The following is a 144179-nucleotide window of genomic DNA, read 5'->3' as shown; positions in this document are numbered from 1 at the left end:
TCCGTCGCCGCCATCTTGCTACACCCCACACTCAGCCACAGTAAACATACAGCGAGAAGGCGGGAAGCGGACATCTTGTTACACCTAACGGAGTTATACATTTCACTGTTATTTTTTGACAGTAAACTCAGCATATATAGTAAAATACAGTATTTACAATTCTGTCTGACTGTTTAGATGTTGATTTTTGAAAGCACCGGCAAGCCTGCTGGTCTCACAGGTTTTATAATTTGACAGAACACTGCTGCTTTCAAAAATCAACATCTACACAGTCTGACAGAATTGTAAATACTGTATTTCACGATATAAGTTGAGTTTACTGTTAAAAATAACAGTGAAATGTATAACTCCATTGGGTGTAACAAGATGTTCGCTTCCTGCTTTTTCACTGTATGTGTACTGTGGCCGAGTGTGGGGTGTAGCAAGATGGCGGCGATGGAACATCACTTCCGTTACACATTCTGATGAAACACCAGTCTATCACCTATACTTCTCATATAAAGTAATCAGAAGTCAGTTTCTGGGGTCAGCAGTGTGTGTAATACAGAGACCCCACCAGGGAGACTACAAGGAGAGCTGGCATGCTGGGACTTGTTGCTCACACACTGAGAATCCTCCATAGAGGTCTATGGGGACATGTTGGGACTTGTAGTTCATACAGAGAGACCTCCGTAGAGAACTATGGGGGCATGCTGGGACTTGAAGTTCATACACAGAGAATCCTCCATAGAGGTCTATTGGGACATGCTGGGACTTGTAGTTCATACACAGAGAATCCTCCATAGAGGTCTATTGGGACATGCTGGGACTTGTAGTTCATACACAGAGAATCCTCCATAGAGGTCTATGGGGACATGCTGGGACTTGTAGTTCATACATAGAGAATCCTCCATATAGGTCTATGGGGACATGCTGGGACTTGTAGTTCATACACAGAGAATCCTCCATAGAGGTCTATGGGGACATGCTGGGACTTGTTGTTCATACACTGAGAATCCTCCATAGAGGTCTATGGGGTCATGCTAGGACTTACTATACTGTACTGTACATGGACAGACTTTTAACTAAGCCAGCATTTCTGTATTAAAAAATCCTTTTTTTTATTGGTCTTATATTTTTATTGTTTTATATGTAATATTATAATTTTCTGAGCTGTAAACCATATATATCACTCTGTGTGTAACACATCTGTATAAAATATATCACTTTTTGAATGCAATTAGGCCGCTTTCACGCTATTTTTTGCGACGCTTTACCGTCGTTTTTGCGGAGGTATTCGGACGCTAGCGGGGTGGTTTTAACCCTTTTTTTGGCCGCTAGCAGCGGTTTGGCCGCGCTGCCCATTCATTTCAATGGGCAGGAGCAGTGGAGGAGCGGTGTACACACCGCTCCAAAGATGCTGCTTGCAGGAGTTTTTTTAACCACTTGACAACTGGGCACTTAAACCCCCTTCCTAACCAGACCAATTTTCAGCTTTTGGTGCTCTCACATTTTGAATGACAATTACTCAGTCATACAACACTATCTATATGAAATTTTTGTCCTTTTTTTCACACAAATAGAGCTTTCTTTTGGTGGTATTTAATCACCGCTGGGTTCTTTATTTTTTGCGGTATAAAAGAAAAAAGACCGAAAAATCTGTAAAAAAATACATTTTTCTTAATTTCTGTTATAATATTTTGCAAATTAATAATTTTTCTTCATATATTTTGGCCAAAATTTATACCGCTACATATCTTTGGCAAAAATAACCCAAATCGGTGGATATTATTTGGTCTTTGTGAAAGTTATAGAGTCCAAAATCTATGGTGCGAATATCTGAAAATTGATCACGCCTGAAGTACTGACGGCCTATCTAATTTCTTGAGACCCTAACATGCCAGAGAAGTACAAATACCCCCCAAATGACCCCTTTTTGGAAAGAAGACATTCCAAGGTATTTAGAAAGATGCATGGTGAGATTTTTGAAGTTGTCATTTTTTCCCACAATTCTTTGCAAAATCAAGTTTTTTTTTACTTTTTTTTTTTTTTCCACAAAATTGTCATATTAGCAGGTTATTTCTCACACACCGCATATGCATACCACAAATTACACCCCAAAACACATTCTGCTATTACTCCTGAGTACGGCGATATCACATGTGTGAGACTTTTACACAGCGTGGCCACATACAGAGGCCCAACATGCAGGGGAGCACCTTCAGGCGTTCTGGAGTGCCCAGGCCAATTCTGACATTTCTCTCCTACATGTAAAAATCATCATTTATTAGCTAGAAAATTGCATAGAACCCCAAAACATTATATATGTTTTTTTAGCAAAGACCCTAGAGAATACAATGGCGGTCGTTTCAACTTTTTATCTCGCACGGTATTTGCGCAGCAATTTTTTTAACGCGTTTTTTTTTTGGGAAAAAAACAGTTTTGTGCTTTACAAAAACCAAAAAACAGTAAAGTTAGCCCAATGTTTTTACATAATGTGAAAGATGAAGTTACGCCAAGTAAATAGATACCCAACATGTCACCTTTCAAAATTGCATGCGCTTGTGGAATGGCGCCAAACTTTGCTACTCAAAAATCCCCATAGGCGACGCTTTAAAAATTTTTACTGGTTACATGTTTTGAGTTATAGAGAAGGTCTAGGGCCAAAATTATTGCTCTCACTCTACCGATCGCAGCGATACATCACATGTGTGGTTTGAACACCGTTTTCATATGTGGGCGGGACTTACGTATGCGTTCGCTTCTGCATGCGAGCACACAGGGACAGGGGCGCTTTAAAAAAATTTTATTTTTTTTTATTGTTCATTTTACTTTATTTATTTTAGTTTGATGCTTTTTTCCAAAAAAAAAAAATTTTGACCACTTTTATTCCTATTACAAGGGATGTAAACATCCCTTGTAATAGGAATATGGCATGACAGGTCCTCTTTACAGTGAGATATGGGGTCAATAAGACCCCACATCTCACCTCTAGGCTGGGAAGCCTGAAATAAAAAAAAAAAAAAACGATCCTGGCTTCGATCGTAGCGGTGAGTCGGTAGAAGCGCAGGAGGGGGGGACATCCCCTCTCGCCTCCCGTAAGAAAGATCAAGCAATGGAACAGCCGCTATGATCATTCTTATGGTGTAGGGAATCGCCGGCTGAAAAAGCTGATACCTGAATGATGCCTGTAGCTGCACCCATCATTCAGATATCCCCGCACAAAGTCAAGGACGTTGTATGACGGCCGGCGGGCGGGCGGGCGGGCGGGAAGTGGTTAAAACGCATTTTTTTTTTAACACAAAGTTGTCCATATATACAATATTTCTACCACATAACATGTACATACCAAAAATGACACCCCAAAATAGATTCTCCTACTCCTCCTGAGTACGGCGATACCACATGTGTGAGACTTCCACAGCCTGGCCACATACAGAGGCCGAGTACAGCTGAGTATGGCTCAGCATGGCAGGGTATGACTGGGTATGGCGGGGTATTGCGGAGTATGGCGGGGTATTGCGGAGTATGGCGGGGTATTGCGGAGTATGGCGGGGTATTGCGGAGTATGGCGGGGTATTGCGGAGTATGGCGGGGTATTGCGGAGTATGGCGGGGTATGGCGGGGTATTGCGGGGTATGGCTGGGTATTGCGGGGTATTCCAGGGTAATGTGGGGCATTGCAGAGTATTGCACAGCATTGCATAGTAGTGGGGATGGCTGAGCATGGATGGATGGATGGCTGGATGTCACTGTGCAGCGCTGTGGGCACTACACATCCAGCCCACAGCGCTGCAGCCATCCATCCATCCCCCTCTCCACTCACAGTGTACCGATCGGTACACAGGAGGGGAGGAGAGGGGGAGGAGAGGAACCGGCGTCATCAGATGACGCCGGTCTGTTTACATGTGATCGCGCTGTCATTTGACGGCGCGATCACATGGTAAACGGCCACGATCAGCGCCCATTTACCGGGATCCGTGATGCGCCGGGCCTGGTCACGCATATGTTCGGGTGCGCGCCCCAGGGGGCGCGCGAGAGGGGAATTCTGGGAGGACGTCATAGTACGCCCTCCTGGGGTTAAGCAACCGCCCTGCAGCCGTCATTCGGCTATGGGCCGGTTGTTAAGTGGTTAATGTCCTGCCAGTGCATCGCCTCAGTGGGAAAGCCCTCAGGCTTTCCCACTGAGACTGCAGGGGAGCCGTTTTTTAGGCACTTTACAGGTGCTATTTTTAGCCCAAAAGCGCCTGAAAAACGCCCCAGAGTGAAAGGGGTCTTACTGAAATAAATTAACTTTTTGATTATATTCTAATTTTATGAGATACACTTTATTGATTACAGGTTCATCTCTGGTCAAACCTTTTTTTTTCTTTTTGTTAGGCCCCTTTCACACTGAGGCGCTTGTAAACTGCCAGTAAAACACTGTGCACTTTTGAAGAGCTTTTCAAGCGCTTTTGAAGAGCTTTCCATTCATTTCAATGGAGAGAAGCGTTTTTTCACTACACCTGCCAGCGCACTACCCCAGTGTGAAAGCATTCATTGATTTTAATGAAAATAGGTTTTCGTGAGCCTTTCAGGCGCTTTTTTTTAGCGTGAAAGCGCCTTAAAAGCACCTCAGTGTGAAAGGGGTCTTAAAGTTCATGTTAACCACTACCAACCACCTGCCAACCATATACTGCGGCAAGCGGCTCTAGTGCGTAAATTCACGTACTTGTACGTGATTTTGACAATAGCCACTAGGGGGCGCGCGTGCGTCACCGGAACTGCGATCGTGCGCTGTTTGGCCACAGGGGGAGCCAATCAGCAGGCCCGGCGGATGTGATGTCCACCGGGCCCCCTGATTCTGTCCAGATGTAAACAAGCAGACAGGCATGGACACTCTGACCTAGTGTTCCTGCTAATCAGGAACACGGATCAGAGTGTCCATGCAGTGAGCCCTCCCCAGTTAGAAACACACTGAGGGAACACGGTTAACCCTTTGATTGCCCCTGATGTTAACCCCTTCCCTGCCAGTGTCATTTGTACGGTGACAGCTCATATTTTTAGCAAAAAAAGTGTCAGTTAGGTGTCCGATCTGTCCACCGCAATGTCGCAGTCCAGCTAAAAATCACTTACCCTTGCTATTACAAATACAAAAATATATATATATATATATATATATATATATATATATATATATATATATATATATAAAAAAGCCATATAGCTATCCCCTATTTTGTAGATGCTATAACTTTTGCTCAAACCAATCACTATACGCTTTCTGGAATTTTTTTTTTTTTACCAAAAATATGTAGCAGAATACATATTGGCCTAAACTGATGAAGAAATTAGATTATTTAACCACTTGCCGACCAGCTGCCATCATTTTTCTTCAGTTTGTGTAATAGACACAATGGGCACGCGCGTGCCCGCGGCGCCAGAGCCGATGCGCGTGACCAGCGGCCGAGATGTCCGCCGGCCACTCGCGATCGCTCCACAGAGAGCCAGAATGGGGATCTGTCAATGTAAACAAACAGATCCCCATTCTGACAGGGGCGTAGAGAGAGATCATCTGTTCCTAGTGATCAGGAACAACTATCTCTCTCCTCTCCCAGTCAGTACACTCCCCCACAGTTAGAAACACCTCCCAGGGAACATATTTAACCCCTTGATCACCACTAGTGTTAACTCCTTCCCTGCCAGTGTCATTTATACAGTAATCAGTGAATTTTTATAGCACTGATTGCTGTATAAATGTCACTGGTCCCAAAAAAGTGCCAAAAGTGTCCGATCTGTCCACCGCAATGTCACAGTCCTGTCTAAAAATCGCAGATCACCACCATTACTAGTAAAAAAAAATAATAATAATAAAAATGTCATAAATCTATCTCCTATTTTGTAGATGCTATAACTTTTGCGCAAACCAATCAATATAGCTTTTTGGTAATTTTTTTTACCAAAAATATGTAGAAGAATACATATCGGCCTAAACTGAGGAAGAAATTTGTCTTTTTTTATATCTTTTTTTGGGGATACTTATTACAGCAAAAAGTAAAAAATATTGCTTTTTATTTTTCAAAATTGCCACTCTTTTTTTGTTTATAACGCAAAAAATAAATACCGCAGAGGTGATCAAATACCACCAAAAGAAAGCTCCATATGTGGGAAAAAAAGGATGTCAATTTTGTTTGGGTACAACATCGCATGACCGCGCAAGTGTCAGTTAAAGCAATGCAGTGCCGAATCGCAAAACAATGGCCTGGTCATTAAGGGGGTAAATCCTTCCGGGGCTGAAGTGGTTAAAGTGTACTTTTTTTTAAAAATGGCAGCTAAAAAAAAACGCTGCGCAAATACTGTGTGACATAAAAAATTGCATTGAATGCCATTTTATTCTCTAGGGTCTTTGCTAACAAAAAATATATAATGTTGGGAGGTTCTAAGTAATTTTCTAGCAAAATTTGCTGATTTTTGCTGAATTTACTGAATTTAACTTGTAAACAAAAAGTGTCAGAAGTGGGGGGTGGGCTATCTCCAGGCACACCTGTCCTTAAAGGGGTTGTAAACCCTGGAGAATTTTCACCTTAATGCGTTCTATGCATTAAGGTGAAAAACCTTCTGCAGTGCTGCAGCCCCCCAGTGCCTCCCTTTTACTTACCTGAACCCGGTTTTCTTCTCCCCGGGGACAAGCACACCAGCTCTAGCTGGTGTCTCATGTCCTGATTGGATAGATTGATAGCAGCGCAGCCATTGGCTTCCGCTGCTGTCAATCTAATTCAATGGCGCCGGGGGGGGTAGAGTCCTGCTTTCTGTGTCAATAGAGGCAGAAGCAGGACTCGGGAGCACGCCCACACGGGTGTTCTATAGGAGAGCGATTCACTGAGCGCTATACCGGCGGTATAGCCGCGCTGCCCCATTGATTTCAATAGGCAGGAGCTCCTTCACCGCTTCAAAGATACTGCTAGCAGGACTTTTTTTAGCGTCCTGCCAGCGCAACTCTCCAATGTGAAAGCCCTCGGGGCCTTCACATTGGAGAGACAGCAGCGGCTGTTTCAGGGCGCTTTGCAGGCGCTTTTTTTAAAGCTGCAGCGCCTGCAAAGTGCCCCAGTGTAAAAGGGGTCTTATAATTGTTATTGTATTAAAGCACACCCAGCCAGCACCAGATATATTTTTTCATGTTAGTTGAATTAATGCTAATTAATTTGTACATCTAACCTTTTCAGGTATTTACGTTGTATTGTACAAAAAAGTGGCAACCACACCAACCTATAACTAGGCTTTGCACAAACAAAATATTTCCAAGCACACGTACCAGCCTGCCTGAAAAACAACCAAATTGACCCTGAAATAAATTAACTTTTTGATTATATTCTAATTTTATGAGATACACTTTATTGATTACGGGTTCATCTCTGGTCAAAACTTTTTTTTTCTTTTTGTTATATATCAATAAAGTTGAATAAAAAATTATTATTTTTTTAAAGTGTAAAAAAATATATTTAAATGAAATAAAATAAAAATAAATTGTTTCTCAGACGTGCACAATTATTCAATCTTGACTTATTGGGTATCTAATTACTCATCGTAACCTAATTTTTTATATTAAAAAAAAAAAAATAGGTATTATATGGTGCTTGTGTGCACTAAAATGCATTCAAGTGTATTTTTCCCTGAAAATTTGCATTTAATAAACAGCTGCGCAAATATCGTGTGATATAAAATATGGCAACAACCACCATTTAAATCTCCAAATCTCTATTTTCAGAAAATATATCATGTTTGGGTATTATAAGCCATTTTATTGCTAAAAAACATGATTATTTTAACAAGTGTGTGAGAAATGTCAAAATTGTCCCTGGCAGTGAAGGGTTAACATGTTTACAAATTTGAATTTTTTTTGTCAGTTAGAAAAAAAAAAAAGTCATGTGATATGACCATATTCATATTTGAATTTTTTGTCAGTTAGAAAAAAAAGTCAAAACGTATTAAATCTTGACTTTTTGGGCATTTATAAATCTTAGTGCCGGTTCACACAGGAGCGGCACGACTTGCAGGTCGCCTCAGCGAGGCGACCTGCAAACGACTTCCGAGGCGACTTGCAAAACGACTTCTGCATAGAAGTCTATGCAAGTCGCCCCCAAAGTAGTACAGGAACCTTTTTCTAAGTCGGAGCGACTTGCGTCGCTCCTATTAGAACGGTTCCGTAGCACAGAACGGGAGGCGACTTGTCAGGCGACTAGGTCGCCTGACAAGTCGCCCCTATGTGAACCGAGCCTTAACCTCATGTTGTATATTTTCTAAAAATAAAATAAGTATTACACGGTGTTTGTGTGTACTAAAATGCATTCAAGTGTATTTTTCCCTGAAAATTTGCATTTAATAAATAGCTGCGTGAATATCGTGTGACATAAAATATGGCAACAACCACCATTTAATTCTCCAGGGTCCCTGCTTTCAGAAAATATATCATGTTTGGCTATTATAAGCCATTTTCTAGCTAAAAAACATGTTCATTTTAACAAGTGTGTGAGAAATGTCAAAATTTCCTGGGCAGCAAAGGGTTAACATGTTTACAAATTTGAATTCTTTGTCAGTTAGAAAAAGGTCATGTGACATGCCCATATATGGGCATGTCACATGTGACATGCCCATATATGGGCATGTCACATGTGACATGCCCATATATGGGCATGTCACATGTGACTTGATGATGTCACAGTGGGAAAGTCCTGATATAAGGAGCTCTGGCAGGAGCTGGGCTCACTCTCAGAATTTCTCTTGTGTGGAAAGGACGTGAGTTCTGTTGCTCTGAGACACGTTGCTTATTATTTTATAATAGCGCGTTTTCATAGCGAGAGAAGTGCGATAAAGTCAGCGGATCTTCTGTTTATCATCAAAGGAGACCCAATTATGCAATCGAAAATGGTTGCAACCTTAACAGCGGAAAACCAGCCCCCCGCACAGCCCAAAGCCCCTCGTAGGGGGGTGTGTAAGGCTATCAGGCGGGGGTTCAGGGCAGTTCTAAACACTGTCTGCATTCACCTAAAACCCAGACAGGGACACGCAGAAGGTATGTAGGATTTCATTCAATTATAATGTAATAAAATGGAGAGAATTCTATACTGGATACATTTTTATTATTCAAATATAATCTCAGCTCACTCCTTCAACTGGCAGTTGGGCAGCAGGAGACATGAATCAGGTGTGTGGGAGGAATGCCTAGATCTCATTGGCTGCCTGATGTAACTGACAAACACTTGTGTCCCATCACCAGTTTTAATTATAAATGTCAAAACAAAGTAATTCTTCCCATCATCATTCTGCTAATTAATAATTATCCCAGTATTTCTATATTTGGTTTTATTACATTAGCTATACAGAAGAGTTCTGTCACATAACCTGGGATTGCTTCTAACTGACAAATTTCAAATTAAAAAAAAAAAAAACGACTGTCTTCATGTACACTGCTGCTGGTAAACGGACGTTTAGGATCAGTTGGGCGTTTTTTTCAGCTGCCCCTGAACTCTGCTGTTATCTTATCAGTACATGTACATGAGGGGGGGCATTTATAGTCCTTTCTAAGCAGTTGAGTTTTGAAAATAAATTAACTTTTTGATTATATTCTAATTTTATGAGATACACTTTATTGATTACAGGTTCATCTCTGGTCAAAACTTTTTTTTTCTTTTTGTTATATATTAATAAAGTTGAATAAAAAATTATTATATTTTTAACGTGTAAAAAAAATATATTTAAATGAAATAAAATAAAAATAAATTGTTTCTCAGATGTGCACAATTATTAAATCTTGACTTATTGGGTATCTATTTACTCATCGTAACCTAATTTTTTATATTTTATAAAAAAAAAAAATAGGTATTATATGGTGTTTGTGTGCACTAAAATGCATTTAAGTGTATTTTTCCCTGAAAATTTGCATTTAATAAACAGCTGCACGAATATCGTGTGATATAAAATATGGCAACAACCACCATTTAAATCTCCAAATCTCTATTTTCAGAAAATATATCATGTTTGGGTATTATAAGCCATTTTATTGCTAAAAAACATGATTATTTTAACAAGTGTGTGAGAAATGTCAAAATTGCCCCTGGCAGTGAAGGGTTAACATGTTTACAAATTTGAATTTTTTTGTCAGTTAGAAAAAAAAAAAAGTCATGTGATATGACCATATTCATATTTGAATTTTTTGTCAGTTAGAAAAAAATAGAAAATATTATTAAATCTTGACTTTTTGGGCATTTATTCATCTTAACCTCATGTTTTTTATTTTATAAAAATAAAATAGGTATTACACGGTGTTTGTGTGCACTAAAATGCATTCAAGTGTATTTTTTTCCCTGAAAATTTGCATTTAATAAACAGCTGCGTGAAAATCGTGTGACATAAAATATGGCAACAACCACCATTTAATTCTCCAGGGCCACTGCTTTCAGAAAATATATTATGTTTGGCTATTATAAGCCATTTTTCTAGCTAAAAAACATGTTCATTTTAACAAGTGTGTGAGAAATGTCAAAATTGTCCTGGGCAGCAAAGGGTTAACATGTTTACAAATTTTAATTCTTTGTCAGTTAGAAAAAGGTCATGTGACATGCCCATATATGGGCATGTCACATGTGACATGCCCATATATGGGCATGTCACATGTGACTTGATGTCACAGTGGGAGAGTCCTGATATAAGGAGCTCTGGCAGGAGCTGGGCTCACTCTCAGAATTTCTCTTGTGTGGAAAGGACGTGAGTTCTGTTGCTCTGAGACACGTTGCTTATTATTTTATAATAGCGCGTTTTCATAGCGAGAGAAGTGCGATAAAGTCAGCGGATCTTCTGTTTATCATCAAAGGAGACCCAATTATGCAATCGAAAATGGTTGCAACCTTAATAGCGGAAAACCAGCCCCCCGCACAGCCCAAAGCCCCTCGTAGGGGGATGTGTAAGGCTATCAGGCGGGGGTTCAGGGCAGTTCTAAACACTGTCTGCATTCACCTAAAACCCAGACAGAGACACGCAGAAGGTATATAGGATTTCATTCAATTATAATGTAATAAAATGGAGAGAATTCTATACTGGATACATTTTTATTATTCAAATATAATCTCAGCTCACTCCTTCAACTGGCAGTTGGGCAGCAGGAGACATGAATCAGGTGTGTGGGAGGAATGCCTAGATCTCATTGGCTGCCTGATGTAACTGACAAACACTTGTGTCCCATCACCAGTTTTAATTATAAATGCCAAAGCAAAGTAATTCTTCCCATCATCATTCTGCTAATTAATAATTATCCCAGTATTTCTATATTTGGTTTTATTACATTAGCTATACAGAAGAGTTCTGTCACATAACCTGGGATTGCTTCTAACTGACAAATTTCAAATAAAAAAAAAAACGACTGTCTTCATGTACACTGCTGCTGGCAAACGGACGTTTAGGATCAGTTGGGCGTTTTTTTCAGCTGCCCCTGAACTCTGCTCTGTTATCTTATGAGTACATGTACACGAGGGGGGCATTTATAGTCCTTTCTAAGCAGTTGAGTTTTGAAGCATTTTTTGGAAAGCAAAAAAAAATGCGATGTTCAGAGCTATTAGAAACGCCAAATGCCTGTAACAGCTTGTAATTGCGGTAACTTGTGTTTAGCTGCGATTCGTTTACAGGTGTTTGTGCGGCAAAGGGGACATTTTTTAAATGTCGGTTACTATCTGTCAAGGTTTTCAAACATCCCGTGTACATTAGGGGCCGGTTCACACCAGAGAAACGCAGTCCGGATGAGTTCCAGGTGCTTTTCTGCATGCATGTTTTTGATGTGTTTTTGATGCAGTCCAGTGCATTTTTTTCTCCCTTTTTATACTTAACCTTAACCCTTTCATGACTAAGATTATTTTTGACATTTGGTGTTTACAAGATAAAATCCGTATTTTTTGCTAGAAAATTACTTAGAGCCCCCAAACATTATATTTTTTAGCAGAGAATCTAGAGAATAAAATGGCGATTGTTGCAATATTTTATATCACACGGTATTTGTGCAGCGGTGTTTTAAACGCTATTTTTTGGGAAAAGGGACACTTTCATGAATTTAAAAAAAAAACAAACAGTAAAGTTAGCCCAATTTTTTTGTATAATGTGAAAGATGATGTTGGTAAATAGATACCAAACATGTCACGCTTTATAATTGCACGCACTTGTGGAATGGTGACAAACTACGGTACCTAAAAATCTCCATAGGTGACACTTTAAATTTGGGATGAGTGGCAGGCAACAAGCATTTTTATACGAAGGCCAACAAGAGTCATCCTTGTGTCCCTATCATGTCGAGTTTATTCATTGTCTCTGGCACAAGCGTTTTGAACTTTTCTCTCTATAATTTGATGTATAAAGAAAAATATATGAAATGTAGTTGAAAGTGCTAAATCTAAATTCCTCTCTTTTTTTTTTTTTTTTAAGATGTTTGCAGTATTTACTGCAGACAAGGCTCACACGGCAGGCCTGTCGATCATCACATTGGGACGCCGCCAAAAAGTGACATTCAAATTGAGACTGCACCAGAGTGCGACCGTGACATGGCCACTCCACCAGAGTGCGACCTCGACATGGCCACTCCACCAGAGTGCGACCGTGACATGGCCACTCCACCAGAGTGCGACCGTGACATGGCCACTCCACCAGAGTGCGACCGTGACATGGCCACTCCACCAGAGTGCGACCGTGACATGGCCACTCCACCAGAGTGCGACCGTGACATGGCCACTCCACCAGAGAGCGACCGTGACATGGCCACTCCACCAGAGTGTGACCGTGACATGGCCACTCCACTAGAGTGTGACCGTGACATGGCCACTCCACCAGAGTGTGACCGTGACATGGCCACTCCACCAGAGTGTGACCTAGACATGGCCACGCCACCAGAGTGCGACCGTGACATGGCCACTCCACCAGAGTGCGACCGTGACATGGCCACTCCACCAGAGTGCGACCGTGACATGGCCACTCCACCAGAGTGCGACCGTGACATGGCCACTCCACCAGAGTGTGACCGTGACATGGCCACTCCACCAGAGTGTGACCTAGACATGGCCACGCCACCAGAGTTCTACCTAGACATGGCCACTCCACCAGAGTGCGACCGTGACATGACCACTCCACCAGAGTGTGACCATGACATGGCCACTCCACCAGAGTGTGACCTAGACATGGCCACGCCACCAGAGTTCTACCTAGACATGGCCACTCCACCAGAGTGCTACCGTGACATGATCACTCCACCAGAGTGCGACCGTGACATGGCCACTCCACCAGAGTGCGACCGTGACATGGCCACTCCACCAGAGTGCGACCGTGACATGGCCACTCCACCAGAGTGCAACCGTGACATGGCCACTCCACCAGAGTGCGACTTCCACATGGAGAATCCACCAGCATGCAACGTTCACGTTGAGACTCCACCAAAATTCCAGGGGAATGTCTCCAGTGAAGATAGGGGCAAGGTTACAAGAAAAGATAGGCGGATATTAGTGGTAGGGGATTCAGTTATTGGAAGGATACAGAGGGCGATCTGTCACAAAGATCGGAATCGCCGAACTGTATGTTGTTTACCGGGCGCTCGGGTTCGGAACATTGTAGATTGCATGGACAGACTGTTGGATGGGGCTGGAGTGGACCCAGCTGTCATGGTATATATCGGTACCAATGACAAAGTTCGAGAAAGATGGAGCGCCCTACAAAATGATTTCAGGGACTTAGGGGCTATATTGAAGAAAAGGTCCCCCAAGGCAATATTTTCAGAAATACTGCCTGTACCTCGAGCCACACCAGAGAGGCAGCAGGAGCTTATGGTACTTAACAAATGGCTGAGGAACTGGTGCAGCGAGGAGGGGTTTGGTTTCATGGAGAACTGGACTGACTTTTCGGGAAATTACCGGCTCTATAGCAGGGACGGACTGCACTTAAATGAGCAGGGTGCCGCTCTATTGGGAGAGAAGGTGACCAAAAAGCTAGAAGAAATTCAGGTTGATGCTCCACCAGAATGTGAAGCTCATATTGAGAACCCACCAGAATGTGAGACTCCACCAAAATGCCAGAGGAACATTGGGAACATCTCTTCCAGTGAAGATGAGCGCAAAGTTACAGCAAAGAACAGGAAGATACTGGTGGTAGGGGACTCAATAATTAGATGGACAGAGAGGGACATCTGTCACAAAGACTCTTGTTACCGAACAGTATGCTGTTTACCGGGTGCTTGTGTTCGGGTCATTGCACATCGAATGGACAAATTGTTGGATGGGGCTGGGGAAAACCCAGCTGTCATGATACATATTGGAACCAACGACAATGTTAGAGGAAGATGGGACTCCCTAAAAAATGATTTCAGGGACTTAGGGACTATATTGAAGAAAAGGACCTCCAAGGCAGTATTTTCAGAAATACTGCCTGTACCTCGAGCCACACCAGAGAGGCAGCAGGAGCTTAGGGAGCTTAACATGTGGCTGAGGAACTATTGCAGAGAGGAGGGGTTTGGCTTCATGGCGAACTGGGCTGACTTTTCAGTCGGTTACCGTCTTTATAGCATTGATGGATTGCACCTAAATAGGAGGGGTGCAGCTTTTTTGGGAGTGAAGATGGCCAAAACGTTGGAAGAAATTTTAAACTAGGAGATGAGGAGGAGGGATCAGAAGATGATTTGCTAGTGAACATGGAGGGAGAAGATCTTCAAGTCAAGCCATCATCACCGGAGTCCACTACGTCATCACTGTCTTGAAAGATTCTCATCAGCTCCTTTCTTCAAGAGAGCAATACCACCAGCTATCTTTACCAACAAGAGTGCCACATTATCTCTTCTGCATAGTTCAAGTTTTGTGTGTGGGGATAGTGTTAGAAGACTCAGTGGAAAGTCTGAGGAACCCTCCCAGGGACCAGGTACGGCTTTACCAACACAGGTTCCTACACTGGTTGCGGCTGCAACTCCAGTAACCAGAGGGGATTCCCATCAGCCCTCTATTTCCCTTTCTGCAGCTTCTGAATCAAGAAGACTCAACAAAAAGTCTATGGAACCCTCCCAGGGACCAGGCACGGCTGCACCAATACAGGTTCCTACACTGGTGGCGGCTGCCACTCCAGCAACCGAAGAGTCTTCCCATCAGCCCTCCCAGGAACCCAGTACCTCTGTACCGACACAGGTCCCCACACCGGTGGCAGCTGCCACTTCAGTAAACAGAGGATCTTCCCATCAGCCCTCCCAGGGACCAGGTGTGGCTCGAAGAAACATCCATGACCTTTTGGCATCTGCCATCTCAGCTATCTTGAGGAAATGGTAATTGGCCCTCCCAGGGACCAGGTACGACTGTACCAAGACAGATCTCTGCACCAACGCTTCTACTGAGATCACCTAAAAGGTTATTCCAATTTTTCAGCCACATATTTTACACCTACTTTATATTTTTTACTTGTTCCCATTCACATAGCATAATTTTAAGAACATTGAAAAAATTGCTGATCACAATTAAAGCCGGAACCCCATGGAAAAAAAAAAAGCATGGCCTCCCAAAATCTAGACCCCCTCCTAAGCACACATCCTGACAGGCCAGGAAAGGGGGGGAGGGGGGTGGGCATACGCCACGCCCTCCTCTCCTCGCCCATACCAGACCACATGACCTCAAAATGAAGAGGTGCCTTGTCAGGGGGGAGGGGGGTCCCCCTTTTCAAGGTCCACTACCCATGTTGAGGGCACGTGGCCTGGTATGGCTCAGGAGTGGAGGGGGTGCACGCTCATCCCCCCCTTTCCTGACCTGCCAGGCTGCATGTTCGGCTGGGGTTCTGGTATCAGATTTGTAGGAGCCATGTTTTGTTTGTCATTTTTCACACGTGATTCCCTCTTTAAAGGTGAGCAGCAAACTTTACAATTTTTATTAAGTTTTATTCTGTGAATGAGAACATGTAACAGATATAAAAGTAGGCATTATCCCAATATGGCTGCAAAAGTGGAAATACCTTTTAGGTGAGCGTCAAAGAAGTAGCGCTGGTGCCCCATTCAAGTGGTCACCATTCAGACGCCAATAAAAACAGCAGAGGCCGGCCAGCAGACCTGAGCACAGTAGGTGGAGCTACTAGTGGTAGCAGCTCCACAGACAGGCAATCATAGACAATGATGATGGACTATCAGGGCATCCTTGTTGCCCAATCCACCATACTGGGAATGGACTCTCTACCATCTATGAAGAGCCAGGCTTACACATTCAAGTGAGTTGTCCTGTCCCTGCCTGTCTACATTTCAGGTTACACTCATGGCTAGCTCATGTCCTCTTATATAAGACGGAGCTTATCCATGGAGTAGAGACACTATACAGACCAGAGGACATGTATTTGTCCCATTCCACACGAAGGACATCACCAATATTGGAGAAGTGACCACTACAACAGCTGAAGGACTCTGTAGCTCTAATTCACTCTACAAAAAGGATCTGCAGCTCTAGGTCACTTAAAGCGGAGTTCCGCCAAAATATTTTTTTAAAAGTCAGCAGCTACAAATACTGCAGCTGCTAACTTTTAAAAAATGCACACTTACCTCATTCAAAGGCCCTCCCTACAGGACAGAATATGAAAGATTCATAACACTACAATATGGACCTGTATCTCCAGTTCCTTTAGAAAATTTAAAGCCGAATGAGGAAGAGGATGAAAAGCAGAACTTCCCTTTATAGGTGAAGTTCTGCTTTAAGATTGGGCAGCACAGAGGCTTAGTAGTTAGTACTTCTGCCTTGCAGCACTGGGGTGTTTGGTTCATATCCTGACCAGGACACTGTCTGCATGGAGTCTGCATGTTCTCCCTGTGTTTGCGTGGGTTTCCTCCGGGTACTCCGGTTTCCTCCCACACTCCAAAGACATGCTACCTCGCGTTGGTGATGCAGTGGTAAGCATAGCTGCTTTCTAAGCAGCTGACCCGGGTTTGATTCCCGGCCAACAAATGAGGAAGAGGATGAAAAGCGGAACCTCCCTTTATAGGTGAAGTTCTGCTTTAAGATTGGGCAGCACAGAGGCTTAGTAGTTAGTACTTCTGCCTTGCAGCACTGGGGTGTTTGGTTCATATCCTGACCAGGACATTGTCTGTATGGAGTCTGCATGTTCTCCCTGTGTTTGCGTGGGTTTCCTCCGGGTACTCCGGTTTCCTCCCACACCCTAAAGACATGCTACCTCGCGTTGGTGGTGCAGTGGTAAGCATAGCTGATTTCCAAGCAGCTGACTCGGGTTCGATTCCCGGCCAACACAATCTCACAAGATGACTACCTCACCTGGTAAGTGTTACCCCCCCTCATAATAGCTGTATATACAATGTTCCCTCTACAGTACTGTGCAAAAGTTTTAGCCAGGTGTGAACAAATGCTGTAACCAAAGGGGCCATGTGATTCCTTCCTGGCTATGTCCTGGTTGGAGATCACTATGAACCTACCATAGGGGCCATGTGATCCTTTCCTGTCTATGAGAGCAAGTGTATGCGCAATAACTCAGAAAATCCACGGGATCAGTTCTACACAAATAATGTATCAAAAGTCATTCAATGAATAAAAAGAAAGAAATGACAATCCATATGACAAGCACAGACCAATGGTCTATGTATTACTAAAAATGGCGTGGAAGGGTAAAAACGTCCAGAAGGAGCAAGCAGGGCTGCCATCATGATGAGAAAGAAACCATATTCTCGAGTAATACTAGTAAAATACGACAGGTTCTATGTGGGAAATTTCAACAATTAGAAAGAGTCATTGAGACCACCAATCAACAATGGTGGGACAAATTCTTTCTAACCAAATATATTGATACCAAGATCTCCCCGAGGGGCCTTAGGGTCATGAAAGAATGTTCTTTTCTTGAAAATGACCACAAAATGGAATGGGCCGACATTTCTGCCTTTTGTACATCCAAGTGGATGAGCATTCTCATCCTACATAGAACATCCAGATTTGACAAACTCAAACAGGATGTACTTACACTTATTCAAGACATTATCGGCTACAATACGACCATCCCTCTCTCATGGCTAAATACCCTTAAGAAAAATACAAAAGCAGATGAAGATTCCTTATTGCGCATGAAGTTAGGTAAATTCAGACGCGATTTGGATGATTATAACTATGACAGGTGGAGAATGCATCCCAACTCTGAACGGCCAGTCTCCTTAGAACATAATTACATCTCCCAATCTTCTCCAGTCCCCACCCTTCCCCCTCCCTGTCCACCCATTCAGACTGGCTCCCCACGACCTTTAATGAGTCTTTCTGTGGCTCCTCCCACCTGGTCTCATAAAAGGAAGCCCACCAGAGGTTCGTGTCATCTTGATCCCCTTGTTCAGGCTAGAAAACAGCCCAACAACAAGAACAAAAGAGACACTCACTCGAATAACACATCCATCAATTCCAGTCTCATTTCTGCTTTGAATCAATTTTATAATAGACCACTCTCGACAGCACCCATTCATGTTTCAACCAATCACCCCCCCCCCCCCCCCCCCCATTTTGGCAGCAATGGAAATTTCTTCCGTAGGTACAGAGGCTACAGTTTCCTCTGTTCCGAATCTTCCTTGTTCCAGCAAACATATGGATTGCTCTCTTCCCCCGGTTACTTCATCCCCTCCTTTTTTGGTGCTCAGTCCTCTTCTGGCAGCCTCCAGGAAAAGAAAGCTCATCGGAGAGGCTGCAGAGGGGGACGCAGCAAGAGGAAGTCCCAACGCACTGAAAATAAGGAAACTGTGAAGATTTTTAACTTATCTTCTTATGCTTTATCCAAAGCTGATACTTTATTGTTAAGTAGAGGCTTGAATTTTGCACCCCTCAACAAACCTAACCCTTTTTTATTATTTAAAGACCTCAATAGATACGTTCAGAATCTTACTTTAACCACTTGCTGACCGCCTCACGCCGATATACGTCGGCAGAATGGCACGGGCAGGCAGAATCACGTACCCATACGTGATCTGCCTCCCGCGGGCGGGGGGTCCGATCGGACCCCCCCGGTGCCCGAGGCGGTCGGCTTGTGACTGGGAGCGATGAGAGGTGAGGGGGAGACCATCCGTTCGTAGCCCCCCCCTCGCGATCGCTCCCAGCGAATGAGAATCTTCCTTTGCTGCTGTATGCTAAACAGCAGCAAAGGAAATTATGTAATCTCTCCTCGGCTCGGTATTTTCCGTTCCGGCGCCAAGGAGAGAAAACATCACTGTGAGTGTAAAACACAAACACACTCAGTAGAACATGCCAGGCACACATTACACCCCCGATCGCCCCCCAATCACCCCTCCCCCCCCCTGTCACACTACTGCATGGTGTCAATTTGTGACAGTTACTGTGGTAGGACAGTTAGGGTTAGCCCCCTTTAGGTCTAGGATACCCCCCTAAGCCCCCTAATAAAGTTTTAACCCCTTGATCACCCCCTGTCGCCAGTGTCACTAAGCGATCATTTTTCTGATCGCTGTATTAGTGTCGCTGGTGACGCTAGTTAGGGAGCTAAATATTTAGGTTCGCCGTCAGCGTTTTATAGCGACAGGGACCCCCATATACTATCTAATAAATGTTTTAACCCCATTGATTGCCCCCTAGTTAACCCTTTCACCACTGATCACCGTATAAGTGTTACGGGTGACGCTGGTTAGTTCGTTTATTTTTTATAGTGTCAGGGCACCCGCCGTTTATTACCGAATAAAGGTTTAGCCCCCTGATCGCCCGGCGGTGATATGCATCGCCTCAAGCAGCGTCAGATTAGCGCCAGTACCGCAACACCCACGCACGCAGCATACGCCTCCCTTAGTGGTATAGTATCTGTACGGATCAATATCTGATCCAATCAGATCTATAATAGCGTCCCCAGCAGTTTAGGGTTCCCAAAATCGCAGTGTTAGCTGGATCAGCCCAGATACCTGCTAGCACCTGCGTTTTGCCCCTCCGCCCGGCCCACCCCAGCCCACCCAAGTGCAGTATTGATCAATCACTGTCACTTACAAAACACTAAACACATAACTGCAGCGTTCGCAGAGTCAGGCCTGATCTCAGCGATCGCTAACAGTTTTTTTTGTAGCGTTTTGGTGAACTGGCAAACACTAGCCCCAAGCAGCGTCAGGTTAGCGCCAGTACCGCTAACACCCACGCACGCACCGTACACCTCCCTTAGTGGTATAGTATCTGAACGGATCAATATCTGATCCGATCAGATCTATACTAGCGTTCCCAGCAGTTTAGGGTTCCCAAAAACGCAGTGTTAGCGTGATCAGCCCAGATGCCTGCTAGCACCTGCATTTTGCCCCTCCGCCCGGCCCAGCCCAGCCCACCTAAGTGCAGTATCGATCGATCACTGTCACTTACAAAACACTAAACGCATAACTGCAGCGTTCGCAGAGTCAGGCCTGATCCCTGCGATCGCTAACAGTTTTTTTGGTAGCGTTTTGGTGAACTGGCAAGCACCAGCCCCAGGCAGCGTCAGGTTAGCGCCAGTACCGCTAACACCCACGCACGCAGCATACGCCTCCCTTAGTGGTATAGTATCTGAACGGATCAATATCTGATCCGATCAGATCTATACTAGCATCCCCAGCAGTTTAGGGTTCCCAAAAACGCAGCGTTAGCGGGATCAGCCCAAATACCTGCTAGCACCTACGTTTTGCCCCTCCGCCCGGCCCAGCCCACCCAAGTGCAGTATCGATCGATCACTGTCACTTACAAAACACTAACCACATAACTGCAGCGTTTGCAGAGTCAGGCCTGATCCCTGCAATCGCTAACAGTTTTTTTTGGTAGCGTTTTGGTGAACTGGCAAGCACCAGCGGCCTAGTACACCCCGGTCGTAGTCAAACCAGCACTGCAGTAACACTTGGTGACGTGGCGAGTCCCATAAGTGCAGTTCAAGCTGGCGAGGTGGCAAGCACAAGTAGTGTCCCGCTGCCACCAAGAAGAAGACAAACAGGCCGTCGTGCCCATAATGCCCTTCCTGCTGCATTCGCCAATCCTAATTGGGAACCCACCGCTTCTGCAGCGCCCGTACTTCCCCCATTCACATCCCGAACCAAATGCAGTCGGCTGCATGAGAGGCATTTTTATGTCCTCCCGAGTACCCCTACCCAACGAACCCCCCCCAAAAAAGATGTCGTGTCTGCAGCAAGCGCGGATATAGGTGTGACACCCGCTATTATTGTCCCTCCTGTCCTGACAATCCTGGTTTTTGCATTGGTGAATGTTTTGAACGCTACCATACACTAGTTGAGTATTAGCGTAGGGTACAGCATTGCACAGACTAGGCACACTTTCACAGGGTCTCCCAAGATGCCATCGCATTTTGAGAGACCCGAACCTGGAACCGGTTACAGTTATAAAAGTTAGTTACAAAAAAGAGTGTAAAAAAAAAAAAAAAAAAAAACACAAACAAAAATATAAAATAAAAAAAAATAGTTGTCGTTTTATTGTTCTCTCTCTCTCTGTTCTCTCTCTATTGTTCTGCTCCTTTTTACTGTATTCTATTCTGCAATGTTTTATTGTTATTATGTTTTATCATGTTTGCTTTTCAGGTATGCAATTTTTTATACTTTACCATTTACTCTGCTTTATTGTTAACCATTTTTTTGTCTTCAGGTACGCCATTCACGACTTTGAGTAGTTATACCAGAATGATGCCTGCAGGTTTAGGTATCATCTTGGTATCATTCTTTTCAGCCAGCGGTCGGCTTTCATGTAAAAGCAATCCTGTCAGCTAATTAGCCTCTAGACTGCTTTTACAAGCAGTGGGAGGGAATGTCCCCCCTCCCCTACCGTCTTCCGTGTTTTTCTCTGGCTCTCCTGTCTCAACAGGGAACCTGAGAATGCAGCCGGTGATTCAGCCAGCTGACCATAGAGCTGATCAGAGACCAGAGTGGCTCCAAACATCTCTATGGCCTAAGAAACTGGAAGCTACGAGCATTTTATGACTTAGATTTCGCCGGATGTAAACAGCGCCATTGGGAAATTGGGGAAGCATTTTATCACACCGATCTTGGTGTGGTCAGATGCTTTGAGGGCAGAGGAGAAATCTAGGGTCTAATAGACCCCAATTTTTTCAAAAAAGAGTACCTGTCATTACCTATTGCTATCATAGGGGATATTTACATTCCCTGAGATAACAATAAAAATGATTTAAAAAAAATGAAAGGAAAAGTTTAAAAATAAGATAAAAAAGAAAAAAAATAATAAAGAAAAAAAAAACAAAAAAAAAGCACCCCTGCCCCCCCCTGTTCTCGCGCTAAGGCGAACGCAAGCGTCGGTCTGGCGTCAAATGTAAACAGCAATTGCACCATGCATGTGAGGTATCACCGCGAAGGTCAGATCGAGGGCAGTAATTTTAGCAGTAGACCTCCTCTGTAAATCTAAAGTGGTAACCTGTAAAGGCTTTTAAAAATGTATTTATTTTGTTGCCACTGCGCGTTTGTGCGCAATTTTAAAGCATGTCATGTTTGGTATCCATGTACTCGGCCTAAGATCATCTTTTTTATTTCATCAAACATTTGGGCAATATAGTGTGTTTTAGTGCATTCAAATTTTAAAAAGTGTGTTTTTTCCCCAAAAAATGCGTTTGAAAAATCGCTGCGCAAATACTGTGTGAAAAAAAAATGAAAGACCCACCATTTGAATCTGTAGAGCATTTGCTTTAAAACAATATAATAATGTTTGGGGGTTCAAAGTAATTTTCTTTAAAAAAAAAATAATTTTTTCATGTAAACAAAAAGTGTCAGAAAAGGCTTTGTTTTCAAGTGGTTAGAAGAGTGGGTGATGTGTGACATAAGCTTCTAAATGTTGTGCATAAAATGCCAGGACAGTTCCAAACCCCCCAAATGACCCCATTTTGGAAAGTAGACACCCCAAGCTATTTGCTGAGAGGCATGTCGAGTCCATGGAATATTTTATATTGTGACACAAGTTGCGGGAAAGAGACAAATTTTTTTTTTTTTTTTTTTTGGACAAAGTTGTCACTAAATGATATATTGCTCAAACATGCCATGGCAATATGTGAAATGACACCCCAAAATACATTTTGTTGCTTCTCCTGAGTATGGGGATACCACATGTGTGAGACTTTTTTTCAGCCTAGCCTCGTACGGGAACCCGAAAACCAAGCACCGCCTTCAGGCTTTCTAAGGGCGTAAATTTTTCATTTCACTCTTCACTGCCTATCACAGTTTCGGAGGCCATGGAATGCCCAGGTGGCACAAAACCCCCCCAAATGACCCCATTTTGGAAAGTAGACACTCCAAGCTATTTGCTGGGAGGTATAGTGAGTATTTTGCAGACCTCACATTTGTCACAAAGTTTTGAAAATTGAAAAAAGAAAAAAAACATTTTTTTTCTTGTCTTTCTTCATTTTCAAAAACAAATGAGAGCTGCAAAATACTCACCATGCCTCTCAGCAAATAGCTTGGGGTGTCTACTTTCCAAAATGGGGTCATTTGGGGGGGGGGTTGTGCCACCTGGGCATTCCATGGCCTCCGAAACTGTGATAGGCAGTGAAGAGTGAAATTAAAAATTTACACCCTTAGAAATCCTGAAGGCGGTGATTGGTTTCCGGGGCCCCGTACGCGGCTAGGCTCCTAAAAAGTCCCACACATGTGGTATCCCCAAACTCAGGAGAAGAAGCTAAATGTATTTTGGGGTGCAATTCCACATATGCCCATGGCCTGTGTGAGCAATATATCATTTAGTGACAACTTTGTGCAAAAAAAAAATTTTTTAAAAATTGTCACTTTCCCGCATTTTGTGTCAAAATATAAAATATTCCATGGACTCAACTACTGATTACCAACAACACAGACCTGATCACAGATGTGGAAATGCGGGGCAATTTAGGTAACAGCGATCACAGGTCAATTCGTTTCAGTATAAATCACACAAATAGGAAACATAAAGGGAATACAAAGACACTGAATTTCAAAAGAGCCAACTTCCCTAAACTACAAACCTTGCTAAAAGGCATAAACTGGGATAAAATATTAGGAACAAAGAATACGGAGGAGAGATGGGTTTGCTTTAAGAGCATATTAAATAAGGGCATTAGCCAATGTATCCCATTGGGTAATAAATTTAAAAGAGCGAACAAAAGTCCTGGATGGCTTAACTCCAATGTAAAAATGCATATAAAAGCAAAGGAGAAGGCCTTCAAAAAATACAAGGTTGAGGGATCATCCTCAGCATTCAGACTTTATAAAGAATGCAACAGGAAATGTAAAGGTGCAATTAGGACAGCTAAGATAGAACATGAAAGACACATAGCGGAGGAGAGCAAAAAAAATCCCAAGAAATTCTTTAAATATGTAAACAGTAAAAAAGGGAGGACAGACCATATTGGCCCCATAAAGAATGAGGAAGGACATCTGGTTACAAAGGATGGGGAGATGGCGAAGGTATTGAATTTATTCTTCTCCTCAGTCTTCACTAGTGAATCGGGGGGCTTCAGTAACCAAAACTGCAGTGTTTATCCTCATGACACAACACAGGAAGCACTTCCATGGTTAACAGAGGACGGAATTAAAATTAGACTTGAGAAACTTAACATTAATAAATCACCGAGACCAGATGGCTTGCATCCGAGGGTACTTAGGGAACTCAGTCAAGTGATTGCCAGACCGTTGTTCCTAATTTTTACAGATAGTCTACTGACTGGAATGGTACCAGCTGATTGGAGAAAAGCCAATGTAGCACCTATATTTAAAAAGGGCCCAAAATACATCCCTGGGAATTACAGACCAGTTAGCCTAACATCGATAGCATGTAAACTCTTGGAGGGGATGATAAGGGACTATATACAGGATTTTAGTAATACGAACGATATCATTAGCAGTAATCAGCATGGATTCATGAAGAATCGTTCTTGCCAAACCAATCTATTAACCTTCTATGAGGAGGTGAGTTGCCATCTACATAAAGGAAGGCCTGTAGACGTGGTGTATCTGGATTTTGCAAATGCATTTGACACAGTTCCTCATAAACGTTTACTGTACAAAATAAGGTTCGTTGGCATGGACCATAGGGTGAGTACATGGATTGAAAACTGGCTACAAGGGCGAGTTCAGAGGGTGGTGATAAATGGGGAGTACTCAGAATGGTCAGGGGTGGGTAGTGGGGTTCCCCAGGGTTCTGTGCTGGGACCAATCCTATTTAATTTGTTCATAAACGATCTGGAGGATGGGATAAACAGTTCAATCTCTGTATTTGCAGACGATACTAAGCTAAGCAGGGCAATAACTTCTCCGCAGGACGTGGAAACCTTGCAAAAAGACCTGAACAAATTAATGGGGTGGGCGACTACATGGCAAATGAGGTTCAATGAAGAAAAATGTAAAATAATGCATTTGGGTGGCAAAAATATGAATGCAATCTATACACTGGGGGGAGAACCTCTGGGGGAATCTAGGATGGAAAAGGACCTGGGGGTCCTAGTAGATGATAGGCTCAGCAATGGCAGGCAATGCCAAGCTGCTGCTAACAAAGCAAACAGAATATTGGCATGCATTAAAAGGGGGATCAACTCCAGAGATAAAACGATAATTCTCCCGCTCTACAAGACTCTGGTCCGGCCGCACCTAGAGTATGCTGTCCAGTTCTGGGCACCAGTCCTCAGGAAGGATGTACTGGAAATGGAGCGAGTACAAAGAAGGGCAACAAAGCTAATAAAGGGTCTGGAGGATCTTAGTTATGAGGAAAGGTTGCGAGCACTGAACTTATTCTCTCTGGAGAAGAGATGCTTGAGAGGGGATATGATTTCAATTTACAAATACCGGACTGGTGACCCCACAATAGGGATAAAACTTTTTCGCAGAAGAGAGTTTACCAAGACTCGTGGCCACTCATTAAAATTAGAAGAAAAGAGGTTTAACCTTATACTACGTAGAGGGTTCTTTACTGTAAGAGCGGCAAGGATGTGGAATTCCCTTCCACAGGCGGTGGTCTCAGCGGGGAGCATTGATAGCTTCAAGAAACTATTAGATAAGCACCTGAATGACCACAACATACAGGGATATACAATGCAATACTGACACATAACCACACACATAGGTTGGACTTGATGGACTTGTGTCTTTTTTCAACCTCACCTACTATGTAACTATGTAACTATGTAACATGCCTCAAAGCAAATAGCTTGGGGTGTCTACTTTCCAAAATGGGGTCATTTGGGGGGGGGGTTTATGCCATCTGGGCATTTTATGGCCTTCAAAACTGTGATAGGTAGTGAGGAGTAAAATCAAAAATTTATGCCCTTAGAAATCCTAAAGGCAGTGATTGGTTTTCGGGGCCCCGTACGTGGCTAGGCTCCCAAAAAGTCCCACACATGTTGTGTCCCTGTACTCAGGAGAAGCAGCTGAATATATTTTGGGGTGCAATTCCACATATGCCCATGGCCTGTGTGAGCAATATATCATTTAGTGACAACTTTTTGTAATTTTTTTTTTTGTCATTATTCAATCACTTGGGACAAAAAAAATTAATATTCAATGGGCTCAACATGCCTCTCAGCAATTTCCTTGGGGTGTCTACTTTCCAAAATGGGGTCATTTGTGGGAGTTTTGTACTGCCCTGCCATTTTAGCACCTCAAGAAATGACATAGGCAGTCATAAATTAAAGGCTGTGTAAATTCCAGAAAATGTACCCTAGTTTGTAGGCGCTATAACTTTTGCGCTATAATTTTTGCGCAAACCAATAAATATACACTTATTGACATTTTTTTTACCAAAGACATGTGGCCCGAATACATTTTGGCCTAAATGTATGACTAAAATTTAGTTGGATTTTTTTTATAACAAAAAGTAGAAAATATCATTTTTTTTCAAAATTTTCGGTCTTTTTCCGTTTATAGCGCAAAAAATAAAAACGGCAGAGGTGATCAAATACCATCAAAAGAAAGCTCTATTTGTGGGAAGAAAAGGACGCAAATTTTGTTTGGGTACAGCATTGCATAACCGCGCAATTAGCAGTTAAAGCGACGCAGTGCCAAATTGTAAAAAGTGCTCTGGTCAGGAAGGGGGTAAATCCTTCCGGGGCTGAAGTGGTTAAAACGCTACTACCACTCAAAAGAGAATAAGAATATACAGGCTAATTCTATTCTACCCACATCATCCCCCTCCCCCTCATTGGACACTTTTTCATTTGATGTCGGTCCAGTGGATGACATGGAGAATACCTCACCTGTTGATGAAATGGTTGATGACCAGTTGCTTTATCTTCTCACCCAACACCCTGCCACCTCCCCTCCCATCATCCATACCACTCTCAAGCCAAAATCTATCTTTTATCCTCCACAAGCCAAGGGCCCATACATTGAGAGTTTTTATAGGGTTGTATTTTCAGAATTTCAGAAGCTTTGCCAATCCTCCAAAGCCACCAACACTCACAAATTGTCACCTGTAGAGATTAATGCACTAAAATCGCTAATGGAAGCAAAGGATTTGGTTATTAAATCAGCGGACAAGGATGGTGGAATTGTTCTGCAAGACCAGATAGATTATGTCACAGAGGCCAGAAGGCTGCTCTCCGACACTTCCACTTATCATAAAATTAATAAAGACCCAACCTCTGAGTATGCCAAGAGGTCAATAGTTTGGTCTCCGAGGCCTTTCAGAATGATATCCTCAACAAAGTTGACAAGTCCTTTCTTTTCAAAGATTTTTACCAAATCCCCTATTTTTATCACCTCCCCAAAGTCCACAAAAGCTTAGACAACCCTCCCGGCAGACCCATAGTGGCAGCTATGGACAGCGTCACTACGGGTCTTAGCTTATACATTGACCATTTCCTCCAGCCTATTGTTCGAACACTACAATCCTATATCCGAGATGGGACTCACTTGATGGAACTTCTTTCGGCATACAAATGGGAGCCATCTTACTCTTGGCTCTCACTTGATGTGAACTCACTGTACACATCGATCCCCCATGCCTTTGGCCTAATGGCACTTCAGCACTTCTTAGCAGAAGACCCCCTCATTAATCCCCGCCAGGCAGCATTCATTTTGGAAGCTACTTCGTATTGTCTAACACACAATTACTTCCAATATGATGAAGAATTTTATGTCCAGATACAGGGAACAGCCATGGGGGCTAATTTTGCGCCCTCCTATGCCAACTTGGCTATGGGCTATTGGGAGAATCTACACATTCTCCACAATAACCCATATGCACGTCATATAGTGTTTTTTGGTCGCTATATCGACGACATCGTCATCATTTGGGATGATGATGTCGACGTGATTGACGATTTTGTAAAATACTGCAACGACAATCAATATGGCCTTTCTTTCACCTCCGTTGCCAGTCCTGACATGCTGCCATTCCTTGATTTGGAGCTTAGTGCTGATGTGACCACATCCACTATTGTTTCCAAAAATTATGTCAAACCAACCGCGGGAAACTCTTTTCTACACTATAAAAGTTGTCACCTCCCACAGTGGATCAACAACATTCCAAAGGGACAGTTCTGCCGGAATGTGACTATGTTGACCAGAGTATTCTGCTAAAAAACAAGTTCAAAGACAAAGACTACCCTCCAGCCCTTACCGATCAGGCTTTCAAGCACTATTTAAAAGGCAAACCTCCGAAACCATCCCGGGACCCCGATCATCACACAGTGCGGTTCACCTCCACTTTCCATTATCAATTTAGAAAAATGGAAAAAATCCTAGCGGATCATTGGAATATCTTATTACAAGATCCACTGTTAAAACCATACCTTTCTGAAAAACCCAAGGTCACATATCGTAGAGCTCCCAACCTCAAGATGAAAATAGCCCCCAGTAAAACTCGGTCTAGACACTGCTCTCCCAACAAACCTGTACTTATCCCATTAGTTGGGATGTTTCAGTGTCGTAAACCTTTGTGGAAAACCTGTAGGTTTGTTCACCATGGTCAGAAATCATTCACCACTAAAGGGGTCACCTACACGTTGAAAGATTTTTACAACTGCTCCTCCGACTTTGTGATCTATGGATTATCTTGCCCCTGTGGCCTACTGTATGTAGGCTGCACAATAAGAGCACTTAGGACTAGGTTTGGTGAACATCGGAGATCTATTGAGGGCGGGATTGATCCCCTGAAGGTTGCACATAGCGTGCCCAAACATTTCTTCCATGCCCACCAAAAATCCACCATAGGGCTCAAAGTGTGGGTTATTGAACAAATTCCTAACTCTCTACCAGCTGCAGAACGTTTCAAGAAACTATGTGCCCGCGAAACATTCTGGATTTATCAGTTAGATGTTCTTTCACCTGGGGGTATAAACAAAGGAATGGAAATTTCCACCGTACTGTAACACTTGGTACTCTTTCCTCTCCCAGTCTCATCACTGTTGAGAATATAGTATATGGACTTCCAACTACACAGGTATCCATTATCCACGGGTTCCGTAATTCATGGTCCTTCCCTTTTTTTCCAATATTGTTTCAATGCCTATTCAGCCACTCATATCATCTGATATCCACTTATTAATAATACACTGTTATTTCCATATTAATGTTATTTCTATTTTTATGTATACATGTAAATTTTTCCATTTTTCTATTACCATGGACTTCCTATAATATTGACATCCACTATCCATGGGTTCCGTGAATGACGGTCCTTTCTTTTACTTTCATTACTAGTCATACATTATAATCTTCATATTGTCCACATTAGTGCAATTTTTTGTATACATGAATTTTTAGTATACATGTATTCTTTTTATTTGATCATTATGTTCAGCTTTCATATGTCTTGTAAGGTATTTCTAACTATTTGTTTCATCTATATATTATAGTGTTTTTTATATGCATGTCACATATGTACACATTTAGTGTGTACATATATTTTTTAGGATCCTTTAGGATATATTTCACTTTTTAGATTTTTATATAGGTACTGATCTCCAGACATGTGAGATAGACGTTTCACAGTCTTCACCCATTTTCCCCTCCTCCGTCCCCTCTCCTCCCCCTCTCTCTTCCCCCTCCTCACCCTTCCTCCTGCTGTTTCATTTTTTTCCCTTTTCTAGGGACTTTTCACTTTTTTTCCCCTTTCTTCTTTCTCTTTCACCCTCCCCCACATCGTTCTTTTACCTCCAGGTCACATAGTTCCCCTGGTGACACCTCCAGTCCCCCTTCGTTTCTTCCGTTACTGCACCGCCCACTTAAGTCACTATCATCCCCCACTGCATTGGGCTGTTCACACATCCCTGGTTCTCCATCCCCCAGCTCTTGTCCCCGCCCAGTCTCCTCCCACTCTCCCTCTCACACATCCCTGGTTCTCCGTCCCTCAGTTCTTGTCCCCGCCCAGTCTCCTCCCCCTCTCCCTATGTAAACCTCTCAGCATGGCCAGTAAACTTGTCTGTTGAAAAAGGGGCGCGGCTTGCTAACCATCCAAGCGTGCATGCCCAGGAAGCGCGTCCACTGCTGATGACGTCACCCCCCTGCAGCCAGAGGTCTCGTGTGCTCCAAGCCTCGTTCTGAGGCCGCTCCTCTGTGTATGAAGCTGGCTTATTATACCCGGAAGAGCTGTCTACACCACGGCAGAGACTGTCTACAGGCACAGGACCGGCGCCATCCTTGACATATACTATTATGCTTGTTTTAACTACTTAAATGTGAGTTTACCTTTGTTTTATTAAAAGTAATTTTATTCATAAAAACGACTGCACCCAGAGGCGCCTCTCCACTTGTTGTCTTTCCTGTCTATGCCCTGGTCGGAGATCACTATGAACTTATCATAGGGGCCATGTGATCCCTTTCTGGCTATGTCCTGGTTGTAGATTACCATGAACCTACTATAGGGGCCATGTGGTCCCTGCATGGTTATGTCCTGGTCAAAGATCACTATGAACCTATCATAGGAACCATGTGATTCCCTTCCTGGCTATGTGGGGGGATCCATAGTAGAGAAGGATTTGGAGGTTGTGGTAGATCATAAGCTTGATACATTGCATTGAAAAGTATTCATACCCCATTACATTTTCCACATTTTGTCATGTTACAACCAAAAACATAAATGCATTTTATTGGGATTTTATGTGATAGACTTCTCATCTGCCCCAGCACTGTACCTCCTGCACATCTGCCCCACCTCTGTTCCCCCTGCTCTTCTGCCCCACTACTGCAACCCCCTGTTCATCTGTCCCACCAATTTACCTCCTTTCTCCTTTGCCCTTTCACTGTTCCCCCTGTACATCTGCCCCACCTCTGTACCCCCTGATCATCTGCCCCACCACTGTAACCCCCTTTCTCATCTGCCCCAACACTGTACCTCCTGCACATCTGTCCCACCTCTGTTCCCCCTGCTCTTCTGCCCCACTACTGTAACCCCCTGCTCATCTGTCCCACCAATGCACCTCCTTTCACATTTTCCCCACCGCTGTACCCCCCTGCTCTTCTGTCCCATCCCTGAACCCCCTTCTCATCTGTCTCAACACTGAACCCCCTGCTCATCATTCCCACCACTGTAACCCTCTTAACATCTGGCCCAACACTGAACCCCCCCCCACTCATCTCCCACTGGTCCCGGAAGAAGAGATCGCTCCTCCTTGCTGAGCCATGATTGGATGTCTGCTCACAGCCCCGCCTCCATTCCTCTCCCTTCACTTCCTTGTTTACAACTTAGAGCAGTGTTTCTCAACTTCAGTCCTCAAAGCACCCCAACAGGTCATGTTTTCAAGATCTCCCTCAGATGAAACGGCTGTGGTAATTACTATAGCAGTGAAACTGATCAAATCATCTGTGGAAAATAATGGGAAGCCTGAAAAACATGACCTGTTGGGGCACCTTGAGGACTAGAGTTGAGAAACACTGACTTCACAGTGGTGTAGTGGTTAGCACTCTTGCCTAGCAGTAAAAAGGGTAGCTGGTTCGTATCCCTACCATGACACTACCTGCCTGGAGTTTGCATGTTCTCCCTGTGTTTGCGTGGGTTTCCTCCGGGTACTCCGGTTTCCTCCCACACTCCAAAGACATGCTGGTAGGTTAATTGGCTTCTGTTCAAAATTGGCCCTAGTATATGAATGTGAGTTGGGGACCTTGGATTGTAGGCTCCTTGAGGGTAGGGACCGATGTGGGTGTACGCAGTACGAGTGCTGCGTGAATTGGCGGCGCTATATGGGTACCTTAAATAAAAATAGGAATGATTGTAGACACACTCACTCAGGTTGAACTGGATGGACTGGTGTCTTTATTCAACCTTACTAACTATGATTCCTGGAAAGGAAGTGATGTCATCGTTCTTCCGGCGCCATCTTTGTTGAAGGCAATAGCCGGTGTTTCGTGAGAATCGGTGACCCGTCAGAATGTGTAACGGAAGTGATGTTCCGTCGCCGCCATCTTGCTACACCCCACACTCAGCCACAGTTAAACATACAGCGAGAAGGCGGGAAGCGGACATCTTGTTACACCTAACGGAGTTATACATTTCACTGTTATTTTTTGACAGTAAACTCAGCATATATAGTAAAATACAGTATTTACAATTCTGTCTGACTGTTTAGATGTTGATTTTTGAAAGCACCGGCAAGGCTGCTGGTCTCACAGGTTTTATAATTTGACAGAACACTGCTGCTTTCAAAAATCAACATCTACACAGTCTGACAGAATTGTAAATACTGTATTTCACGATATAAGTTGAGTTTACTGTTAAAAATAACAGTGAAATGTATAACTCCATTGGGTGTAACAAGATGTTCGCTTCCTGCTTTTTCACTGTATGTGTACTGTGGCCGAGTGTGGGGTGTAGCAAGATGGCGGCGATGGAACATCACTTCCGTTACACATTCTGATGAAACACCAGTCTATCACCTATACTTCTCATATAAAGTAATCAGAAGTCAGTTTCTGGGGTCAGCAGTGTGTGTAATACAGAGACCCCACCAGGGAGACTACAAGGAGAGCTGGCATGCTGGGACTTGTTGCTCACACACTGAGAATCCTCCATAGAGGTCTATGGGGACATGTTGGGACTTGTAGTTCATACAGAGAGACCTCCGTAGAGAACTATGGGGGCATGCTGGGACTTGAAGTTCATACACAGAGAATCCTCCATAGAGGTCTATTGGGACATGCTGGGACTTGTAGTTCATACACAGAGAATCCTCCATAGAGGTCTATTGGGACATGCTGGGACTTGTAGTTCATACACAGAGAATCCTCCATAGAGGTCTATGGGGACATGCTGGGACTTGTAGTTCATACATAGAGAATCCTCCATATAGGTCTATGGGGACATGCTGGGACTTGTAGTTCATACACAGAGAATCCTCCATAGAGGTCTATGGGGACATGCTGGGACTTGTTGTTCATACACTGAGAATCCTCCATAGAGGTCTATGGGGTCATGCTAGGACTTACTATACTGTACTGTACATGGACAGACTTTTAACTAAGCCAACATTTCTGTATTAAAAAATCCTTTTTTTTATTGGTCTTATATTTTTATTGTTTTATATGTAATATTATAATTTTCTGAGCTGTAAACCATATATATCACTCTGTGTGTAACACATCTGTATAAAATATATCACTTTTTGAATGCAATTAGGCCGCTTTCACGCTATTTTTTGCGACACTTTACCGTCGTTTTTGCGGAGGTATTCGGACGCTAGCGGGGTGGTTTTAACCCTTTTTTTGGCCGCTAGCAGCGGTTTGGCCGCGCTGCCCATTCATTTCAATGGGCAGGAGCAGTGGAGGAGCGGTGTACACACCGCTCCAAAGATGCTGCTTGCAGGAGTTTTTTTAACCACTTGACAACTGGGCACTTAAACCCCCTTCCTAACCAGACCAATTTTCAGCTTTTGGTGCTCTCACATTTTGAATGACAATTACTCAGTCATGCAACACTATCTATATGAAATTTTTGTCCTTTTTTTCACACAAATAGAGCTTTCTTTTGGTGGTATTTAATCACCGCTGGGTTCTTTATTTTTTGCGGTATAAAAGAAAAAAGACCGAAAAATCTGTAAAAAAATACATTTTTCTTAATTTCTGTTATAATATTTTGCAAATTAATAATTTTTCTTCATATATTTTGGCCAAAATTTATACCGCTACATATCTTTGGCAAAAATAACCCAAATCGGTGGATATTATTTGGTCTTTGTGAAAGTTATAGAGTCCAAAATCTATGGTGCGAATATCTGAAAATTGATCACACCTGAAGTACTGACGGCCTATCTAATTTCTTGAGACCCTAACATGCCAGAAAAGTACAAATACCCCCCAAATGACCCCTTTTTGGAAAGAAGACATTCCAAGGTATTTAGAAAGATGCATGGTGAGATTTTTGAAGTTGTCATTTTTTCCCACAATTCTTTGCAAAATCAAGTTTTTTTTTACTTTTTTTTTTTTTCCACAAAATTGTCATATTAGCAGGTTATTTCTCACACACCGCATATGCATACCACAATTTACACCCCAAAACACATTTTGCTATTACTCCTGAGTACGGTGATATCACATGTGTGAGACTTTTACACAGCGTGGCCACATACAGAGGCCCAACATGCAGGGGAGCACCTTCAGGCGTTCTGGAGTGCCCAGGCCAATTCTGACATTTCTCTCCTACATGTAAAAATCATCATTTATTAGCTAGAAAATTGCATAGAACCCCAAAACATTATATATGTTTTTTAGCAAAGACCCTAGAGAATACAATGGCGGTCGTTTCAACTTTTTATCTCGCACGGTATTTGCGCAGCAATTTTTTTAACGCATTTTTTTTTTGGAAAAAAACAGTTTTGTGCTTTACAAAAACCAAAACAGTAAAGTTAGCCCAATGTTTTTACATAATGTGAAAGATGAAGTTACGCCAAGTAAATAGATACCCAACATGTCACCTTTCAAAATTGCATGCGCTTGTGGAATGGCGCCAAACTTTGCTACTCAAAAATCCCCATAGGCGAAGCTTTAAAATTTTTTACTGGTTACATGTTTTGAGTTATAGAGAAGGTCTAGGGCCAAAATTATTGCTCTCACTCTACCGATCGCAGCGATACATCACATGTGTGGTTTGAACACCGTTTTCATATGTGGGCGGGACTTACGTATGCGTTCGCTTCTGCATGCGAGCACACAGAGACAGGGGCGCTTTAAAAAATTTTTATTTTTTTTTATTGTTCATTTTACTTTATTTATTTTAGTTTGATGCTTTTTTCCAAAAAAAAAAAAATTTTGACCACTTTTATTCCTATTACAAGAAATGTAAACATCCCTTGTAATAGGAATATGGCATGACAGGTCCTCTTTACAGTGAGATATGGGGTCAATAAGACCCCACATCTCACCTCTAGGCTGGGAAGCCTGAAATAAAAAAAAAAAAAAAAAAACGATCCTGGCTTCGATCGTAGCGGTGAGTCGGTAGAAGCGCAGGAGGGGGGGACATCCCCTCTCGCCTCCCGTAAGAAAGATCAAGCAATGGAACAGCCGCTATGATCATTCTTATGGTGTAGGGAATCGCCGGCTGAAAAAGCTGATACCTGAATGATGCCTGTAGCTGCACCCATCATTCAGATATCCCCGCACAAAGTCAAGGACGTTGTATGACGGCCGGCGGGCGGGCGGGAAGTGGTTAAAACGCATTTTTTTTTTAACACAAAGTTGTCCATATATACAATATTTCTACCACATAACATGTACATTACAAAAATGACACCCCAAAATTGATTCTCCTACTCCTCCTGAGTACGGCGATACCACATGTGTGAGACTTCCACAGCCTGGCCACATACAGAGGCCGAGTACAGCTGAGTATGGCTCAGCATGGCAGGGTATGGCGGGGTATTGCGGAGTATGGTGGGGTATTGCGGAGTATGGCGGGGTATTGCGGAGTATGGCGGGGTATTGCGGAGTATGGCGGGGTATTGCGGAGTATGGCGGGGTATTGCGGAGTATGGCGGGGTATGGCGGGGTATTGCGGGGTATGGCTGGGTATTGCGGGGTATTCCAGGGTAATGTTGGGCATTGCAGAGTATTGCACAGCATTGCATAGTAGTGGGGATGGCTGAGCATGGATGGATGGATGGCTGGATGTCACTGTGCAGCGCTGTGGGCACTACACATCCAGCCCACAGCGCTGCAGCCATCCATCCATCCCCCTCTCCACTCACAGTGTACCGATCGGTACACAGGAGGGGAGGAGAGGGGGAGTAGAGGAACCGGCGTCATCAGATGACGCCGGTCTGTTTACATGTGATCGCGCTGTCATTTGACGGCGCAATCACATGGTAAACGGCCGCGATCAGCGCCCATTTACCGGGATCCGTGATGCGCCGGGCCTGGTCACGCATATGTTCGGGTGCGCGCCCCAGGGGGCGCGCGAGAGGGGAATTCTGGGAGGACGTCATAGTACGCCCTCCTGGGGTTAAGCAACCGCCCTGCAGCCGTCATTCGGCTATGGGCCGGTTGTTAAGTGGTTAATGTCCTGCCAGTGCATCGCCTCAGTGGGAAAGCCCTCAGGCTTTCCCACTGAGACTGCAGGGGAGCCGTTTTTCAGGCACTTTACAGATGCTATTTTTAGCCCAAAAGCGCCTGAAAAACGCCCCAGAGTGAAAGGGGTCTTACTGAAATAAATTAACTTTTTGATTATATTCTAATTTTATGAGATACACTTTATTGATTACAGGTTCATCTCTGGTCAAAACTTTTTTTTTCTTTTTGTTAGGCCCCTTTCACACTGAGGCGCTTGTAAACTGCCAGTAAAACACTGTGCACTTTTGAAGAGCTTTTCAAGCGCTTTTGAAGAGCTTTCCATTCATTTCAATGGAGAGGAGCGTTTTTTCACTACACCTGCCAGCGCACTACCCCAGTGTGAAAGCATTCATTGATTTTAATGAAAATAGGTTTTCGTGAGCCTTTCAGGCGCTTTTTTTTAGCGTGAAAGCGCCTTAAAAGCACCTCAGTGTGAAAGGGGTCTTAAAGTTCATGTTAACCACTACCAACCACCTGCCAACCATATACTGCGGCAAGCGGCTCTAGTGCGTAAATTCACGTACTTGTACGTGATTTTGACAATAGCCACTAGGGGGCGCGCGTGCGTCACCGGAACTGCGATCGTGCGCTGTTTGGCCACAGGGGGAGCCAATCAGCAGGCCCGGCGGATGTGATGTCCACCGGGCCCCCTGATTCTGTCCAGATGTAAACAAGCAGACAGGCATGGACACTCTGACCTAGTGTTCCTGCTAATCAGGAACACGGATCAGAGTGTCCATGCAGTGAGCCCTCCCCAGTTAGAAACACACTGAGGGAACACAGTTAACCCTTTGATTGCCCCTGATGTTAACCCCTTCCCTGCCAGTGTCATTTGTACGGTGACAGCTCATATTTTTAGCAAAAAAAAGTGTCAGTTAGGTGTCCGATCTGTCCACCGCAATGTCGCAGTCCAGCTAAAAATCACTTACCCTTGCTATTACAAATACAAATATATATATATATATATATCTATATATATATCTATATATATATATATATAGATATATATATATATATAAAAAAAAGCCATATAGCTATCCCCTATTTTGTAGATGCTATAACTTTTGCTCAAACCAATCACTATACGCTTTCTGGGATTTTTTTTTTTTTTTACCAAAAATATGTAGCAGAATACATATTGGCCTAAATTGATGAAGAAATTAGATTATTTAACCACTTGCCGACCAGCTGCCATCATTTTTCTTCAGTTTGTGTAATAGACACAATGGGCACGCGCGTGCCCGCGGCGCCAGAGCCGATGCGCGTGACCAGCGGCCGAGATGTCCGCCGGCCACTCGCGATCGCTCCACAGAGAGCCAGAATGGGGATCTGTAAATGTAAACAAACAGATCCCCATTCTGACAGGGGCGTAGAGAGAGATCATCTGTTCCTAGTGATCAGGAACAACTATCTCTCTCCTCTCCCAGTCAGTACACTCCCCCACAGTTAGAAACACCTCCCAGGGAACATATTTAACCCCTTGATCACCACTAGTGTTAACTCCTTCCCTGCCAGTGTCATTTATACAGTAATCAGTGAATTTTTATAGCACTGATTGCTGTATAAATGTCACTGGTCCCAAAAAAGTGCCAAAAGTGTCCGATCTGTCCACCGCAATGTCACAGTCCTGTCTAAAAATCGCAGATCACCACCATTACTAGTAAAAAAAAAATAATAATAATAAAAATGTCATAAATCTATCTCCTATTTTGTAGATGCTATAACTTTTGCGCAAACCAATCAATATAGCTTTTTGGTAATTTTTTTTACCAAAAATATGTAGAAGAATACATATCGGCCTAAACTGAGGAAGAAATTTGTCTTTTTTTATATCTTTTTTTGGGGATATTTATTACAGCAAAAAGTAAAAAATATTGCTTTTTATTTTTCAAAATTGCCACTCTTTTTTTGTTTATAATGCAAAAAATAAATACCGCAGAGGTGATCAAATACCACCAAAAGAAAGCTCCATATGTGGGAAAAAAAGGATGTCAATTTTGTTTGGGTACAACATCGCATGACCGCGCAAGTGTCAGTTAAAGCAATGCAGTGCCGAATCGCAAAACAATGGCCTGGTCATTAAGGGGGTAAATCCTTCCGGGGCTGAAGTGGTTAAAGTGTACTTTTTTTTAAAAATGGCACCTAAAAAAAAACGCTGCGCAAATACTGTGTGACATAAAAAATTGCATTGAATGCCATTTTATTCTCTAGGGTCTTTGCTAACAAAAAATATATAATGTTGGGAGGTTCTAAGTAATTTTCTAGCAAAATTTGCTGATTTTTGCTGAATTTACTGAATTTAACTTGTAAACAAAAAGTGTCAGAAGTGGGGGGTGGGCTATCTCCAGGCACACCTGTCCTTAAAGGGGTTGTAAACCCTGGTGAATTTTCACCTTTATGCGTTCTATGCATTAAGGTGAAAAACCTTCTGCAGTGCTGCAGCCCCCCAGTGCCTCCCTTTTACTTACCTGAACCCGGTTTTCTTCTCCCCGGGGACAAGCACACCAGCTCTAGCTGGTGTCTCATGTCCTGATTGGATAGATTGATAGCAGCGCAGCCATTGGCTTCCGCTGCTGTCAATCTAATTCAATGGCGCCGGGGGGGGGTAGAGTCCTGCTTTCTGTGTCAATAGAGGCAGAAGCAGGACTCGGGAGCACGCCCACACGGGTGTTCTATAGGAGAGCGATTCACTGAGCGCTATGCCGGCGGTATAGCCGCGCTGCCCCATTGATTTCAATAGGCAGGAGCTCCTTCACCGCTCCAAAGATACTGCTAGCAGGACTTTTTTTAGCGTCCTGCCAGCGCAACTCTCCAATGTGAAAGCCCTCGGGGCTTTCACATTGGAGAGACAGCAGCGGCTGTTTCAGGGCGCTTTGCAGGCGCTTTTTTTAAAGCTGCAGCGCCTGCAAAGTGCCCCAGTGTAAAAGGGGTCTTATAATTGTTATTGTATTAAAGCACACCCAGCCAGCACAAGATATATTTTTTCATGTTAGTTGCATTAATGCTAATTAATTTGTACATCTAACCTTTTCAGGTATTTACGTTGTATTGTACAAAAAAGTGGCAACCACACCAACCTATAACTAGGCTTTGCACAAACAAAATATTTCCAAGCACACGTACCAGCCTGCCTGAAAAACAACCAAATTGACCCTGAAATAAATTAACTTTTTGATTATATTCTAATTTTATGAGATACACTTTATTGATTACGGGTTCATCTCTGGTCAAAACTTTTTTTTTCTTTTTGTTATATATCAATAAAGTTGAATAAAAAATTATTATTTTTTTAAAGTGTAAAAAAATATATTTAAATGAAATAAAATAAAAATAAATTGTTTCTCAGACGTGCACAATTATTCAATCTTGACTTATTGGGTATCTAATTACTCATCGTAACCTAATTTTTTATATTAAAAAAAAAAAAATAGGTATTATATGGTGCTTGTGTGCACTAAAATGCATTCAAGTGTATTTTTCCCTGAAAATTTGCATTTAATAAACAGCTGCGCAAATATCGTGTGATATAAAATATGGCAACAACCACCATTTAAATCTCCAAATCTCTATTTTCAGAAAATATATCATGTTTGGTTATTATAAGCCATTTTATTGCTAAAAAACATGATTATTTTAACAAGTGTGTGAGAAATGTCAAAATTGTCCCTGGCAGTGAAGGGTTAACATGTTTACAAATTTGAATTTTTTTTGTCAGTTAGAAAAAAAAAAAAAGTCATGTGATATGACCATATTCATATTTGAATTTTTTGTCAGTTAGAAAAAAATGTCAAAACGTATTAAATCTTGACTTTTTGGGCATTTATAAATCTTAACCTCATGTTTTATATTTTATAAAAATAAAATAAGTATTACACGGTGTTTGTGTGCACTAAAATGCATTCAAGTGTATTTTTCCCTGAAAATTTGCATTTAATAAATAGCTGCGTGAATATCGTGTGACATAAAATATGGCAACAACCACCATTTAATTCTCCAGGGTCCCTGCTTTCAGAAAATATATCATGTTTGGCTATTATAAGCCATTTTCTAGCTAAAAAACATGTTCATTTTAACAAGTGTGTGAGAAATGTCAAAATTGTCCTGGGCAGCAAAGGGTTAACATGTTTACAAATTTGAATTCTTTGTCAGTTAGAAAAAGGTCATGTGACATGCCCATATATGGGCATGTCACATGTGACATGCCCATATATGGGCATGTCACATGTGACTTGATGATGTCACAGTGGGAAAGTCCTGATATAAGGAGCTCTGGCAGGAGCTGGGCTCACTCTCAGAATTTCTCTTGTGTGGAAAGGACGTGAGTTCTGTTGCTCTGAGACACGTTGCTTATTATTTTATAATAGCGCGTTTTCATAGCGAGAGAAGTGCGATAAAGTCAGCGGATCTTCTTTTTATCATCAAAGGAGACCCAATTATGCAATCGAAAATGGTTGCAACCTTAATAGCGGAAAACCAGCCCCCCGCACAGCCCAAAGCCCCTCGTAGGGGGGTGTGTAAGGCTATCAGGCGGGGGTTCAGGGCAGTTCTAAACACTGTCTGCATTCACCTAAAACCCAGACAGAGACACGCAGAAGGTATGTAGGATTTCATTCAATTATAATGTAATAAAATGGAGAGAATTCTATACTGGATACATTTTTATTATTCAAATATAATCTCAGCTCACTCCTTCAACTGGCAGTTGGGCAGCAGGAGACATGAATCAGGTGTGTGGGAGGAATGCCTAGATCTCATTGGCTGCCTGATGTAACTGACAAACACTTGTGTCCCATCACCAGTTTTAATTATAAATGCCAAAACAAAGTAATTATTTCCATCATCATTCTGCTAATTAATAATTATCCCAGTATTTCTATATTTGGTTTTATTACATTAGCTATACAGAAGAGTTCTGTCACATAACCTGGGATTGCTTCTAACTGACAAATTTCAAATTAAAAAAAAAAAAAACGACTGTCTTCATGTACACTGCTGCTGGTAAACGGACGTTTAGGATCAGTTGGGCGTTTTTTTCAGCTGCCCCTGAACTCTGCTCTGTTATCTTATCAGTACATGTACACGAGGGGGGCATTTATAGTCCTTTCTAAGCAGTTGAGTTTTGAAAATAAATTAACTTTTTGATTATATTCCATTTTTTTTTAGATACACTTTATTGATTACAGGTTCATCTCTGGTCAAAACTTTTTTTTTCTTTTTGTTATATATCAATAAAGTTGAATAAAAAATTATTATATTTTTAACGTGTAAAAAAAATATATTTAAATGAAATAAAATAAAAATAAATTGTTTCTCAGATGTGCACAATTATTAAATCTTGACTTATTGGGTATCTATTTACTCATCATAACCTAATTTTTTATATTTTATAAAAAAAAAATAGGTATTATATGGTGTTTGTGTGCACTAAAATGCATTTAAGTGTATTTTTCCCTGAAAATTTGCATTTAATAAACAGCTGCACGAATATCGTGTGATATAAAATATGGCAACAACCACCATTTAAATCTCCAAATCTTTATTTTCAGAAAATATATCATGTTTGGGTATTATAAGCCATTTTATTGCTAAAAAACATGATTATTTTAACAAGCGTGTGAGAAATGTCAAAATTGCCCCTGGCAGTGAAGGGTTAACATGTTTACAAATTTGAATTTTTTTGTCAGTTAGAAAAAAAAAAAAGTCATGTGATATGACCATATTCATATTTGAATTTTTTGTCAGTTAGAAAAAAATAGAAAAAATTATTAAATCTTGACTTTTTGGGCATTTATTCATCTTAACCTCATGTTTTTTATTTTATAAAAATAAAATAGGTATTACACGGTGTTTGTGTGCACTAAAATGCATTCAAGTGTATTTTTTTCCCTGAAAATTTGCATTTAATAAACAGCTGCGTGAAAATCGTGTGACATAAAATATGGCAACAACCACCATTTAATTCTCCAGGGCCACTGCTTTCAGAAAATATATTATGTTTGGCTATTATAAGCCATTTTTCTAGCTAAAAAACATGTTCATTTTAACAAGTGTGTGAGAAATGTCAAAATTGTCCTGGGCAGCAAAGGGTTAACATGTTTACAAATTTTAATTCTTTGTCAGTTAGAAAAAGGTCATGTGACATGCCCATATATGGGCATGTCACATGTGACATGCCCATATATGGGCATGTCACATGTGACTTGATGATGTCACAGTGGGAGAGTCCTGATTTAAGGAGCTCTGGCAGGAGCTGGGCTCACTCTCAGAATTTCTCTTGTGTGGAAAGGACGTGAGTTCTGTTGCTCTGAGACACGTTGCTTATTATTTTATAATAGCGCGTTTTCATAGCGAGAGAAGTGCGATAAAGTCAGCGGATCTTCTGTTTATCATCAAAGGAGACCCAATTATGCAATCGAAAATGGTTGCAACCTTAATAGCGGAAAACCAGCCCCCCGCACAGCCCAAAGCCCCTCGTAGGGGGGTGTGTAAGGCTATCAGGCGGGGGTTCAGGGCAGTTCTAAACACTGTCTGCATTCACCTAAAACCCAGACAGAGACACGCAGAAGGTATATAGGATTTCATTCAATTATAATGTAATAAAATGGAGAGAATTCTATACTGGATACATTTTTATTATTCAAATATAATCTCAGCTCACTCCTTCAACTGGCAGTTGGGCAGCAGGAGACATGAATCAGGTGTGTGGGAGGAATGCCTAGATCTCATTGGCTGCCTGATGTAACTGACAAACACTTGTGTCCCATCACCAGTTTTAATTATAAATGCCAAAGCAAAGTAATTCTTCCCATCATCATTCTGCTAATTAATAATTATCCCAGTATTTCTATATTTGGTTTTATTACATTAGCTATACAGAAGAGTTCTGTCACATAACCTGGGATTGCTTCTAACTGACAAATTTCAAATAAAAAAAAAAAACAAAAAAACGACTGTCTTCATGTACACTGCTGCTGGCAAACGGACGTTTAGGATCAGTTGGGCGTTTTTTTCAGCTGCCCCTGAACTCTGCTCTGTTATCTTATGAGTACATGTACACGAGGGGGGCATTTATAGTCCTTTCTAAGCAGTTGAGTTTTGAAGCATTTTTTGGAAAGCAAAAAAAAATGCGATGTTCAGAGCTATTAGAAACGCCAAATGCCTGTAACAGCTTGTAATTGCGGTAACTTGTGTTTAGCTGCGATTCGTTTACAGGTGTTTGTGCGGCAAAGGGGACATTTTTTAAATGTCGGTTACTATCTGTCAAGGTTTTCAAACATCCCGTGTACATTAGGGGCCGGTTCACACCAGAGAAACGCAGTCCGGATGAGTTCCAGGTGCTTTTCTGCATGCATGTTTTTGATGTGTTTTTGATGCAGTCCAGTGCATTTTTTTCTCCCTTTTTATACTTAACCTTAACCCTTTCATGACTAAGATTATTTTTGACATTTGGTGTTTACAAGATAAAATCCGTATTTTTTGCTAGAAAATTACTTAGAGCCCCCAAACATTATATTTTTTAGCAGAGAATCTAGAGAATAAAATGGCGATTGTTGCAATATTTTATATCACACGGTATTTGTGCAGCGGTGTTTTAAACGCTATTTTTTGGGAAAAGGGACACTTTCATGAATTTAAAAAAAAAACAAACAGTAAAGTTAGCCCAATTTTTTTGTATAATGTGAAAGATGATGTTGGTAAATAGATACCAAACATGTCACGCTTTATAATTGCACGCACTTGTGGAATGGCGACAAACTACGGTACCTAAAAATCTCCATAGGTGACACTTTAAATTTGGGATGAGTGGCAGGCAACAAGCATTTTTATACGAAGGCCAACAAGAGTCATCCTTGTGTCCCTATCATGTCGAGTTTATTCATTGTCTCTGGCACAAGCGTTTTGAACTTTTCTCTCTATAATTTGATGTATAAAGAAAAATATATGAAATGTAGTTGAAAGTGCTAAATCTAAATTCCTCTCTTTTTTTTTTTTTTTTAAGATGTTTGCAGTATTTACTGCAGACAAGGCTCACACGGCAGGCCTGTCGATCATCACATTGGGACGCCGCCAAAAAGTGACATTCAAATTGAGACTGCACCAGAGTGCGACCGTGACATGGCCACTCCACCAGAGTGCGACCTCGACATGGCCACTCCACCAGAGTGCGACCGTGACATGGCCACTCCACCAGAGTACGACCGGGACATGGCCACTCCACCAGAGTGCGACCGTGACATGGCCACTCCACCAGAGTGCGACCGTGACATGGCCACTCCACCAGAGTGCGACCGTGACATGGCCACTCCACCAGAGAGCGACCGTGACATGGCCACTCCACCAGAGAGCGACCGTGACATGGCCACTCCACCAGAGTGTGACCGTGACATGGCCACTCCACTAGAGTGTGACCGTGACATGGCCACTCCACCAGAGTGTGACCGTGACATGGCCACTCCACCAGAGTGTGACCTAGACATGGCCACGCCACCAGAGTGCGACCGTGACATGGCCACTCCACCAGAGTGCGACCGTGACATGGCCACTCCACCAGAGTGCGACCGTGACATGGCCACTCCACCAGAGTGTGACCGTGACATGGCCACTCCACCAGAGTGTGACCGTGACATGGCCACTCCACCAGAGTGTGACCTAGACATGGCCACGCCACCAGAGTTCTACCTAGACATGGCCACTCCACCAGAGTGCGACCGTGACATGACCACTCCACCAGAGTGTGACCATGACATGGCCACTCCACCAGAGTGTGACCTAGACATGGCCACGCCACCAGAGTTCTACCTAGACATGGCCACTCCACCAGAGTGCTACCGTGACATGATCACTCCACCAGAGTGCGACCGTGACATGGCCACTCCACCAGAGTGCGACCGTGACATGGCCACTCCACCAGAGTGCGACCGTGACATGGCCACTCCACCAGAGTGCGACCGTGACATGGCCACTCCACCAGAGTGCGACTTCCACATGGAGAATCCACCAGCATGCAACGTTCACGTTGAGACTCCACCAAAATTCCAGGGGAATGTCTCCAGTGAAGATAGGGGCAAGGTTACAAGAAAAGATAGGCGGATATTAGTGGTAGGGGATTCAGTTATTGGAAGGATACAGAGGGCGATCTGTCACAAAGATCGGAATCGCCGAACTGTATGTTGTTTACCGGGCGCTCGGGTTCGGAACATTGTAGATTGCATGGACAGACTGTTGGATGGGGCTGGAGTGGACCCAGCTGTCATGGTATATATCGGTACCAATGACAAAGTTCGAGAAAGATGGAGCGCCCTACAAAATGATTTCAGGGACTTAGGGGCTATATTGAAGAAAAGGTCCCCCAAGGCAATATTTTCAGAAATACTGCCTGTACCTCGAGCCACACCAGAGAGGCAGCAGGAGCTTATGGTACTTAACAAATGGCTGAGGAACTGGTGCAGCGAGGAGGGGTTTGGTTTCATGGAGAACTGGACTGACTTTTCGGGAAATTACCGGCTCTATAGCAGGGACGGACTGCACTTAAATGAGCAGGGTGCCGCTCTATTGGGAGAGAAGGTGACCAAAAAGCTAGAAGAAATTCAGGTTGATGCTCCACCAGAATGTGAAGCTCATATTGAGAACCCACCAGAATGTGAGACTCCACCAAAATGCCAGAGGAACATTGGGAACATCTCTTCCAGTGAAGATGAGCGCAAAGTTACAGCAAAGAACAGGAAGATACTGGTGGTAGGGGACTCAATAATTAGATGGACAGAGAGGGACATCTGTCACAAAGACTCTTGTTACCGAACAGTATGCTGTTTACCGGGTGCTTGTGTTCGGGACATTGCACATCGAATGGACAAATTGTTGGATGGGGCTGGGGAAAACCCAGCTGTCATGATACATATTGGAACCAACGACAATGTTAGAGGAAGATGGGACTCCCTAAAAAATGATTTCAGGGACTTAGGGACTATATTGAAGAAAAGGACCTCCAAGGCAGTATTTTCAGAAATACTGCCTGTACCTCGAGCCACACCAGAGAGGCAGCAGGAGCTTAGGGAGCTTAACATGTGGCTGAGGAACTATTGCAGAGAGGAGGGGTTTGGCTTCATGGCGAACTGGGCTGACTTTTCAGTCGGTTACCGTCTTTATAGCATTGATGGATTGCACCTAAATAGGAGGGGTGCAGCTTTTTTGGGAGTGAAGATGGCCAAAACGTTGGAAGAAATTTTAAACTAGGAGATGAGGAGGAGGGATCAGAAGATGATTTGCTAGTGAACATGGAGGGAGAAGATCTTCAAGTCAAGCCATCATCACCGGAGTCCACTACGTCATCACTGTCTTGAAAGATTCTCATCAGCTCCTTTCTTCAAGAGAGCAATACCACCAGCTATCTTTACCAACAAGAGTGCCACATTATCTCTTCTGCATAGTTCAAGTTTTGTGTGTGGGGATAGTGTTAGAAGACTCAGTGGAAAGTCTGAGGAACCCTCCCAGGGACCAGGTACGGCTTTACCAACACAGGTTCCTACACTGGTTGCGGCTGCCACTCCAGCAACCGAAGAGTCTTCCCATCAGCCCTCCCAGGAACCCAGTACCTCTGTACCGACACAGGTCCCCACACCGGTGGCAGCTGCCACTTCAGTAAACAGAGGATCTTCCCATCAGCCCTCCCAGGGACCAGGTGTGGCTCGAAGAAACATCCATGACCTTTTGGCATCTGCCATCTCAGCTATCTTGAGGAAATGGTAATTGGCCCTCCCAGGGACCAGGTACGACTGTACCAAGACAGATCTCTGCACCAACGCTTCTACTGAGATCACCTAAAAGGTTATTCCAATTTTTCAGCCACATATTTTACACCTACTTTATATTTTTTACTTGTTCCCATTCACATAGCATAATTTTAAGAACATTGAAAAAATTGCTGATCACAATTAAAGCCGGAACCCCATGGAAAAAAAAAAAGCATGGCCTCCCAAAATCTAGACCCCCTCCTAAGCACACATCCTGACAGGCCAGGAAAGGGGGGGAGGGGGGTGGGCATACGCCACGCCCTCCTCTCCTCGCCCATACCAGACCACATGACCTCAAAATAAAGAGGTGCCTTGTCAGGGGGGAGGGGGGTCCCCCTTTTCAAGGTCCACTACCCATGTTGAGGGCACGTGGCCTGGTATGGCTCAGGAGTGGAGGGGGTGCACGCTCATCCCCCCCTTTCCTGACCTGCCAGGCTGCATGTTCGGCTGGGGTTCTGGTATCAGATTTGTAGGAGCCATGTTTTGTTTGTCATTTTTCACACGTGATTCCCTCTTTAAAGGTGAGCAGCAAACTTTACAATTTTTATTAAGTTTTATTCTGTGAATGAGAACATGTAACAGATATAAAAGTAGGCATTATCCCAATATGGCTGCAAAAGTGGAAATACCTTTTAGGTGAGCGTCAAAGAAGTAGCGCTGGTGCCCCATTCAAGTGGTCACCATTCAGACGCCAATAAAAACAGCAGAGGCCGGCCAGCAGACCTGAGCACAGTAGGTGGAGCTACTAGTGGTAGCAGCTCCACAGACAGGCAATCATAGACAATGATGATGGACTATCAGGGCATCCTTGTTGCCCAATCCACCATACTGGGAATGGACTCTCTACCATCTATGAAGAGCCAGTCTTACACATTCAAGTGAGTTGTCCTGTCCCTGCCTGTCTACATTTCAGGTTACACTCATGGCTAGCTCATGTCCTCTTATATAAGACGGAGCTTATCCATGGAGTAGAGACACTATACAGACCAGAGGACATGTATTTGTCCCATTCCACACGAAGGACATCACCAATATTGGAGAAGTGACCACTACAACAGCTGAAGGACTCTGTAGCTCTAATTCACTCTACAAAAAGGATCTGCAGCTCTAGGTCACTTAAAGCGGAGTTCCGCCAAAATATTTTTTTAAAAGTCAGCAGCTACAAATACTGCAGCTGCTAACTTTTAAAAAATGCACACTTACCTCATTCAAAGGCCCTCCCTACAGGACAGAATATGAAAGATTCATAACACTACAATATGGACCTGTATCTCCAGTTCCTTTAGAAAATTTAAAGCCGAATGAGGAAGAGGATGAAAAGCAGAACTTCCCTTTATAGGTGAAGTTCTGCTTTAAGATTGGGCAGCACAGAGGCTTAGTAGTTAGTACTTCTGCCTTGCAGCACTGGGGTGTTTGGTTCATATCCTGACCAGGACACTGTCTGCATGGAGTCTGCATGTTCTCCCTGTGTTTGCGTGGGTTTCCTCCGGGTACTCCGGTTTCCTCCCACACTCCAAAGACATGCTACCTCGCGTTGGTGATGCAGTGGTAAGCATAGCTGCTTTCTAAGCAGCTGACCCGGGTTTGATTCCCGGCCAACGAATGAGGAAGAGGATGAAAAGCGGAACCTCCCTTTATAGGTGAAGTTCTGCTTTAAGATTGGGCAGCACAGAGGCTTAGTAGTTAGTACTTCTGCCTTGCAGCACTGGGGTGTTTGGTTCATATCCTGACCAGGACATTGTCTGTATGGAGTCTGCATGTTCTCCCTGTGTTTGCGTGGGTTTCCTCCGGGTACTCCGGTTTCCTCCCACACCCTAAAGACATGCTACCTCGCGTTGGTGGTGCAGTGGTAAGCATAGCTGATTTCCAAGCAGCTGACTCGGGTTCGATTCCCGGCCAACGCAATCTCACAAGATGACTGCCTCACCTGGTAAGTGTTACCCCCCCTCATAATAGCTGTATATACAATGTTCCCTCTACAGTACTGTGCAAAAGTTTTAGCTAGGTGTGAACAAATGCTGTAACCAAAGGGGCCATGTGATTCCTTCCTGGCTATGTCCTGGTTGGAGATCACTATGAACCTACCATAGGGGCCATGTGATCCTTTCCTGTCTATGAGAGCAAGTGTATGCGCAATAACTCAGAAAATCCACGGGATCAGTTCTACACAAATAATGTATCAAAAGTCATTCAATGAATAAAAAGAAAGAAATGACAATCCATATGGCAAGCACAGACCAATGGTCTATGTATTACTAAAAATGGCGTGGAAGGGTAAAAACGTCCAGAAGGAGCAAGCAGGGCTGCCATCATGATGAGAAAGAAACCATATTCTCGAGTAATACTAGTAAAATACGACAGGTTCTATGTGGGAAATTTCAACAATTAGAAAGAGTCATTGAGACCACCAATCAACAATGGTGGGACAAATTCTTTCTAACCAAATATATTGATACCAAGATCTCCCCGAGGGGCCTTAGGGTCATGAAAGAATGTTCTTTTCTTGAAAATGACCACAAAATGGAATGGGCCGACATTTCTGCCTTTTGTACATCCAAGTGGATGAGCATTCTCATCCTACATAGAACATCCAGATTTGACAAACTCAAACAGGATGTACTTACACTTATTCAAGACATTATCGGCTACAATACGACCATCCCTCTCTCATGGCTAAATACCCTTAAGAAAAATACAAAAGCAGATGAAGATTCCTTATTGCGCATGAAGTTAGGTAAATTCAGACGCGATTTGGATGATTATAACTATGACAGGTGGAGAATGCATCCCAACTCTGAACGGCCAGTCTCCTTAGAACATAATTACATCTCCCAATCTTCTCCAGTCCCCACCCTTCCCCCTCCCTGTCCACCCATTCAGACTGGCTCCCCACGACCTTTAATGAGTCTTTCTGTGGCTCCTCCCACCTGGTCTCATAAAAGGAAGCCCACCAGAGGTTCGTGTCATCTTGATCCCCTTGTTCAGGCTAGAAAACAGCCCAACAACAAAAACAAAAGAGACACTCACTCGAATAACACATCCATCAATTCCAGTCTCATTTCTGCTTTGAATCAATTTTATAATAGACCACTCTCGACAGCACCCATTCATGTTTCAACCAATCACCCCCCCCCATTTTGGCAGCAATGGAAATTTCTTCCGTAGGTACAGAGGCTACAGTTTCCTCTGTTCCGAATCTTCCTTGTTCCAGCAAACATATGGATTGCTCTCTTCCCCCGGTTACTTCATCCCCTCCTTTTTTGGTGCTCAGTCCTCTTCTGGCAGCCTCCAGGAAAAGAAAGCTCATCGGAGAGGCTGCAGAGGGGGACGCAGCAAGAGGAAGTCCCAACGCACTGAAAATAAGGAAACTGTGAAGATTTTTAACTTATCTTCTTATGCTTTATCCAAAGCTGATACTTTATTGTTAAGTAGAGGCTTGAATTTTGCACCCCTCAACAAACCTAACCCTTTTTTATTATTTAAAGACCTCAATAGATACGTTCAGAATCTTACTTTAACCACTTGCTGACCGCCTCACGCCGATATACGTCAGCAGAATGGCACGGGCAGGCAGAATCACGTACCTATACGTGATCTGCCTCCCGCGGGCGGGGGGTCCGATCGGACCCCCCCGGTGCCCGAGGCGGTCGGCTTGTGACTGGGAGCGATGAGAGGTGAGGGGGAGACCATCCGTTCGTAGCCCCCCCCTCGCGATCGCTCCCAGCGAATGAGAATCTTCCTTTGCTGCTGTATGCTAAACAGCAGCAAAGGAAATGATGTAATCTCTCCTCGGCTCGGTATTTTCCGTTCCGGCGCCAAGGAGAGAAAACATCACTGTGAGTGTAAAACACAAACACACTCAGCAGAACATGCCAGGCACACATTACACCCCCGATCGCCCCCCAATCACCCCTCCCCCCCCCTGTCACACTACTGCATGGTGTCAATTTGTGACAGTTACTGTGGTAGGACAGTTAGGGTTAGCCCCCTTTAGGTCTAGGATACCCCCCTAAGCCCCCTAATAAAGTTTTAACCCCTTGATCACCCCCTGTCGCCAGTGTCACTAAGCGATCATTTTTCTGATCGCTGTATTAGTGTCGCTGGTGACGCTAGTTAGGGAGCTAAATATTTAGGTTCGCCGTCAGCGTTTTATAGCGACAGGGACCCCCATATACTATCTAATAAATGTTTTAACCCCATTGATTGCCCCCTAGTTAACCCTTTCACCACTGATCACCGTATAAGTGTTACGGGTGACGCTGGTTAGTTCGTTTATTTTTTATAGTGTCAGGGCACCCGCCGTTTATTACCGAATAAAGGTTTAGCCCCCTGATCGCCCAGCGGTGATATGCATCGCCTCAAGCAGCGTCAGATTAGCGCCAGTACCGCAACACCCACGCACGCAGCATACGCCTCCCTTAGTGGTATAGTATCTGTACGGATCAATATCTGATCCAATCAGATCTATAATAGCGTCCCCAGCAGTTTAGGGTTCCCAAAAACGCAGTGTTAGCTGGATCAGCCCAGATACCTGCTAGCACCTGCGTTTTGCCCCTCCGCCCGGCCCACCCCAGCCCACCCAAGTGCAGTATCGATCGATCACTGTCACTTACAAAACACTAAACACATAACTGCAGCGTTCGCAGAGTCAGGCCTGATCTCAGCGATCGCTAACAGTTTTTTTTGTAGCGTTTTGGTGAACTGGCAAACACTAGCCCCAAGCAGCGTCAGGTTAGCGCCAGTACTGCTAACACCCACGCACGCACCGTACACCTCCCTTAGTGGTATAGTATCTGAACGGATCAATATCTGATCCGATCAGATCTATACTAGCGTTCCCAGCAGTTTAGGGTTCCCAAAAACGCAGTGTTAGCGTGATCAGCCCAGATGCCTGCTAGCACCTGCATTTTGCCCCTCCGCCCGGCCCAGCCCAGCCCACCTAAGTGCAGTATCGATCGATCACTGTCACTTACAAAACACTAAACGCATAACTGCAGCGTTCGCAGAGTCAGGCCTGATCCCTGCGATCGCTAACAGTTTTTTTGGTAGCGTTTTGGTGAACTGGCAAGCACCAGCCCCAGGCAGCGTCAGGTTAGCGCCAGTACCGCTAACACCCACGCACGCAGCGTACGCCTCCCTTAGTGGTATAGTATCTGAACGGATCAATATCTGATCCGATCAGATCTATACTAGCATCCCCAGCAGTTTAGGGTTCCCAAAAACGCAGCGTTAGCGGGATCAGCCCAAATACCTGCTAGCACCTACGTTTTGCCCCTCCGCCCGGCCCAGCCCAGCCCAGCCCACCCAAGTGCAGTATCGATCGATCACTGACACTTACAAAACACTAACCACATAACTGCAGCGTTTGCAGAGTCAGGCCTGATCCCTGCAATCGCTAACAGTTTTTTTTGGTAGCGTTTTGGTGAACTGGCAAGCACCAGCGGCCTAGTACACCCCGGTCGTAGTCAAACCAGCACTGCAGTGACTTGGTGACGTGGCGAGTCCCATAAGTGCAGTTCAAGCTGGCGAGGTGGCAAGCACAAGTAGTGTCCCGCTGCCACCAAGAAGAAGACAAACAGGCCGTCGTGCCCATAATGCCCTTCCTGCTGCATTCGCCAATCCTAATTGGGAACCCACCGCTTCTGCAGCGCCCGTACTTCCCCCATTCACATCCCGAACCAAATGCAGTCGGCTGCATGAGAGGCATTTTTATGTCCTCCCGAGTACCCCTACCCAACGAACCCCCCCCCCAAAAAAGATGTCGTGTCTGCAGCAAGCGCGGATATAGGTGTGACACCCGCTATTATTGTCCCTCCTGTCCTGACAATCCTGGTTTTTGCATTGGTGAATGTTTTGAACGCTACCATACACTAGTTGAGTATTAGCGTAAGGTACAGCATTGCACAGACTAGGCACACTTTCACAGGGTCTCCCAAGATGACATCGCATTTTGAGAGACCCGAACCTGGAACCGGTTACAGTTATAAAAGTTAGTTACAAAAAAGAGTGTAAAAAAAAAAAAAAAAAAAACACAAACAAAAATATAAAATAAAAAAAAATAGTTGTCGTTTTATTGTTCTCTCTCTCTCTGTTCTCTCTCTATTGTTCTGCTCCTTTTTACTGTATTCTATTCTGCAATGTTTTATTGTTATTATGTTTTATCATGTTTGCTTTTCAGGTATGCAATTTTTTATACTTTACCATTTACTCTGCTTTATTGTTAACCATTTTTTTGTCTTCAGGTACGCCATTCACGACTTTGAGTAGTTATACCAGAATGATGCCTGCAGGTTTAGGTATCATCTTGGTATCATTCTTTTCAGCCAGCGGTCGGCTTTCATGTAAAAGCAATCCTGTCAGCTAATTAGCCTCTAGACTGCTTTTACAAGCAGTGGGAGGGAATGTCCCCACTCCCCTACCGTCTTCCATGTTTTTCTCTGGCTCTCCTGTCTCAACAGGGAACCTGAGAATGCAGCCGGTGATTCAGCCAGCTGACCATAGAGCTGATCAGAGACCAGAGTGGCTCCAAACATCTCTATGGCCTAAGAAACTGGAAGCTACGAGCATTTTATGACTTAGATTTCGCCGGATGTAAACAGCGCCATTGGGAAATTGGGGAAGCATTTTATCACACCGATCTTGGTGTGGTCAGATGCTTTGAGGGCAGAGGAGAAATCTAGGGTCTAATAGACCCCAATTTTTTCAAAAAAGAGTACCTGTCATTACCTATTGCTATCATAGGGGATATTTACATTCCCTGAGATAACAATAAAAATGATTTAAAAAAAAAATGAAAGGAAAAGTTTAAAAATAAGATAAAAAAGAAAAAAAATAATAAAGAAAAAAAAAACAAAAAAAAAGCACCCCTGCCCCCCCCTGTTCTCGCGCTAAGGCGAACGCAAGCGTCGGTCTGGCGTCAAATGTAAACAGCAATTGCACCATGCATGTGAGGTATCACCGCGAAGGTCAGATCGAGGGCAGTAATTTTAGCAGTAGACCTCCTCTGTAAATCTAAAGTGGTAACCTGTAAAGGCTTTTAAAAATGTATTTATTTTGTTGCCACTGCGCGTTTGTGCACAATTTTAAAGCATGTCATGTTTGGTATCCATGTACTCGGCCTAAGATCATCTTTTTTATTTCATCAAACATTTGGGCAATATAGTGTGTTTTAGTGCATTAAAATTTTAAAAAGTGTGTTTTTTCCCCAAAAAATGCGTTTGAAAAATTGCTGCGCAAATACTGTGTGAAAAAAAAATGAAACACCCACCATTTGAATCTGTAGGGCATTTGCTTTAAAACAATATAATAATGTTTGGGGGTTCAAAGTAATTTTCTTGCAAAAAAAAATAATTTTTTCATGTAAACAAAAAGTGTCAGAAAGGGCTTTGTTTTCAAGTGGTTAGAAGAGTGGGTGATGTGTGACATAAGCTTCTAAATGTTGTGCATAAAATGCCAGGACAGTTCAAAACCCCCCCAAATGACCCCATTTTGGAAAGTAGACACCCCAAGCTATTTGCTGAGAGGCATGTCGAGTCCATGGAATATTTTATATTGTGACACAAGTTGCGGGAAAGAGACAAATTTTTTTTTTTTTTTTTTGCACAAAGTTGTCACTAAATGATATATTGCTCAAACATGAGATGGGAATATGTGAAATGACACCCCAAAATACATTTTGTTGCTTCTCCTGAGTATGGGGATACCACATGTGTGAGACTTTTTTTCAGCCTAGCCTCGTACGGGAACCCGAAAACCAAGCACCGCCTTCAGGCTTTCTAAGGGCGTAAATTTTTCATTTCACTCTTCACTGCCTATCACAGTTTCGGAGGCCATGGAATGCCCAGGTGGCACAAAACCCCCCCAAATGACCCCATTTTGGAAAGTAGACACTCCAAGCTATTTGCTGGGAGGTATAGTGAGTATTTTGCAGACCTCACTTTTTGTCACAAAGTTTTGAAAATTGAAAAAAGAAAAAAAAAATGTTTTTTTCTTGTCTTTCTTCATTTTCAAAAACAAATGAGAGCTGCAAAATACTCACCATGCCTCTCAGCAAATAGCTTGGGGTGTCTACTTTCCAAAATGGGGTCATTTGGGGGGGGGGGGGGGGTTGTGCCACCTGGGCATTCCATGGCCTCCGAAACTGTGATAGGCAGTGAAGAGTGAAATTAAAAATTTACACCCTTAGAAATCCTGAAGGCGGTGATTGGTTTTCGGGGCCCCGTACGCGGCTAGGCTCCTAAAAAGTCCCACACATGTGGTATCCCCAAACTCAGGAGAAGCAGCTAAATGTATTTTGGGGTGCAATTCCACATATGCCCATGGCCTGTGTGAGCAATATATCATTTAGTGACAACTTTGTGCAAAAAAAAAAATTTTTAAAAATTGTCACTTTCCCGCATTTTGTGTCAAAATATAAAATATTCCATGGACTCAACTACTGATTACCAACAATACAGACCTGATCACAGATGTGGAAATGCGGGGCAATTTAGGTAACAGCGATCACAGGTCAATTAGTTTCAGTATAAATCACACAAATAGGAAACATAAAGGGAATACAAAGACACTGAATTTCAAAAGAGCCAACTTCCCTAAACTACAAACCTTGCTAAAAGGCATAAACTGGGATGAAATATTAGGAACAAAGAATACGGAGGAGAGATGGGTTTGCTTTAAGAGCATATTAAAAAAGGGCATTAGCCAATGTATCCCATTGGGTAATAAATTTAAAAGAGCGAACAAAAGTCCTGGATGGCTTAACTCCAATGTAAAAATGCATATAAAAGCAAAGGAGAAGGCCTTCAAAAAAAACAAGGTTGAGGGATCATCCTCAGCATTCAGACTTTATAAAGAATGCAACAGGAAATGTAAAGGTGCAATTAGGACAGCTAAGATAGAACATGAAAGACACATAGCGGAGGAGAGCAAAAAAAATCCCAAGAAATTCTTTAAATATGTAAACAGTAAAAAAGGGAGGACAGACCATATTGGCCCCATAAAGAATGAGGAAGGACATCTGGTTACAAAGGATGGGGAGATGGCGAAGGTTTTGAATTTATTCTTCTCCTCAGTCTTCACTAGTGAATCGGGGGGCTTCAGTAACCAAAACTGCAGTGTTTATCCTCATGACACAACACAGGAAGCACTTCCATGGTTAACAGAGGACGGAATTAAAATTAGACTTGAGAAACTTAACATTAATAAATCACCGGGACCAGATGGCTTGCATCCGAGGGTAGTTAGGGAACTCAGTCAAGTGATTGCCAGACCGTTGTTCCTAATTTTTACAGATAGTCTACTGACTGGAATGGTACCAGCTGATTGGAGAAAAGCCAATGTAGCACCTATATTTAAAAAGGGCCCAAAATACATCCCTGGGAATTACAGACCAGTTAGCCTAACATCGATAGTATCTAAACTCTTGGAGGGGATGATAAGGGACTATATACAGGATTTTAGTAATACGAACGATATCATTAGCAGTAATCAGCATGGATTCATGAAGAATCGTTCTTGCCAAACCAATCTATTAACCTTCTATGAGGAGGTGAGTTGCCATCTAGATAAAGGAAGGCCTGTAGACGTGGTGTATCTGGATTTTGCAAATGCATTTGACACAGTTCCTCATAAACGTTTACTGTACAAAATAAGGTTCGTTGGCATGGACCATAGGGTGAGTACATGGATTGAAAACTGGCTACAAGGGCGAGTTCAGAGGGTGGTGATAAATGGGGAGTACTCAGAATGGTCAGGGGTGGGTAGTGGGGTTCCCCAGGGTTCTGTGCTGGGACCAATCCTATTTAATTTGTTCATAAACGATCTGGAGGATGAGATAAACAGTTCAATCTCTGTATTTGCAGACGATACTAAGCTAAGCAGGGCAATAACTTCTCCGCAGGACGTGGAAACCTTGCAAAAAGACCTGAACAAATTAATGGGGTGGGCGACTACATGGCAAATGAGGTTCAATGAAGAAAAATGTAAAATAATGCATTTGGGTGGCAAAAATATGAATGCAATCTATACACTGGGGGGAGAACCTCTGGGGGAATCTAGGATGGAAAAGGACCTGGGGGTCCTAGTAGATGATAGGCTCAGCAATGGCAGGCAATGCCAAGCTGCTGCTAACAAAGCAAACAGAATATTGGCATGCATTAAAAGGGGGATCAACTCCAGAGATAAAACGATAATTCTCCCGCTCTACAAGACTCTGGTCCGGCCGCACCTAGAGTATGCGGTCCAGTTCTGGGCACCAGTCCTCAGGAAGGATGTACTGGAAATGGAGCGAGTACAAAGAAGGGCAACAAAACTAATAAAGGGTCTGGAGGATCTTAGTTATGAGGAAAGGTTGCGAGCACTGAACTTATTCTCTCTGGAGAAGAGACGCTTGAGAGGGGATATGATTTCAATTTACAAATACCGGACTGGTGACCCCACAATAGGGATAAAACTTTTTCGCAGAAGAGAGTTTACCAAGACTCGTGGCCACTCATTAAAATTAGAAGAAAAGAGGTTTAACCTTATACTACGTAGAGGGTTCTTTACTGTAAGAGCGGCAAGGATGTGGAATTCCCTTCCACAGGCGGTGGTCTCAGCGGGGAGCATTGATAGCTTCAAGAAACTATTAGATAAGCACCTGAATGACCACAACATACAGGGATATACAATGCAATACTGACACATAACCACACACATAGGTTGGACTTGATGGACTTGTGTCTTTTTTCAACCTCACCTACTATGTAACTATGTAACTATGTAACATGCCTCAAAGCAAATAGCTTGGGGTGTCTACTTTCCAAAATGGGGTCATTTGGGGGGGGGGGGGTTTATGCCATCTGGGCATTTTATGGCCTTCAAAACTGTGATAGGTAGTGAGGAGTAAAATCAAAAATTTACGCCCTTAGAAATCCTAAAGGCAGTGATTGGTTTTCGGGGCCCCGTACGTGGCTAGGCTCCCAAAAAGTCCCACACATGTTGTGTCCCCGTACTCAGGAGAAGCAGCTGAATATATTTTGGGGTGCAATTCCACATATGCCCATGGCCTGTGTGAGCAATATATCATTAGTGACAACTTTTTGTAATTTTTTTTTTTTTTGTCATTATTCAATCACTTGGGACAAAAAAAATTAATATTCAATGGGCTCAACATGCCTCTCAGCAATTTCCTTGGGGTGTTTACTTTCCAAAATGGGGTCATTTGTGGGAGTTTTGTACTGCCCTGCCATTTTAGCACCTCAAGAAATGACATAGGCAGTCATAAATTAAAGGCTGTGTAAATTCCAGAAAATGTACCCTAGTTTGTAGGCGCTATAACTTTTGCGCTATAACTTTTGCGCAAACCAATAAATATACACTTATTGACATTTTTTTTACCAAAGACATGTGGCCCGAATACATTTTGGCCTAAATGTATGACTAAAATTTAGTTGGATTTTTTTTATAACAAAAAGTAGAAAATATCATTTTTTTTCAAAATTTTCGGTCTTTTTCCGTTTATAGCGCAAAAAATAAAAACGGCAGAGGTGATCAAATACCATCAAAAGAAAGCTCTATTTGTGGGAAGAAAAGGACGCAAATTTTGTTTGGGTACAGCATTGCATAACCGCGCAATTAGCAGTTAAAGCGACGCAGTGCCAAATTGTAAAAAGTGCTCTGGTCAGGAAGGGGGTAAATCCTTCCGGGGCTGAAGTGGTTAAAACGCTACTACCACTCAAAAGAGAATAAGAATATACAGGCCAATTCTATTCTACCCACATCATCCCCCTCCCCCTCATTGGACACTTTTTCATTTGATGTCGGTCCAGTGGATGACATGGAGAATACCTCACCTGTTGATGAAATGGTTGATGACCAGTTGCTTTATCTTCTCACCCAACACCCTGCCACCTCCCCTCCCATCATCCATACCACTCTCAAGCCAAAATCTATCTTTTATCCTCCACAAGCCAAGGGCCCATACATTGAGAGTTTTTATAGGGTTGTATTTTCAGAATTTCAGAAGCTTTGCCAATCCTCCAAAGCCACCAACACTCACAAATTGTCACCTGTAGAGATTAATGCACTAAAATCGCTAATGGAAGCAAAGGATTTGGTTATTAAATCAGCGGACAAGGATGGTGGAATTGTTCTGCAAGACCAGATAGATTATGTCACAGAGGCCAGAAGGCTGCTCTCCGACACTTCCACTTATCATAAAATTAATAAAGACCCAACCTCTGAGTATGCCAAGAGGTCAATAGTTTGGTCTCCGAGGCCTTTCAGAATGATATCCTCAACAAAGTTGACAAGTCCTTTCTTCTCAAAGATTTTTACCAAATGCCCTATTTTTATCACCTCCCCAAAGTCCACAAAAGCTTAGGCAACCCTCCCGGCAGACCCATAGTGGCAGCTATGGACAGCGTCACTACGGGTCTTAGCTTATACATTGACCATTTTCTCCAGCCTATTGTTCGAACACTACAATCCTATATCCGAGATGGGACTCACTTGATGGAACTTCTTTCGGCATACAAATGGGAGCCATCTTACTCTTGGCTCTCACTTGATGTGAACTCACTGTACACATCGATCCCCCATGCCTTTGGCCTAATGGCACTTCAGCACTTCTTAGCAGAAGACCCCCTCATTAATCCCCGCCAGGCAGCATTCATTTTGGAAGCTACTTCGTATTGTCTAACACACAATTACTTCCAATATGATGAAGAATTTTATGAACAGATACAGGGAACAGCCATGGGGGCTAATTTTGCGCCCTCCTATGCCAACTTGGCTATGGGCTATTGGGAGAATCTACACATTCTCCACAATAACCCATATGCACGTCATATAGTGTTTTTTGGTCGCTATATCGACGACATCGTCATCATTTGGGATGATGATGTCGACGTGATTGGCGATTTTGTAAAATACTGCAACGACAATCAATATGGCCTTTCTTTCACCTCCGTTGCCAGTCCTGACATGCTGCCATTCCTTGATTTGGAGCTTAGTGCTGATGTGACCACATCCACTATTGTTTCCAAAAATTATGTCAAACCAACCGCGGGAAACTCTTTTCTACACTATAAAAGTTGTCACCTCCCACAGTGGATCAACAACATTCCAAAGGGACAGTTCTGCCGGAATGTGACTATGTTGACCAGAGTATTCTGCTAAAAAACAAGTTCAAAGACAAAGACTACCCTCCAGCCCTTACCGATCAGGCTTTCAAGCACTATTTAAAAGGCAAACCTCCGAAACCATCCCGGGACCCCGATCATCACACAGTGCGGTTCACCTCCACTTTCCATTATCAATTTAGAAAAATGGAAAAAATCCTAGCGGATCATTGGAATATCTTATTACAAGATCCACTGTTAAAACCATACCTTTCTGAAAAACCCAAGGTCACATATCGTAGAGCTCCCAACCTCAAGATGAAAATAGCCCCCAGTAAAACTCGGTCTAGACACTGCTCTCCCAACAAACCTGTACTTATCCCATTAGTTGGGATGTTTCAGTGTCGTAAACCTTTGTGCAAAACCTGTAGGTTTGTTCACCATGGTCAGAAATCATTCACCACTAAAGGGGTCACCTACACGTTGAAAGATTTTTACAACTGCTCCTCCGACTTTGTGATCTATGGATTATCTTGCCCCTGTGGCCTACTGTATGTAGGCTGCACAATAAGAGCACTTAGGACTAGGTTTGGTGAACATCGGAGATCTATTGAGGGCGGGATTGATCCCCTGAAGATTGCACATAGCGTGCCCAAACATTTCCTCCATGCCCACCAAAAATCCACCATAGGGCTCAAAGTGTGGGTTATTGAACAAATTCCTAACTCTCTACCAGCTGCAGAACGTTTCAAGAAACTATGTGCCCGCGAAACATTCTGGATTTATCAGTTAGATGTTCTTTCACCTGGGGGTATGAACAAAGGAATGGAAATTTCCACCGTACTGTAACACTTGGTACTCTTTCCTCTCCCAGTCTCATCACTGTTGAGAATATAGTATATGGACTTCCAACTACACAGGTATCCATTATCCACGGGTTCCGTAATTCATGGTCCTTCCCTTTTTTTCCAATATTGTTTCAATGCCTATTCAGCCACTCATATCATCTGATATCCACTTATTAATAATACACTGTTATTTCCATATTAATGTTATTTCTATTTTTATGTATACATGTAAATTTTTCCATTTTTCTATTACCATGGACTTCCTATAATATTGACATCCACTATCCATGGGTTCCGTGAATGACGGTCCTTTCTTTTACTTTCATTACTAGTCATACATTATAATCTTCATATTGTCCACATTAGTGCAATTTTTTGTATACATGAATTTTTAGTATACATGTATTCTTTTTATTTGATCATTATGTTCAGCTTTCACATGTCTTGTAAGGTATTTCTAACTATTTGTTTCATCTATATATTATAGTGTTTTTTATATGCATGTCACATATGTACACATTTAGTGTGTACATATATTTTTTAGGATCCTTTAGGATATATTTCACTTTTTAGATTTTTATATAGGTACTGATCTCCAGACATGTGAGATAGACGTTTCACAGTCTTCACCCATTTTCCCCTCCTCCGTCCCCTCTCCTCCCCCTCTCTCTTCCCCCTCCTCCCCCTTCCTCCTGCTGTTTCATTTTTTTCCCTTTTCTAGGGACTTTTCACTTTTTTTCTCCTTTCTTCTTTCTCTTTCACCCTCCCCCACATCGTTCTTTTACCTCCAGGTCACATAGTTCCCCTGGTGACACCTCCAGTCCCCCTTCGTTTCTTCCGTTCCTGCACCGCCCACTTAAGTCACTATCATCCCCCACTGCATTGGGCTGTTCACACATCCCTGGTTCTCCATCCCCCAGCTCTTGTCCCCGCCCAGTCTCCTCCCACTCTCCCTCTCACACATCCCTGGTTCTCCGTCCCTCAGTTCTTGTCCCCGCCCAGTCTCCTCCCCCTCTCCCTATGTAAACCTCTCAGCATGGCCAGTAAACTTGTCTGTTGAAAAAGGGGCGCGGCTTGCTAACCATCCAAGCGTGCATGCCCAGGAAGCGCGTCCACTGCTGATGACGTCACCCCCCTGCAGCCAGAGGTCTCGTGTGCTCCAAGCCTCATTCTGAGGCCGCTCCTCTGTGTATGAAGCTGGCTTATTATATCCGGAAGAGCTGTCTACACCACGGCAGAGACTGTCTACAGGCACAGGACCGGCGCCATCCTTGACATATACTATTATGCTTGTTTTAACTACTTAAATGTGAGTTTACCTTTGTTTTATTAAAAGTAATTTTATTCATAAAAACGACTGCACCCAGAGGCGCCTCTCCACTTGTTGTCTTTCCTGTCTATGCCCTGGTCGGAGATCACTATGAACTTATCATAGGGGCCATGTGATCCCTTTCTGGCTATGTCCTGGTTGTAGATTACCATGAACCTACTATAGGGGCCATGTGGTCCCTGCATGGTTATGTCCTGGTCAAAGATCACTATGAACCTATCATAGGAACCATGTGATTCCCTTCCTGGCTATGTGGGGGGATCCATAGTAGAGAAGGATTTGGAGGTTTTGGTAGATCATAAGTTTGATACATTGCATTGAAAAGTATTCATACCCCATTACATTTTCCACATTTTGTCATGTTACAACCAAAAACATAAATGCATTTTATTGGGATTTTATGTGATAGACTTCTCATCTGCCCCAGCACTGTACCTCCTGCACATCTGCCCCACCTCTGTTCCCCCTGCTCTTCTGCCCCACTACTGCAACCCCCTGTTCATCTGTCCCACCAATTTACCTCCTTTCTCCTTTGCCCTTTCACTGTTCCCCCTGTACATCTGCCCCACCTCTGTACCCCCTGATCATCTGCCCCACCACTGTAACCCCCTTTCTCATCTGCCCCAACACTGTACCTCCTGCACATCTGTCCCACCTCTGTTCCCCCTGCTCTTCTGCCCCACTACTGTAACCCCCTGCTCATCTGTCCCACCAATGCACCTCCTTTCACATTTGCCCCACCGCTGTACCCCCCTGCTCTTCTGTCCCATCCCTGAACCCCCTTCTCATCTGTCTCAACACTGAACCCCCCTGCTCATCATTCCCACCACTGTAACCCTCTTAATATCTGGCCCAACACTGAACCCCCCCCACTCATCTCCCACTGGTCCCGGAAGAAGAGATCGCTCCTCCTTGCTGAGCCATGATTGGATGTCTGCTCACAGCCCCGCCTCCATTCCTCTCCCTTCACTTCCTTGTTTACAACTTAGAGCAGTGTTTCTCAACTTCAGTCCTCAAAGCACCCCAACAGGTCATGTTTTCAAGATCTCCCTCAGATGAAACGGCTGTGGTAATTACTATAGCAGTGAAACTGATCAAATCACCTGTGGAAAATAATGGGAAGCCTGAAAAACATGACCTGTTGGGGCACCTTGAGGACTAGAGTTGAGAAACACTGACTTCACAGTGGTGTAGTGGTTAGCACTCTTGCCTAGCAGTAAAAAGGGTAGCTGGTTCGTATCCCTACCATGACACTACCTGCCTGGAGTTTGCATGTTCTCCCTGTGTTTGCGTGGGTTTCCTCCGGGTACTCCGGTTTCCTCCCACACTTAAAAGACATGCTGGTAGGTTAATTGGCTTCTGTTCAAAATTGGCCCTAGTATATGAATGTGAGTTGGGGACCTTGGATTGTAGGCTCCTTGAGGGTAGGGACCGATGTGGGTGTACGCAGTACGAGTGCTGCGTGAATTGGCGGCGCTATATGGGTACCTTAAATAAAAATAGGAATGATTGTAGACACACTCACTCAGGTTGAACTGGATGGACTGGTGTCTTTATTCAACCTTACTAACTATGATTCCTGGAAAGGAAGTGATGTCATCGTTCTTCCGGCGCCATCTTTGTTGAAGGCAATAGCCGGTGTTTTGTGAGAATCGGTGACCTGTCAGAATGTGTAACGGAAGTGATATTCCGTCGCCGCCATCTTGCTACACCCCACACTCAGCCACAGTAAACATACAGCGAGAAGGCGGGAAGCGGACATCTTGTTACACCTAACGGAGTTATACATTTCACTGTTATTTTTTGACAGTAAACTCAGCATATATAGTAAAATACAGTATTTACAATTCTGTCTGACTGTTTAGATGTTGATTTTTGAAAGCACCGGCAAGCCTGCTGGTCTCACAGGTTTTATAATTTGACAGAACACTGCTGCTTTCAAAAATCAACATCTACACAGTCTGACAGAATTGTAAATACTGTATTTCACGATATAAGTTGAGTTTACTGTTAAAAATAACAGTGAAATGTATAACTCCATTGGGTGTAACAAGATGTTCGCTTCCTGCTTTTTCACTGTATGTGTACTGTGGCCCAGTGTGGGGTGTAGCAAGATGGCGGCGATGGAACATCACTTCCGTTACACATTCTGATGAAACACCAGTCTATCACCTATACTTCTCATATAAAGTAATCAGAAGTCAGTTTCTGGGGTCAGCAGTGTGTGTAATACAGAGACCCCACCAGGGAGACTACAAGGAGAGCTGGCATGCTGGGACTTGTTGCTCACACACTGAGAATCCTCCATAGAGGTCTATGGGGACATGTTGGGACTTGTAGTTCATACAGAGAGACCTCCGTAGAGAACTATGGGGGCATGCTGGGACTTGAAGTTCATACACAGAGAATCCTCCATAGAGGTCTATTGGGACATGCTGGGACTTGTAGTTCATACACAGAGAATCCTCCATAGAGGTCTATTGGGACATGCTGGGACTTGTAGTTCATACACAGAGAATCCTCCATAGAGGTCTATGGGGACATGCTGGGACTTGTAGTTCATACATAGAGAATCCTCCATATAGGTCTATGGGGACATGCTGGGACTTGTAGTTCATACACAGAGAATCCTCCATAGAGGTCTATGGGGACATGCTGGGACTTGTTGTTCATACACTGAGAATCCTCCATAGAGGTCTATGGGGTCATGCTAGGACTTACTATACTGTACTGTACATGGACAGACTTTTAACTAAGCCAGCATTTCTGTATTAAAAAATCCTTTTTTTTATTGGTCTTATATTTTTATTGTTTTATATGTAATATTATAATTTTCTGAGCTGTAAACCATATATATCACTCTGTGTGTAACACATCTGTATAAAATATATCACTTTTTGAATGCAATTAGGCCGCTTTCACGCTATTTTTTGCGACGCTTTACCGTCGTTTTTGCGGAGGTATTCGGACGCTAGCGGGGTGGTTTTAACCCTTTTTTTGGCCGCTAGCAGCGGTTTGGCCGCGCTGCCCATTCATTTCAATGGGCAGGAGCAGTGGAGGAGCGGTGTACACACCGCTCCAAAGATGCTGCTTGCAGGAGTTTTTTTAACCACTTGACAACTGGGCACTTAAACCCCCTTCCTAACCAGACCAATTTTCAGCTTTTGGTGCTCTCACATTTTGAATGACAATTACTCAGTCATGCAACACTATCTATATGAAATTTTTGTCCTTTTTTTCACACAAATAGAGCTTTCTTTTGGTGGTATTTAATCACCGCTGGGTTCTTTATTTTTTGCGGTATAAAAGAAAAAAGACCGAAAAATCTGTAAAAAAATACATTTTTCTTAATTTCTGTTATAATATTTTGCAAATTAATAATTTTTCTTCATATATTTTGGCCAAAATTTATACCGCTACATATCTTTGGCAAAAATAACCCAAATCGGTGGATATTATTTGGTCTTTGTGAAAGTTATAGAGTCCAAAAGCTATGGTGTGAATATCTGAAAATTGATCACACCTGAAGTACTGACGGCCTATCTAATTTCTTGAGACCCTAACATGCCAGAAAAGTACAAATACCCCCCAAATGACCCCTTTTTGGAAAGAAGACATTCCAAGGTATTTAGAAAGATGCATGGTGAGATTTTTGAAGTTGTCATTTTTTCCCACAATTCTTTGCAAAATCAAGTTTTTTTTTACTTTTTTTTTTTTTCCACAAAATTGTCATATTAGCAGGTTATTTCTCACACACCGCATATGCATACCACAATTTACACCCCAAAACACATTCTGCTATTACTCCTGAGTACGGTGATATCACATGTGTGAGACTTTTACACAGCGTGGCCACATACAGAGGCCCAACATGCAGGGGAGCACCTTCAGGCGTTCTGGAGTGTCCAGGCCAATTCTGACATTTCTCTCCTACATGTAAAAATCATAATTTATTAGCTAGAAAATTGCATAGAACCCCAAAACATTATATATGTTTTTTTAGCAAAGACCCTAGAGAATACAATGGCGGTCGTTTCAACTTTTTATCTCGCACGGTATTTGCGCAGCAATTTTTTTAACGCGTTTTTTTTTTGGAAAAAAACAGTTTTGTGCTTTACAAAAACCAAAACAGTAAAGTTAGCCCAATGTTTTTACATAATGTGAAAGATGAAGTTACGCCAAGTAAATAGATACCCAACATGTCACCTTTCAAAATTGCATGCGCTTGTGGAATGGCGCCAAACTTTGCTACTCAAAAATCCCCATAGGCGACGCTTTAAAATTTTTTACTGGTTACATGTTTTGAGTTATAGAGAAGGTCTGGGGCCAAAATTATTGCTCTCACTCTACCGATCACATGTGTGGTTTGAACACCGTTTTCATATGTGGGCGGGACTTACGTATGCGTTTGCTTCTGCATGCGAGCACACAGGGACAGGGGCGCTTTAAAAAATGTTTATTTTTTTTTATTGTTCATTTTACTTTATTTATTTTAGTTTGATGCTTTTTTCCAAAAAAAAAAAAATTTTGACCACTTTTATTCCTATTACAAGGAATGTAAACATCCCTTGTAATAGGAATATGGCATGACAGGTCCTCTTTACAGTGAGATATGGGGTCAATAAGACCCCACATCTCACCTCTAGGCTGGGAAGCCTGAAATAAAAAAAAAAAAAAACGATCCTGGCTTCGATCATAGCGGTGAGTCGGTAGAAGCGCAGGAGGGGGGGACATCCCCTCTCGCCTCCCGTAAGAAAGATCAAGCAATGGAACAGCCGCTATGATCATTCTTATGGTGTAGGGAATCACCGGCTGAAAAAGCTGATACCTGAATGATGCCTGTAGCTGCACCCATCATTCAGATATCCCCGCACAAAGTCAAGGACGTTGTATGACGGCCGGCGGGCGGGCGGGAAGTGGTTAAAACGCATTTTTTTTTTAACACAAAGTTGTCCATATATACAATATTTCTACCACATAACATGTACATACCAAAAATGACACCCCAAAATAGATTCTCCTACTCCTCCTGAGTACGGCGATACCACATGTGTGAGACTTCCACAGCCTGGCCACATACAGAGGCCGAGTACAGCTGAGTATGGCTCAGCATGGCAGGGTATGACTGGGTATGGCGGGGTATTGCGGAGTATGGCGGGGTATTGCGGAGTATGGCGGGGTATTGCGGAGTATGGCGGGGTATTGCGGAGTATGGCGGGGTATGGCGGGGTATGGCGGGGTATTGCGGGGTATGGCTGGGTATTGCGGGGTATTCCAGGGTAATGTGGGGCATTGCAGAGTATTGCACAGCATTGCATAGTAGTGGGGATGGCTGAGCATGGATGGATGGATGGCTGGATGTCACTATGCAGCGCTGTGGGCACTACACATCCAGCCCACAGCGCTGCAGCCATCCATCCATCCCCCTCTCCACTCACAGTGTACCGATCGGTACACAGGAGGGGAGGAGAGGGGGAGGAGAGGAACCGGCGTCATCAGATGACGCCGGTCTGTTTACATGTGATCGCGCTGTCATTTGACGGCACGATCACATGGTAAACGGCCGCGATCAGCGCCCATTTACCGGGATCCGTGATGCGCCGGGCCTGGTCACGCATATGTTCGGGTGCGCGCCCCAGGGGGCGCGCGAGAGGGGAATTCTGGGAGGACGTCATAGTACGCCCTCCTGGGGTTAAGCAACCGCCCTGCAGCCGTCATTCGGCTATGGGCCGGTTGTTAAGTGGTTAATGTCCTGCCAGTGCATCGCCTCAGTGGGAAAGCCCTCAGGCTTTCCCACTGAGACTGCAGGGGAGCCGTTTTTCAGGCACTTTACAGGTGCTATTTTTAGCCCAAAAGCGCCTGAAAAACGCCCCAGAGTGAAAGGGGTCTTACTGAAATAAATTAACTTTTTGATTATATTCTAATTTTATGAGATACACTTTATTGATTACGGGTTCATCTCTGGTCAAAACTTTTTTTTTCTTTTTGTTATATATCAATAAAGTTGAATAAAAAATTATTATTTTTTTAAAGTGTAAAAAAATATATTTAAATGAAATAAAATAAAAATAAATTGTTTCTCAGACGTGCACAATTATTCAATCTTGACTTATTGGGTATCTAATTACTCATCGTAACCTAATTTTTTATATTAAAAAAAAAAAAATAGGTATTATATGGTGCTTGTGTGCACTAAAATGCATTCAAGTGTATTTTTCCCTGAAAATTTGCATTTAATAAACAGCTGCGCAAATATCGTGTGATATAAAATATGGCAACAACCACCATTTAAATCTCCAAATCTCTATTTTCAGAAAATATATCATGTTTGGGTATTATAAGCCATTTTATTGCTAAAAAACATGATTATTTTAACAAGTGTGTGAGAAATGTCAAAATTGTCCCTGGCAGTGAAGGGTTAACATGTTTACAAATTTGAATTTTTTTTGTCAGTTAGAAAAAAAAAAAAGTCATGTGATATGACCATATTCATATTTGAATTTTTTGTCAGTTAGAAAAAAATGTCAAAACGTATTAAATCTTGACTTTTTGGGCATTTATAAATCTTAACCTCATGTTTTATATTTTATAAAAATAAAATAAGTATTACACGGTGTTTGTGTGCACTAAAATGCATTCAAGTGTATTTTTCCCTGAAAATTTGCATTTAATAAACAGCTGCGTGAATATCGTGTGACATAAAATATGGCAACAACCACCATTTAATTCTCCAGGGTCCCTGCTTTCAGAAAATATATCATGTTTGGTTATTATAAGCCATTTTCTAGCTAAAAAACATGTTCATTTTAACAAGTGTGTGAGAAATGTCAAAATTGTCCTGGGCAGCAAAGGGTTAACATGTTTACAAATTTGAATTCTTTGTCAGTTAGAAAAAGGTCATGTGAAATGCCCATATATGGGCATGTCACATGTGACATGCCCATATATGGTCATGTCACATGTGACATGCCCATATATGGGCATGTCACATGTGACTTGATGATGTCACAGTGGGAGAGTCCTGATATAAGGAGCTCTGGCAGGAGCTGGGCTCACTCTCAGAATTTCTCTTGTGTGGAAAGGACGTGAGTTCTGTTGCTCTGAGACACGTTGCTTATTATTTTATAATAGCGCGTTTTCATAGCGAGAGAAGTGCGATAAAGTCAGCGGATCTTCTGTTTATCATCAAAGGAGACCCAATTATGCAATCGAAAATGGTTGCAACCTTAATAGCGGAAAACCAGCCCCCCGCACAGCCCAAAGCCCCTCGTAGGGGGGTGTGTAAGGCTATCAGGCGGGGGTTCAGGGCAGTTCTAAACACTGTCTGCATTCACCTAAAACCCAGACAGAGACACGCAGAAGGTATGTAGGATTTCATTCAATTATAATGTAATAAAATGGAGAGAATTCTATACTGGATACATTTTTATTATTCAAATATAATCTCAGCTCACTCCTTCAACTGGCAGTTGGGCAGCAGGAGACATGAATCAGGTGTGTGGGAGGAATGCCTAGATCTCATTGGCTGCCTGATGTAACTGACAAACACTTGTGTCCCATCACCAGTTTTAATTATAAATGCCAAAACAAAGTAATTCTTCCCATCATCATTCTGCTAATTAATAATTATCCCAGTATTTCTATATTTGGTTTTATTACATTAGCTATACAGAAGAGTTCTGTCACATAACCTGGGATTGCTTCTAACTGACAAATTTCAAATTAAAAAAAAAAAAAACTGTCTTCATGTACACTGCTGCTGGTAAACGGACGTTTAGGATCAGTTGGGCGTTTTTTTCAGCTGCCCCTGAACTCTGCTCTGTTATCTTATCAGTACATGTACACGAGGGGGGCATTTATAGTCCTTTCTAAGCAGTTGAGTTTTGAAAATAAATTAACTTTTTGATTATATTCTAATTTTATGAGATACACTTTATTGATTACAGGTTCATCTCTGGTCAAAACTTTTTTTTTTTCTTTTTGTTATATATCAATAAAGTTGAATAAAAAATTATTATATTTTTAACGTGTAAAAAAAATATATTTAAATGAAATAAAATAAAAATAAATTGTTTCTCAGATGTGCACAATTATTAAATCTTGACTTATTGGGTATCTATTTACTCATCGTAACCTAATTTTTTATATTTTATAAAAAAAAAAATAGGTATTATATGGTGTTTGTGTGCACTAAAATGCATTTAAGTGTATTTTTCCCTGAAAATTTGCATTTATTAAACAGCTGCACGAATATTGTGTGATATAAAATATGGCAACAACCACCATTTAAATCTCCAAATCTCTATTTTCAGAAAATATATCATGTTTGGGTATTATAAGCCATTTTATTGCTAAAAAACATGATTATTTTAACAAGTGTGTGAGAAATGTCAAAATTGCCCCTGGCAGTGAAGGGTTAACATGTTTACAAATTTGAATTTTTTTGTCAGTTAGAAAAAAAAAAAAGTCATGTGATATGACCATATTCATATTTGAATTTTTTGTCAGTTAGAAAAAAATAGAAAAAATTATTAAATCTTGACTTTTTGGGCATTTATTCATCTTAACCTCATGTTTTTTATTTTATAAAAATAAAATAGGTATTACACGGTGTTTGTGTGCACTAAAATGCATTCAAGTGTATTTTTTTCCCTGAAAATTTGCATTTAATAAACAGCTGCGTGAAAATCGTGTGACATAAAATATGGCAACAACCACCATTTAATTCTCCAGGGTCACTGCTTTCAGAAAATATATTATGTTTGGCTATTATAAGCCATTTTTCTAGCTAAAAAACATGTTCATTTTAACAAGTGTGTGAGAAATGTCAAAATTGTCCTGGGCAGCAAAGGGTTAACATGTTTACAAATTTGAATTCTTTGTCAGTTAGAAAAAGGTCATGTGACATGCCCATATATGGGCATGTCACATGTGACATGCCCATATATGGGCATGTCACATGTGACTTGATGATGTCACAGTGGGAGAGTCCTGATATAAGGAGCTCTGGCAGGAGCTGGGCTCACTCTCAGAATTTCTCTTGTGTGGAAAGGACGTGAGTTCTGTTGCTCTGAGACACGTTGCTTATTATTTTATAATAGCGCGTTTTCATAGCGAGAGAAGTGCGATAAAGTCAGCGGATCTTCTGTTTATCATCAAAGGAGACCCAATTATGCAATCGAAAATGGTTGCAACCTTAATAGCGGAAAACCAGCCCCCCGCACAGCCCAAAGCCCCTCGTAGGGGGGTGTGTAAGGCTATCAGGCGGGGGTTCAGGGCAGTTCTAAACACTGTCTGCATTCACCTAAAACCCAGACAGAGACACGCAGAAGGTATATAGGATTTCATTCAATTAGAATGTAATAAAATGGAGAGAATTCTATACTGGATACATTTTTATTATTCAAATATAATCTCAGCTCACTCCTTCAACTGGCAGTTGGGCAGCAGGAGACATGAATCAGGTGTGTGGGAGGAATGCCTAGATCTCATTGGCTGCCTGATGTAACTGACAAACACTTGTGTCCCATCACCAGTTTTAATTATAAATGCCAAAGTAAAGTAATTCTTCCCATCATCATTCTGCTAATTAATAATTATCCCAGTATTTCTATATTTGGTTTTATTACAGTAGTTATACAGAAGAGTTCTGTCACATAACCTGGGATTGCTTCTAAATGACAAATTTCAAAAAAAAAAAAAACGACTGTCTTCATGTACACTGCTGCTGGTAAACGAACGTTTAGGATCAGTTCGGCGTTTTTTTCAGCTGCCGCTGAACTCTGCTCTGTTATCTTATGAGTACATGTACACGAGGGGGGCATTTATAGTCCTTTCTAAGCAGTTGAGTTTTGAAGCATTTTTTGGAAAGCAAAAAAAAATGCGATGTTCAGAGCTATTAGAAACGCCAAATGCCTGTAACAGCTTGTAATTGCGGTAACTTGTGTTTAGCTGCGATTCGTTTACAGGTGTTTGTGCGGCAAAGGGGACATTTTTTAAATGTCGGTTACTATCTGTCAAGGTTTTCAAACATCCCGTGTACATTAGGGGCCGGTGTTCTGACATATAGTGTCCTCCTATCAGATAGTGTCCGCCCCGTACTGCGCAGGCGCAGCGCCTGCGCAGTACGGAGGAGCAGGAGATGCCGAAAATGTCCGAAGTTGATCAGCTGACCATCAGCTGTACACGGCGCTCAGGCACCTGTTAGCGATGGCTGTGTAAGAGGGCCCCTCGCGGGCTCGCTTCGCTCGCCACACTTCGGGCACGGCCTCGCTGCGCTCGGCAACTATTTATTCTAACTCTATGTCCACTTGGATAGTGGGGAATGATCCTGGACATAGGGTAAGAATAAATGCGCAGGCGCCGTGTACAGCTGACGATCAGCTGTTGAACTTCGGAGACTTTCGGTGTCTCGTTTGTCCCCCGTACTGCGCCTGCGCAGTACAGGGCGGACACTTCTGGATAGGGGACTGTATTTGACAAGACACCGGTTCACACCAGAGAAACGCAGTCCGGATGAGTTCCAGGTGCTTTTCTGCATGCATGTTTTTGATGTGTTTTTGATGCAGTCCAGTGCATTTTTTTCTCCCTTTTTATACTTAACCTTAACCCTTTCATGACTAAGATTATTTTTGACATTTGGTGTTTACAAGATAAAATCCGTATTTTTTGCTAGAAAATTACTTAGAGCCCCCAAACATTATATTTTTTAGCAGAGAATCTAGAGAATAAAATGGCGATTGTTGCAATATTTTATATCACACGGTATTTGTGCAGCGGTGTTTTAAACGCTATTTTTTGGGAAAAGGGACACTTTCATGAATTAAAAAAAAAAACAAACAGTAAAGTTAGCCCCTATTTTTTTGTATAATGTGAAAGATGATGTTGGTAAATAGATACCAAACATGTCACGCTTTATAATTGCACGCACTTGTGGAATGGCGACAAACTACGGTACCTAAAAATCTCCATAGGTGACACTTTAAATTTGGGATGAGTGGCAGGCAACAAGCATTTTTATACGAAGGCCAACAAGAGTCATCCTTGTGTCCCTATCATGTCGAGTTTATTCATTGTCTCTGGCACAAGCGTTTTGAACTTTTCTCTCTATAATTTGATGTATAAAGAAAAATATATGAAATGTAGTTGAAAGTGCTAAATCTAAATTCCTCTCTTTTTTTTTTTTTTTTAAGATGTTTGCAGTATTTACTGCAGACAAGGCTCACACGGCAGGCCTGTCGATCATCACATTGGGACACCGCCAAAAAGTGACATTCAAATTGAGACTGCACCAGAGTGCGACCGTGACATGGCCACTCCACCAGAGTGTGACCTCGACATGGCCACTCCACCAGAGTGCGACCGTGACATGGCCACTCCACCAGAGTGCGACCGTGACATGGCCACTCCACCAGATTGCGACCGTGACATGGCCACTCCACCAGAGTGCGACCGTGACATGGCCACTCCACCAGAGAGTGACCCTGACATGGCCACTCCACCAGAGAGCGACCGTGACATGGCCACTCCACCAGAGTGTGACCGTGACATGGCCACTCCACCAGAGTGTGACCGTGACATGGCCACTTCACCAGAGTGCGACCGTGACATGGCCACGCCACCAGAGTGCGACCGTGACATGGCCACTCCACCAGAGTGCGACCGTGACATGGCCACTCCACCAGAGTGCGACCGTGACATGGCCACTCCACCAGAGTGCGACCGTGACATGGCCACTCCACCAGAGTGCGACCGTGACATGGCCACTCCACCAGAGCGTGACCGTGACATGGCCACTCCACCAGAGTGTGACCTAGACATGGCCACGCCACCAGAGTTCTACCTAGACATGGCCACTCCACCAGAGTGCGACCGTGACATGACCACTCCACCAGAGTGTGACCATGACATGGCCACTCCACCAGAGTGTGACCTAGACATGGCCACACCACCAGAGTTCTACCTAGACATGGCCACTCCACCAGAGTGCGACCGTGACATGGCCACTCCACCAGAGTGCGACCGTGACATGGCCACTCCACCAGAGTGCGACCGTGACATGGCCACTCCACCAGAGTGCGACCGTGACATGGCCACTCCACCAGAGTGCGACTTCCACATGGAGAATCCACCAGCATGCAACGTTCACGTTGAGACTCCACCAAAATTCCAGGGGAATGTCTCCAGTGAAGATAGGGGCAAGGTTACAAGAAAAGATAGGCGGATATTAGTGGTAGGGGATTCAGTTATTGGAAGGATACAGAGGGCGATCTGTCACAAAGATCGGAATCGCCGAACTGTATGTTGTTTACCGGGCGCTCGGGTTCGGAACATTGTAGATTGCATGGACAGACTGTTGGATGGGGCTGGAGTGGACCCAGCTGTCATGGTATATATCGGTACCAATGACAAAGTTCGAGAAAGATGGAGCGCCCTACAAAATGATTTCAGGGACTTAGGGGCTATATTGAAGAAAAGGTCCCCCAAGGCAATATTTTCAGAAATACTGCCTGTACCTCGAGCCACACCAGAGAGGCAGCAGGAGCTTATGGTACTTAACAAATGGCTGAGGAACTGGTGCAGCGAGGAGGGGTTTGGTTTCATGGAGAACTGGACTGACTTTTGGGGAAATTACCGGCTCTATAGCAGGGACGGACTGCACTTAAATGAGCAGGGTGCCGCTCTATTGGGAGAGAAGGTGACCAAAAAGCTAGAAGAAATTCAGGTTGATGCTCCACCAGAATGTGAAGCTCATATTGAGAACCCACCAGAATGTGAGACTCCACCAAAATGCCAGAGGAACATTGGGAACATCTCTTCCAGTGAAGATGAGCGCAAAGTTACAGCAAAGAACAGGAAGATACTGGTGGTAGGGGACTCAATAATTAGATGGACAGAGAGGGACATCTGTCACAAAGACTCTTGTTACCGAACAGTATGCTGTTTACCGGGTGCTTGTGTTCGGGACATTGCACATCGAATGGACAAATTGTTGGATGGGGCTGGGGAAAACCCAGCTGTCATGATACATATTGGAACCAACGACAATGTTAGAGGAAGATGGGACTCCCTAAAAAATGATTTCAGGGACTTAGGGACTATATTGAAGAAAAGGACCTCCAAGGCAGTATTTTCAGAAATACTGCCTGTACCTCGAGCCACACCAGAGAGGCAGCAGGAGCTTAGGGAGCTTAACATGTGGCTGAGGAACTATTGCAGGGAGGAGGGGTTTGGCTTCATGGCGAACTGGGCTGACTTTTCAGTCGGTTACCGTCTTTATAGCATTGATGGATTGCACCTAAATAGGAGGGGTGCAGCTTTTTTGGGAGTGAAGATGGCCAAAACGTTGGAAGAAATTTTAAACTAGGAGATGAGGAGGAGGGATCAGAAGATGATTTGCTAGTGAACATGGAGGGAGAAGATCTTCAAGTCAAGCCATCATCACCGGAGTCCACTACGTCATCACTGTCTTGAAAGATTCTCATCAGCTCCTTTCTTCAAGAGAGCAATACCACCAGCTATCTTTACCAACAAGAGTGCCACATTATCTCTTCTGCATAGTTCAAGTTTTGTGTGTGGGGATAGTGTTAGAAGACTCAGTGGAAAGTCTGAGGAACCCTCCCAGGGACCAGGTACGGCTTTACCAACACAGGTTCCTACACTGGTGGCGGCTGCAACTCCAGTAACCAGAGGGGATTCCCATCAGCCCTCTATTTCCCTTTCTGCAGCTTCTGAATCAAGAAGACTCAACAAAAAGTCTATGGAACCCTCCCAGGGACCAGGCACGGCTGCACCAATACAGGTTCCTACACTGGTGGCGGCTGCCACTCCAGCAACCGAAGAGTCTTCCCATCAGCCCTCCCAGGAACCCAGTACCTCTGTACCGACACAGGTCCCCACAACGGTGGCAGCTGCCACTTCAGTAAACAGAGGATCTTCCCATCAGCCCTCCCAGGGACCAGGTGCGGCTCGAAGAAACATCCATGACCTTTTGGCATCTGCCATCTCAGCTATCTTGAGGAAATGGTAATTGGCCCTCCCAGGGACCAGGTACGACTGTACCAAGACAGATCTCTGCACCAACGCTTCTACTGAGATCACCTAAAAGGTTATTCCAATTTTTCAGCCACATATTTTACACCTACTTTATATTTTTTACTTGTTCCCATTCACATAGCATAATTTTAAGAACATTGAAAAAATTGCTGATCACAATTAAAGCCGGAACCCCATGGAAAAAAAAAAAGCATGGCCTCCCAAAATCTAGACCCCCTCCTAAGCACACATCCTGACAGGCCAGGAAAGGGGGGGAGGGGGGTGGGCATACGCCGCGCCCTCCTCTCCTCGCCCATACCAGACCACATGACCTCAAAATAAAGAGGTGCCTTGTCAGGGGGGAGGGGGGTCCCCCTTTTCAAGGTCCACTACCCATGTTGAGGGCACGTGGCCTGGTATGGCTCAGGAGTGGAGGGGGTGCACGCTCATCCCCCCCTTTCCTGACCTGTCAGGCTGCATGTTCAGCTGGGGTTCTGGTATCAGATTTGTAGGAGCCATGTTTTGTTTGTCATTTTTCACACGTGATTCCCTCTTTAAAGGTGAGCAGCAAACTTTACAATTTTTATTAAGTTTTATTCTGTGAATGAGAACATGTAACAGATATAAAAGTAGGCATTATCCCAATATGGCTGCAAAAGTGGAAATACCTTTTAGGTGAGCGTCAAAGAAGTAGCGCTGGTGCCCCATTCAAGTGGTCACCATTCAGACGCCAATAAAAACAGCAGAGGCCGGCCAGCAGACCTGGGCACAGTAGGTGGAGCTACTAGTGGTAGCAGCTCCACAGACAGGCAATCATAGACAATGATGATGGACTATCAGGGCATCCTTGTTGCCCAATCCACCATACTGGGAATGGACTCTCTACCATCTATGAAGAGCCAGGCTTACACATTCAAGTGAGTTTTCCTGTCCCTGCCTGTCTACATTTCAGGTTACACTCATGGCTAGCTCATGTCCTCTTATATAAGAGCTTATCCATGGAGTAGAGACACTATACAGACCAGAGGACATGTATTTGTCCCATTCCACACGAAGGACATCACCAATATTGGAGAAGTGACCACTACAACAGCTGAAGGACTCTGTAGCTCTAATTCACTCTACAAAAAGGATCTGCAGCTCTAGGTCACTTAAAGCGGAGTTCCGCCAAAATATTTTTTTAAAAGTCAGCAGCTACAAATACTGCAGCTGCTGACTTTTAAAAAATGCACACTTACCTCATTCAAAGGCCCTCCCTACAGGACAGAATATGAAAGATTCATAACACTACAATATGGACCTGTATCTCCAGTTCCTTTAGAAAATTTAAAGCCGAATGAGGAAGAGGATGAAAAGCAGAACTTCCCTTTATAGGTGAAGTTCTGCTTTAAGATTGGGCAGCACAGAGGCTTAGTAGTTAGTACTTCTGCCTTGCAGCACTGGGGTGTTTGGTTCATATCCTGACCAGGACACTGTCTGCATGGAGTCTGCATGTTCTCCCTGTGTTTGCGTGGGTTTCCTCCGGGTACTCCGGTTTCCTCCCACACTCCAAAGACATGCTACCTCGTGTTGGTGATGCAGTGGTAAGCATAGCTGCTTTCTAAGCAGCTGACCCGGGTTTGATTCCCGGCCAACGAATGAGGAAGAGGATGAAAAGCGGAACTTCCCTTTATAGGTGAAGTTCTACTTTAAGATCGGGCAGCACAGAGGCTTAGTAGTTAGCACTTCTGCCTTGCAGCACTGGGGTGTTTGGATCATATCCTGACCAGGACACTGTCTGCATGTTCTCCCTGTGTTTGCGTGGGTTTCCTCCGGGTACTCCGGTTTCCTCCCACACCCTAAAGACATGCTACCTCGCGTTGGTGGTGCAGTGGTAAGCATCGCTGCTTTCCAAGCAGCTGACTCGGGTTCGATTCCCGGCCAACGCAATCTCACAAGATGACTGCCTCACCTGGTAAGTGTTACCCCCCCTCATAATAGCTGTATATACAATGTTCCCTCTACAGTACTGTGCAAAAGTTTTAGCCAAGTGTGAACAAATGCTGTAACCAAAGGGGCCATGTGATCCCTTCCTGGCTATGTCCTGGTTGGAGATCACTATGAACCTCTACCATAGGGGCCATGTGATCCTTTCCTGTCTATGCCCTGGTCGGAGATCACTATGAACTTATCATAGGGGCCATGTGATCCCTTCCTGGCTATGTCCTGGTTGTAGATTACCATGAACCTATCATAGGAACCATGTGATTCCCTTCCTGGCTATGTGGGGGGATCCATAGTAGAGAAGGATTTGGAGGTTTTGGTAGATCATAAGCTTAATACATTGCATTGAAAAGTATTCATACCCCATTACATTTTCCACATTTTGTCATGTTACAACCAAAAACATAAATGCATTTTATTGGGATTTTATGTGATAGACTTCTCATCTGCCCCAGCACTGTACCTCCTGCACATCTGTCCCACCTCTGTTCCCCCTGCTCTTCTGCCCCACTACTGCAACCCCCTGTTCATCTGTCCCACCAATTTACCTCCTTTCTCCTTTGCCCTTTCACTGTTCCCCCTGTACATCTGCCCCACCTCTGTACCCCCTGCTCATCTGCCCCACCACTGTAACCCCCTTTCTCATCTGCCCCAACACTGTACCTCCTGCACATCTGTCCCACCTCTGTTCCCCCTGCTCTTCTGCCCCACTACTGTAACCCCCTGCTCATCTGTCCCACCAATGCACCTCCTTTCACATTTGCCCCACCGCTGTACCCCCTGCTCTTCTGTCCCATCCCTGAACCCCCTTCTCATCTGTCTCAACACTGAACCCCACTGCTCATCATTCCCACCACTGTAACCCTCTTAACATCTGGCCCAACACTGAACCCCCCCACTCATCTCCCACTGGTCCCGGAAGAAGAGATCGCTCCTCCTTGCTGAGCCAATGATTGGATGTCCGCTCACAGCCCCGCCTCCATTTCTCTCCCTTCTCTTCCTTGTTTACAACATAGAGCAGTGTTTCTCAACTCCAGTCCTCAAAGCACCCCAACAGGTCATGTTTTCAAGATTTCCCTCAGGTGAAACGGCTGTGGTAATTACTATAGCAGTGAAACTGATCAAATCACCTGTGGAAAATAATGGGAAGCCTGAAAACATGACCTGTTGGGGCGCCTTGAGGACTAGAGTTGAGAAACACTGACTTTGATTCCCGGAAAGGAAGTGATGTCATCATTCTTCCGGCACCATCTTTGTTGAAGGCAATGGCCGGTGTTTCGTTAGAATCGTTGACCCGTCAGAATGTGTAACGGAAGTGATGTTCCGTCACCGCCATCTTGCTACACCCCACACTCGGCCACAGTAAACATACAGCGAGAAGGTGGGAAACGGACATCTTGTTACACCTAACGGAGTTATACATTTCACTGTTATTTTTCAACAGTAAACTCAGCTTATATAGTAAAATACAGTATTTACAATTCTATCAGACTGTGTAGATGTTGATTTTTGAAAGCAGCAGCAAGCCTGCTGATCTCACAGGTTTTCAAATCCGACAGAACACTGCTGCTTTCAAAAATCAACATCTACACAGTCTGACAGAATTGTAAATACTGTATTTCACGATATAAGCTGAGTTTACTGTTAAAAATAACAGTGAAATGTATAACTCCATTGGGTGTAACAAGATGTCCGCTTCCCGCCTTCTCACTGTATGTTTACTGTGGCCGAGTGTGGGGTGTAGCAAGATGGTGGCGATGGAACATCACTTCCGTTACACATTCTGATGAAACATCGGTCTATCGCCTATACTTCTCATATAAAGTAATCAGAAGTCAGTTTCTGGGGTCAGCAGTGTGTGTAATACAGAGACCCCGCCAGGGAGACTACAAGGAGAGCTGGCATGCTGGGACTTGTAGTTCATACACAGAGAATCCTCCATAGAGGTCTATGGGGACATGCTGGGACTTGTAGTTCATACACAGAGAATCCTCCATAGAGGTCTATTGGGACATGCTGGGACTTGTAGTTCATACACAGAGAATCCTCCATAGAGGTCTATTGGGACATGCTGGGACTTGTTGTTCATACACTGAGAATCCTCCATAGAGGTCTATGGGGACACGTTGGGACTTACTATACTATACTGTACATGGAAAGACTTTTAACTAAGCCAACATTTCTGTATTAAAAAATCCTTTTTTTTATTGGTCTTATATTTTTATTGTTTTATATGTAATATAATTTTCTGAGATACTGAATTTTGGGGTGTCACTAGCTGTAAACCATATATATCACTCCGTGTGTAACACATCTGTATAAAATATATCACATTTTGAATTAAATTAGGCCGCTTTCACACCGAGTCGTCGGCGGTAAAGCGCCGCTATTTTTAGCGGTGCTTTACCGTCGTTTTTGCGGAGGTAATCAGACCCTAGCGGGGCGGTTTTAACCCTTTTTCAGCCGCTAGGAGTGGTTTGGCCGCACTGCCCATTCATTTCAATGGGCAGGAGCGGTGGAGGAGCGGTGTACACACCGCTCTAAAGATGCTGTTTGCAGGAGTTTTTTTAAACGTCCTGTCAGTGCATCGCCTCAGTGGGAAAGCCCTCGGACTTTCCCACTGAGACTGCACGGGAGCCGTTTTTCAGGCGCTCTACTAGCGCTCTTTTTAGCCCAAAAGCGCCTGAAAAACGCCCCAGTGTGAAAGGGGTCTTACTGAAATAAAATAACTTTTTGATTATATTCTAATTTTATGAGATACACTTTATTGATTACAGGTTCATCTCTGGTCAAAACTTTTTTTTCTTTTTGTTAGGCCCCTTTCACACTGAGGCGCTTGTAAACTGCCAGTAAAACACTGTGCACTTTTGAAGAGCTTTTCAAGCGCTTTTGAAGAGCTTGCCATTCATTTCAATGGAGAGGAGCGTTTTTTCACCACCTTGCCAGCGCACTACCCCAGTGTGAAAGCATTCATTGATTTTAATGAAAATAGGTTTTCGTGAGCTTTTCAGGCGCTTTTTTAGTGTGAAAGGGGTCTTAAAGTTCACGTTAACCACTTCCCAACCACCTGCCAACCATATACTGCGGCAAGCGCCTCTAGTGCTTCATTCATGTACTTGTACGTGATTTTGTCAACAGTCACTAGGGGGCGCGCGTGCATCACCGGAGCCGCGATCGCACGCTGATTGGCCACAGGGGGAGCCAATCAGCGGGCCCGGCGGATGCGATGTCCACCAAGCCTGCTGATTCTGTCCAGAGACAGGACGGCGGTCTGCCGATGTAAACAAGCAGTCAGGCATGGACACTCTGACCTAGTGTTCCTGCTAATCAGGAACACGGATCAGAGTGTCCATGCAGTGAGCCCCCCCCCAGTTAGAAAAACACTGAGGGAACACAGTTAACCCTTTGATTGCCCCTGATGTTAAACCCTTCCCTGCCAATGTCATTTATACAGTGAAAGCGCATATTTTTAGCAAAAAAAGTGTCAGTTAGGTGTCAGATCTGTCCGCCGCAATGTTGCAGTCCAGCTAAAAATCGCTTATCTTTGCCATTACAAGTACAAAAAAAAAATATATATATATATAAAAATGCCATAAATCTATCCCCTATTTTGTAGATGCTATAACTTTTGCGCAAACCAATCAATATACGCTTTCTAGGATTTTTTTTTTAACAAAAATATGTAGCAGAATACATATTGGCCTAAATTGATGAAGAAATTAGATTATTTAACCACTTGCCGACCAGCTACGGTCATTATTCTTCAGTTTGTGTAATAGACACAGTGGGCACGCGCGCGCCCGCGGCGCCAGAGCTGATGCGCGTGACCGTCGGCCGCAATGTCCACGCGCGATCGCTCCAGAGAGCCAGAATGGGGATCTGTCAATGTAAACAAACAGATCCCCGTTCTGACAGGGGAGTAGAGAGAGATCATCTGTTCCTAGTGATCAGGAACAGCGATCTCTCTCCTCCCCCAGTCAGTACACTCCACCCACAGTTAGAAACACCTCCCAGGGAACATATTTAACCCCTTGATAACCACTAGTGTTAACCCCTTCCCTGCCAGTGTCATTTATACAGTAATCCGTGCATTTTTATAGCACTGATTGCTGTATAAATGTCACTGGTCCCAAAAAAGTGTCAAAAGTGTCCGATCTGTCCGCCGCAATATCACAGTCCTGTCTAAAAATCGCTGATCACCACCATTACTAGTTAAAAAAAAAAAATAATAATAAAAATGTCATGAATCTATCCCCTATTTTGTAGACGCTATAACTTTTGCGCAAACCAATCAATATACGCTTTTTTTGCGATTTTTTTTTTTTTACCAAAAATATGTAGAAGAATACATATCGGCCTAAACTGAGGAAGAAATTTGGTTTTATTATATATTTTTTGGGGATATTTATTATAGCAAAAAGTAAAAAATATTGCTTTTTTTTTCAAAATTGCCACTCTTTTTTTGTTTATAGCGCAAAAAATAAAAACCGCAGAGGTGATCAAATACCACCAAAAGAAAGCTCTATTTGTGTGAAACAAAATTGTCAATTTTGTTTGGGTACAGCATCGCACGACCACGCAAGTATCAGTTAAAGCAACGCAGTGCCGAATCGCAAAAAAATGGCCTGGTCATTAAGGGGATAAATCCTTCCGGGGCTGAAGTGGTTAAAGTGTGTTTTTTCCACAAAAAATTGCAGCTAAAAAAACGCTGCACAAATACTGTGTGACATAAAAAATTGCATTGAATGCCATTTTATTCTCTAGGGTCTTTGCTAACAAAAAATATATAATGTTGGGAGGTTCTAAGTAATTTTCTAGCAAAAATTGCTAATTTTAGCTGAATTTACTGATTTTAACTTGTAAACAAAAAGTGTCAGAAGTGGGGGGTGGGCTTCCTCCAGACACACCTGTCTTTAAAGGAGTTGTAAACCCTGGTGGTTTGCGTTCTGCAGTGCTGCAGCCCCCCAGTGCCTCCCTTTTACTTACCTGAATCCGGTTTTCTTCTCCCCGGGGACAAGCACACCAGCTCTAGCTGGTGTCTCATGTCCTGATTGGATAGATTGATAGCAGCGCAGCCATTGGCTCCCGCTGCTGCCATTCTAATCCAATGGCGCCGGGGGGCGAGTCCTGCTTTCTGTGTCAATAGACGTAGAAGCAGGACTCGGGAGCACGCCCACACGTGTGTCCCATAGGAGAGCGATTCACGGACGCGTCACTGGATGCGGGGAGAAGATACTAGCTCCACTAAAGGACCCCAGAAGAGGATGTTCGGGGCCACTCTGTGCAAAACGAACTGCACAGAGGAGGTAAGTATGACATGTTTGTTATTTAAAAAAACAAAAAACATGAGGGTTTAACCCTTTAAGCTATCCACTGCTATATGTGCTCCAACTTGGAGACTGAAAATTATAGAGTTAGGACCGCAGTATACAGAGGGGCCTTGACGTGGGCACTGCGGCTTACACATACTGTATACAGTATCTCACAAAAGTGAGTACACCCCTCAAATTTTTGTAAATATTTAGATATATTTTTTCATGTGACAACACTGAAGAAATGACACTTTGCTACAATGTAAAGTAGTGAGTGTACAGCTTGTATAACAGTGTAAATATGTTGTCTCCTCAAAATAACTCAACTTACATCCATTAATGTCTAAACCGCTGGCAAAAAAAGTGAGTACACCCCTAAGTGAAAATGTCCAAATTGGGCTCAAACTGTCAATATTTTGTGTGGCTACCATTATTTTCCAGCACTGCCTTAACCCTCTTGGGCATGGAGTTCACCAGAGCTCCACAGGTTGCCACTGGAATCCTCTTCCACTCCTCCATGATGACATCACAGAGCTGGTGGATGTTAGAGACCTCGCGCTCCTCCACCTTCCGTTTGAGGATGCCCCACAGATGCTCAATAGGGTTTAGGTCTGGAGACATGCTTGGCCAGTCCATCACCTTTACCCTCAGCTTCTTTAGCAAGGCAGTGGTCATCTTGGAGGTGTGTTTGGGGTCGTTATCATGTTGGAATACTGCCCTGCGGCCCAGTCTCCGAAGGGAAGGGATCATGCTCTGATTCAGTATGTCACAGTAGATGTTGGCATTCATGGTTCACTCAATGAACTGTAGCTCCCCAGTGCCCGCAGCACTCATGCAGCCCCCCAGACCATGACACCCACCACCATGCTTGACTGTAGGCAAGACACACTTGTCTTTGTACTCACCTGGTTACCACCACACACGCTTGACACCATCTGAACCAAATAAGTTTATCTTGGTCTTATCAGAACACAGGACATGGTTCCAGTAATCCATTTTCTTTAGTCTGCTTGTCTTCAGCAAACTATTTGTGGGCTTTTTGTGCATCATCTTTAGAAGAGGCTTCCTTCTGGGACGACAACCATGCAGACCAATTTGATGCAGTGTGTGGCGTATGGTCTGAGCACTGACAGGCTGACCCCCCACCCCTTCAACCTCTGCAGCAATGCTGGCAGCACTCATACGTCTATTTCCCAAAGACAACCTCTGGATATGACGCTGAGCATGTGCACTCAACTTCTTTGATCGACCATGGCGAGGCCTGTTCTGAGTGGAGCTTGTCCTGGTAAACTGCTGTATGGTCTTGGCCACTGTGCTGCAGTTCAGTTTCAGGGTCTTGGCAATCTTCTTATAGCCTAGGCCATCTTTATGTAGAGCAGCAATTCTTTTTTTCAGATCCTCAGAGAGTTCTTTGCCATGAGGTGTCATGTTGAACTTCCAGTGACCAGTATGAGAGAGTGAGAGCGATAACACCAAATTTAACACACCTGCTCCCCATTCACACCTGAGACCTTGTAACGAGTCACATGACACCTTGGAGGGAAAATGGCTAATTGGGCCCAATTTGGACATTTTCACTTAGGGGTGTACTCACTTTTGTTGCCAGCAGTTTAGACATTAATGGCTGTGTGTTGAGATATTTTGAGGGGACAGCAAATTTACACTGTTATACAAGCTGTACACTCACTACTTTTCATTGTAGCAAAGTGTAATTTCTTCGGTGTTGTCACAGGAAAAGATATAATAAAAAATTTACAAAAATGTGAGGGGTGTACTCACTTTTGTGAGATACTGTATATTTGCAAACGTGTGCAAACAAAACCCTCTGTTTTTAATGTGAATTGTTAGACAGGGCTAATTTGTTTGTTTTGCAGGCTGACTGGTAAGTGCGTTAGGTCCCCCCCCAAAATTCATACCAGACCCTTATTCAAGCATGCGAGCGAGCGCCCCCCCACCCCTAACAAACAAACCAGGTCACATACCCTCAACATGGAGGAGTGCTTTGGGGCAGGGGCCTCTTCCCCACAACCCTGACTGGTGGTTGTGGGGGTCTGCGAGAAGGGGCTTATCTGAATCTGGAAGCCCCCTTTAACAAGGGGTCCCCCAGATCCCCCCAAAAAAGTGTAATGTATAACTGACAGTAGGCAGTTTTTGACAATTCCTTCATTAAAAAAATATATATAAAAATGTCCCCCACAAAGAGAAAAAAAAACTCTGGCCCTGATGAAGTCTCCCATTGTCTGCCCGCTCCGCCATCTGACAGCTCTTAAATAACTAAGGGGCGGGGTCACTGACATTCAGCTGTCAGTGGGGAAACTGACAGCTGATGAGTCATCGGTTGTTAAGGATGCAGTGGCCGGCTTCCCGGCCCACACCTTAACAACCAACTAGTCTTCACACAGAGTTTTCAACTGGAATTCGTTAGAAAATAAAGAAACCAAATGAGACTAAACAAATTTTCCATTCTGCATATGCCTGACGACTTTGTAGAGCACAAACAAAACAATTACATGTGTCAAAGCCAAAGTCATAACAAAGTAGCACTCATCCAAAGTCACATCAAGTCGCAGGGTAAAGTCGCAATGGAAATTGCATGATTTTAAGGCGCACAAGTGTAAATGGACTTTTTAAAGCTGGCCATAGATGGACTGAAATTTGGCCAGTTCAGCAGTGACCAGCCAAATTTCGATCCATGTCTAGCTGCCCCCCGTTTGACAGAAGTCAGTCGTTAGATCAATATCTGAAGGGAAGAAAGTGCCAAACCGGCATAGTGTAGCACAATTTATTAAGTAAAATACCATATAAAACAAATAGAACTCACAAGCGGGTGAGAGGGAGAGAGAGGATGACAGTCCGCAGTGGATTGTAATGAGCTGGGAGCTGTGTGGTATTCCTTGGAGAAGAAAGCTGGCTGTGGTGGGGAGCAAGATGAGACTGGAGTCCGTACAGGGAGACCGGCATCAGGCTGCCCTGTGTGGCCGCGATGGTGTATCCAGAAAACGGATGTCCGCCCAAAGACAATCTGTTCAGCTGGCGTAGTGAGAGGAGCTGTCAGTCCAACCGCTGTGTGAGCCAATCGGGACGCGTTTCGGAAGCTTAACCAAGCCTTCTTCATCAGCCTGCTCAGGCTGATGAAGGAGGCGTGGTTAAGCCTTCCGAAACGCATCCCGATTGGCTCACACTCTCTCCCCCTAACCCGTTTGTGAGTTCTATTTGTTTTACATGGTATTTTACTCAATAAATTGTGCTACACTATGCCGGTTTGGCGCTTTCTTCCCTTTCCTTCCTTTACAGATTGTGGATTTCCAGCCTACAAATGAAAGCGTTTTTTGGTTATGTCGTTAGCTCAATTTCTGTTGAACGGAAATGTTGGAAAAGCTTTCTTTATCAACGGCTGCAGCCAATTACAGTGCGAATGGAGAAATCTCTCCTGCTGGCTATTATATACTGACTAGACACGTGCACAACAAATAAATTTGTTTTTGTTTCGTTTCTTTACGTTTCCGTTAATTCGTAACGATTCGGAATTTCGTAAGACGCGAGTTTTCATATTTGAACTCGATCGTATTTTCGTAACAGATATATTCTCATTGATACAAAATGATTCGTAATTCCGTTAGTCTAATGATTCATAATTTCGTAAGACGCGAGTTTTCATATTCGGACTCGTTCGTATTTTCGTCTAATTTTGACTCGAAATTCGTAATTTTGTTAGATAATAGTTTTTGTTTATTCAGTACACTACTCGTAATTTAGTAATTGTTACTTTTGTGAGATTGCCTTTTTCATTGATTCGTACTTTCGTAGGAAATAAAGAATAATAATCCTATGCTTGCTTTTCTAATAAGTCCTGTACTTACTCCAGTCCACGCCCTCAGTCACGAGACCTGACTCCGCCTCCTCCCCAACTGAATGTAAAAAGATTCAGGAATGCCGTGTGACTCCGACACAAAAGGGATAAGCTGATTGGCTAAAGATATTAAGTATAGTAAGATACAAATCACTCTAATACACTGCCCATTCGAAAGAACGTCCCAAAAAACTCTGAAAAAAAACTCTGGCCCTGACGAAGTCTCCCATTGTCTGCCCGCTCCGCCATCTGACAGCTCTTAAATAACTAAGGGGCGGGGTCACTGACTGAAAGAACGATTCCAGAACACGAACAAACGAAATTACGAACAGACGAAGAAACAAAATTACGAACACGCGAATGAAAACACGAACATACGAAATTATGAAAAGACAAAGGATTGAAAATACGAAATGTAAATCATTCATTAAAAATTTCATTTTCTTTCTTTTACTGTTTCGGAGTTTCGTATTTTCGTAAGTTTGTCCGTTCGTAAGTTCGAATTTTCACGTGTTTGTTTTTTTGCTTATTCGTAATTTCGTAAATTTTCGTATTTTGGTTCTTTCAGCTATTCGGATGTTCAAATTGATCCAAATGTACAAATACTAACAAATTCGTACGAAAATCTATTCGTTAGGAACCGAATCGCACAAGTCTAATACTGAGAGCCTCGGGACCAACGGCTGCCTGAATACCCCAAAGGTGACTCCATCTGATAGGACGCAGTCACTGTTCGGCCGATTTTTTTTCCACCTGGCTCGGCTGACTTTTAAATTGACTTTTGTCAAGTTGGGTTGTGCTTGCAGGGACACTCACAGCTCAGATCGGCAGCAATTGGCCAAAGTTTGAGGCGTCTATGGCCAGCCTATGTAATGAATGAATATGTCTGCGCCTATCTGACTTTTTACATTAGCATGGCTCTTATCACATGGAAGTGATTGTTTCCAGCTCCAGGCCTCTCAGGCAGCAGCAGTTATTCGGGTCTGGCAGCAGACGTTGGAGGGGAGAGGTTAGCCGGGGAGCAGCTGGCTGGAGGGAAAGTATTCTATAAATTGCAGCTCTCCTTCTAAACATATCTGTTGGGAGGGCTGATCTTATATCAGACAGCACTGAGCTCTGCTCTCCATGCCTAATATGTCCAGGAACTCTGACAATGGTATACCTGGTATAGGCGGGGGGGGGGGGGGGTCTGGGGCCCTCTGGCCAGAGGAGAGGCATGCTGGGAGGCCACAGTTTAAAGGCTCTGCTGCTCCCAGAAAATTATAAAACTATAAGTCGCTGAGCGCCACCATTACTAGTAAAAATAAATAAATAAATAAAAATAACCCCTATTTTGTAGACGCTAACTTTTGCGCAAAACAATCAATATACGCTTATTGGCATTTTTTTTTTTACCAAACATATGTAGCAGAATACATATTGGACTAAATTGATGAAAAAAATGAGATTTTTTACATTTTTTTTATTAGATGTGTTTTATAGCAGAAAGTAAAAAAGATTGTTTTTTTTGTTTTTTTTCAAAATTGTCGGCCTTTTCTTGTTTATAGCGCAAAAAATAAAAAACGCAGAGGTGATTAACCGCTTGCCGACCGCTGCATGCCGATATACGTTGGCACAATGGCAGCGGTGGGCAAATGGGCGTACCTGTACGTCCCCTTTAAGAGGCGCGTGCCCGCCGCGTACAGCGTGACTGTGCCCGTGGGACCAGCGGACTCAATGTCTGCCGGTCTCCCGGCGATCGTGTCACGGAGCCTCAGAACGGGTAAGTGCCTATGTAAACAAGGCATTTCCCCGTTCTGGCTTGTGTCATGCCAGAGATCACTGCTCCCTGTCATCGGGAGCGGTGATCGCTGTCATGTCAGTGGAAGCCCATCCGCCCCCACAGTTAGAATCACTCCCTAGGACACACTTAACCCCTGCATCGCCCCCTAGTGTTTAACCCCTTCCCTGCCAGTGTCATTTAAACAGTATTCAGTGCATTTTTATAGCACTGATCGCTGTATAAATGACAATGGTCCCAAAATAGTGTCAAAAGTGTCCGATGTGTCCGCCATAATGCCGCCATTACTACTAAAAAAAATAAAAAATAAAAATATCATAAAACTATCCCCTATTTTGTAGACGCTATAACTTTTGAGCAAACCAATCAATATATGCTTATTGCGGGGTTTTTTTTACCAAAAATATGTAGAAGAATACATATCGGCCTAAACTGAGGAAAAAAAATATTTTGGGGGGATATTTATTATAGCAAAAAAGTCAGCAATAATGCGTTCTTTTCAAAATTGCCGCTCTTTTTTTGTTTATAGCGCAAAAAATAAAAACCGCAGAGGCGATCAAATACCACCAAAAGAAAGCTCTATTTGTGGGGAAAAAAGGACGTCAATTTTGTTTGGGTGCAACGTCGCACGACCGCACAATTGTCAGTTAAAGCGACGCTGGGCTGAACCGGTTAAATACCACCAAAAGGAAGATGTAATTGTGGGGGGGGGAGGATTACATAAATTTTTTGGGGTACAGCGTCGCACGACTGCGCAAGTGTCAGTGAAAGTAAAGCAGTGCCGTATCGCAAAAAAATGGCCTGGTCATGAAGTGGGGGAGTAAATTTTTCCGGAGCTGAAGTGGTTAATAATGTATTAATGATTACAGAGGTGCATTCATTTGTGTATTATATATTAGCCTGGAGAATAGCTCTGCATATATACAAATGTCTTCATTCCTGTTGGAGTTTCTGCAACAGAGAAAAAAATATGCATTACACTTTATTAAACTTATATTTCTAAGCGAAGCCCTCAAAATGCCATCAGGATTATGTGTCCATTATGGACGGAGTCCGGCTTTCTCATCAAAGGCCTCGGCCTAATATGTGCCTGGCTGCAGCTTGTAAATACCGCTCAAGCATCTGTGAGACTGGAAGCCATGCCAGGACACTCAGCAGAATATTCCAAGTATAAATATTACCAGACATTAAATGACACTGTCACCAAATCCCCGATTGTTCTGCTGCCAGGACAGCTGCTGGAAATGATTACTGTACGCTGGAAGGAAGCTGAACTCCAATACATGGGGCCATATAGTAGTCCATAACCTATACGTATCTCCTCCTGGGTTACAGCCAGGTCCTACACCACCGCTCCAAAAGGTCCATCAAGGGTTGGAAGAAATTGGCTAAAGTGGGAGTTTTGGCTTAAAAATTGGGACATTTTGGTCAACAGTGCCTTGCAGCATTGGGGTTCCCAGTTCAAATCCCAGCTAGGACACTATCTGCATGGAGTTTGCATGTTCTCCCTGTTCTCGGGCAGGTTTCCTCCCACACTACAAAGACATGCTGGTAGGTTTATTGGCTCCTGTCTAAATTGGCCCTAGTGTGCATGTAAGCATGTATTATAGAGATCTTAGATTGTAAGCTCTTTGAAGGCAGGGACTGATGTGAATTTAAAAAAATAGAAAGCACTGTGTAAATTGTCAACGCTAAAGAAGGTGTCACCTTGTGGCAAAATGCATGAGAAGCAGAGGGTGCAAATGGCTTTAACCGCTTTAACCACTTGTGGACGGCCTGCCTGCAATGTGCTGTGGACAGGCAGCCTACACAAGCAAAGCAACTGAGCTGTATGTCGCTGCCTGGTTCCTGTGCGATTGTACACAGCGGGTGCCTGTCAGCAAGTCCGGGCCAATGATTCACAGCCGGGACCTGCTGGTCGGCTGTGTCCAATTACAGTCCAGAGCGCTGTGTTGACAATCAACACAGAGCTCTGTACAGCAAGAACAATCTCTCTGTTTCTCATCCCTGCAAAGCATGGGATGAAGAGGCCTCATCTGTGCCCTCTAATACCTCCTTCCAGTGCCACCTACCAGTGCCATGAATCAGTGCCCACCAGTGCATAAGTGTCAGCAATCAGTGCCACCTATCAATGCCCACGAGTGCCACCTATCAATGCCCACCAGTGGTGCCAATCAGTGCCATCCAGCAGTGCTGCCTATCAGTGTCACCTACCATTGCCGATCAGTGCCCATCACTGTCACCCATCAGTGCCCATCACTGCCACCTATCAGTGCCAGCTATCAGTGCCACCTATTAGTGCCCTTCAGTGCCACCTATCAGTGCCCTTCAGTGCCACCCATCAATGCCACCCATCAGTGGCCACCAGTGCCGCCTATTAGTGCCCATCAATGTAGCCTATCGGTGCCCATGAGTGCAGCCTATCTGTGCCCATCAGTGCAGCCTCATCAGCGTACATCAATGAAGGAGAAAAATTACCCGTTTGCAAAATTTACTAACAAAATATAAAACGGTTTTGTATTTTTTTTTTAAATCCGTCTTTTTTAATTTTTTTAACAAAAAATGAAAACCCCAGAGGTGATCAAATAACACCAAAAGAAAAAGAGATAAGAGAAAAATGAAAAAAAAATCATTTCTGTATAGTGCTGTATGACTGCGCAATTGTCGTTCAAAGAGTGACAGCGCTAAAAGCTGAAAATTGGTCTGGGCAGGAAGGGGGTTTAGGTGCCCGGTAAGCAAGTGGTTAAATAACAGAAGAGAGAATAAAGTAAGATGTTGATGTCATGATGACCTTTGGTGACAAGAATGGAGAGCCTGAACATAAGCACCACTTACTGGAAGGCGGTCATTGTCATCTAATTTTGGCCATCACATGGATGTATATATAAACGGGATTCTGTCCTCACCTCCCTGACACTAAACTCTAAATCTCCCATAGTTCCTGGCTTCCCTCCAGAGTCTATCGCTGTCACTCTCAGGAGGTGACACCGAGTATTATAAGGTGTTCAGAATTCTTGGCCTCTCTCACGGTCATTCAAAGGTCAAAAAGTTCCCCTGATAACGGAGAATGAAGAGAACGTTTTTTGTCATGTAAGAAGTCTTGCACAGTTTTACCGGCTCCTCTCCTGGACTAAAATTGCTTAATCTGATTTCACTGCACACTGTGAGCTTCTCACATTGTACATTAGAAGATGCAGCAAGTGATATAGAGCCTCATTTCCTAGCTGGAGGACATCCAACATCATCTAGCTCAGGGGTGTGAAACTCAATTTCATTGCAGGCCGCATCAGCATTATGGTTGTCCTCAAAGGTTGTCTCTGTAAGACTAGATGTCCAGATCACCCCAACCCCCTTTACATCAGATGTCAAGAGTCCCACCATCTGTACAGAGGTCTAGAGCCCCATCCTCTCGTGTACAGAGACTGCAAGAGGCTGATCCCAAGTTAGAGTCAGGTGCGTATTTTTTGCATGCAAAATAAATGAATTCAACGTTTGGGTCTTTCTATAGTTTATATCTGCAATAAGTGAAAAACAAATCAACATAATTGAAGCCTAACTCCGCTTTTAACCACTTGTGGACTGCCCCATGCACATATACCATACCTCCCAACTTTTTGAGATGGGAATGAGGGACACCTATCAGCAAAAGTATGTAGGCATAGGACACGCCCCTTGCCGCGCCCCCTTAAAGGAGAAATGTACAAATAAACAAGATTGGGGGTGTCCAAACTTATTTCAAAGAGGGCCAGATTTGATGAAGTGAACATGCGCGAGGGCCGACCATTTTGCCTGACATTCTTTGAACCATTAAAATTCGGTCTAAGTGTGTTCGTTCTAGCACTAATACATTGCCCAACAAGAATTCTCTTGCCTTTGTGACTGTGTGTTAGTAAAGAGATGAGCTTGGGCGTGTTATTTGGATATACCGTATTTATCGGCTTATAACACGCACCTTCACTTTAAGAGGGAAGTTTCAGGAAAAAAAACTTAAATTTTAAATAAAGAACTGTGAAGCAAAATAAGGGTCAGTGCCTATCTGCAGACCCCCAATCGCCACAAATGCAGAACCCACCATTGCTCGGAATGCACCCACCATTGCCAGGAATGCACCCACCATCATTGCCAGGAATGCACTCACCATTGCCAGGGATGCAGCACCCATCATTGCCAGGAATGCACTCACCATTGCCAGGGATGCAGCACCCATCATTGCCAGGAATGCACTCACCATTGCCAGGGATGCAGCACCCATCATTGCCAGGAATGCACTCACCATTGCAAGAAATGCAGCACCCATCATTGCCAGGAATGCACTCCCCATTGCAAGAAATGCACTCCCCATTGCAAGAAATACAGCACCGACCATTGCCAGGAATGCAGCACCCATCATTGCCAGGAATGCACTCACCATTGCCAGGAATGCAGCACCCATCATTGCCAGGAATGCACTCATCATTGCCAGGAATGCAGCACCCATCATTGCAAGAAATGCAGCACCCATCATTGCCAGGAATGCACTCCCCATTTCAAGAAATGCACTCCGCATTGCAAGAAATACAGCACCGACCATTGCCAGGAATGCACTCACCATTGCCATCAGTGCAGCCTTGGAGGGGACATGGAGGGGGCAGGACGAGCGCCAAAGATATCCTACAGGAGAATCTCCTGTTTACACAGCGGCTTCTTTAAGTGAAAGTCCCGCCTCCTTTGATGGACAGAAAAGTCGCCCAATGGCAACGCCGGAGACGGGACTTCCTAGTACAGAGGCTGCCGTGTAAACAGGAAATACTTCTCGTCCCGCCTCCTCCCTCCGAGGCAGCCAGACTATATATCTTTTATGGCCCCGGCGCTGGGAGATCGTCGGGGGCCACAAAAGATATATATGTTTAGATAACCAGGCGGCCCGTTCAAAACCGGACCACGAATCGTGATTGGCCCGCGGGCCGGACTTTGGACATGTCTGGGTTAAACCCACAAGTGCTTTTTTTTACCACTACTATTCCTTTATATTGGCTTTTGGAATTTACAAATGCATCTAGAAATCAGATGAAAGGTTTAGCGCTGAGAAATAGATTGATAGATAAAAATGGCATTTTATATACAACTATATAGATTAGACCAAAATGAGGGACAAATGAGGAGGAAAGAGGAACAGAGGGACATTGCTCCAAATCAGGGACAGTCCCTCGAAATCAGGGACAGTTGGGAGCTATGCATATACAACGATGGGGGCAAAGGCTCTGCGCCCGATCACGTATATTTCTGGGTAGGGGGGTGCGTGTGCATGCCTGCCGCCCCATCTGTGATGTGATGCGCCTACAGCACAGTCAGTTAGCAGGTCCCAGCCAACGATTTATGGCCGGAACCTGCTGATTGGCTTAGCGAATCACAGTATAGAGCCCTGTGTTTACTAACAACACAGGGCTCTGTACATGGAGCAGAGATATCGCTGTAAATCTGCCACCTCTACTAGTAAAAGCAGCACATATTAGACACATTACACATTGTTAGGCACACAGTTAACCCTTTCATTGCCCCTAGATGTTAACCCCTTCCTAGCCAGTGTCATTAGTACAGTGACAGTATACAGTATTATCAATGATCACTATATTAGTGTCACTAGTGATGTCAGTATCAGTCAGTTCCCACTCAGTGTCAGTTAGTGTCCCGCCGCACAGTCCCACTATAAGTCGCTGATCACCATCATTACTAGCATAAAAAAATAAAATAAATAAAAATTCCAGTGTTTATACCACCATTTGTAGACGCTATAAACCAATCAATATACACTTATTGGGATTTTTTTTTCTTTACAAAAGACATGTAGCAGAATACATTTTGTCCTAAAATTATGAAGAAATTCGATTTTTAATTTTTTTTTTTATTGGATATGTTTTATAGCAAAAATTAAAAAATATTGTTTTTTTTTTTTCAAAATGTTTGGTCTTTTTTCGTCTATGTAATAAAAAATAAAAACCCGGTGGGGATCAAATAACACTAAAGGAAAGCTCTATCTGTAAGAAAACAAATAATAAAAATGTTGTTTTTGTACAGAATTGCATGACCACGCAATTTCCAGTTAATGGGAGTTCCACCCAAAATTGGAACTTCCGCTTTAAGTGCCACAACCACATTTGGCATGTCATTTTTTTTGGGGGGGGGGGGCGGATACCCTCTTTTTGGAGTGATCCAGCTCCTACATCCTCCCGGGGCACCACGGCGCCGGAAGGAAGTTCACTTCTCCTCCCCCCCTCCCTCTCGGCAATCATCTGGGACACATCACAGGTCTCAGATGATTGCCCGGCCAGTCACAGCGTGCAGTGCGGCTCGTGCATGCGCAGTGCGTGTTCGGCTGTGAAGCCACAGCTGGGTGCCCGCAGTGACAATGCCGGCGCCGCAGAGAGGAGGGGGGGAGAAGCGAGGCTTCGTACGCCCGAATCGCTGGACCGTGGGACAGGTGAGTGTCTGATTAATAAAAGTCAGCAGCTACACTTTTTGTAGCTGCTGACTTTTATATGGGTGGAACTCCGCTTTAAAGTAGCACAGGTGGTAATGTCCCTTTGAAAAGTTAACCGCTTAAGGACCGGAAGAATTTGCCCCCTTAATGACCAGGCCATTTTTTGCGATACGGCACTGCTTTGCTTTAACGGAAAAATTTGCGGGCGTGCGACGTTGCAACCAAACAAAAATGATGTCCTTTTTTCCCACAAATAGAGCTATCTTTTGGTGGCATTTGATCACCTCTGCAGTTTTTATTTTTTGCGCTATAAACAAACAAAGAGCGACAATTTTGAAAAAAAATCGCAACAGGCGTATATTGATTGGTTTGCGCAAAAGTTATCGCGTCTACAGACTATGGGATACATTTAGGGACTTTTATTTTTTATTATTTTTACTAGTAATGGCGACAATCTTTCTTGTGAAAAAAAAAAAAAGTAATGGCGACAATCTGCGATTTTTTTAGCGTGACTGCAACATTGCGGCGGACAAATCTGACCCCAAATGGCACTTTTTTGGGGGACCAGTGACAATATTACATTGATCAGTGCTATAAAAATGCACTGATCGATGTAAAAATGACACTGGCAGGGAAGGGGTTAACACTAATGCCCCGTACACACGAATTTCCATCAGAAAAATCTTGGATGGTTTTTCCGATGGAATTCCGCTCAAACTTGCCTTGCATACACATGGTCACACAAAAGTTCTCTGAGCTTTCGACCGCCAAGAACGCGGTGACGTACAACACTACGACGAGCCGAGAAAACGAAGTTCAGTGCTTCCGAGCACGCGTCGAATTGTTTCCGAGCATGCGTGGTTTTTTTTTGCGCGTCGGAATTGCATACAGACGAACGCATTTTCGGATAGGTACTTTTTCCGACGGAAAAATACAGAACCTGCTCTCAATCTTTTGCTGGCGGGAATTCAGCCAGCAAAAGTCCGATGGAGCATACACGCAGTCGCAATTTCCGACCAAAAGCTCTCATCGGAGTTTTGCTGGCGGCATTTCCGATCGTGTGTACGGGGTTTAAGGGGCGATCAAGGGGTTTTAATTGTGTTCCCTTAGGTGTGTTCTAACTGTGTGGGGGATGGGTTTACTGGGACATGGCAAAGATCGCTGTTCCCGATCACTGGGAACAGCAGATCTCTGAGATGTCCCCTGTCAGAACGGGGATCCGCCTTGTTTACCATTCTGCCTCTGTATACCGTGATCGCAGGTCGCCGGCGGACGTCGAGTCCGCCCGACCCGCGGGCATGCTCCCGCCGTGTGCAGCAGGCGCGAGCCGCCGTACAGCTACAGTATAACGATGGCGGCTGGTCAGCAAGTGGTTAAAGGGCCCAAAAAAATGTTTGTGTGCTAAATTTAAGAAACGGTTAAATAGAAAAGGGTAGGGGGGGGGTGATACAGCTGCTGCTTTAACAGCACTGGAAATCGAAGGGTTAAAACAGGTGCAATCATAAGATGACCGTAACTGGATCAGTCCGCAGCTGTCCAAACTTTATGATCGCCCCCCCCTCCCCCCCCCCCCCCCCCTCAACAAAATAACTTTCTCACCAATGGACTGAAGTTCCAAACATGATTTGAAATTGATCCCACCTCTCCTTCCTCACCACATTCCCCTTCAGAGGAAGTCTGTGCTCGCTGCCCTTCTATGAACCGTATGGTCACCTCATTCCAGCTCTGGGACTTTGCAGAACACATTATAGGGAGCACCAACCGGGCGCAGCAAGACAAACCCCGTGTACCCGCTGCAGACGACGCTCTGGACACACTGAGCACCTCAACTGTGAGTCTTTTCTAGAAGAAAACATTTAATAAGCAATGTATATATTCCTGCAAATCCCTAACAACCAATTAGAAGAGCTCTCCCAATTATCTGACAACACTAAACTCAAATCTGATTGGTTAATATTAATTGATGTGTTTTTTTTTTGTGCTGCTTTATGAATTGAACTTAGCTAGGAGAGCAAAAAACAATATCTATAAATGATGCAAAAAGCAAATGATGGTTTGTAGTGAGCAGCTTAGGTTATGTTCACATTTGTGCATTGGGGGAACGCACGCAAATAAAATCGCATCCTTTCCCGCAAGGCACAGAAACACAATGCCCTTTACAAAGCCATTCATTCAGTGATTGTAAGGGTTCGTGTTTTTTTTTTTTTTTTTGTAAAACAAACATATCGTACTTACCTCCACTGTGCAGCTTGTTTTGCACAGAGTGACCCCGAACATCCTTATCTGGGGTCCCCCGGCGGCTCTCTCAGCTCCTCCCCGCATCAGATAACCCTCTAGGAGAAGCGCTTTTCTGAGGGGGTTACCTTGTGGGCGCGCTTCCGAGTCCAGCATTCGGCGTCCATAGCCGTTGAATGTATGACTCAGCCCCGCCCCCTGCGTCATTGAATTTGATTGACAGCAGCGGGAGCCAATGGCTGCATCTATCCAATCAAGAGCCGAGAACCCCAGGCAGAGAGATAACGCGTCCCCGTCGGCTCAAGGTCTAGGGCTCAGGTAAGTAAAATGGGGGGAGCTGGGGGGGGGCCGGTCACTGCCAGGTGTTTTTTCACCTTAATGCATCGGATGCATTAAGGTGAAAAAACATGAACCTTTACAACCCCTTTAAAGTGCTACTAAACCCACAACAGTAAAATCAGTCTGTATATGCATTAAAGCATGCTTGTTATATTCACTGTGGAACCTAAGAGGTTAAAAAAAAAAAAAGTCTGTTTGATCCTGTCTTCTCTGATCCTCCCCTTCTTCCACTGTCCCCAACCCATCTCCTGATAGAACAGAGCCTTGGGGGCACTCTGCACATGCTCAGTTTGGTGTGTGTTACTAGAGAGTTTGTTTTTTTCTTGGGAGGGTGCATGTGATCAACACAGGTTCAACCAGCACTGTCCAGACAGAGGGTCAGGGTAGGGTTGCCACCTGTCTGGGATTCACCCGGACAGTTCGGGTTTGGAATCATGCGTTTCAGACTGTCTGAGACCCGGACACATTTTTCAGACCGGACTATGGCTTCCCAGCTGGGTTGCTGGCTGCAGTTGTCTATGCTGAGAGTGTCTGTTACACTCTTTTTCACACTGCCCAAAGCCAGCACTAACAATCACACTAACAACAGCCAGAACTAACAATCACACTAACAACAGCCAGAACTAACAATCACACTAACAACAGCCAGAACTAACAATCACACTAACAACAGCCAGAACTAACAATCACACTAACAACAGCCAGCACAAACACACACAGACGGGAGAGAGGGCTTGATCCGGACCTCTTTCTTCCGCCCCTACCCCTCTGTGTCTGCCCACGCTCCAATCTCCAGCGCTGTACTTCAGAAAAGAAAAGTGGGGATGGGAAATTTGAAGTCCAGCAGCCTCAGATACATCTGGATGAGAGGTGCTGACTGCCAAGGGGTAAGTGAGCTCACCATCCATCTCTGTCTGTGACTGAAGTCTCCCCCCTTCTCTCTCCTGCCTCTAAGTGAGTACGCTAAAGTAAATCAGAGTTCTCAGAGCACCCCTTACATCAGAGCTCCCCTTTACACCAGAGGTCACAGTGTATCCCCTTACATCCGAGTCCTCTCTGTACACCAGAGCATCCCTTTTGTTAGAGTGCCAGGAGTTCCCCCTTACATCAGAGTCTGCAGAGTCCCCCTTTACAGTGAAAGGGAACTCTGCGAGTTCAGACGTAAAGGGGAAACTCTGTGGGATCTGATGTAAAGGGGGAGCCCTGTGGACTCTGATGTAAAGGGGGAGCCCTGTGGACTCTGATGTAAAGGGGGAGCCCTGTGGGCTCTGATGTAAAGGCGGAGCCCTGTGGGCTCTGATGTAAAGGCGGAGCCCTGTGGGCTCTGATGTAAAGGCGGAGCCCTGTGGGCTCTGATGTAAAGGGGGACTCTTGTGACTTCATATGATTAAAAACATTTCTAATCTATGCATACTATGAAAATAAATTGCTGTGCGACACTAAAGTGTTCGGGTTTGGCTTGAAGAAAAGGTGGCATCCCTAGGTCAGGGGTCCTGCAGCCTGCTGGCCGCCTCTTAAAGGGCAACGTACAGGTAAGTGGTTTTGCCTGTACGAGCCCTTCTGCCGCAGTATATCTGCGTGAGGCGGTCGGCAAGCAATTAATACTTGGTTGCAAATCCTTTGCAGTCAATTACAGCCTGCAGTCTGGAACGCATAGACATCACCAGACGCTGGGTTTCATCCCTGGTGATGCTCTGCCAGGCCTCTACTGCAACTGTCTTCAGTTCCTGCTTGTTCTTGGGGCATTTTCCCTTCAGTTTTGTCTGGCAGTAGGTTTTGTTTTTCTGCCTCCAAATGCCTTTGTGTGTATGGACACATAGGCTAACATGAAGGGGAGCTGAGAGGCAAAAAAAAAAAAAACGTCAAATGCCCCAAAAAGCATTGTTGGTGTTCGGGCCGAAATGATACTTTTTAAATAAAAATACCCCTATAATACACAAGCTCAGGGCTTTTTTTCTCAGAGAATAGGTGCGGGAACTCCCCCTTTTGGGAGTTACCCATTGTCTTTGCCCCTACCTACCTCGGAGCACCAGTCCTTGGCTCCACCCCCTACCCACCTCCCAGCACCGCCCCTTTTAGAGAATACAGAACCAAGTAGCATTTGTGGTACTAAGTAATTTGTATGAAATTTGTTATTGATAACAAGAAAAGTAATAAAATAGACCCCTCACAGCCAACAACAATAGACCCACCAGCAACAATAGATCCCCCCCCCCTGCAACAATGGAACACCTACAACAAAATACCCCCCAGCAACAATAGACCCTCTAGCAGCCAGCTATAGACTGCTCCCTCAACAGTAGATCCCTCCCAGCAACAACTGACCTCCCAGCAACATAAGACCCACCCCAGCAACAATAGACCTCCCCCAGCAGCAATCAACCCTTCTGCAGAAATAGATCCCCTCCAGCAACAATAGATCCACCAGCAGCATCAATAGACACTGTAGCACAACCCAGCGCTCCTTGCCATCACATACATTCAGTGCTGGAGGTGCCGGAACTGCGTTCCCCCCGCGTACCCGCTGAAAAAAAGTCCCGCACAAGCTTAATGTATTCTAGTAAAGTTAGTCTGTAAACTAAGGTCTGTTTTGTTAGTTTATAGCAGTAGTTTGTTATTTTATAAACTTACAGCAGGCCGTGGCCATCTTAAGTGTGGGCATCTGAAGCCAGACTGTATTTCTTCCTGGATCTCATCCTTGCAGATCTCCCACATGCTCAGTGCAGCACAAGCAGTGTAATAGGTTTCAGGTCAGGTTTCCATAGCAACGGCTGTGTCAGAGGAAGTTGCTGCCCCTTCCCAGAATGCATTGCAAACAGGAAATGATGCGATGAGCCACGACCAGGGAGGAGGAAGTGAAAAATGAATACAGCAGATATACAGTAGGTGCTTAGGAAGAAAATAAAAAAATATCCAATTCGTTTACAGTGCACAGTTTAGTGAGGGATGCTGAAGAGTTGTAAAAGTGGGTGGAACTCCACTTTAATGCTTAGCATGCATGTGGCCTTATACTTAGGCCTTGAGCTGGACCTAGGCATACACATAGGAATCTGATACTTGTTTGGCAATAATTTACACCATGTTTGATCCAGGTCTGAGAATAAAAAGTACTGAAGCTGTACACAGCCAGGGAAGTAGCATTTTTCAATGGCAGCAATTCTTCAAGATCTGTGCAGGAGCTTCCTGCATAGTTGCCAACATTGTAAAAAAAAAATGTGGGACACTTTTGTGGCTGTAGACGGAGTCGTACAATAATTAGGGGGCGGAGCATTCGTTTGTAGGTGTGGCTTGGGAAAATATACAAGTGCTGCGAAAAATGGGCGCGGTTTACGTGACACGTGGGCGTGGCTTAAATGGGCGTGGCTCAAGAGGATGTGGTTAGAGTCTGAGATCAGCAGATAAAGATACTCCAAATGGTTGTTATGGTGTCAGGATGATTGAAGCGCATTATTTCTATTATTACATTGTAATATAAAATGAAATCATTCAACTCACCATAATCACTGGGATCCCTGAGAGCCCTTTCACACTAGGGCGGTTTGCAGGCGCTATTGCGCTAATAATAGCGCCTGCAAACCGACCCGAAAGTGCCGCTGCTTTCATTCCAGTGTGAAAGCCCCGAGGGCTTTCACACTGGAGCGATGCGCTGGCAGGACAGTAAAAAAAGTCCTGCTAGCAGCATCTTCGGAGCGGTGAAGGAGCGGAGTGTATACCGCTCCTTCACCGCTCCTGCCCATTGAAATCAATGGGATGGCGCGGCTATACCGCTGGCAAAGCGCCTCTGCAGAGGCGCTTTGCGGTGGTATTTAACCCTTTCTGGGCCGCTAGCGGGGGGTAAAACCGCCCCGCTAGCGGCCGCATACCGACGGTAAAACGCCGCTAATAATAGCGGCGTTTTACCGCCGACCCCGCCCCAGTGTGAAAGGACTCTTAGCGTGTCACTAGCCACGTCGCCTGCCACCAGCCGTCCGTCCTTGCATCAGGTGTCCCAGCAGAGTCCGTCCTTGCATCAGGTGCCCCCAGCGGAGCCCCCCTTACACCAGGAGTCCCCAGCGGAGCCCCCCCTCACACCAGGAGTCCCCAGCGGAGCCCCCCTCACACCAGGAGTCCCCGGCGGAGCCCCCCCTCACACCAGGAGTCCCCAGCGGAGCCCCCCTCACATTAGGTGTCCCCAGTGGAGCTCCCCCTCACATCAGGTGTCCCTGGCAGAACCCCCCCTCACATCAGGTGTCCCCAGCACAGCCCCCCTCACATCAGGTGTCCCCGGCAGAGCCCCCCCTCACATTAGGTGTCCCCAGTGGAGCTCCCCCTCACATCAGGTGTCCCTGGCAGAGCCCCCCTCACATCAGGTGTCCCCGGCAGAGCCCCCCCTCACATCAGTTGTCCCCAGTGGAGCCCCCCTTACATCAGGTGTCCCCAGTGGAGCCCCCCTTACATCAGATTCCCACAGCGGTGCGGTGCGCCCCCCCCCCACCTAAGAGGTGTCCTAGTGTGTCCCGGCCGCATGGCTAGAACTCCCGCCCCTTTCCATAACAGACTGGCAGCGGGGCGGGGGGTAGGTGGGGCGAGGCGGAGGGTGGGCGGCGACGCAAGAGCTCCGTCTAGCCCCCCAGCCGTCTTCCTGAAGTTCTTTAAGATGGCGGCCGGCGGAAACAATGTCTCCGCCGTCCCCGGACCTCTAGCGAGGGCGGCGAAAATCGAGAACCGGATTTCTCGGGACATTTCCCGGGACACCACAAATTCGGGAATGGAGTGTAATACCCCGTACACACGGTCGGACTTTGTTCGGACATTCCGACAACAAAATCCTAGGATTTTTTCCGACGGATGTTGGCTCAAACTTGTCTTGCATACACACGGTCACACAAAGTTGTCGGAAAATCCGATCATTCTGAACACGGTGACGTAAAACATGTACGTCAGGACTATAAACGGGGCAGTGGCCAATAGCTTTTATCTCTTTATTTATTCTGAGCATGCGTGGCACTTTGTCCGTCGGATTTGTGTACACACGATCAGAATTTCCGACAACTGATTTTGTTGTCGGAAAATTTTATATCCTGCTCTCAAACTTTGTGTGTCGGAAAATCCGATGGAAAATGTGTGATGGAGCCCACACACGGTAGGAATTTCCGGCAACAAGGTCCTATCACACATTTTCTGTCGGAAAATCCGACCGTGTGTACGGGGCATACGTCCCGGGAATGTCCCGGGAAATCCGGGACAGTTGGCAACTATGTTCCTGTAATGAAGACCACTCACTGCTGCTCTCTGTCCTTGTGCAGGGTGACTGGTCTTGTTTCCGCCCCCTTCCTGTCTGTAGTGGATGGAGCCTGCAGGGCTCCTCCCACAGTTCTGCTCTCTACACAAGCTATTTGCAACTAGGGTGACCACATTTTCAAACTGCCATTCAGGGACCCAAAAAAAGATGTGCCTGTAAAGCGGCACATCTGTAGCATGCATAGAACATGCTGCAGCAAAAATTACATTTCTAAAGAAACAAAAGAGTCAATCACATTCAGTGGCGTCACTAGGTTTGGTGTCACCTGGTGCGGAAAACCATGTAGCTGTGTCCAGCAGCACCCCCGTTATCAGACCAGCTCAGGGGGGCAGCTCAGCTACAATGTATTTAGATATATATATATCTATATATAAAATAAAACTGCCACAGGGAGCTAGGGCCACCCTCGGCATGGTGTCACCCCTCCAGCAGGTGTCACCCGGGTGTGGACCGCACCCCCCTAGCAACGCCACTGATCACATTTTAATTGACTCGTGGTTGCAATTTCTGGCACCCGGCTATTGAAAAAAAAATAAAGTTAAAAAAACGGGTCTGGTATGGACTGGGGGGGGGGCGGAACCTCGCATGTTTTTTTTTGTTGTTTATTTTCCTTTTTACCGGCAATTTTTTTTTCTATCATTCAGCTGTCAGCGGGGAAGCCCATATACAGCTGATGACTCATCAGCTGTTAAGGACGTGGCTCCCGGCCCCGCTCCTTAACAACCAACTTTTACTACACCCTGATTGGGCAAAGCTTTGCCCAATCAGGGTGGCTAATGCACTGTGCAGGGTGGCTGTGTCAGTTTCATATTCTGGGACACTGTATTGTCCAGTAGTAGGCTGGTGGGTTTTTGTTTGGGGGGCGCGCCAGCTTACCCCCCGCTACTGTCTGCGCCGGCACTTACCCCATCTAGACGTCCAAGGAGCGGCGGGGATCGGGCATCCGAGGCGCAGCGACGGGGACCGGGCATCCGTGGCGCAGCGGCGGGGACCGGGCATCCATGGCGCAGTGGCGGGGACCGGGCATCCGTGGCGCAGCGGCGGGGACCGGGCATCCATGCATTGGCTCTTCTCCTCCTCGCTTCCACCGTCTCCTCCCCTCTTCCTAGGCATCCAATAGGAGCGCCTGTCCTTTCAGCCAATTGGGTGACGGGCATCATTCGCTGTTGTAACACACCTGGGTGGGATCGGAGCGCACTCTCTGCGACCCCACTCTATTTTGAAGCCTATTGGAGCCTCTGGCTCTAATCAGGTGCTTTAAAAAAAAACCTGTCCGTTCTAATTCATGCGACCGGTGACCTGAAAGGGGGCAAACGTATGAATAGGGGGTGGCCCCGACGGCAATGGATAGATTCATGCATAGCATGAATCTATCCATTGCATATAGGGGGTGGCGAGGAGAGAGGGGACGGCGCCCGGGACATGTGGTCACTCTATGTGCAACACAGTGATGATGTCACTGCTACTTTTACAAGGTAATAACAAGCATTGACCTAAGGATTTCTGACATTGACACTCATTTACACCCTGCAATGTTGGTCCCAAAACGTTTACCATGTCAGAGTCACTTTATACAGACCCTTGAGTTTATAGCCACCATTAATATTCCAAGTTTCTTCCATGATTTTACAACTATGCATAATCTATATCCCACTTTTGCATTCAGAGTTTTTGTTCACATAAAACCTTTTTTGGTGAAGTTGATATCAGTTTGTCCTGTGACACAAGGTTTCGGCTTTATTCCAGTGCATTCCAGATCACAGCGATGAGTAGAAACCCGGGTATTAAATGAGTTACTCAGAATTTCATTAAATCAATCAACATTTTTTACTGAGTGATGTGCTCAAGTTACTTGTGCAGCGACCAGGAAATAAATATCATCAAGTGTCAAATACTGACCTGTCACCAGTAAAGGTTTCCCAGCATTATGAATTGCAATAAGGATAACCGGCATTGCTTCTTTACATTTTTTTTTATCACATAAGAAGGCTCAAACTGACATTGAGAATAAATACTCAACTCTAGCCAAAACTTGTGGAATCTTTTTATGCTGTGTCCTCACTTCCTGTCTATTGAATGGGTGTCATAAAGACCAGTCCCTCCAACTCTCTCTTTATGTGCAGGGTGCCTGGTCTTGTCTCCGCCCTCCCCCTGTAGATTTCTGCAGGCAGCCTGTGGTGGGTGGAGCCCACTGGGTCCCACCCACAGCTCTGTTCTCTGCAGCGTACAGCAAAGTGATAATGTAACCAATACTTTTACAAGGTATTATTGGGATTGCTAAGACCCCTTTCACACGAGCGCCTCTGCTTAACGAAATCCGCTTGCTCAGCGGGGAATCTATTCGCTGATCCCTGATGAGCAGACAGATGACAGGTCCTTGTCCGCTCCGCTGTGCAGAGCAGACACAGACACAGTCCCGTTCTCCTCTATGGCTAAAATGGATGGAAACGGACCACCTGTCCGTTTCCATCCGATCCACCGGGCAGAAGGAAAATAGGACCACCATCTGTCTGTTTTTGGCGGACAGGATCGGATAGCAGCGAGTGTCAGCGATCCGCTGCTCCATAGAGGAGACTAGAGGGTCTGAAAAACTGACAGGCGGACCTGGTCAGACAGCCCATGTGAAATGGCCCTAAATCATTTGGTGCACACAGACATGCGTACGGCCAGCGGGTGGGCTTTATCGCCAAGAGGCCGCATAGAAGCGTCCCAAATGTTAACATCTCTGTGCTGAAAGCGCGCTCTCTGCACGCTCCCAGGACAGTTACCGGCGGGTACTGAAAAGCTCCTGATGCCTTTTGCGATTGGGAGGTTTCCGATCATGTGACTGCTGTAATTGACTGTCATCGGAATGCCCGCATTCACTTCCCAGCATGTTTTACCTTTTATAGGGCCAGGAGGTGGCGGCTGGAAGGGGTTAAACCTGTACACTACTGTGCAAAAATTTTAGGCAGGTATGAAAAAAAACAATATAAATGAAGAATGCTTTCAGAAATAAAAGTGTTCACAATTTATTTTTTATCAAAATGCAAAGTAAGGGCCCTTTCACACGGGCTGTCCGATCTGTTCAGCCTGTCAGTTTTTCTAGTGGACCTGATCGGACCTTGCAGTCTCCCCTATGGAGCGGCAGATGTCAGCGGATCCGCCGATATCCGATCCAAGCCTGTCTGCAAAATCCAGACGGATGCTGGTCTTATTTTTTTCCATCCGTTTGGCAGATCGGATAGGAACAGATGAAAACAGACAGGCGGTCTGTTTCCATCTGATTTCCCCATAGAGGAGAGCGGGACTGTGTCCATGTCCGCTATGCATAGCGGAGCGGACAGAACCTGTCATCCACCTGCTCAGCGGGGATCAGCGGATCCATCCCCAACTGAGCAAGTGAAATATGTTCCCCAGAGGCGCCCGTGTGAAAGGGCCCTAAATGAACAGTAGAGAAATCCAAATCAAATCAATATTGGGTGTGACCACCCTTTGCCTTCAAAACAGCATAGATACGTCTAGGTACACATGCACACAGTTTTTAAAGGAAGGCGGCAGGTAGGTTGTTCCAAACATCTTGGAGAACTAACCACAGATCTTCTGTGGATGTAGGCTGCCTCAAATCCTTCTGTCTCTTCATATAATCCCAGACAGAGATGATGCAGTATCAATGTGACATAAAACTGTCTTCTACAACAGTAGAGTTTGGCTGTTCCTCGCCCAGTTTTAAGCCTCCTACACAGCTATTTCTGTTTCAACTAATGACTGTGTTTCAAGCTACATATGAAATTGATGATCATTAGCACCTGCTTGGTATAATTGGTTAATCATACACCTGACTCTAATCCTACAAAATCTTAAACTTTGTGCAAGTGTAATGCCGCGTACACACGGTCGGACTTTTCGTCTACAAAAGTCCGACAGCCTGTCCGACAGACTTCCTGCGGACTTTCGGCGGACTTGCAGCAGACTTTCTAATGAACGGACTTGCCTACACACGACCACACAAAAGTCCGACGGATTCGTACGTGATGACGTACACCGGACTAAAATAAGGAAGTTCATAGCCAGTAGCCAATAGCTGCCCTAGCATGGGTTTTTGTCCGTCGGACTAGCACACAGACGAGCGGATTTCGGGGTCCGTCGTAGTTACGACGTAAAGATTTGAAGCATGTTTCAAATCTAAAGTCCGTCGGATTTGAGGCTGAAAAAGTCTGCTGAAAGTCCGGAGAAGCCCACACACGATCGGATTACCAGCCAGCTTTAGTCCGTCGGCGTCCGTTGGACTTTTGTAGACGAAAAGTCCGACCGTGTGTACGCGGCATAAGAATTGATGCTGGTTTGAAGCCAAAGGGTAGTCATACCAAATATTGTTCCGTTTCAGGTCCGAATTCAGGCAAAAACTCGGGCTGAAATCGGACCTGAAACTGTGAACCAGGACGCATCGGGGCCCTGCTGGGAGCCATATGCAGCGATGGTGTGAACCCAGCCTTAGATTTTTCTTATGTTCGTTCACTTTCCATTTTGTAAATTGATAAAAATAAACAATTGAAATATATTTTTTTAACGCATTCTTAAGCCTCATACACACGATCAGACTTTATACAAACTTTTCTGTGGATTTCTGTACAAAGGCGTTGGCCGTGAACTTGTTAAGCATACACAAGGCAGGACTTTTTAGGCAACAAAGACGAACGTAGTGACGTTTCAACGTACTGACGACACTTCAAAAGAAGACGTTCAATTCTCCGGCGCCACCCTTTGGTCAACTTCTGTATTGTTGTCTGATCTTTTGCATTGGTTCTGAGCAGGCGGGTTTGTACTTTGTACTAAAGTCCGATGGTTTTGTGTACACATGATCAGACTTGCCGACGTCAGACTTTTGTTGCCGCCAAGTTTGTCTGTTCGCACAGCCAACATTTGTCCGATGAAAACCAAAAAAGTTTGTCCGATGGAGTGTAGACACAGTCGGATGTTGCCTTAGAACAGCTAATTTGCATGTTTGTTGTCAAAAAGTCCGATCGTGTGTACGGGCCTTTACTTTACAGCATTTCTTTAAACCTGCCTAAAACTTTTGCACAGTACTGTACATAATGGCTGATTGCAGGGGCTGCTGTCACTTTGCAGTCTTGTAGTCATCACCAAGTTTGGCCTATTGAAATTACCACTCAATGTTACTTGAATTTGACATATCACATATCCGCAGATGTGAAGGCTGATGAGGTTAGGTTACAGGGCGATGGCTATTTTCAGCACTCACCCACTTATCAGGGTGTGGAAAAATTGGCCATTAACATTGATTTAAAAAGACTTTGGAGGGATCTATAAAACCAGAGATAGGATTATATCTCTTCTCCCTATAAAATGAAAACCATCTCAAAAATATTTTGACTAATTGGAATAAGACACTTTTACGAGGATTAGTTCTAGTAACACAGACCCTGAAAAATAGTCAAGCTAATCTTTTTTTGATAAATATATATTTAGGGTGGTATTTTAATTTGATGTTGCAATGGACATCAAGTTCTTAACCACTTAAGCCCGGACCATTTGGCTGGCCAAAGACCAGAGCACATTTTGCGATTTGGCACTGCTTCGCTTTAACAGACAATTGCGCGGTCGTGCGACGTGGTTCCAAAACAAAATTGACGTCCTTTTTTTCCCACAAATAGAGCTTTCTTTTGGTGGTATTTGATCACCTCTGCGGTTTTTATTTTTTGCGCTATAAACAAAAATAGAGCGTCAATTTTGAAAAAAACGCATTTTTTTTACTTTTTGCTATAATAAATATCCCCAAAAAATATATAAAAAAACTATTATTTTCCTCACATTAGGCCGATACGTGTTCTTCTACATACTTTTGGTAAAAAAAATAAGCGTTTATTGATTAGTTTGCACAAAAGTTATAGCGTCTACAAAATAGGGGTTAGTTTTATGGCATTTTTATTAATTTTTTTTTTACTAGTAATGGCGGCGAGCTGCGATTTTTTATGATTTTTACTGATTACTGTAAAAATGACACTGGCAGTGAAGGGGTTAACCACTAGCTGGCTAGAAAGGGGTTAAGTGTGTCCTAGGGAGTGATTCTAACGGTTAGGGGGCGTGGCTACGTGTGACACATCACTGATCATAGCTCCCAATCACAGGGAGCTGTGATCAGCGACAGTGTCACTAGGCAGTATGGGGAGATGCTTGTTTACATTAGCAGCTCCTCGTTCTTCCTCTCCATGAGACGATCGCAGGTATCCCCGCGGACATCGAGTCCGCGGGACTCGCGATCCTACTCACGGAGCTCGCGGCAGGGTCGCACGCGCGCCACCAGCGGCACGCACGCGACCACACGGCGGCAAATTCAAAGGGACGTACCTGTACGCCCATTTGCCCAGCCGTGCCATTCTGCTGACGTAAATGTACATGCGGTGGTCGGCAAGTGGTTAAAGAAGAATTCCAGGTATGGATATTTTATACATAGCTACATTGGTCTAGCTTGGATTAATGTAACTATACATATCATACCTTGCTGATGTCCCTGATTGCTGGAAACCACTGTAGTAGACACCACTACTCTAGTGATCTCCACATGCTTCTGGGTCCTGTGCTGATATATTATGAACACAGGAGGTCAACCTCTCAGCACAGGCACCATTCAGAGAACTCCCCGCCTCTGCACCTCATCCAATCAGAGAATGCTTTGCATTCATGCAAAAAATGCAGAGCACTCTCTGAATGGCTCCTGTGCAAAGCGGTTGATTGACCTCCTGTAATAACAATGCATCAGGCTGGCCACTCAGCACAGGACCCGGAAGCAAGTGAAGATCACTGGGGTAGCGGTGTTTACTTCTAGGATTCCTGACTTCCAGAGCCATTGGCCAGGTATGGTATGTACAAGCTGGACCAATTTAACTGTATAAAAATATACCATACCTGGATTTTTCTTTGGTTCTTCTGAAAATGACATAGCTCAGATGGTTACTGTGGGAATAGATCAAAGGAACCAAAAACGTCCTCCACCTAACCAGCAGAAAGCACAGTGGACCGTTCTTGGATGAAAAGGTATCCGCAAGTCTAAATCCATTGCATATCCCCAAAATAATTGAATTATGCCTCATTTCAGGATAGTGGGCATAGCAATGAAAATCATTCCTTTACAACATGGTTAACTGGACATCTAAAACTGCTGATATGAAGCAGAGATATAGCCCAATATTATAGGGCCATCAAAAAAATGGGAAAGCCTTTGAGTCAGCAAGTTATACCAACAAGCAAAGATGCTGCCTCTCACCTTATAATGGTAATGACAGAAAGTATCCTTGAGGCCAGAGTCCATTGATGTCCTTTGAAAGTTAAAAACACAGCTATACAGCTGTTTTGCCTTGTGTAGAGGGAAGCAGCAAAGACTCTTTAGCCCTCATTCACGAGGGGGTACCGATCTGAAGGTCCATGCAAAGAGTTGTCTTCAGCCGCCTAGGGTGCACAGGTGTTCTGTGCAGGGGTGTGCAGGCAGCCTGTTGAAACCAATACCAGGCTGCCTCCATGACCTCCATGTGCATCCTGGAGTGCACATCTGTGTGGGTCCAATGCACAGATCAGGTTGCAGACTGCTTTGAGATCCATGGATTGGACCTGTGCAAATGTGCACTCCTGAATGCGCCTGTCTCATTGATCTGTCTCATTGATTTCACCAGGCTGCCTGCACGGCCCTGCATGGAACACCTGTGCACCCCAGGCGGCCGAGGATGGCCCTTCACAGGGGCATATGTGTTGGAAGTGCAAGAGTACATACTATCCACTCTGAACTATAGATGGCGCTGTAGTGATATACTGGCGTCTGTGTGTTTATATACTGTATGCTTGTATATTCTGCACAGGAAAGAGTTTTTTTTTCTCTCTGCTCTCTCCTGTAATGCTGTTCTCATACATGTACGCTGTTCTCCTATACAAGTACAGCTGAATTCTACATTCATCAAGATCTCATTTTATCATATAACCAACAGTCAGCACACCCATGAAAATGAGGCCTTAAAGTGCACTTTTTCCCCGTCTCTCCTTCAAACCTTTTACTCCCCTGTCTGTAGCCAGGCCAAAACTCTAGGGCAAAACTGTTTTTTTTTTTTTCATTTTGGAAAGAGTAAGGCAGTGCTTTATCCCCTGTCAATTTTTTTCCTTCTGTGTCCCACTGGATATATTTCCATTTACTTCCTATCCCATTGCCACAACAGGAAGTGAAATTAAATCCATCCAAATTGAGGCTAATCCCTGGTAGTCAGCAAGTCAACCAGAACTAGTCTCCCCATTGAAAGATTTCCCCTCTATTCCTGTTCTGATGACCATTCAAAATTCTGCATTTTCTTTTACTTTTGCTTCTGGTAATAATGTTCCCCAAGACAAATAGAGAGAGTGAATCTCCCTAACTGAAACACAAACAGCATTAAAAACCCGACAGATCTTCTAACCCCTCTCCACGCTATTCAAAACAAAAAAGTGTTGCCTTCAGGTAGACATATCTGCAGCCAGGGCCGGTGGAAGGGTTTTTGCCTACTTAGGCAAGGGTGCAATCTATGAGCCGAGAGTTGTGTGTGATCCTGGCAGCAGCTATTGCCCACCCATGGGGTAGGTGGGATTGTGCGTTCTGAATGGTCAGCTGTCTCTGATCAGATGGTCACCCTCTTCCACCCTCTCGCCCGGCTGACCTGTCACCCACAGGCGGACTCTATCTTCCCAATCTTCTCTTCTTGTCCTCAGGGCGGCTGGTGTAAGGATTTTTATCCACACAGGGTGCCAGGATATAAGGGGCGGTGCACAGTGCATTTTACCCCCCCCCCCATCATGGCATCATAAGGCGGCTGCCTTATGCTAGCGTTGGCCCTGTCTGCAGCCATGGTTCCCAGCATGGGAATCCCTGTTTACCAGTTCAGGTACGATTCAGGTCCGAATTTTTGCCTGAATGCAATCTGGACCCGAACCTGTGTATACCGGCTCCATTAAGAGCTGGTCACACTCGCCTGTCCTGTGAATTGGATGCGGGGAAACATTTATGTGAACCCAGACTTATACTTTAGGGACCATTCCAAAATAAAGGTACTGGGACTTCTTGGGAATTAGCAAGTGAGGCAGTCAGATGTTGGAAATGCATGGCAAAGCTCCCTTAGAAACTTCCACCCAAAATGTATTTCAAAGTGTTGCTTGGAGGAATTTTTAATGACCCTGGAGAACAGTTTATTGTCCTTGGATAGTACTACCCAGTGAAGGTGCTAAGTTTGGCTTACCAGCTTTACATATAATGCTGTTGTAATAATATAATTCCTTACATATTAACATGCAATGTGTCTCTTCCTCAGAGTAACAGTAATTACAAAATTAAAGGTCTCTATTTTGTCACAATAAAGTCCTACAGGGTAAACCTATGCCCCTGACTTTAATCCTCGACATGAACTTGTATTAAACAAGACTCATCTTCATCATTCATGGATTTGCGGGATAGGAGACGACTGAGCTCTTGGATTACATGTAATATTTCCGATTAACCCAGCAAAATGCAGGCAGCTTTAAGTAATTTAAGGATAATAGTACAATCTGCACGGTCCTATCTCATGACATATGGATGAAGTCTTAAAGGGGAGGATAAAGTGTGATGGTGAGCCATAATGTAGAAGTAACTGTCTATGGAACAGCCACGGCTCACCCTTCAAATGCAAGAAAGACGTTGATTGGCTGCTAGGGTGGCAGCAGAATCTCCTAAAGCAACTTTTTGTTCTGTAACATTTTTAAAAATGGAATAAAAGCTCAAAAAGGGAAGATTTGGCATGGTATAGATTTTAAAAAATATGTAGAAATGTTAATTGTAACCAAGAAACACCCTAGGGCAGTGATGGCGAACCTTGGCACCCCAGATGTTTTGGAACTACATTTCCCATGATGCTCAACTATACTACAGAGTGCATGAGCATCATGGGAAATGTAGTTCCAAAACATCTGGGGTGCCAAGGTTCGCCATCACTGCCTTAGAAGATCTACCTTTTGTCTGAAAATTCTGATAAATAAATAAATGAATTCTTGATAAATATCAGTGCACTACCTAGCATGTGAGTGTGCCTAGGCACTTCTGTTCTTACAGCCCCATAACTGTATAACTGCAGTGCAATATTTAAGGCCTTGGCTATGACTGCTAGTTCCAGGAGATTTGGAATGAGATTTGGTGGGGTCATTACTGTGCTGCTCACTGTTCTAATTGATGGAGGCTCTGATATGAGGAAGCAGATTTACTGCTACAGGGTGGCCATGCTGTGCAGAATTGCAGAATATATATATATATATGTGATTCTGTACTTCTGGGTAGGGGGTACATGCGCGTGCCACTTCTGCTGTGATTTGTCACAGCAGAAGCTGATCAGCAGGTGCCAGCCAATGGATGTCTGCTGGCACCCATAGATCGTCAGAAAAACGCACAAAGTGGGGCTCTGCCTATGTAAACAAGGCAGAGCTCCGTCCTGACAGGGGGGGAAGTGATGAATTTTCTTTCCCTTAGTAAATGCACCACACATAGTACACACAAGCACTGGCTAGGCACACATTTAACCCCTTGATCGCCCTAGATGTTTAACCCCTTTCCAGCCAGTGTCATTAGTACAGTGACAGTGCATATTTATACAGAGCTCCCAACTGTCCCTGATTTCGAGGGACTGTCCCTGATTTGGAACAATGTCCCTCTGTCCCTCTTTCCTCCTCATTTGTCCCTCATTTTGATCTGATCTATATAGTTGTATATAAAATGCACTTTTTATCTTTCAAAAAGTGTTTCTCAGTGCTAAATCTTTCCTCCCATTTCTAAATTGCTGCATTTGTAAATTTTGAAAGCCAATATAAAGGAACAGTAGTGGTAAAAAAAAAAAAAAAAAAGCCCTTGTGGATTTAATTAAACTTTTTTTGGTTAAAGTGGTTGTAAACCCACTTTTTTAGACTTCTACCTATAGGTAAGCCTAGAATAAGGCTTACCTATAGGTAGTGGAAATATCTCCTAAACGTGCACCGTTTAGGAGATATTTCACTTGTAGTCCGCCAGAAATTCCAATGGCACATGCGCGGGGAAGAAACAAAACGAAGTGCCGTTTCTTCCCTAGCCTATGCCGTTAATCGCAGCTCCCGTGCGCATGCGCGGGAGTGACGTCACACGGCTCCGCCAAATCACAGAGCCGGAGTCCGTGGCCCGGAAGGAAGAGGACGAGAGGATGGACGCTGCCCACACAGGGGACATCGCTGGATTCTTTTGCAGGTAAGTGGCACATAATGGGCTAGTATGCGATGCACACTAGCCCATTATGCTTTTCATTTGCAAGCTGCAGCAGTGAGCAAAAGAGGAAGTAAAACCCTTCGGGGTTTACTTCCTCTTTAGTTCTCCTTTAAAGTGGTGTGACATGGGGCGTGTCCTCTGCCTACATACGTTTGCTAGTAGGTGTCCCTCATTCCCATCTCAAAATGTTGGGAGGTATGTTTATAGCATTGAACACTGTATTAGTGTGCCCCCCCCCCCACCACACTTGCAGCAAACTGAATGTCATCCAGTTAGGCTTTACATCTCATTCCTTTAACTCTTTCATTTGCCATGCATCTATTTCTCTAATTCCTCACTAATGAAGGAAAAGATTTTAGAAGCTGAGTACATCTGGAAAATCCCTCTCTGCTCCTTATCCTGCAGAATAAGAAAGCCTCCCGCTGTATAACTGGATGTCCGCCAGGGCACAGGGGCTAGGCAGGTCAGCATGACATCACTGCCTTCTCCATTAGCACTATCCTCGCTCAAACATCTGAGCTTCCCCGTGCCAGAAGGAAATGCCAAACTTCTCCACAGGCCTGGCACATCTCTGACTTGTCGGAGACCTGAGGACAGGTTAAAAGGGTCCTTGAGGACAAGAGGGGAGGGCATCCACAGACAGATATGGTAATAATCAACTCACAGAATATCATATGAGGCAATGTAAGTGGATGTACAGACTAATGTGTACTAAATGCGTGTGTTTCAGGGGCAAGCATCCTGCTTAGAGGCAAATACATCTTTCACTATGTCTACTAAAGATCTGGACCAGGAGAATCCTGCAGAATATTGCCAAGGTAGGTCATCAGAGCACTTTGGAGGTGATACATTGGCTATGGGGGAAATGTATTTTGTTTGCATTTGACCCAGCTCAGGTTTTCATGGGTTTGGGCGTCTTTGCAAACCTTTAGCATCTGAAGTGCTTGAGATGCCTCATGGGGATCGCAGTCCCTTTTTGTTCCCTGTAAAAGAGGCCCAAGACAAATATCTGCCTCTTTATGGGTGCCCTTAAAGTGTAGTCATAGAGGGGATGATGTGCTGAAATTGAGGAGAGAAGGAAAGGTTGGTAAAGCTAACCATGTCATGACCATGCAAAGATGTCCAGATAAAATTTAGCAGCGTCATTATGTGTCGGGTAACTCAACAGTACCTTTATGATTAGTTTGCCAATATTTTTAAAAATTTGTTTTTAAGGAAATATAGGACTTTTTGTTTGTTTGTTTTGTTTCTTTTTAATAAATGCCTTGTTGTTTTTTTATCATCAGCCGGCAAATTGACAAAAAACGTTGAAAACTGCATTCTGGTTATTATACACATGGCCGTTTTTAATTTTATTTTTAACTCTTGATTAAGTTATTTAAAAAATTGAATTGCACTGTGACAGCTGTAGCCTGTTCTATCTCTCTATGAGCTGGTCTATTTGTAAACAAATCCCATATGATCTCCATGATTGGGGATTAACATGATTAACATGATTAGCCACTTGCCACCAAACGACATACTGGTTTGAGTGGTTATCCCAGGGTCAGGGCTGCAGCTGCAATCATGACTTCGGTATCTTTTTTTAGAGCTAGTGATGCTCTACAATGTAAAAGCGATCCAAGCGACTAATTAACCACTGGATCGCTTTTGCAGGCAGCGGGAGGGGTCTCCCCCCCCCCCCCACCGCTGCCCTCTGGTGCTTCTCCTGTCCTACTGGGCAGCCCGGGATTAATGCCGGCAGTTCCGCCAGCCGATCATGGAGCTGATCGGGGATATCTCTATGGTCTAAGACAGTGGTTCTCAACCTCAGTCCTCAAGTACCCCAACGGGCCATGTTTTCAGGTTTTCTTTACTTTGCACATCTGCTTTAAATCAATATCAATGACATGGTATTGATAAGAGCTATTTTATCTAAGGGAAGATCCCAAAACATGGCCTGTTGGGGGTACTTGAGGACTGAGGTTGAGAACCTCTGGTCTAAGAGACCGGAAGCAATGAGTATTTTGTCACTTCCAGTTTGTACGGAGTGTAAACAATCCATTTTTATTTTTTTTTTGCAAAATTCTTTATTGAGTTTAACACAAAAATTATACACAACAGTACAAGAAAAACCGCCTTCAGCGGAGAAAACAAAAAAGAAGTACAATACAGGAAAAAAACAAAACATCTGCCTCGTCAACATTGCACAATCAATAGCCTCCATCAGGAGGTGAGTAGGTATCAAGATCAGTGAGGTTCCGCCCTCCTCATACCATTATTGTGAGGATACAAAGAAATTTCCAAGCACTCCCACCCACCCCAACCATGGAATAACACCCTAGAGAGACAACGTGAATGAAATAAATTAAAAACATCCCATTTTTGGATTGGGATAGCATTTGTTCAAACCGATCTTGGTTTGATCAGATGCTTTTAAGGGCAGATGAGAGATCTGGATGTCTCATTAGAGGACCTGTCACCATCAGCTGTCAGAGACACACAGGTGATGACCCCTAATTCTAAAACGAAATGTAGGTTAACATTCTCTCAACATGGAGAACTGTACCTGAGAGTGTTGATCATGGGTGTCAAGGCGTTATGGTATTTTATAAGTCTGATAATATTCTCTGCATATTACCCTACTAAGTAAACCCTGTCTCTTGCACCAGTTGAGGTGTGCCTCTGCAGTGGTAATCTCTGGCAATTTTGTCTATGGCTCTTGTGGAAGAGTTTGGAATCACCTGATATTTCAGTTTTTGATGCTGGAGGATTTAGCCAAATGACAGTTTCTTATATCTGATGGTGACCCTTTTGGTATGGTCTCTGCTCATTAGTAGGATCTGCACCTGCTGTGGCCATTACAGGGGTTCCCACCATCTGTTGGGGCTGCTGACATCATATGCAAAATGGCAGCGCCCAGCAGTCTCAGGACCTTTAGATGTCTACACAAGGGAGGCTTTTACAGGCAAATAACATGCATAAAACACATTAAATGCACTAGTAACCTTATGAAAATATTGTTTGTAGAATTGAATGGTCTGAAAACAGGGTCCCTTTTAAGAGTATACTTTATTTCATTGTATATTCCATGTATGTGAATCCTTACAGAAGGATACCACCCGGCACAAATGGGTGAACTGCTGAACAGGAGGTACCAAGTCATGCACAAGGTCGGATGGGGCTATTTCTCCACAGTGTGGTTATGTCGAGACTTGCAGTAAGTCGTACTTCTTACATTATCTATTCAGTTTGATAGCCATCATTACATACTGTAAATTTGGTCATACTACCTTTGTAGGCAGCAGACAGATAGGCAAGACACTCTAATGCCAACCAAAATAAATACAAACAATCCAAAACACATTTTTGGTGCTGTGTAAAAAAAAAAAAAAATTGCATGACTGATTACTTCTCCGAAAATGTTTCCTTTGCAGGATGAAGAAGCGTGTTGCGGTGAAGATTTCAAAAAGCGGGAAAAAGTTTAATGAAGCCGCCATGGATGAAATTGCGCTGCTTAACTGTGTAATAATGCAATGAGGGCAGTTTGTGGGGTTCCAAGGCCAAAATGACTGCTACAATCCAGATCTTCTTCCGTTTAGCTTTTTTTGGGGCTTTTTTTTTTTTTTTTTTTTTGTCAAAAGTACTCAACATCTATAATTCATTAAAAAGTGCTCTGATTGTAATGTGCCAACTAATTTACATAACATTTCAAAAAAGACAGAAGAAATCAAATGCACTGTCTTTGTGATCTGTTGCGGGTGCCAAAATATTGGATCCCCCAAACGCAGATCGCAAACACAGTGCGTTTGCAGACACCAGATCGGATGCTACTGAAGTACTATGCGATTTGGTGTGGTGCATATTTTAAAAGCAGTGCATGCACTGGTTTTTGTGCGTTTCAGTGCAATTTGCAGCCCATTCAAGTGAATGGGCTGCCTAATCATGCTGCAGGGGAACGCACAGGATTCTAGTGTAAACCAGCCCTTCAATAAGAACTTCAGTCCCCCTACTGTTGGATCCCCCCCAACCTTACCGGTACTGCCATCTTTGATGGTCCGGCACATTTGTAGATGTACCGAAGTGCCAAGCATGCATGGGTGCACAAATGTGGCACGATTAAGAAGGTACAGGATTTTCTGTTTGCTCCCTGCAAGTGTAGATTCTTCAGCTTGTGTAAAAAATTAACAGAAAGTCCTGTACCTTACTAATTGCTCACACACAAATGGGCGCACACAGGCATGCACAGACATGCCTGTGTTTCCTCAGATTAGGCGACCTGTCAGAATGTGTAACGGAAGTGACATTTTTTCACCACCATCTTGCTACACCCCGCACTCCTCCACAGTAAGGATACACTGAGAAGGGGGCAAGCGGACATCTTGTTACATCCACCGGAGTTTTGCACTTCACACTTATAAATAACAGTAAACGGAGCTTATATGGTGAAATACAGTATTTAGAAGTCCGTCAGACTGTTTACATGTTGAATTATAAAAGCAGCGCTGTTCTGTCAGATTAGCAAACCTGTGAGATCAGCAGATTTGCCGCTGCTTTTATAATCCAACATCTAAACAGTCCGTCGGATTTCTAAATCCTGTATTTCACCTTATAAGCTCTGTTTACTGTTAAAAATAAGTGTGAAATGCAAAACTTCGCTGGGTGTAACAGGATGGCCACTTGCCCCCTTGTTAGTGTATCCTTACTGTGAAGGAGTGCGGGGTGTAGCAAGATGGCGGAGAGGGAACGTCACTTCCGTTACAATATCTGATGGGTGGCCAAATCTGCGCACACGTGGTTTCGCGTAAACCTAATTCTCTCCTAGGTGAGAATTGAGGAAGTACAAAACAGCAAAAAAAAAAAGTTTAAAAGTTTAAAAAAAAAGTAAAAAATGTTTTTCCATTTGTTACAGAGGGAGGGGGCTGGAGCCAGATACAAGCAATTCATTTTTTGGGGTGAAGGTTTACTCTAAGCTGGCCATAGAACCTGCCAACCAGCTAAATATCAATCAGTGTGTGGCCATCCTTGCTCAACAGAATTTGATTGTTTAATCGACAAAGGGACAGGCTAGAAAACATTTCTCGTTTTTCATAGGCTGCAGTGGCTGATGAATATATTCTGATAGCGGCAGGTCAGGTTTAGCCTGCTGGCTGAATGAAAACAAACTACCCGTCTATGGCCATCTTTATGCATCTTAGTGGAACGGCATATTGATGGTCTTTGCTCCTTTACACCCTGATCCCCCTCTACTTGGCACACCTCTGTATGCATGTTTGTACAGTTGTTTGCTTGAATGATGGAGTGTAGCTTTTTGCTATAACCAAGCTGGTATCTTTTCGTTTGCAGGTGAATGGGGCGCGCAAAAAGGATTCGCAAGGAGAAAACATCATACGATTTCTGCAGGACTTCAAACTGATTGGAGAAAATGGCCTCCATATCCTAATACTAAAAAAAGACAACTGATTCTTTTTAGTGGTATCTCATTCTAAAGATGACCAGACAGGTTTATTCAATTAAGTGGTGCCAAGGGTAGGGCCCATTCACACCAGCTCCAGTATATTGCTCTTATGCTGGTTACATTGGTAGTGGTGGTGTGGTGTATTGCAATGTTTACTTTTTTTCAACTTTATTGAAATGTCACAAAATCACATTTAACCCTATACACTGCAGTGCATTGACATGTGGTGACATGCTTGGATTTTTTTTATGCAATACATTACACACCACAGCACATGTATGGTATGAACAGGGCACATAGAGAACATTTGTTTTGTATCTGCCCCTGGGTTGAGCCTGTGTTGATGCCAATCAATGCAGCCCGATGCATCGGGTGTGATTGAGCACTAATGATAGGTTGCACTAGCAAAAAATGGGTTACTGCATACCTCCCAACATTTTGAGATGGGAATGAGGGGGGACACCTACTAGCAAACGTATGAAGGCATAGGGCATGCCCCCTGCCACACACCCTTAAAGGAGAATCAACCAAGAAATAAAAGGTTAATTAAATCCACAAGGGAGTTTTTCTACCACTACTATTCCTTTATATTGGCTTTTAAAATTTACAAATGCAGCAATTTAGAATTTAGATGAAAGGTTTAGCACTGGGAAACACCTTTTGAAAGATAAAAAGTGCATTTTATATACAACTATATGGATCAGACCAAAATGAGGGACAAATGAGGGGGACAGAGGGACATTGCTCGAAATCAGGGACAGTCCCTCGAAATCAGGGACAGTTGGGAGCTATGGGTTACTGCACTTTTTAAAATCACCATTGCTCTTGAAGCTGTGCCATTCTATAGGCACAGATGTAGCTTGATCTGTTGTGCTGGTATCCACAATGGTATCTATAATGTGCTCTTTGCTGGCCTCTGCAGGAGAGCTGCTGCCATGACATGTAGGATCAAACAGCCACTTTAGGGTACTGTAACTGCTGGTTAACCAATCAGCTTAAACCTGTAAATGCAGATTAGGAAATAAAAAAAAAAAAAAAAAAAATACATTTGATGTTTTTTCCCTGATAATGCAGCCACTTTTTGTCTTCCCAATAGAAGCTCTATGGACCAACATAGAAGCTAAGCTGGTATTATTTTTACCATGCAGCATTGGCCTCCAGAGCTTGTTTTCCACTGTGGATGTTCTCTGCATGGAATTGCTTTCCCAATATTTACCTGAATTTCCCAGAACGTTTCCAGCCACAAAAACATACTGCTAGCTACGACTTCCTTCCCCTAGTGTGTATGACTGTGGTCATAAATAGACTAATCTCCTCCAGTGGTAGGGAGGGACCCAATGTGTGTAGTGTTCTTGATAAGGTTCCATGGCCTACGTAATGTTACACAACTAATAATTTAATAGATAAATAATAGAGCCATAAGTCATTCTGGTCATTTCTTGCTTTTAAATAGGTGAAATACTGTATGTATCACTAGCCGAACCTAGCCGAGTACACTCGGCTATCTGTATATGGGCGGTGCTCGCTCCGCTCACAGTCACGCCCATCCCGGGCAGGACTACGAGTGGAGCCGAAAGTGGCCGAGAGCCGTCGCAAGTCATGGCTATGTATTTCGGCGCCGGCGGCGCCATTTTCAAACTCGGCCGGCGATCGCTCCGCTCATGGTCAGCGGGGGAACGCAGGGGATCGGCGTAGAACACGCACCCGCGATTTTCCCCTGATTTTAAGGGAAAAGGTATGTGTTATACGCCGATAAATATGGTACTTCATTTTTTTTTTAATATTTTTTATTATAAAAGTAAAAGAAGCAAAATAAAACTAGTGCGATATTTGACACTGTTTTTGATAAAGGAACGCATCAATATCTGGTTGGATGATGTAGTAGCAATTCTCAATGAATTCTCAAGGTGCTCATCAGATATTTTGGTTGGAAATCCTTGCTGGAGTCCATTTAATGAAAATTAATTTGGAGGTGTGGTTTAGAGCTACTTTGATTGATAAAACATTTTAAGATTGCTGTTTATAAGAAGCATCAGCTGATGTGAACCATGCCTTGCAAAAAGGAGCTTTCTGAAGACATACGATCAAGAGTAGTTGATGGCAAATTACTGCAGAAAAACAGTTAATTTCAAGGGGTTCACATACTTTTTTTGAATGAACACAAGCTTTCCTCTGATTAGTTGAGGAGGAAATCCAGGAGGATGACATCACAATCTCCATTTCACCCATTTAGAGGAAGCATGGTATTTGTTCACAGAATAAAAGGCTCCCTGTGAATGGCTTGATTTTGTTTAGGGAGTGAGATGGAAAGTTTCCTTCCCACTATTGGAACACAGCCAATGCATTGGTTAGTGAAGAAAATAATTTTATGAACTAGCAAGAACAGTGATTTTCAATCTTTTTGAGACCAGGGGCCGGTAAATTCTTCCCAAACCCAACAGTAACAAATACATTTTATAGTGACCCACGATAAATTCTTAAGGGTCTCCGCTCAGGCTGTCAAGGTCCGATGAGTTGGATCGCCGTTGACTAATGAGGGTGCAGGCTTAGGAGAGGTCTGTTCAGACCCAAAGCATGCTGCAGAGATAGGAAGAGATTGCCTGACCGCCACACACCTCACCCATCCCCAGTGGTTAGCAGGTAAAAGCAGTCTCAACTCGATTCATTCAGGCCATGCACTCAACATGTTTCACCCTGCCCTGGCTTAGAGGCACTATGGAGGTTAAGGGCTCTCAGGGGACCCTGGAAGATTGGGGGGCATGATGGGAGCTGGGAGGCACTGTGGGAGGTTAAGTGATCTGGAGCTACTTAGAGGCCCTTAACAAGGGAGGCCAAGGCCCAGTGGCTGAAAACCAATGATCTAGGTTAAATGACTTATACGTAAGATGTCATTACTAATTTCTCCTAAATATTCTATTCCCCTGGCCTCTACTGATCCCATGTCATTAGTACTTTGGGCCCTTGAGCAAGGATGCAGATTAGAAACGCTGATGTTGCTCCTTGGATGCTTCATCCAAGGTAGTAACTCAAGATCCAGAAGACAGCGAGGCAGCAAGCATTTTCAGAAGAAGGTCAGTAATGGTGGCCTTCATATAAGCATCCTTCATAAAGATTTACAATATTATTTCTCTGTGGCATTAGATCGTAAGCTCTTCAGGAGAAAAGGGCTGATATAAATGGCTCGATATTCTCTGTGCTGCAGGATATATTGATAATAAACATCATAATCATTAATAATGAGTCCTTAACTAAGGTGTCCACATGTGTGCCTTGTGTTTGAGTTGCTAGGACCATCTCTCCTACACTTGATGAGGAACTATGGACCTAAGGGGCTACCACTGAGCTGTGTAAAAAGAATTATACAACAGGTATATCTTTTGTACATATTTATTCCCAGGGCTTATTACATTGTATACTGAAAGGGATGTCTCATTGCAACTCCCTTCTTTTATCTGCATACAGATCTGCCGTAACCCCAACTCTCTAAGATAAGAAATAGATTAGTAGAAAGTATGCAGGCAAAGGACATACCTCTTGCCACAGTAGATACACAGGCCACAAAGAATCCATACATAAAGAGACCCTGTCAACAACTTGCACATAAAAACACAAAAAAAAAAAAATCAGTATTTTAAATGCTTTCTTGCAGTGTTTTTTTTTTTTTTTCTTTTTGTAATTTATTCTTTATTCACTTGCTATGTGCCTTCAAAGTTGCAAGCAAATGTGAATTATCCAGGAAGAGTCAATTCCCTAGCACAGCCCCCTCCCTCCTTCAACATCATAGCCTGCTCCTCTTTTGGGAGTGTCTAACTACTGTCTGTGCTGGCCCAGCTCCTCTGCCCCTTCCTTCACCTAGCTATATAATCTTTTATGTAGCTGCCAAGGGACTTGAGTTTGCTGGGGCTGCTGACCTATTTTCCAAGATGGTGGCACACAACAGCAGACTTAGGCCTTTTGGAGGTCTACACAAGGGAAGCTTTTATAGAGAAATAACATGCATACAATACACTAAATGAACATAAAATGTTATGGGAAGATTTTAGTTGAAATCAATATTCTGGTGACGGGCTCTCATTGGGACTACTCTCCTGGAAAATACCTAAATATACAGATGAAATACATACAGTGCCTTGAAAAAGTATTCGTACCACTTAAAATGTTCTACATTTTGTCATGTTACAACCAAAAATGTAAATGTATTTTATTGGAAATTTATGTGATAGACCAACACAAAGTGGCACATAATCGTGAAATTGAAGGAAAATGATAAATGTTTTTCAACATTTTTTACAGAATAATTATATGTGAAAAGTCTGGCGTGCATTTGTATTCAGCCCCCCTGAGTCAATACTTTGTAGAACCCCCTTTCACTGCAATTACAGCTGCAAGTCTTTTTGGGGATGTCTCTACCAGCTTTGCACAACTAAAGAGTGACATTTTTGCCCATTCTCCTTTGCAAAATAGCTCAAGCCTTGCCACAGATTCTCAATTGGATTTAGGTCTGGACTTTGACTGGGCCATTCTAACACATGAATATGCTTTGATCTAAACCATTTCATTGTAGCTCTGGCTTTATGTTTAGGGTCGTTGTCCTGTTGGAAGGTGAACCTCCACCCCAGTCTCAAGTGTTTTGCAGACTCTAACAGGTTTTCTTCTAAGATTGCCCTGTATTTGGCTTCATCCATTTTCCCATCAACTCTGACCAGCTTTCCTTTCCCTGCTGAAGAAAAGCTTCCCCACAACATTCTGCTGCCACCACCATGTTTCACAGTGGGGATGGTGTGTTCAGGGTGATGTGCAGTGTTTTCCGCCACACACAGTGTTTTGCTTTTAGGCCAAAAAGTTCAATTTTGGTCTCATCTAACCAGAGCACCTTCTTCCACATGTTTGCTGTGTCCCCCACATGGCTTCTCGCAAACTGCAAACGGGACTTCCTATGGCTTTCTTTCAACAATGACTTTCTTCTTGCCACTCTTCCATAAAGGTCAGATTTGTGGAGAGCACGGCTAATAGTTGTCCTGTGGACAGATTCTCCCATCTGAGCTGTGGATCTCTGCAGCTCCTCCAGAGTTACCATGGGCCTCTTGGATGCTTCTCTGATTAATGCTCTCCTTGCCCAGCCTGTCAGTTTAGGTGGACGGCCATGTCTTGGTAGATTTGCAGTTGTGCCATAATCTTTCCATTTTTAGATGATGATTTGAACAGTGCCCCGTGAGATGTCCAAAGCTTGGGATATTTTTTTATAACCTAACTCTGCTTTAAACTTCTCCACAATTTTATCCCTGACCTGTCTGGTGTGTTCTTTGGCCTTCATTATGCTGTTTGTTCACTAAGGTTCTCTAACAAACCTCCTGAGGGCTTCACAGAACAGCTGTATTTATACTAAGATTAAATTACACACAGGTGGACTCTATTTACTAATTAGGTGGCTTCTGAAGGCAATTGGTTTCACAAAATTTTAGTTAGGGGTATCAGAGTAAAGGGGGCTGAATACAAATACACGCCACACTTTTCACATATTTATTTGTAAAAAATCTTGAAAACCATTTATCATTTTCCTTCCACTTCACAATGATGTGCCAATTTGTGTTGGTCTATAATATAAAATCCCAATAAAATGCATTTACGTTTCTGGTTGTAACATGAGAAAATGTGGAAAATATCAAGGGGTAGGAATACTTGTTCAAGGCACTGTATAAGGGCCAGTTCACACTATTTGCAGTGACTGGCATTTTCCAGCACCTGATCAATGCTAGTTACTGACAAGGGCACATAGAACGTAATCCTATGTGCTCCATTCACAATACAATACTGGTGTGATCTGGTGTGGCCATCTTCATGGGGCTTACAGCTATACACCCAAGAGCTATAGGAGTCCTGGGTTGGCCTACATTTTTTTTTCTTTCAATAAAAATAACAGTAATAAACTGTATTTGTTTTACTAAAATGTATAACATATTTTAGATATTTAAAAAATAATTTTTGTTTTGTCTTCTAAGGTGCTCCAAGGTCTGGGCTTTTTACACACGAAATGTCGTATCATCCACACGGACATCAAACCAGAAAACATACTGGTGTGCGTGAATGAGGACAATCTGCAGCGGTACATGGAAGAGGCCACCATCTGGAACCAAAATAGAATCAGCGAAGGTATCCCTTAGGGCTCTTTTAGAAGGACGGCCGTAAAAGCAGGCAGCTGAGCCGTGGTTTTACTGCTCCCGGAGATGCTCGTCCGAACTGTCACAATACAGCTCAGATATGGCTGTACATATGCTGCAGCCACGATGCTTTGTGGCCCACAACATTTTCAACAAGGGGTGCAGAGTGTCACAAGCGGCACCGATTACAGCATGGTAGTTCTGCATTACACGGATAAATCAGGCAGAGAGTAGGCAATTGTCCTCTAAAGGGTGCTCTAAATGCAAAACACTTTTCAGAGGGCACTGCAGTCCACTGTGGGTGTGAAAGAGCCCTTATGAGCCAGTCATTGCAGTTCTAATGTCATCTTGTAATGAGGTTCAGATTGGCCATATTGCATCCTCCAGCTACAGCCTTGCATAGGGTTGACACCTGTCCGGGATTCACCCGGACAGTTTGGGTTTGGAATCATGCGTTCGGGTTTCAGACCACCTGAAACCCGGACACATTATTCAGACAGGACTATGGCTTCCCAGCAGGGTTGCTGGCTGCAGTTGTGTAAGCGGAGAGTCTGTTTGTTACACTCTCTCTCACAATGCCCAAAGCCATCACTAACAATCCACCCCCCCACACACAGACGGGAGAGGAGAGAGGGCTCGATCTACTCCTCTTCCTCCCGCCTCTACCTCTCTGTGTCTGCCCAGGCGCTGTGCCTCAGAAAAGGAAAGTGTGGTCTGGAAATTTGAAGTCCAGCAGCCTCAGATACATCTGGATGAGAGGTGCTGACTGCCAAGGTGTTAGTGAGCCCCCCATCCATCCATCCATCCATCAATCCATCCTTGTCTGTGACTGAAGTCCCTTCTCTCTCCTGCCTTTGAGTGACTACACTAAGGTAAATCAGGTTTCTCAGAGCTCCCCTTTACATCAGAGTTATCAGTGTTCCCACTTACATCAGGGTTCCCAGAGCTGACTTCCCAGAGGGTTCCCTTATGTTAGAGTGCCCAGAGTTCCCCCTTATATCAGAGTCTGCAGAGTCCCCCAGGGGGAACTCTGCGAGTTCAGATGTAAAAAGGGAACTCTTTGGATTCAGATGTAAAACTCTGTGGACTCTGATGTAAAGGGGGACTCTTGTGATTAACTTAATATGATTAGAAATGTTATTGAATTGCAAAATAGCAAAATACATACATTATATGTATAATTTATACTATTAAAAAAAATAATTCTGTGCGCCGCTAAAGTGTTCGGGTTTGACTTGAAGAAAAGATTGCAACCCTAGCCTTGCACCACTTCCATATGACTTCCAGCAGCAGATGTGCCTGCACTATGCCCATCCTGCCCCTCTCTATGTGCCATCCCAGGACAGCTCCAACAGCTGGATTGTCTCCTCTTGGATTTTCTCTTTATAATACTTTCCCAGCTATCTTCTGTGAACTTTGCAAAACCTCCTCCCTTTTTAATGGTGATAAGGAAAGGGGGAGACGTTTGTAGTCAAAACCAGGCGGAGCAGCATAGGCGTGCGCACAGGGTGTGCCAGGTGTGCCTGGGCACACCCTAATCGCCTTGTGTGGTGCATGTTCCCCCCTGTTTAGACCACTAATATTTCATCACAAAAAAAAAAAGTTACAAAATAAAATACTTTAAAAAGAATAAAAATAAAACTACTGACACTGTCCACTGCCCTACTGACACCATCAGTACATATACACATGCATATGTATTTGAGCTTTGGGGTGCACACCCTAATGCAAGAGGCTGCGCACACCTATGCGGAGCAGCCAAGTGTGACAACATTGCTCCTCCATAAATACCCTATAGTGAGTGAGTTTTGTTACCCTAGGACAGGAAGTGTGATACTGGTGGGATCACCATGTGTAAAAAAAGAAAAAAGGCTTTAAAAAGAAAACCAGACACCACATCTAATGCCGCGTACACACGACCGGTCTTTCCGTCGGACCGAAGTCTGACGGTCTTTCCGACGGACTTCCGCGGAAACAGACTTGCCTACACACCAAAGTCCGTTCGTTTAGAACGTGATGACGTACGATGGGACTAGAAAAAGGAAGTTCAATAGCCAGTAGCCAATAGCTGCCCTTGCGTCGTTCTTGGTCCGTCGGAATAGCATACAGACGAGCGGTTTTCCCGATAGTAACGGAGTCCATCGGAAAGATTTGAAACTTGTTCTATTTCTAGGTCCGTCTGAATTTTCGAAAAAAAAAGGTCCGATGAAGCCCACACACGATCGGAATGTCCGACGGAATGGTTCCGTCTGACCTTCTCTGCCGGAAAGTCTGGTCGTGTGTACGCGGCATAAGGACTGGTAAGCTGAAATTTGTTGCATTTTTGTCTTTGGGTTTAGATAGGCTTTACGTTATGTTTAGGCTCTGCGATGACATAGATGAACCTGTATTTAGAGTTACCCTAAAAAATTTGGACTTACGTCACATTGTCATCATTTTACAAATGAGGAATGTTGCCTATTGACCGTGTCTTTTACTGCATAAACCACTTAATTTCTTTGTATCATTTCAGGGGTTGATGCAAACTTCCTAACTCACCTGTTTGAAACTGGAAATGTGGACATGCTGGGGGTTAAAATAGCGGACTTGGGAAGTGCATGCTGGACAGTAAGTATTCCCCAACATAGAGGGTATTGTACATAGTTACAATGGTCCAGCTTGGGTCATTGCAACTATACATATACACCTTACCAGGTCAATGCCCCTGAAATCTGGATCTCCACTTGCTTCCAAGGTTCAGTGCTGAGGAGCTGCCCCGCTGCATTCTGAACACAGAAGGTTGGCGCCATTCAGAAAATGCTTTTCTCTTTAGAACATCCATTCTAAGGGTGTCCCTATTGAAAAAATAAGTCAACAGTCTTATCTCAAGACAATGATAGTGTTCCAACTGAAAGAACCCAACCTACAGATCTTTCCCTAAAGCCTACACATTACAGTTTTTTGTCATTGGCTGAGAGCGCTGATCAGGAGTCGGTCAGCTGCTGGATTTTCCAGTATGCACGTCCATCATAGACCAACATACACACAGGCCGAATGCCATACACATGGGCCATATACAACATTTGGCCCGTGTGTATGGGGCTTAAGGCCGGCCTTAGATGGACCGATTTTCTTTCTTGCAACCACGGGTTGGGGAAGCCGTCCCCGCTGGGAGAATACAGTGATTATTGCTAGCGGCTATAAAAGTCACTAGCAATAAGCCCATGTAAAATCCAACTGGCTGGTTGGACCTAAGGTGATCGATTGATCATCTTGGGTACATTCAACCCACCCATACATGGTTCAAATCTCAGCTGGTTCCTGTTGAACCGGCTGAGCTTTGAACCTGTAATGGCCGGCTTTACTCTTTTAGTTCTATTTTTAGTTTTGTTAGGAGTGTCTGCTTCTTTTGTTGCTTCCAATAAAGCTGGTAATACACTTTACAATCTGATTGTAACTTAAGGACCTACCTAAGCAATTGCTTCAATTTCCTTACAGCCAGGCAAGGCCTTGCGCTACATACCTGTTGGTAGAAATAAAGGGGATGGTTCAGTCAGATTATAACATTAATACTCAGTTTAAGATTTACATAAATTAGGAAAGCACCAATCTAAACAAACCATTTCATTTGTCCTCAGTCAGGCAGGCCCTGCACTGCATAGTCACTGGCAGATCCAAGGCTGGGTTCACACTATTGCGTGTTTTCCCGCATCCAATTTGCATGTCAGAAGATTGTGACCGGCTCTCAATGAAGCCGATTCACACATCTCCGGAGCGGCTGCGGAGTGAATTGCACAGGAGTCCTGTGCGTCTTCTGGTCCGTTTCAGGTCCCAATTCAGCCAGTAGTTTGGACTGAAATCAGACCTGAAATTGTGAACAGGGACGCACCGGACCCCTGCTGTGAGCCGCTCCATATGGCAGTGTGAACCCAGCCTAAAGGAAGTTGTACAACTTGTAATGTGTATGGTATAACCCGACAGATTATGGTGAGGTGGTCAGTTGACAGCTTTCTGATCCTTTACTACTACAAGCACTGGACCATAGTTATCTAATGCCATTATGTAACATGTAAAAATAAATGTCTGCAAATTATAGGATGCATTTCTATTGTTAGAAACATTTTAAGGCTTGGACTGATTTTATTCTTTTATTTTTATTTTAACAGTGGAAAACTTTATTGAGATGTTTTAAAGTACAAAGCATCACAAAATATTAAAAGCAATGCCACAAGTATCATAAATAAGCACAATATAGATATAGAAGTGCAGAATCGATATAAATGTATAAGAAAAAGAAAAATGCGCAACAAAAAAATATGAGTAAAAATGTGACAATAGGCTATTAACAGTGTGATTATGATGAGACACTTAATTTAAAAAGGGCAATGAAAAACTCTTAGAGCCCTTTCACACTGGGGCGGGGGCGGCGTCGGCGGTAAAACGCTGCTATTATTAGCGGCGTTTACCCCCCGCTAGTGGCCGAGAAAGGGTTAAATACCACCGCAAAGCGCCTCTGCAGAGGCGCTTTGCCGGCGGTATAGCCGCGCCGTCCCATTGATTTCAATGGGCAGGAGTGGTGAAGGTGCGGTATACACTCCGCTCCACCACCGCTCCGAAGATGCTGCTGGCAGGACTTTTTTTACCGTCCTGCCAGCGCATCGCTCCAGTGTGAAAGCCCTCGGGGCTTTCACACTGGAATGAAAGCAGCGGCACTTTTGGGTCGGTTTGCAGGCGCTATTATTAGCGCAATAGCGCCTGCAAACAGCCCCAGTGTGAAAGGGCTCTTATATTTTGTAGTCCAAAGACTACTGTGATGATAGTGTCCAAAAGGATAAACAAATGTTACCAACAGTGTAGCAATATAACAATGTAAATGTTATATCCAGAACTTCATGAGGCATCAGGGAAACATTAAACGATTAAAACGATTATGTTCTGTTCCTTGAATAATCAAAGCAAACAGCGCCGCTTACCAGATCAGGTGGATCTCAAATTATAGAGGTCATAGGGGCATACACAGGAGGGATGGGATCGCCAGCAGATAAAAACGATCAGCAATGACAGAAATCTTCCTCCTTCTCCTGCTCCACGCTGTTGCAGTATTGATTTCCCGGATCTTCCAAAGGTAAAGTACTCCCAGCAAGGGTATGTAGCATAAGGAGGCCTCCTTTCTCAGTTGATGCCTTCTATGGGGAAACGCGTAGGGTGGAGCTTTAGATCGTGACATCATCATGCATCAGCTGGCTGGCTTGAGCCGCGGCTGTGTTTGAATTGTTTGCATGCCACTCGTGTTGGATGTCAGTGCTGATGAGAAACTTTTTTTAATAAAGTCGTTTTAAAAGTACTGCAGCATGAAGCCTCTCTCTTCTATCTTATAATACATACGCGTGCTGGGAGTACTTTACCTTTGGAAGATCCCTCCTGTGTATGCTCGTATGATCTCTATAATCTCTATAATTTGAAATCCACCTGATCTGGTAAGCGGCGCTGTTTGCTTTGATAATTTGTGGAACAGAACATAAGAGTTTTTCATTGCCCTTTTTTCATTAAGTGTCTCATCACAGTCACACTGTTAATAGCCTATTGTCACATTTTTACTCATATATTTTTGGTTGCGCATTTTTCTTTTTCTTACACATTTTTATAAGCTGGATATTCAGATTTTTGTTTGATGCTGCCCCTCCCCTCCCCCATTCATTTTTGCACATTTTTCAATTTTTAAATATTATATATGCACATAATTAAGGTGTAGCGCAGATTCCCCCTTTTTTATCAGAATCTATATAAACCTTACAGAAATATAGTTCAGAGACATGTCAGGGAAAATTATTATTTTTTCTGTATTCATTTCCAGTATAAACCTTTTTCTGAAGAGATCCAGACGCAGCAGTACCGAGCACTGGAGGTCCTTCTGGGCTCTGGATACAGCACCCCAGCTGACATATGGAGCACTGCATGCATGGTATGTACTTCAATCAACCTTGGACAATATATGCCAGCGATAGATAGATAGATAGATAGATAGATAGATAGATAGATAGATAGATAGATAGATAGATAGATAGATAGATAGATAGATAGATAGATAGATAGATACTAGTTCAACTTGATGCAACAAGGACAATAGTGATAGGATCAATTTAAAAGTCCACTCAGTTGTCACATAATCATCTGTAGCCAGAATAAGGAATATTTTCACAGTGCCTCTGGGTGGGAGGATAGTCTTAATTCACAGGACTATGTACCGTACAGCTTCCCTCTCTAAAGCTGTACGGTACATAAGCTTTTGGGGTTTTCTTTTCTTCATTCAGCCAGCCAATGAACAGATTCCTCCATCCACACAAGTGTGCTCGATAGAGGAATCCTCCCCGCTGAGACACTGTAATCTGACAATGGGACTCTCTGCTGACAGAATACACTGATCAGCACTAGCCCATTCAACAGAAGTCCTCCAGTTAGGTTTTCCATCTACCATAAATATAAATTATTTTTTATTTTATTTCTCTTTTTTTGCTACTACAATGGTTAACGGTGTAAGATGTAAATGGAAAGGCAACTGTTATTTAGTAAAAGTATATTGCTATATACAGTGAATGACAAGGATCTCTTCTTTCCATAGGCATATGAAATGGCCACATCCTATTACCTTTTTGAGCCACAAGCTGGAGAAAACTTCACAAGGAACGATGGTATGGATGTAATGAGCAGTCTGTACGGGTCATATTATGGAAGGGATGTAATGAGCAGTCTGTACAGGTCATATAATGGAAGGGATGTAATGAGTGGTCTGTACAGGTCATATAATGGAAGGGATGTAATGAGTGGTCTGTACAGGTCATATAATGGAAGGGATGTAATGAGTGGTCTGTACAGGTCATATAATGGAAGGGATGTAATGAGTGGTCTGTACAGGTCATATAATGGAAGGGATGTAATGAGTGGTCTGTACAGGTCATATAATGGAAGGGATGTAATGAGTGGTCTGTACAGGTCATATAATGGAAGGGATGTAATGAGTGGTCTGTACAGGTCATATAATGGAAGGGATGTAATGAGTGGTCTGTACAGGTCATATAATGGAAGGGATGTAATGAGTGGTCTGTACAGGTCATATAATGGAAGGGATGTAATGAGTGGTCTGTACAGGTCATATAATGGAAGGGATGTAATGAGTGGTCTGTACAGGTCATATTATGGAAGGGATGTAATGAGTGGACTGTACAGGTCATATTATGGAAGGGATGTATTGAGTGGTCTGTACAGGTCATATTCAGGAAGTAGTTGCTTTCCCAAAATTAACGAACTAAACTTTCTGATAAACCAGTAGCTAGTTGTATCATTCAGGTCACCAGCAAAACTATTTGCACAAAGGGTCCAGTCTCCCTCATGGGCTTAAGTCCCTTGTTCATTCCTTTGGTGCTGTCCAGTTTTTGGCAATAAAGTTAGACTCTCACAATTAAGGAACTTTGGTTGGCAAATAAACAAGAGAGTACTCAGGTCCTAGCAGGGGTCAAGACAGGTGGCAAGCAAGAGTAGTCGTGTCCTGGTAGGGGTCAAGACAGATAGTAAGCAAGAGAGTAGTAAGCTCCAGGCAGGGGTCAAGACAGGTGACAGGCAAGAGAGTAGTCAGGATAGCCCAGGTCAGCAACAAACAGGCAACTGGCAAGTATGTATTTTAGTTCTCAGGTAGTTGGCTATAAGATACAGCACCAGCCACTTCAAAGGTTGGAATTTATATACACCTCTGGTCAGTGGACATGCCAGTGTCGTCATTGGAAACTCTGGAAGTCCTGGAGGTAATGGAAGTCTGAGGAACCCTGGAAATCTCAGCAGGAATCCTGCAAGACCCCTCAGGCATCCAGCAAATGCTATAACAGCTCTCATGACATTTGTGACACACAGCAATATAGGTTTTCTAAAGCAGGCTCTTTTCTGTTCAGATTACCTCTGGGTGATACCATTAAACTATATCTTACATGACATTTGGCCAAGTTTAAAACACAACTCTGCACAACTGAAAATTATCCCTTGCAATGGGGCTAGCACTGTTGCTTGTGCTCTCAACCAAACTGTCAAGCCATCAAAATGGCTGGTGTCATATCTGATCACATGTGCAGCACCATGGCAACCACAGATCAAGCAGAGGCTGTAAAGGATAGGAGGGTTTAGTTCTGCTTTAACAGTTCAAACCAGTGGCGGTGCGTCCATTAGGGACGCTGGGGCACCGCCCCCCTCTGTCACGCCACCCCCCTATATGCAGTATGGATAGATTCATGCATAGCAATATATCCCAAACAATATTTACCTGCATTTGATAGGCACAGTGGCTGCATTTGACGGGCACAGTGGCTGCATTTGACGGGCACAGTGGCTGCATTTGACGGGCACAGTGGCTGCATTTGACGGGCACAGTGGTGGTATTTGAGGTGTTTTTTCAGTATTTTTAAGAATTTTACACCCCCCCAAAAAAAAAAAACATTTTGGAGCACCAGCCGCCACTGGTCCAAACAACAGAACTGCTTAATGGCGTCACTCTCTATAAAGCTTCACATTCATATACAAAATCCCAAACAATATTTACCTCTGTAAATTCTCCTACAGACATTCCATGCATAGTATAGAAAGGTTGACTAATCTCCACTTTTACATTTTTGTTTAGATCACATTGCCTGTATGATTGAGCTGCTTGGGCGCATACCACCAAAAATCGCTTTTTCTGGGAAAAACTCATCAACCTTTTTTAATAAACAAGGTAAATGCAGTGGAAATGGTCAAATGATAATTCGAGTATTTTCACTTAGGTAGGATCTCAGTAGAGTCTTCAGATACTGCACACACAAATTAAAGTATATGTCAGGGCAGAGGAAAAAAAAATCATATTCAGTCCATCTCTGCAACACAAATATTTCACTACGTTTTATCCCTTTAAAATGCTGTCAATCTGTCAGAAATCCACTGTGATCCTAATGTCTGTTTTAGGCTGACCACACTGCGCTCTGCTGCACTGAAATCCTGAGTAGTGTTGCCATCCCTGCCTGCTGTACTATAGCACTCTATATTGTGAAGGATTTGCGGCATGTGTGCCAGCAACTGTACATTGCGATTTGTCACAAGAGTGTCACAGTTTCTGCACCTTTTAAAAAAAATATTTGTGTTAAACGGCAAAAGGAGCAAGAAAGGCGCAACAGGCTCGTACATTACCTTAAAAACCATTTACTGATGCAAGAATAAAAATATAAATCTCACAAAAGTGAGTACACCCCTCACATTTTTGTAAATATTTTATTATATCTTTTCATGTGACAACACTGAAGAAATGACACTTTGCTACAATGTAAAGTAGTGAGTGTACAGCTTGTATAATGGTGTAAATTTGCTGTCCCCTCAAAATAACTCAACAGACAGCCATTAATGTCTAAACCGCTGGCAACAAAAGTGAGTACACCCCTAAGTGAAAATGTCCAAATTGGGATTTTCCCTCCCCGGTGTCATGTGACTCGTTAGTGTTACAAGGTCTCAGGTGTGAATGGGGAGCAGGTGTGTTAAATTTTGGTGTTATCGCTCTCATTCTGTCATACTGGTTACTGGAATTTCAACATGGCACCTCATGGCAAAGAACTCTCTGAGTTCTTAGAGGATCTGAAAAAAAAATGATGCTCTACATAAAGATGGCCTAGGCTATAAGAAGATTGCCAAGACCCTGAAACTGAGCTGCAGCAGGGTGGCCAAGACCATACAGTGGTTTAACAGGACAGGTTCCATTCAGAACAGGCCTCGCCATGGTCGACCGAAGAAGTTGAGTGCACATGCTCAGCGTCACATCCAGAGGTTATCTTTGGGAAATAGACGTATGAGTGCTGCCAGCATTGCTGCAGAGGGTGAAGGGGTGGGGGGTCAGCCTGTCAGTGCCCAGACCATACGCCGCACACTGCATTAAATTGGTCTGCATGGCTGTTGTCCCAGAAGGAAGCCTCTTCTAAAGATGATGCAGAAGAAAGCCCGCAAACAGTTTTCTGAACACAAGCAGACTAAAGACATGGAATACTGGAACCATGTCCTGTGGTCTGATGAGACCAAGATAAACTTATTGGGCTCAGATGGTGTTAAGCGTGTGTGGCAGCAACCAGGTGAGGAGTACAAAGACCAGTGTGTGTCTTACCTATAGTCAAGTATGGTGGTGGGAGTGTCATGGTCTGGGGCTGCATGAGTGCTGCCAGAATTGGGGAGCTACAGTTCATTGAGGGAACCATGAATGCCAACATGTCCTGTGACATACTGAAGCAGAGCATGATCCCCTCCCTTCGGAGACTGGGCTGCAGGGCTGTATTTTAACATAACGACCCCAAACACCTCCAAGACGACAGCTGCCTTGCTAAAGAAGCTGTGGGTAAAGGTGATGACTGGCTAAGCATGTCTCCAGACCTAAACCCTATTGAGCATCTGTTGGGCATCCTCAAATGGAAGGTGGAGGAGCGCAAGGTCTCTAACATCCACCAGCTCTGTGATGTCATCATGGAGGAGTGGAAGAGGACTCCAGTGGCAACCTGTGAAGCTCTGGTGAACTCCATGCCCAAGAGGGTTAAGGCAGTGCTGGAAAATAATGGTGGCCACACAAAATATTGACACTGTGGGCCCAATTTGGACATTTTCACTTAGAGGTGTACTCACTTTTGTTGCCAGTGGTTTAGACATTAATGGCTGTGTGTTGCATTATTTTGAGGGGACAGCACATTTACACTGTTATACAAGCTGTACACTCACTACTTTACACTGTAGCAAAGTGTCATTTCTTCAGTGTTGTCACATAAAAAGATATAATAAAATATTTACAAAAAATGTGAGGGGTGTACTCACTTTTGTGAGATACTGTATGTATGTTTTTCCTCAATGCTATAATTGGCAGCTTTTATAGGGAGGAGGCAGCAGCAAAGTGAACCTTGTTTTCTCATGCAAGGTCCACTTCAAATGTTACATTACACAGCAGAAACATTGGTAGAATATACAGTATATGCACTATATATAGTAAACCTAAACTTTAGGGTCTCTGCTCCTGCATATATGTCCCCCATTCAGTGTGTTCCACTGAGGGTGCAGGTCTGGCTAGGAGTCCACCCTGACTGTAATCCACAGAACAAGTACACAAAAATCTCAGAAAAAGCCCAGTGTGTAATAGGTAATAGCAGCCTCAGCCCAACTCCATCCATGCCACGCCCCCGACATGTTTCGCCCCACCCACAGGGCTTACCTCAATGACTAAGCCCAGTGGGTGGGGAAAAACATGTCAGAGGCATGGCTTGGATGGAGACTGGCTAAGTCTGCGATCACCTATTACACGCTGGGCTTGTATGGTGTGCGGTGGGTATTATCTACCAATATATATGTAGATATATAGGCTGTATATGTATATATATACACACATATACATATATATATATATATATATATATATATATATATATATATATATATATATATATATTATATATATAATATGCACACATTTTTTTTGTGTTATTTTCTTGTTCATTTATCTTTAAATATGAATCTCCTCCTGGGCAGGTTACCTCCTCCGTGTCCCATACCTGTACCCCTGCGGTCTTTATGACACTCTGGTGAGCCGCCACAAGTGGCAGAAGAACGAGGCCCTCATATTTGCCAGCTTTCTCCTACCCATGTTGGATTATTCTCCAGAAAAGCGAGCCACGGCAGAGAAATGTCTTCAGCACCCTTGGTTACAAAGCTGATACCTGGCTGTGTTCTTTTATGTTTTTATTTTTGTACTTTGTATAATTTGATTAAATATTCAACAAGCTCCTGGTCTGTTTCTTGGTAATGACTGGTTAATGCTAGGACCTCAAAATCATTTTGATTTTCATGTATTTTATTGAGATTTTATATGATAGACCAACACAGAGTGGCACATAATTGTAAGGTGGAAGGAAAATGATAAATGGTTTTCAACATTTAAACAAAAATATGTGAAAAGTGTGGCGTGCATTTGTAATCAGCCCCTATTACTCTGATGCCCCATAACAGAAATCTAGTGGAGCCAATTGCCTTCAGAAGCCACCTAATTAGTAAATAGAGTCCACCTGTGCGTAATTTAATCTCAGTATAAATACAGCTGTTCTGTGAAGCCCTCAGAGGTTTGTTAGAGAACCTTAGTGAACAAACATGATTATGAAGGCCAAGGAACACACCAGACAGGTCAGGGATAAAGTTGTGGAAAAGTTTAAAGCAGGGTTAGGTTATAAAAAAAATATCTCAAGCTTTTAACAGTTCACGGAGCTCTGTTCAATCCATCATCCAAAAATGGAAAGAGTATGGCATAACTGCAAACCTAGCAAGACATGGCCGTCCACCTAAACTGACAGGCCGGGCAAGGAGAGCATTAATCAGAGAAGCAGCCAAGAGGTCCATGGTAACTCTGGAGGAGCTGCAGAGATCCACAGCTCAGGTGGGAGAATCTGTCCACAGGACAACTATTAGTCGTGCTCTCCACAAATCTGGCCTTTTTGGAAGAGTGACAAGAAGAAAGCCATAAGAAGTCCGGTTTGCAGTTTGCAAGGAGCCATGTGGGGGACACAGCAAACATGTGGAAGAAGGTGCTCTGATCAGATGAGACCAAAATTGAACTTTTTGGCCTAAAAGCAAAACGCTATGTATGGGGGAAAGCTAACACTGCACATCACCCTGAACACACCATCCCCACCGTGAAACATGGTGGTGGCAGTATTATGTTGTGGGGATGCTTTTCTTCAGCGGGGACATCGAAGCTGGTCAGAGTTTATGGGAAGAGGGATGGAGCCAAATACAGGGCAATCTTAGAAGAAAATCTGTTAGAGTCTGCAAAAGACTTGAGACTGGGGTGGAGGTTCACCTTCCAGCAGGACAATCAATGACCCTAAACATACAGCCAGAGCTACAATGGAATGGTTTAGATCAAAGCATATTCATGTGTTACAATGGCCCAGTCAAAGTCCAGACCTAAATCCAATTGAGAATCTGTGGCAAGACTTGAAAATTGCTGTTCACAGACGTTCTCCATCCAATCTGACAGAGCCTGAGCTATTTTGCAAATAAGAATGGGCAAAAATGTCACTCTCTAGATGTGCAAAGCTGGTAGAGACATCCCCCAAAAAGACTTGCAGCTGTAATTGCAGCGAAAGGTGATTCTACAAAGTATTGACTTGGGGGGGCTGAATACAAATGCACGCCACACTTTTCACATATTTATTTGTAAAACAATTTGAAAACCATTTATCATTTTCCTTCCACTTCACAATTATGTGCCACTTTGTGTTGGTCTATCACATAAATTCCTAATAAAATACATTTAGGTTTTTGGTTGTAACATGACAAAATGTGGAAAATTCTCTTCTAATTTTCGGGAATGGCCGCGTGTCTTTTTAAATTCCCTTTCAATTATTTTTTTTTCCCCTATGCTAGGGTCACCAGTATGGTCTTTGTACATGGATATCATATCTCCTCTCAAGCATCTCCTCTCCAGAGAGAATAAGTTCAATGCTTGTAGTCTTTCCCCATAGCTGAGATCCCCCCCATCCCTTAGTTAGCTTTGTTGCCCTTTTCTGGACTCTCTCCAGTTCCAGCACATCCCTCCAGAGGACTGGTGCCCAGAACTGGACAGCATACTCCAGGTGTGGCCGGACCAGAGACTTGTAGAGCAGGAGAATTATTGTTTTATCTCTGCAGTGAATCCCCTTTTTAATGTATGCCAATATTCTGTTGGCTTTGCTTGCAGCAGCTTGGCATTGCATGCCATTGCTGAGCCTGTCATCTACTGTCATCTATTAGGACCCCCAGGTCCTTTTCCATCCTGGATTCCCCCAGAGGTTCTCCCCCTAGCGAGTAAATTGCATTCATATTTTTTGGCACTTAAATGCATTACTTTACATTTTTCAACATTAAAAATTTCAACATTAAGCCATGTAGTTGCCCACCCCATTAGATTGTTTAGATGTTCTTGCAAGGTTTCCACACTATAAAGACTGCGATTGAGTGGTTTATCCCATCCTCCAGATCATTTATAAATAAATTTAAAAGGATTGGTCCCAGGACAGAACCCTGGGGGACCCCACTTTCCACACCAGACCATTTTGAGTACTCCCCATTTATCACCACCCTCTGGACTCGCCCCTGTAGCCAGTTTTTAATCCAGGTACTCACCCTTTGGTCCATGCCGACAGACCTTAGTTTGTAAATGTTTATGGGGAACTGTATCGAGTGCCTTTGCAAAATCCAGATACACCACGTCTACGGGCCTTCCTTTATCTAGATGGCAACTCACCTCCTCGTAGAAGGTTAATAGATTGGTCTGGCAAGAATGCTTCTTCATGAATCCATGCTGATTACTGCTAACCATACAGTTTTTATTACTGAAATGCTGTACATAGTCCCTTATCATCCCCTCCAAGAGCTTGCAGACTATTGATGTTAGGCTAACTGGTCTGTAGTTCCCAGGGATATATCTCGGCCCCTTTTTAAATATTGGTGCTACGTTGGCTTTTCTCCAATCAGCTGGTACCATTCCGGTTAGTAGACTGTCCATAAAAATTAGGAACAACGGTCTGGCTATCACTTGACTGAGCTCCCTAAGGACCCTCGGGTGCAAGCCATTCGGTCCCGGTGACTTATATATGTTAAGTTTTTCAAGTCTATTTCTAATTCTGTCCTCTGTTACCATGAGGGTGCTTCCTGTGATGTGTTATGAAGATTAACATTACCGTCTTGGTTACTGTATCCTCCCGTTTCCCTTGTGAAGACTGAGGAGAAGAATATATTTAAAACCTTCGCCATCTCTCCGTCTTTTTTAACAAAATTCCCTTCATCATCCTTTATGGGGTCAATATGCTCTGGCCTCCCTTTCTTACTATTTATATACTTAACCACTTGCTCACTGGGCACTTAAACCCCCCTCCTGCCCAGACCAATTTTCACTGTCACACTTTGAATGAAAATTGCGCGGTCATACAGCACTGCACCCAAATGAAATTTTTATCATTTTTTTTCCCACAAATAGAGCTTTCCTTTGGTGGTATTTAATCACAGCTGGGATTTTTATTTTTTGCTACACAAACAAAAAAAGATGGAAAAAAAAAAAAAATCATGTTTAATAGTTTGTTATAAAATTTTGCAAACAGGTAATTTTTCTCCTTCATTGATATGCACTGATGAGGCAGCACTGGTGGGCACTAATAGGCTGCACTGATGGGCACTGATATGCACAGTTAAGGCAGCAATGATAGGCACAGATAAGGTGGCACTGATGGGGACAGATAAGGCGGTACTGATGGGCACAGATAAGGCGGCACTGATGGTCACTGATAAGATGGCACTGATGGGCCCTGATGGGTGGCACTGATAGGTGACACTGATGGGTACTGATAGGTGGCACTGATGTGCAGCACTGTTGTTCTGGCACTGATAGGTGGCACTGTGGGCACCGATGGGTGGCACTGTGGGCACTGATGGGTGGCGCTGGTGAGCACTGGTAGGCAGCACTGTTGCCTATTGCTAGGTGGCACTGGCAGGGGGCACAGGTGGGCACTGGTGATCTGGCGGCAGATCTCTGTGATCGGGACTGATGTCGCTCTCACGGCCGCCGGTGATCAGTTTTTTTTTCTCCTCATGCTGTCAGCACGAGGAGAAAAAATAGCCAATTACCGGCTCTGTTGACATCACATGATCAGCTGTCATTGGCTGACAGCTTATCACTTGGTAAGGGGTCGGGATCGACCCCTTACTCCGATCTGTGATCCAGCGAGTCTCATAGACTCGCTGATCACAGGGCGCACCATGCGCGCCCTGCAGGGGGTGCACAGGCCGCTCGGGCACGGGACGACATCAATAGATGTCGTCCCAGCAAAGCAGGTCCGCGCTGTAGCCGTCATTCGGCTATAGCACGGATCTCAAGTGGTTAAAGAATTTCTTGGGATTTTTTTTAACCTCCTCCGCTATGTGCCTTTCATGTTCTATCTTAGCCGGCCTGATTGCCCCCCCTACATTTCTTATTGCATTCTTTGTAAAGTTGGAATGCTGACAATGACCCCTCAGCCTTGTATTTTTGGAAGTTCTTTTCCTTTGCTTTTATATGCATTTTTACTTTGAAGTTGAGCCACCCGGGATTTTTATTAGCTCTTTTAAATTTAGTTCCAGTTGGAATGCACCAATACCTTTATTTAATATACTCTTAAAGCACACCCATTTTTCCTCCGTGTTCTTTGCTCCTAAGATTTTATCCCATTTATTATCTTCTAGCAAAGAGTGCAGTTTAGGGAAGTTTGGTTCTTTTGAAATTCAGTGTCTTTGTATTACCCTTGTGCTTCCTATTCTTGTGATTTATACTGAAACGAATTGACCTGTGGTCGCTGTTTCCTAAATTGCCCCATATTTCTACATCCGCAATCAGGTCAGTATTGTTAGTAATCAGTAGGTGTAGTAACGCATTGTTTCTTGTTGGTGCATTTACCATCTGACCCATGAAATTGTCCTGCAAGATATTTAGGAATTTTGCTTCCCCCATTATAATGACACTTCCCATCCTTGCCACTATTCAAAACTGTGATAGGAGGTTTGCCTCCCTCTGTTTAGGGGCCTATAGCATACTCCCAGTATTAATTTCCTCTTAGTTTCATGCCTTTGAAGCTTTACTCAAAAGGATCCCACATCCTCCTTTGCTCCATTAGTGATATCGTCCCTCACATTCACTTGTACATCATTCTTGATATACAGGCATCTCTGCAATATAGGGAATACCTCTGAATGGTTGTCAGCCAATCATGAGAGCTGTTAAACCAAGTCTCTGAAATTCCCACAAAATCTAAATCCCCCTCGTACATCAGAAGCTCCAGTTCTCCCATCTTGTCCGCCAGACTTCTGCCATTAGTGTACAAGCCTTGTAGTTTTGTCCGGTCGCATACTATTTCCTTGTTGGTTGTTTTAAGGCTGCAATTTGGATTTGTCAAATTACTTACCTTGGGTTTAGGTGTTTAATGCCCCCCTCAGTAGAGCGCCCCCCTCCCGTCCTCAGTACAGCGCCCCCCAGTCCTCGATACAGTGCCCCCCATCCTCAGTACAGCGCCCCCCAGTCCTCAGTATAGTGCCCCCCCAGCCTCAGTACAGCGCCCCCCTCCTGTCCTCAGTACAGTGCCCCCCATCCTCGGTACAGTGCCCCCCGCCCCCAGTACAGCGCCCCCCAGTCCTCAGTACAGCGCCCTCTGCCCCCCCAGTCCTCAGTAGAGTGCCCCCCTGCCCCCAAGTCCTCGATACAGTGCCCCCCGTACTCAGTACAGTGCCCCCGTCCTCAGTACAGCGCCCTGCGCCCCCAGTACAGCGCCCCCTGTCCTCAGTACAGCACCCCCCGCCCCCCAGTCCTCAGTACAGTGCCCCCCCTTCCTCAGTACAGCGTCCCCCTCCCGTCCTCAGTACAGCCCTCTCGCCCCCCAGTCCTTAGTACAGAGCCCCGCGCCCCCAGTACAGCGCCCCCCCTCCCATTCTCAGTACAGCGCCCCTCGTCCTCAGTACAGCGCCCCTCCCTGCCCCCCA

General features: G+C 43.9%; 1 protein-coding gene and 3 non-coding genes across 6 annotated transcripts; all 4 read left to right on the top strand.

The window, feature by feature from the left end:
* The first annotated feature begins 16861 nt into the window (after positions 1 to 16861).
* Positions 16862 to 16933, top strand: TRNAR-UCU (transfer RNA arginine (anticodon UCU)). Its single transcript has one exon. It is a non-coding gene; the product is annotated as a tRNA-Arg (tRNA).
* Positions 16934 to 48753: 31820 nt separating this feature from the next.
* Positions 48754 to 48825, top strand: TRNAR-UCU (transfer RNA arginine (anticodon UCU)). The gene has a single exon. It is a non-coding gene; the product is annotated as a tRNA-Arg (tRNA).
* A 13461-nt stretch (positions 48826 to 62286) lies between these two features.
* Positions 62287 to 138426, top strand: LOC141102947 (SRSF protein kinase 3-like). Of its 3 annotated transcripts, none has more exons than XM_073592006.1 (12): positions 62287 to 62479; positions 115771 to 115858; positions 118131 to 118239; positions 118457 to 118544; positions 120366 to 120455; positions 123741 to 123845; positions 126477 to 126627; positions 129148 to 129242; positions 132469 to 132576; positions 133234 to 133303; positions 135274 to 135366; positions 138174 to 138426. In XM_073592006.1, the coding sequence occupies exons 2-12, from the start codon at positions 115810 to 115812 to the stop codon at positions 138356 to 138358; spliced, it is 1143 nt and encodes a 380-aa protein (XP_073448107.1). In that variant the 5' UTR covers positions 62287 to 62479; positions 115771 to 115809; the 3' UTR covers positions 138359 to 138426. The 3 variants fall into 3 exon arrangements, with proteins under 3 accessions (XP_073448107.1, XP_073448105.1, XP_073448106.1); XM_073592004.1 differs by lacking the exon at positions 62287 to 62479 and adding an exon at positions 97540 to 97747; XM_073592005.1 differs by lacking the exon at positions 62287 to 62479 and adding an exon at positions 115485 to 115688.
* Positions 78099 to 78172, top strand: TRNAR-UCU (transfer RNA arginine (anticodon UCU)). Its single transcript has one exon. It is a non-coding gene; the product is annotated as a tRNA-Arg (tRNA).
* Positions 138427 to 144179: the final 5753 nt, after the last annotated feature.

The sequence above is a fragment of the Aquarana catesbeiana genome, linkage group LG07 (genome assembly GCF_042186555.1).
Source record: "Aquarana catesbeiana isolate 2022-GZ linkage group LG07, ASM4218655v1, whole genome shotgun sequence".
Classification (NCBI taxonomy): Eukaryota; Metazoa; Chordata; class Amphibia; order Anura; family Ranidae; genus Aquarana; species Aquarana catesbeiana.
The sequence above is the reverse complement of the archived record's forward strand: the minus strand, read 5'-3'. Positions and strand labels throughout refer to the sequence as shown.

Coding starts and splice junctions, on each gene's coding strand:
- LOC141102947 (XM_073592004.1), top strand. CDS start 97,613: ATGAACCGTATGGTCACCTCATTCCAGCTCTGGGACTTTGCAGAACAC. Junction 118,240..118,456: donor TGGTTATGTCGAGACTTGCA/GTAAGTCGTACT, acceptor TTTCCTTTGCAG/GATGAAGAAGCGTGTTGCGG. Junction 135,367..138,173: donor AACCTTTTTTAATAAACAAG/GTAAATGCAGTG, acceptor CCTCCTGGGCAG/GTTACCTCCTCCGTGTCCCA.